This window comes from Tachypleus tridentatus, chromosome 12, assembly GCF_004210375.1.
Source record: "Tachypleus tridentatus isolate NWPU-2018 chromosome 12, ASM421037v1, whole genome shotgun sequence".
Lineage (NCBI taxonomy): Eukaryota > Metazoa > Arthropoda > Merostomata > Xiphosura > Limulidae > Tachypleus > Tachypleus tridentatus.
In genome coordinates this window covers 15,006,013-15,137,375 of record NC_134836.1, presented here as the reverse complement: position 1 = coordinate 15,137,375, position 131,363 = coordinate 15,006,013, and the positions used below count along the sequence as shown (strand labels likewise).

Genomic DNA, 131,363 nt, shown 5'->3' with positions numbered 1-131,363 from the left:
GTGAATTGTAGAAAGATGTGTTTTAGAGATTCTTGAATTATAACAGGTCATCCCATAAGTAATTCCCAAAAATTTAGTACAGAAAGTGCATCATCATTTCTGTTTTTGAAGAAGGCTTTAATGACTAAAGTAAGCAGTAGGACATGTATAAAAATGTTTAGACAAATAAAAGAAACTAACCCAACTCTACTTTTTCAGGTCATTAATCAAATAAATGCTTATGAAGATAGATGTGTCTGAGGAGCACATTAGGCATATAATGATTTATGAGTTTAAAAAAGGCAATAGTGCAGAAGAAACTACACAGAACATTCAAGGTGCTTATGGTGCAGCATCTCTCAATGAAAGAAAATGTCAAAGGTGGTTTCAGAAGTTCAGATTAGGTGACTACAGCTTACATGGTGCATCACATTCAGTGATGTAATATCATCTTTCATTTCTTTTTTTTTCAAGCATAAAGAAGGCTAGAAACTGGCCAACCATTGGTAGATGACACTACCATGGACCTTCATATGCGAGATGCAGCTTTATAACTATACTTACTGTGGGTAAGCCAACTGCTTTCTTAAATGAATAGTAAGGAAAAAATTAGTTAGAGTGAAATGGTAAGAAAATCTATCAAAGTTTTATCCACTCTTTTCTTGTCAATTCAACACACTTGCCATTGTTTTGTCATGTGTTTGTAACTTTGTTTGCTTTTTTTTATACTAAAGACTGTTTTCACTGTGCAAAATCTCTATTTCTACTCATTCTTCACAGTGATCTTAGTCAGAGCTTGGAGAGAAATATAAACACCTTCTAATTTGATATTCTCCAAACTTCTACTTAATGTGCGCTAACTGACCAGTTTGCAGGAAACATGAATATCAACAAATACCACACTCTTTGATGCAAATTCATTACCTATCAAATATTTTAGTGCCAAAATTATAAAAAAAAAAAAAATCAGTATCAGTGAAAAGTATTGGATGCACCATATTTTCCAATGAATCTACAATTTCGCTTCAGATACTGCACTCTTAACATTTATATCAAATCCTTTATTTTATTCTCTTGTTACACAAAATTCATGTTCTCTGTATGATTTATTTACACATTTAATACGCACATGAACGAACCTATGCATAGTCCAGTAATATACGTCAACTTCAAAATTAATCATATATACTAAATGTGTCTGACAGACTTCCTCAGAACTTAAAGATAGTAACTAATACCGTCGGTGGTTACTCATGTTAGCTCTCGCTCGTTGGGTATGTTCCTGATATCACACTCCCATCTACAAATCAATAATTTGTACTTGTCGTATATTTAAGTATAACTAAATTAACCCTAGAGAAACTGGAAATGCTCACTTAATAACGAAAGATCCACCAAGATATTTAATTCAAGGTACTTCTGAGCCCTTTGACTTTGACTGAGTTTGAGAAGAAAAGAAGAGTGGATAAAAATACAAAATTCGATGATATAATATTTGATATTATTACATCAAAGCTAATGAAAAGTGGTACAAATATCGAAATACGAACAATATCTTTGTTACGTTCTTATTTCTCTCAGCTCTCTTTATATCTCTTTATTCTTAATAAATCTTATTTAGCGTTACATATTAAGATTTATTATTATTGTTTATGTATTGTTATTTAGCAAACTGGGGAATTGAACTTGAAAGAGAGAGAGTAAAAAACCAAGAGCTCATAATATCGTTGATATTACACACTAAATTCCAAGAAAGTATATTCTCATAATAAATGCCTCACATAACCTCCAGACATCACATAATCTATTATTTTCGGACATTAAAATCTATATTCTTGCACAACATCTTGTATTAAAATCACATGTATATGAGCAGAACAGGTGTTACCTTTAGAGAATAACAGAGGAAGAAAGACATATAAAATGATCAATTTATTATCATTGTGATAGAAACTAATTACAAATTTTCCTTGATGTGTTATTAACTCTCCTATTTTGTTTTCAAGTGAAAAATCCAACAGCTCACAGATATCTCTACCCGTAGAACTGAATATATGTTGTCACCAACAACAATGAAACTATTGAGTAAACTGTGTCTTCCTTTGATGTGGCACAAGTATGTAAACTTTACTATTTTCTTGACAGCATGTTATTTGAAAACTTGCAACAAAAAGAGTGATGGTCAGTTCAACTCTTTCAGGGATGAGTTGATATTGGCCACAAAATAGTCAAGGCTTATCTGTTGTTGATGTGCTGATGAAGACTGAATAGCCCAGTTTGTAGCACCTAAAGAGATACATTTGTATCAATAAGCTACCTTTAACAACTAGCTGTCCTCAGATTTGTGTAAAGTGCAGAGTATGTGAAGATGTAAACTTCATCTTGTTACTTCCAATCTGGTAGGTCAGTAGGAAGCTCATGCTTGCTAATTTGCTAACTCAAATTGAACTGACTGTGATGAATGTTTACCTTACGTCTTAATGTCATATCATAAAACGGAACAGGGATAAACAGCTTATTAATTGAGCTGTTAAGGTTGTTTTAGAAATCTCGCTTCCTGATGAAACTTTGTAGAATGGACGGAAACTGTCTGTTGTGGAGACACAACTATTGAGGACGATGTTTCGAAGACAGGACTTGAAGACGAAAGGCGGAAGACTTTTGAAACGTCGTCCTCTCCACTTGTGTGTTCACAAAAGACAGTTGCCGTCCATTCTACAAAGTTTCATAATGAATACTCTACTTAAACAATCTATCAAAGAATCTTGCTTCTTATCATTGTGATGAATGATTTTCCATCTAGGGTGGAATGTTTCACAGTGTTCACGTGAAGGTATGAACTGGTTAAGGTTTGCAGTTTAGTAACCTGGAAAAGTCATCTTAAAGCTCAAAAAGTACTATGATAAGATATTTAAGGAATGGATCTACCAAAGTGGAGAGTAGGTGTGCCTTTGGTATGTGCTAGGAGCACGAAAGCCTTATAGCTCTAACTAGACTGTGCCATTTTGTGGTCCAATGCATCAGTCCATTAACATACAAATTACAGCTGTCACTGAGCTCAATCAATCATGTACAACTGCACATGCCAATCAGGCGTGTCTGTATGGGATCAAAGACTCGCTGGTGAATTGTTTTGACCATGAGCCAGAAGAAAAGATACCTAGATAGGATGATGAGAGAAGAGCTGAGAACACTTATTTGACCGACAGAATGAGTCAAATGAGAAAGCATTAGATTTGGAGGCCAGTTTCAGTTCTAACAGTTCAAAGAACCATCAATAATGACACCCAATTAATATGGTTGGGATTAAACTTGAGGATAAGCTAAATGAACATTTAGTTAAAATAATATTGATTAAAATAGTGACACAACTCTTGCTTATAAAGCCATTGAATGGTAAGATTAGACACTGTGTATGCATTACATAGTGCAATCGACTCTTGCACCAGGGCTACAAACAGTTATTAATTCAAACAATTAATAATTCGAAGGAAGTTACCGTCTCTTCTTTCCAAGCTATCGGGCAGCATTGTCTGATAGAATCTACGGACTGAATTTGGTTACTTCTACATGACGATTCAGAGCTTGGACATTAAGTCAAATGCCTGGTGTTTGAAACAGAATGGTAATGTTTGCTTTTCAAGCAGTCAAGTGATGTTCATTATACAGTTTGTTATCTTGTGTAATTTTCACTTGATTACTGTGAAACCGAGAGAGATGGTATCAGTAAATCTCTCTCTCTCTCGGTGTTTGGGTAAGATATGTTCATACCCTGGAGGGCCAGGTTCTCTTTGACCCCTTCCTCCTTCTCGTACGTATGTGGTCTTGCAGTAGTGGAATTTTTAATTATTCTATTTTTAGGTCAGAGTAAACTGAATATTATTCTGATCATTTTCAGGGCAATGTCCATGTATTGTGGTACATATATAGTTGTTATTTTGCTCTATCAGCAGAATGTCAAGTTTGTTTGGTGGCACTTTTTAAAATTAGTTTTTATTATTTTTATTTATTTATTTTTATGTTTAAAATATAAATTGACTGGGGATAAATATTTAGGACAAACTTTATCATGTATGAGGTACCTATCTAGTTCGCATAGTAATTCGTTTTTCAACCAATTTTTATCGAAGTACGTTATTGTACTTTGTAGGAGTCTATCTGGTACGGTTGGTATGTTCGAATATTTGTGTATGAATTGAGATGATATGGTAATCTCTCACTCTCTCGGTGTTGGGGTAAGAAAAGTTCATACCCTGGAGGGTAAGGTTCTCTATGACCTCTTCCTCCTCCCCGTACTCATGTTCTTGCCGGATTGGTATTTGTAATTGTAGAACTGAATATTATTTTGATCCTTTTCAGGGCAATATCCATGTATTGTGGCTCATATATAGTGATTATTTTATTCTATCAGCAGAATGTCAAGTTTGTTGGTGGCACTTTTTTATTTTATTTTTATTATTATTATTTTATTTATTTTTTATGTATTTATTTATTTTTATGTTTAAAATATAAATTAACTGGGGCGAGATATTTAGGACTAGCTTCATCATGTATGAGGTACCTATCTAGTTCGCATAGTAATTCGTTTTTCATCCAATTCTTATCAAAATACATAATTGTACCATGTGGGAGTCTATCTGGTACAGTTGGTATGTTCGAATATTTGTGAATGAATTGAGATGATATAGTTCTTGGAACTCTGTATGCAGTTGTGAGGAGTGTGTTTTGGATTGTTTGTAGTTTGGTTATAATTATTTTATTGCTCACAGTTATCCATGCTGGAGCTGCATAATCTATTACAGGTCTAACATATGTTTTATAGAATTTTAGTATGTTATCTGTAGATGCTCCACTGTTTTTACCAGTTAGACTCCTAGCATAGTTAGTTCTTCGCCAAACTTTATTTTTAATTTCGTTAACATGATTGATCCAAGTTAGTTTTGAATCATAGGTCAGACCTAAAAATTTTGCCAATGGGGCAGTCTGAAGAAGTGTGCCATTCATATATAATTCTGGCTGTTGTCTTTTTGTGTTTTGTCAATTTCGTAAAGATTACGAGTTGTGTGTTTGCTATGTTTATTTTTATTCCATATTTTTGACAGTATTCACTTATTCTATTTAGTTGTGGTTGTAGGTTAGTGACTGCTATTGCGGGTGTTGCGACACTTTTCCAGACTACCACATCATCTGCAAACTGTGGAGAGAATTCATGATTCGGATCCTTCAGTGGCATATTGTTTACATAATAATGAAGAGTATAGGGCTAACCACCCCTCCCTGAGGGACATCAGCTTCTGGAGTAAAGTATTCAGAAAATGTTCCTTCAACATTTACTCTACACTTTCTATTTTCCAAAAAGTTAGATAACCAGCGAATAATTCCACGCGGTAGTTCCATTTCATTCATTCGGAACCTTTGACCATCGTACCATACAGTGTCGAATGCTTTCTCGATATCAAGGAAGCAAGCGATAGAACATTCTTTTTTATTAAAGCTATCTATTATGGTTTCGATTAATCTGATTAGGTGATCTGTCGTTTGTCTAAATTTCCTGAATCCATTTTGTTCTTTTGGTAATTTTGATGTTATCTCCAAGAATATGGAGAGTGTATTGCTGATTATTCTTTCGAGAATTTTGCCTACACAGCTGGTCAGGCTGATTGATCGGTAGCTATTAGGTTTATTTGCTGGCTTTCCTTCCTTATGGAACATTAATATATTAGGATACCGGGCTGTATCCTGAGGGTAGAGATAGGTTAAAAAGTGATTTTAAGTGGTCAAACAATTTCTGAGTGCCCTTTTTTAGAAGGATAGCTTGTATTTTATCTTCACCTGAAGCTTTGTTGTATTTTTTTATTGCTTCGAGTAGTTCTTGAAGGGATATTTCATTTGTTAGTAACGTGCTTGTATAATCTGTGTTGGGTCTTGTGTTTGTCTCAGTTATGTTTTTTGGAAAAATTGGTTCAAATTGTTGTTTATTGTTTAATATGTGGTTAGTGACTCTATTGTAGAAATATGTATTCATATCTGGATCAGAGTGAGTTTTAAATGTATTTTGGAGTTGATCTTTGAAAGCTTCGGCTATTTCTTTATTTGTGTGTGCAATAGTATTATTATGTTCAAGTGGAGGATATTTCTTTGTGTCTGTGTTTTCATTTGTGAGTCTTTTAAGATGTGACCAGAATTTTTTCGGGTCAGTTTTATCATTTAGTTTAATGCAGTAATTGTCCCATTTATTTTATTTTTGTTGTTTTATTTGTGTTCTGATGTGATTTCTAATGTTGTTTATTTGCGTTTTGGTTTCTCTGTCTCTTGTTATCATGTACTGTCTTCTTAATTGTCTTCGTTTTTTGATTAGATTGATTATTTCTGTGGTGGGTTTCCATGTATTGTTTGTTGTTTTATGGTATTGTTTTGGTATTGTTATCTTGGCTGCGTTTTGAAGGCACTCCGTTATTGTTTGACAGTAGTTATCCATTTCAATATGGGTTTTAATTTCTTTTATAACTTTATTACGTAATAGGTTGTCTAATTCCTGTTTGTAATTTTGCCAATTTGCTTTTCTGTAATTTAATTTTTCTTTCCTAAGGGTTATATTTTTATGGGGGGTGAGATCGAAGACGCAATATATTGACAGGTGATCACTATCAACATCTTTTCCCACTTGGAATTTTATTAGTTTTTGGCTCAGATTATATGTGCAAATTCACAGGTCTAGTATGTCACTGGAGTTAGTGGCATACGCTATGTGTGACATCGTTTGATAAGACTATATTGTTATCATCTATGAATTGTAAAAGGCTTCTACCATTGTTGTTTGAGCTCCGGCATTCAAAGTTAACATTTTTACTATTTAAGTCACCCATGACTATAGAGTTATGGTTGTGAGAAAAGATGTTGTTGAGTAATGCTATATCTAGTTGTTCATTTGGTGAGCAGTAAATTTTTGCTACAGTTACTTTTGTTCTGTTTATTTCCAGGATATCGGCAGTAACATGTTCGTTATTATTGCTCAATTTAATTTCTATAACTGAAAGCTCCATTTTGTAGAACAGCAGAATGCCTCTATTTTCATCATTTTTGTTTATTCTGTCTTTCCTTATTGTTGTATAATTTGGTATTTTAAATCTATTGTTATTGTATATTAGAGTTTCGCTTATATTATAATGTGGGGGTTAGTTTCTTGTATTAGGTCTTCGATCTCATGTTTCTTGGAAGCTATTGCACCTTAGATGTTGATATATACTACTGTGAACATTATACTGTGAGCATGTAACCAGTTAGTGTTGATATTATGTAGGGTATGTGGGGTGTGATGTGTTTTTGGAGATATTAATATAGTAAATGTTTCTTATTATTGTTTATTTTGAATTTCGAGCAAAGCTACACGAAAGCTATTTGCGCTAGCCGTCCCTAATTTAGCAGTGTAAGACTAGAGAGAAGGCAACTAGTCATCACCACCCACCGCCAACTCTTGGGCTACTCTTTTACCAACGAATAGTGGGATTGACGGCACATTATGACGCCCCCATGGCTGAAAGGGCGAGAATGTTTGGTGCGACCAGGATTCGAACCCGCTACCCACCTGGCCATGCATGACCTATCAGTAAATGAAATACTTCATTCATCATCAGTCTGTAGAATAAAAAATGATAGCCAGGAGGTTGAAAACTTAGCTGAAAGGATGTTGTGATTTTAATTTTCTGAGCTGTCATGTTTTATTGTAAGGTACAGAGTCTGAAAAACGATGTGTAATTAGCACTTAGCCTTCTATAATTAAATCAAAGTTTCACTACAAGAGATTTCCACAGTTTTTATCGCTGCAATGGAAGGTTATACCCAAATTATGGAGTGATAACCCAAGATTCCAGCAATTCTGAGGGTAATGTCTGGGCCTGGCAAGGCCAGGTCGGTTAAGGCGTTCAGCTCGTAATATGAGGGTCGGGGGTTCGAATCCCCGTCACACCAACCATGCTCGCCCTTTCAGCCACGGGAGCGTTATAATGTGACGGTCAATCCCACTATTCGTTGGTAAAAGAATAGTTCAAGAGTTGGCGGGGGGTGGTGATGACTAGCTGCCTTCCCTCTAGTCTTACACTGCTAAATTAGGGACGCCTAGCGCAGACAGGCCTCGAGTAGCATTGCGCGAAATTCAAAACAAACAAACAATAAGGGCTGAGTAGAAATCATATGAAAACTCCTTCCAGGAGAGATTTCTGACACGCAGACTCTTCATGAGCTCCAACGATTTAGAAATCTAAATTGCCATGTCAACAGAGTTTTCAGTCTCTTCATTGCTGTAACAATGATGTTGGCTTCCTTCAAAAAAAAAAAAAAAAGGTGTCTGCCATGCATATCACTCACAATGAGTATACCTGGAGCACTGTTTTCCTTTTTTATCTATCAATTTTATTTTTGCTGATTGCTAGTCATTTTGTTAAAGAATACTAAATAAAACAAGAAAAGAAACGTTACTCTTATTTTCAAAATATTTTGATGAGTTATGTAGCTATCTAAAAAGCATTACCCTTATTTTTTGTTAAAATAACGGTTATCCTTTTGAGAGTTAGGGTGTGAAGTGTCATATGTAAATGATATACCCCTTCACCATCAATGACTTGAAGTCGCATAAAATAACTTTTTTATCTTGGAATTTTATTTTCTGCGTTAAAGGGTTCCTTACTAGTTCTGTATTTTAAGTATGTAGGTTAATTGTTGCAAAAGGGTCGTATTATTTTCTATGTTATAAAGTTAAGGGTGTTTTATGTATGCTTTTCCTGCATTTATTTGTATAATGGATGTTGTTTATTATATTTTTTATTGTGGAGGGCACTTATTTCGTTGTTAAAGGGCATAAATTTTGTATTTTCCTTTTTAAGAGTATTTTGTGGTATTGCTTTGTTGTATCTTTGTCCAAGGGTTGTGATATCTTTGTGACATCTAATTGTTTTTAGAAGCCAGAAAAGATTAGTGCAGTTCTTGATGAACATGAATTTAAGGTTTATTGTTAGTTAACTTAAAATTTAATAAATATATATACATGTATTAAACAATAAAAATAAATAAAATGCCACCAACAAAGTTGACATTCTGCTGATAGAATAAAATAATCACTATATATGAGCCACAATACATGGACATTGCCCTGAAAAGGATCAAAATAATATTCAGTTCTACAATTATAAATACCAATCCATCAAGAACATAAGTACAGGGAGGAGGAAGAGGTCATAGAGAATTTTACCCTCCAGGGTATGAACTTTTCTTACCCAAACACCGACAGACATTCATTCATAACTTAAAATTAACGAGGTAGGAAAGTTTCATATTTGAATATATCATGTGTTTGTTTCTTCTTCTAGTTTTATAATACAATAAAACTTGTCTAAGCCGGAAACTGCATAGAGCGGAAATCTGTACAAGCCGGAAATATCAAAATTTTTCTCTCTATATGGCGGAACCTACGTAAAATGGAGGAAAACCATCTTTCACCAACCTCATCTATCAACAAGTAGGATTAGAACCTGAGTAAGGCGGAAAAAAATGTTTTTGATTAAATATTAATTTCTTAGTTAATTAATAATTTCTTTAAATATTAATAACTTGTTTAAATATTAATAAATTCTCGGACATTTTGTTACAGTATGTATTGGTTAAATATCTTCTGTTCTTTTTTTCTGCCGTCATTATTCTGGAGGTCGCTATTCGAAAGAACAATTGACTATACTTTTGGTCGCATTTACTGATGGAAAACTAGATAAACCATTGGTAATCGGTAAAAGAGAAAATCCGCGCTTTTTCACCAATTTGAGGAAGAATAAACTTCCTGTGGAATGGAAAGTGAATAACAAAGCATAGGTCATTAGTGCTATATTCGAGGAATTTTTGAACAAATTAAACAAAAGAATGGAACAAGAAAATAGATATATTCGACTTTTCCTATATAATGCAACTTGTCACCCCAAAGTTCAACTTTCAAATATTCGTTTAGTCTTTCTTCCTCCGTGTACAACATTATTTTACATCCACTAGATAATGGAATTATACAATGTATAAAATTGAAATACATAAAATTGATGCTTCAGCATATTATTGCAAACATGGACGACTGTGAGAGAACATTTGCAATGACCATGAAAATTGACGTGTTAGATGCAATTGCATTTTTAAGTCAGTCAATCAAATATGTAACAAAGTGCTTTCGAAACTATGGATTTATTCTTATAATGGCGGGGATTGTGGCGAAGTTATTTGTTATGACGATTCTAGTGAAATCCAAGCTCTGATAAAATTGGTGCAGATGATTCTGTGAACGCGGAAAGTTTTGTGAACGTTGACAAGAATGTTTTAACAGAAACTGATGAAATTAATTTAAAATCTATAATAGAATTGCAAGATGGTAACAGTGAGAGATTCAGAAGATGAACAAAATGGAAGGATAGTGAGGAAATAAAAATTCCTACTTCATCACAAGTGTTAAGTTGTATTAAAGCTATCAAACTGTATGCAAAAATGAAGGGGTAAAATGAACTTTATGAAAAGGCTATAGAATTGGCATTCTCTTTTAACTGCATGAGAAAGCCCACTGCAAAAACGAAACTGTTGAAACTGGACACTTTTCAAATAAATTTGATTAAGATTTTGTCTACTTATGTATATTTTGAACGCCTATTTTTGTTCTTATTCTAATAAATATAGCATAAACAGTATAATAATTTTATTCACAAACGTCTTACTTCCCTTGAGTCAACCAGGTATAACATTCTTTTAAAAAATTATATATAATTAAGGAAATGCATGTTCACTATGTGTAAGCCAGAAAACATTCTGAAGCCGAAAATTTTACTCGGTCCCGTGCGATTCCGACTTAGACAGATTTTACTCTATTTATTCTCAGTTTAATTTTTGTTTTGAATATTTGCAAGTTTCGTATAGCATGTGGTCGAGAAACCTACTCAGCCGATCTTGTGTCAGGTTACCTTTATTCCTCTACTGCTGATCAAACAAAATATTTATCGAAGGCACTATGTTATATTTGAAGGTTTCTATCATTCTTCAGTTGGTCACAAACCCATCACTGATCATGATAATTCTGTAACCGATGGAAACATTAGTAAGTCTTGATTATATCACCCTTGTGACTCCAATTTATGCGTTTTGCATGTGGGTAACATCACACTTGCCATATTTCGTTCCAAAAATTAAAACGAGTGGATGTATTTTTTTTGGAAAATTTAACCATAACTTTTCAAAACGTTTTTAGTTTCTGAAAAATAAAATATCTAACTTTGATTTCACTTACTATTTGTAATAAAAATTTGTTATTTTATGTATTTACTTGCACTCAGACTCTGAATAGCTCTTGTGCAAGGTGATTTTCATCTTAAATATAAAAATACTATCTTTACAGAACAATAAGATATTTAAAGGTAAAAAATGTTTGATTTTGAATTTCGCGCAAAGCTACACGAGGGCTATCTGCGCTATCCGTTACTAATTTAGCAGTGTAAAACTATAGGGCGCTCGACTGGCAATGTTAGGGTCGCAGGTTCGAATCCCCGTCACACCAAATATGCTCGTTCTTTCAGTCGTGGGAGCGTTATAAAGTGATAATCAATCCCACTGTTCGTTGATAAAATAGTAGCCCAAGAGTTGGTGGTGGGTGGCGATAACTAGCTGCCTTCCCTCTAGTCTTACACCCCTAAATTATGGATGGCTATCGCAGATAGACCTCGTGTCGCTGTTCGCGAAATTCAAAAACAAAAAAACAAACCATTGGTCAAGGTCATGAGAATTATTCCGTTGACTTCAAGTTCAAGGCTTTCATATCTACTCTTAAAACAAAGAACAAGAACGCGAACAAAATAGTCAAGAGGCCGAGAGGGTAAGTCAACAACACGTACATCTTCTAAGGTCCACGAAAAAGACTAAGTTTACTAGTGTGTACTTTGGGAGTCAGAAACTTGAGATAGTGTTAATAAATCTGCGAATTGTTTCCTAAACGTTTGTGTAGAATTTTAGTTCAGCCTAAACACGCTAAAAATGGGATCCTAGCTCATTTCAGAATGATATTTTGTATTAAGGTCTGCCATAAAGCACAAATCATGGGTATCTGGCACGTGGAAGCATTGTTAAAAAAATCAAACTTTTCAAATATGAATTTTAAGACATAAATAATACACAACTGACTAAAATATAGAAGTAAAATCTAAATGGTAATTGAACTGTCTTTTAAACTAATAAGTGAAGTGAGAAAAATAGCCAAGCGCTAAGGACACTGTTCTCAACAATTGACTCAGCAAAATTTCTCTTTTTGTTTTCAAACTAATTTATTGCCTACGTTTCCTGCTAAGCTTGAAAAATTAGAGTGAGGAATTTGTTTGTTTTTTGTTTATAAACATGCTTTTCAAGCAAATTACCTTAGTGACGCACTTCGAAAGTGATGTGGCTTATCTTGAACTTGTGAATTTTTACTGTTGTTTATTTTAAGTCCAACTATTGGTTTCGATTCAAGCTACAAGTAGACAACCTGTGTACATGTTCTTTGAGCATCTGCACTAAAATATACACATTACGTACATTTGCTTCTACTTGTTTGTTTGTTTTTTGAATTTCGTACAAAGCTACTCGAGGGCTATCTGGAGCTCATGAAGAGTCTGCGTGTCAGAAATCTCTCCTGGAAGGAGTTTTCATATGATTTCTACTCAGCCCTTATTGTTTGTTTGTTTTGAATTTCGCGCAATGCTACTCGAGGCCTGTCTGCGCTAGGCGTCCCTAATTTAGCAGTGTAAGACTAGAGGGAAGGCAGCTAGTCATCACCACCCCCCGCCAACTCTTGAACTATTCTTTTACCAACGAATAGTGGGATTGATCGTGACATTATAACGTCCCCACGGCTGGGAGGGCGAGCATGTATGGCGCGACTCGGGCGCGAACCCGCGCCCCTCAGATTACGAAGTGCACGTCTTAACGCGCTAGGCCATGCCGGGCCCAATACTTGTTTAAAGAATCAAATTATATAACACTGATTTTTTTATTTACACGATTCTAAAAACTGAGACTGAAAAAATGACAATGGTTTCGGTATGGCCAGATGGTTAAGGTGACTGACTCACAATTTGAGAGTCACGGGTTCATATTTTCGTTCCACCAAATATGCTCGCCATTTCAGCAGAGAGAGCGTTACAATGAGTATTTCAAGAGTTGGCGGTGGATGATGATGACTAGCTGCTTTCACTCTAGTATTTCGCTGTTAAATAGAGAATGTCTAGCGCAGATAGCACTCGTATAGCTTTGCGCGAAATTCGAAACAAACCAAACCAATTCAGATTAAGCAATTATGCTATGCATATATTGTAATAACTGTGATAAATAATACCTCTATAGAAGGATAATTAGTCTTACATTTACTTATAAACAGCATATATATTGTAAACCACAGGAACTTAAAAATGTGAACACTTACAAATGCTGTTAATGACTCATTTCCACTCCTCTTGCTTTCCTCTGTTTCTCAATCACTTTTATGCTTCTAATAATTTATTTTAAATCAACTACCTGTAAGAATAATTGAAGAAAACTTTTCTTAACTAGTAAAATTGAAGGAATTTCAATGTCTATTAAAGTGAGTTAGAAAATAAACATGGAACGAGATGACTCTTTTTCCGTAGCTATGATGGGTTAGGATAATATGAAGAACAACTATTAAGCAAAAGACTGTGTGTGAAAAAATATCAAACAATTTATGAAACCAGTGACATGGTTTAATTGTGTGGCCTCTTTCACAGGACAAGAGAGAATTATATAAAAGAAAAAGATCGTGTGATACATTGGGCTGATACCAGCTTCAACTTGGTTGGCATGAGCATATTTGGAGGATTTAAAAAATGATGTCTTGTTTATTTTTATAGAAGATCCGAGAAATCTAGAGCCATTGAACGAGAATACCATTGAACTATTTGTTTAATAAGCTATGTAAAAAAACGCTTTTAAAGGTGTTGATGGTGAGAACTAAAAGTAGAATAAGACCAGAGATTATGATTTTATGGAAGATTGTGATACAAAAAATGCTATCTTTTTGCTTTTGGAGAGGGTTGTAGAAATTAAGAAGGACATTTTCTTGTATTTCATTAATTATACCAAAGCTTTTGTGAAAGTAAATTAAATTCTGGAAAAAATGAACATTGATGGTAAGGACTTAAGAATATTAAGAAATTTCTATTTGGAGCGAACTACAGCAATAAAGATATAAAATGAATTAACTGATTTCATCTAAATTAAGAGAGACATAAAGCAAGGCTGTGTCTTTTCACCTAACTTGTTTAATTTGTACAGTGAGACAATTCTGACGGAGATTGAGAATTTATCAGGGCTTATTACTGCCAAATAAAATCTGAACAACTTGAATTATGCTGATTACAAAGTTTTAACAGCTGGTTAACAAGGAAGCTGGAATAAGTTTCAGGTAAATATGTTAGTGGAACTGAAAAGAAGAGCTTAAGTATTAACTATAGGAAAACAGAATGCACAGTAATTACAAGAGAGATCATTCCTGTATGTATTGTCAAAGTAGATAAAGCAAGTCATTAAAGTCGACTGCTTTGGAAGCTGAATAATGTAAGATGGTAAATGTGATCATGAAAAAAACGTAGAGAAAGGATGGCAAAAGACGTATATCTGAAAGGAAAAAAAAACAGCTGACAAATAATAACATTTTTATTGGAATGAAGCTAAATGTTTTGTATTGCCATGTTATACTAATTGTCACAAATGCATTAGGATGTTGCACAATATCATCAACTACAGTATCTTTGTTTTGTTTGTTTGGGAATTTCGCACAAAGCTACTCGAGGGCTATCTGTGCTAGCCGTCACTAATTTAGCAGTGTAAGACTAGAGGGAAGGCAGCTAGTCATCACCATCCACCGCCAACTCTTGGGCTACTCTTTACTAACGAATAGTGGGATTGACCGTCACATTATACACCCCCACGGCTGGGAGGGCGAGCATGTTTAGCGCGACGCGGGCGCGAACCCGCGACCCTCGGATTACGAGTCGCATGCCTTACGCGCTTGGCCATGCCAGGCCTATCAACTACAGAAAAATGAACTGAAGCAACTGAGTTGTGATTTTTAAAGCGCATCTTGAAGGTGTGTTACACAACACTTCTCGAAGGAAGATATTTTGAGTAGGTTGTAGAATGAAGCTATTGGTTAGCATTAAAAATTACACTTGGGGTTTCTTAGATACATTATGAGTAAAAAGAAATGCAAAGTCTAATCATAACTAGAAAGATTGAAATTAACAGATGTCAAGAGTTTTTTCTAAATGGATAAATATACTGACACTGGAGAGAGAGGAAAAGGAGAGAGATCTCTTTTAATAGTCATGTCTGAGTTGTTAAAAATATCTTATTTCCAATTACTAAAGAAGCTAATCCTTTATTTTGGCTGGTAGAGCACTCGCCAGTCTCACCTTCTGTGCAAAAAATTCTTGGATTTAAACCCAAACTGATGACATTATATTAACATAATTAAATTTTAAAAGAATTTCACACACTCCTATTGTGCGATAGACACTAGCCACTGGTTTGAAGAGTTACTCTTTAATACAAATGAAAATTCTGTTTCATTTATTCAGTTGTGTCAGTTTCTACATTGCTGTCCATATTTTGTTGAAATTTTGATTCTTATTTGTCGGATATTTCCGCACCCGGCTACAAAATATTTCCGTACACCTGTGCAAACTTAAGATACTTTGCTTGTATCGTGTTTTATCTTCTTTTGAACCTTTTTTATTTGTTTATTTGTATTTAAGCACAAAGGTACACAAGGGGTTATTTGTAATTTGCCATCACGGTATCGAAGCCCGGTTTCTAGAGGTGTGAGTTCGCAGACCTGCCGCTATATCGATGGAGGAAGGGAACTCTTTTGAGAGATTTGATGAATCATAGAAAGTGCAAAGAACAGTGTTTTCAACTCAAAATAACGGCCTAAATTAAGGCTTCGCTAATTTTTGCAATGCATAATAAAAGTATAAAAGTTAGAACTTACCTGTAATTTTGATATAATAAGTAATGATCTCGTTCAAGAGAAAGAAAGAGAAAACTGAAATGCAGTTGGTCTGTTGTTGATTGTCATCATACATGGTTATTTTTTTTATTATTATTCATTGCTTTGTGTATTTTTTACAATATATAAATATAATTCACTGAGTGTTGTAGTATGACGATATGAAAGTAAGGAAAGACTTATGAATTAAGGCTTAAGTAATTTTTTGCGGGTGTTTTCTTGGATTTAAACTCGTATAGAAGTTGTGCTAAAGGCGAAATTGTGTTTAAAATATGGACAGCGTAGAAAAACTTTACAGAAACTATGAGATATTGGCAGATGCAAAGGAAAAAATTTTAGAGGTAATTAACGTTTATATAATTGTATTAATGTTCACTTTTATTGTTTTTAAAGTTTTATTAACTTATTACTGTTAGGTAGTTAGGCTTAATCGCAGGCTTTCGGACTAACTTGTAATTATTGCATTGTCAAGTTCACGAAATATAACATGAAAAGTTGAATTTTAAACTGCATAGTCTATGCTAAGTTTAGAAAGCATTTGTCATGAATAATTCAGCCCAGACAATTATCACTGCCATAACCACCGTTATTTAAAATGTTTATATTCGGTTATTTTACGATATTAAATGTTAATATTATAATATTTATGGTTATGTAACACTTAACTGTAACATTGAGTAGGTTGAGTAACACTAGTAGTGGTAACATTAACAGCCGTGATCATATTTAATAATATAAATATTATTAATTTCATAAACAGTAATAACTGTATGGGAATACCACAATATAAAAAATATATATGAATATAAGTATATATTTCTTAAAAGTACGTACATTCCGGCAGTTTATAGGTCTATAACTAGAACTTGTAAATTGGGTATCACTGTTGCTATTACTATTAGTCGTGTTTTTAACGTTGCATAATATTTAACTGTGAAGCTTTATTAAGTAGTTTCTAATTGAGAATGTTTGGTTTGTATGACTAAATGTATGTTTCATATTAAGATTTATTCAGAAAAGGTAGTTTAAAATTCATTGCTAATGTCATTATCAATAGATATCATTTGCCACATTTACAGTGTAAAGACTATTTAATTAGTGTTATCTTAATGTTCAGACATATGGAAATTTTCTTTTGTTTTATAGAGTTTATCAACTGAAAGTGTCTATGACCAATTAAGTTGCTCATAGTATTGTAAGGTTATGTGCATATAACTTGTTAAAATAAAGCTTGGAGTAAATATGAGATTTTCATCACCATATCTGCTAAATTTGTGCTTAAGTAGAGTAAGGGATGCATTTGGCATCATATCCTTGATAATAGATTGGCATATTTACCAAAACTGTATAGTTTGTTATTGTGATTTTGTGCATAAAAATTAAAATGATAAAGTTTGATGCCTTTCACTGGTTATAAATGTCCAGTTTGATTGTTCTCTGATATTAATATTCTGTCTTAGGTAGTAAACAGTTGTATCTTTAATGTTCATGTGCCACTAGATTTCTTGAGTTGTATTTCTAATATTATATAGTTATTCAAAATTGACACTAAGGAATTTTACAAGCATTTGGCATCGTTTAACATTGACACTAGAGCTCAGAAATTAGTGGAATGTAAGAAGAAGTTAATTATCAGTCTGATTAATTTATTCCTTGAACTAATTGCGAGACTTCAGTTGTTAAAATAACTGAGAATAATACTAACTGAAAATGTTAATTTGGATTGTTTTATCATATTTGTGGTATTTATAAAGTTAATCATAATTTTTATTCATTATTTTATATGAAACTAGTCATGTAATTGATTTTCATAGATGATTGAGCTCTGTTAATGAGAGGTTGATATCATGTTAGTATTAAAAGCTCTGTCTTTGAACTTGTCAAAATAAGTAGATCCATATTCATTTTACTTGACAGATGCATATAAATGAAATAATTCTCACATTTTTTTAATACTTTTTTTAAATTATTAAAGTTCTACTTGTTTTAGCCAGTTACTTCTATTATGATATTTATTGAAGTTGCAACATAAATCGATTGTGTAAAACTTAGACAAAATACAGTTCAGTTCACCATTTGAAATTTTTACATAAAGGATTAGTGATAGTTACCTATATAAATATAATAGTACTGTCTGTGTTATGTCCATACAACTAATTATTTGATATAGAGGTTCATTAATCCATGTTTGAGTACGTACAAATATTCAGTTTTGTGTTTTGTACCTTTTACTGGCATTTTTTGCATCTTTCACCTCTACCCTCACCTCCTGTAAATGGATCTTTACCAAATTTGGTATGAAGGTTCATTGGGTCCATGGGGGAGATGCATACAAATTTTCATTTTGCAGGTTTTATGGGTGTTTTGCATTTTTTACTACTACTTTTTGTGGATGAATTGTCACCAGAATTTGTATGAAGGGTGTTAAGTCCATGTGGGGTTACTTACAAACTTTGTTTTGCATATTTTGGTTTTTATGGGTATTTTTATGTTTTTTACCACTACTTTACCCACATTGATGGTCCTGCACCAAATATGGTATAAAGGTTAAGTGAGTCCATGTGGAGATACTTTCAAACTTGTTGTTTTGCATTTTGTGTTTTGCGGTTTTTTATTGGAATTTTTACGTTTTTTACTGTTACAAGTCTTTCAATTTGGTGGAGGTTTATTATTTTCTACTTTTTTCTCTTAAATCACCCAGTGGCTCAATGATATTTTGGCTTGTTTACAACAAACCACATTGCTATACTTGTAGTAGATGAGGCCCAGATTACCATTGTGTGGTTTTGTCCTTATTTCCACAAATGGACATTCAGTAATTCATGTCATTATTGTTCTGACTTTGGTTAGTTGCATATTTCTTTGTGAATTGTTGTCTATATCATTTTTAATGGATTGTTGGTTAGTTATTAGTTGGTACTTTGTTTACTTGGTATATTTAGATAGTTTCTAAGTTCAATTTTATTAATTTCTCTATTGACAAGGTACATTTTGTTTGTTTTTCAGTTTGATATCAATAAATGTTTTGGTTTTTATCACAATTTTTAGGGGTTTCATGCACCTTGCTCTTCTGGAATTTCTATTTGTACACTTATCTTTCAGGGACTGGTTGTTCTAGTTCACCTTTCCATGGCTTATTTGGTGTGGAGGCTCATCTTGCCATGTCTTTTATCTGGAAATTCAAACTGACTCTGTTTATGCACCTTAAAGTTTTTGGGGCCTGTCATCTTATTTACTTCCTTTTTGTTTTGTATCTTTACATTGTCACCCCATTTCTTCATTTTTCTTATTCCTAAGTTGGATGTCAGTAGTGATATGGGTCTTTACATGGTGGGGTACATCCTGGGTTGACTACAGAGAGACCTTCACTTCTGTTCTCTGGGTTTCTCAATGGCCATCGCCTTGATTATTGTTTGCCATTCTTTTCCTTCCTTCAAAGGATCCTGTTTTGTGCAATTGTTGTTCAGTGTTGGGTGACACCTTCTCTTACTGGGAACTGTAGTGCCAGCTCTTCCAGTTTGGCCAAGATATTTTCCCTCAGCCTATTGTTTTCCCTTTCTTGGTTGTTATATGAAAGCCCATTATTCACCTCTTTTTGTCTTTTTTTCAATCTGTGATCCCTTTTTGTTCCACCAGGGTGTTGTTTCTGTTCCTTCCTTGGGTTTTCACACTTTGTCTGTGTGTATCTTTGTTTTATGTAGTAATTATATCCTTTCCCATTTCCTTTTTGTCTCTTTCCCTTTAGGTGACATTTTTCTGTTTAGGGTTCTTCTAGTTGGTATTCCCTCAGATACTTTGCATGATTTCATGAGTAGTTACAAACTTTTACAGATGTAGTGTTAGTCATTTTGTCTTAGCTTTTTCAAGATGACTGATTCTGGCTTCTTTGTGTTTTTAGTCTGCAACACTTTGCTTCTAGAGGCAGTAGATCATGATGTTTAGTTCTTTGATACAAGAGATTTTTCTCTTTTCCTTGTTTGTGGTTCTCTTTTGGTATTTTCTTGACTTCCTCAACATCAGTTGGACCCATCATTTTCCACATGGTATTTGGAACACTTAATCATTAAAGCTCTTTCCTGTCTTTCTCAAGATATTCTTTTTCTTTTGGGGCTTATTGAGGTGTATTTATGTATGTAGTGAGGGGACCTCCAAAAGAAGATGGTGTACTTTAAGTTTACCAGCTCAGGGATCTGAACGTCTACCAATGTGTTTGCCATGTGTGGCAACCTGTGAAAGGAAGGAGAGGATCCTGGTGGTTGAGGGGTCCAACCCTAACACACCACTTTGGACTTGAATTCCTGTAGACAGGTAGCCTTGGGGTGGCCCCATCCAGAGTCAGTTGGTGGAAAAATCTTCAACACAACACAAACTGTTCCTAAATTTGAAGAGCATTGGAAATACACCCATTGAGGTTGCTCCCCTTGCTACCCTCAATTCCTCGAAAGGAGTAATTGTTGAGAGGGACTTTAAAAACATTCCTGAATTGGAGATCCTCACTGGTTTTACCAACCAAGAGATGTTTCTGTGGTGTGCCAAATCTCCACGTGCAACGACAGAATTATAATGATTAATAGTGTTTTGTTATTGATGTTTACATCACCATTTCAGGTTATCTGAACTGTAAGGTATGGCTATATATTTCCATTTTTCAGATATTTCTGGCAACAGCAGTTTGGTCACTTGAAGACATCATATGATGGTTCTTTAACATGCGCTCATTGTGATGACAAAGACACAATCTCTACGAGTGTGAACTGGAACCACACTGTATTAACTGCAATAATTCACACCCATTTTACTCTAGTTTTTGCCCTAATTAGGTGGAGGAGAAGAGATGCAATGCTTGAAGACTATAAACAATATATCCTACCCAGAGACTCGGAAGTTGTCTCCCATTCCATGTCAGACATATGCTGATGCACTACATTCCACTGCCACAGTGGGAGTGCAGATAGATTTCTCCATGCCTTCAGCAGAGCTGTGTGAAAAACATCTGAAGAGTTTTTTGTCATCCATGGTTAAAAAGTTGACAAGTATACATCTTATTCCATCTCTGTCTCTAGCACTCCTTCCAGTGGCTGCCCAGTTCCACTTTTTTTGGCTTTGGGTTCGGGCATTTCTTTAGATCTGTTTTCTTCTCCAGTTCCGAGATGCAAAATGATAAATCATTTATGCCCTTAGTCATTGGAATCTTTGTCCACAGACAAAGTCCTGTCTACTCAACCCAGGGCAGAATCCATGGAGGTCGATATACCTCAATTCAATAAAGAAAATACGTGGTAACAAAAAACAGAAGGGTTCCTCACCCCATTCTCCTCCACATAAATAAAAATGGCCACTTTGATACAGTGGAACTGTCAGGGATTTTGTTCAAATATAAATAACAATAAGGATTTGATTGATTCTTACCACTCTGTGTATGCCTCCTAACAGGAAACGTTTCTGAAATCTGAAACCTGCTGATGCAGTTACCCTTCAGCAATTTTTTTGGACAGAAATGACAGGTTCAATGATGGATGAGCACATGGAGGGGTGGCACTGTTGGTTGTTCAGCATGTGCCCACTTGATACACCTTTGGAAGCTATAGCCATCTGTGTTTTCTTAGGTAGTAACATCATTATTTGTTCTCTCTACCTGTCTCCTGAAGAGACTTATGATTGGTTAGACCTTGTTGCCCTCATTGAACAATTACTGTCTCCCTTTTTGATCCTGGGAGATTTTGATGGACATAATTCTGTCAGGGTTGGTGTTGATATTGGTGAAAGGGGTCATTCCATAGAGTGTATGCTCTCGGGGTCACAACCTTTCTCTCTTCAGTACTGGTTCTTGTAGTTATTTTTATGCACCTAGTCATTCTTTTCCTGCTGTTGAATTCTCTATCTACTCCCCTTCACTTTTCTCTTACTTTTCTTCGAGGGATGACAGTTACCCATGGGGCAGTGATCATTTTGAGAGAAACTAACAATGGTCGATTCCACCTGATCCATGTGCCTCGATCGAAGTTGGACCAGACTAATTGGCTCTCTTTCACTGCTCTCTCAGAAATTGATCTTGCCATTATCTGAAAGTTGCTGATAGATGACTGCATAGCAGCAGTGACTGATTGTATTGTTCAGGCAGCTGTTCAGTGTATTCCTAAAACCTTGACATGTTTTCCATGGTATCCTTGTCTGTGGTAGCATCCTGCCTGTCACATGGCATGAAAGGCTCAAGGATGGGTCTGGGATACCTACGATAGGTATCCCACACTTTTAAACCACATTGCTTTTCAGTAGACCTGTACACATACTTGTCAGGTAAGACATTAAAGCCAGAAGGATTTTTTTTTTAATATTGTGCAAAGCTACATGAGGGCTATCTGCGCTAGCCATTCCTAATTTAGTAGTGTAAGACTAGAGAGAAGGCAGCTAGTCAGCACCACCCACTGCCAACTCTTGGGCTACTCTTTTACCAATGAATAGGGGGATTGACCATCACATTATAAAGCTCTCACGGCTGAAAGGGCAAGCATGATTGGTGCAATGAGAATTCGAACCCACGACCCTAGGATTATGAGTCAAGTGCCTTAACCACCTGGCCATGCCAGGCCAGCCAGAAGGAATCTTGGATTAAATATACATCTAGCATCTCTTCTACCACCACCCTCAAAGTCACATGGACAAGATGGTCAGTGAACATTATACTTCTGTCCCCTTTTAATCTTGCTCTCTAAAGGCCAGGAAGTTGCTGCTGCCCAGAGCATTGCTGATACTCTCAGCAAAACTCTTTCTCGTGCATCTAGCACTTCTGCTTCATCCCCCACCTTCTTAGTCATCAAGACTTGGGAAGAGCATTTGGCTCTTTCCATTCAAGCTGGTTGTCTCTATGACTATAATCGATCTCTTTACACTGATGGAACTCAAGCTTGCTTTTCATCGGTCTGATAGTATATCAGTTGGGCCTGAAGATATTCAGTATGAGATGCTGTGCCATCTCTCTTGTTACTTTTCTGGTTGGTGTTTACCACAACTGGCAGAAGAATACTACTGTCCAATTGCTCTGATGAGCTGTCTCTGTAAGATCTTGGAGAAAATGGTTAATGTTCATTTTTTTTGGTTCCTTGAATCAAACAGCCTTCCCTCGCCCACCCAGAGTGGGTTTTGACAACAGCGCCCCAATGTGGATTACCTGTTTCAACTTCAAATATCAATTAGGGAACCATATCTCGAGCAACAACATCTTGCTTCTGTTGTTGTTGTTTTTTTACTTTGAGAAAGCTTATAATACTATGTGGAGGTATGGCATTTTGTGAGACCTCCACTTATGGGTTATGTGGCCATTTGCCCACTGTTATCAAAACTTATTCAATGGACTGGCAATTCCAACTTTGTGTGGGTTCAACACTTTCCCATTTTTTCCTTCAGAGCTATGTCTTGAGTGTCACACTTTTCATTATAAAGATTAATTCCATTGCTGAACAACTCCACATTACAGTTGTAAATGTACCCTACGTTGACCACTTCCACTTTTTGTGTCAGTTTTCGAACATGAGGTTTACTGAGCAGCAGCTACAGACTGCCCTCAGTCATCTAATGAAGTGGACCACAGCAAACAGTTTTACCTTTTCTCTCTCTAAAATTGTTTGCATGCACTTTTGTCACAAACAGGGCATTCACAACATTCCCCCCTTGATGTGGATTCCTGTATGTGGTGAGGGGACCTCTCAGGGAAGGTTCTGTTCTTTCAGTTTACCTCCTAAACATCCATCCATGTGTGGTAACCCATGAGGGGGAGGAGAGGATCCTGGTGGTGGAGGGGTTCAACCCTAACATACCACTTTAGGCTTGAATTCCTGTAGATGGTCAGCCTTAGGGTGGCTCTGCTTGGGTCAGTCAGCTGGTCCATTCAGGCTAGGGTCAACCAAGTACCAGTGTTGGATGTTCTTAATAGGTGTTGTGGGCATTGTATCTGATGCTGGTGTTTGGGTACAGTGCTCACAAAACCCTGGTGTTGCTGCAGTGTCTTTGTTTGACATCGTAGTGCATCCCCTCATAGGGATCCATGGTGGATGGGTTCAGTGGGCACCAAATTTTCCCTTTCTTTATTATGGATACTTCAATTACAAATCTTAATAAGATAGTGATAAAACAGTCTATATGTAAACAACCATGTCTTGAAGATTTTGAGCAGCAATCCTCACCATCTGTACCACCTGTTGTACCTCGTTTTCTTATATTGCATTCGCTTTCAGACAAACCTTTAGGACAAATGTCTCCATTTTTCATCAAGAATGGACTAGAGGGACTTGCTGGCTCTCCAAAGGAAGTAAAGAAGCTTTGATCTGGTGATATATTGGTAGAAATGTCCACATCTCAATGCAGTGAACTCCTATTGCATTCAAAGGCAATTGGGGATATACAGTTACGACAGAAAGAGTTCATACCTCTGCGTCCCAGTAGTTTTTTGCTCATAATTTCAAATGTATCATGATTAGGATAATGAAAGTATTATATATTATAAATATGATACCAACACACATCTACATAAATTTTTATGTTAATTGAATGAAATATAAACTGTTTATAAACAAATAACCAAACATAGGAGGGGCAGAAAGTGTTCGTGCATCTACTATAATGGTCAGTTGTGTAGCCTTTCAGGTGAATTACTTGGTGCAATCTCCACATAGCCTTCCATGATTGTTTGACAGTACTCGACTGGTATTTTCTTCCATTCATCTTTACAGAAGGTGTCCAACTCTTGCAAGTTTTTCGAATGATTGTGATGAAATCTGGTCTTCAACTCGTGCCAAACGTTTTCAATTGGGTTGAGATCAGGTGACTGTGATGGCCACTCCAGAATGATTATATGGTTTCCTCTGCAACCAGGATTGCACATATTTCGATGTGTGCTTAGTGTCATTATTGTGCTGGAAGATCCAACGACGCCCAAGTTGCAAGTTCCAAGCATCATTCTTGATATAAGTGCTTAATATATCAACAAACCCTTCATTTTTCATGATTCTGTTGATGCAGTAAAGGCTGCCTATACCAGAAGATCTGAAGGAACTGCATAGCATGATCGAGCCAGCTCAGTGTTTAACTGTAGGGACAACATTCCACTTTCTTATGGAAAATATTGCGAACATCATTGTTGCCGAAAAGTTTGATTTTAATCTCGTCTGACCAAAGAATACTCTTGCGTACCTCAATCGTACTTCTAAATGAACAGGCTTTAAATATGGAGTTCTACGAAGATGGCATGTTTTGAACCCAGAAAAGCATAACATGTTCATAACTGTAGCTCTACTTACTTCAACCCCAGTTTCCCTTACCAGTTTCTGTATGTCATTACATATTAAATGAGGGTTCCTACTAACTTCTCTGAGAACCTTCCTCTTGGTTCTCTCTAGAATTTTGGTGGGGCGTCCAGAATGAGAGGTTAGCAGTTGATCCTGTAAGCTTAAACTTGCAATTATGCTTTGAGCAGTAGATTTCGGCAAATTAAGTTGTGTATCAATACTGAAAAGAGACACATGAGACTTGTATTTTACAATACAGTTTTTTAAATCACTGGACAGTTGTTTTCTGTTTGCCATGATGACTAGGCAGATAATGACGGAGACAGCGCTAAATTGCCAGAAGTACATTTGCTGGCTAAATTCCAATAATTATGAACCCAGTATCTAGTTCTGGAATGGTATAATGTAGTTTATTCACCAAAGTAAACAAAATTTTTATGGGAATATCAGTTTTTTCACACGTTCTGAAATGTACGAACACTTTCTACTCCTATTTTTGGTTATTTGTTTATAAACAGTTTAATTGTCGTTTAATGTATATAAAAAAATTTTGTAGATGTGTGTTAATATAATATTTATAATATAGCATATGTTTATTAGCCTAATCGTGATACTTTTTAAGTTATGAGCAAAAAACTACTCAGACGCAGGGGTACGAACACTTTCTGTCGTGAGCATATCTATCGAGGTTACACCTCATGCTACTTTCAATTCATCATGAGGAGTTATTGTTGAGAGGGATTTGAAGAACATCCCAGAGTGAGAGATTCTCACTGGTTTCTCCACCCAAGGAGTTTCTGCAGTGAGGCGTATATCCACTCGCAAAGATGGAATTATGATGCCGACCAATGTCCTCATTCTTACATTTATGTCACCACGTCCACCTGCCACCATCAAGGCAGTTTATCTTAATTGGAGAGTACGGCCATACATTCCAATTTCTCTCCAATGTTTCCAGTGTCAGCAGTTCGGTTACTGTGGCAAGGACAATGATGTCTACAAGTGTGAAACAGACCCTCATTGCATCAATTGCAATGGCTCTCACCCATCCTACTTTCATTTTTGCCCTAAATAGTTGAAAGTAAAAGAGGTGCAGCATTTGAAAACGATTCATAACATTACTTTTCCTGAGGCTCAATAATTGCTGTCCACCACCTCATCTCGGACGTATGCTGCTGCACTTCATTCCACAACTACAGTGGGAGTGCAGACAGATTTCTCTGCCTCCTAAAAAATCATTCTCCAAACAAATGAAAAGTCTTTAGACTTCCATGGTTAAAAAAGATGATGAATCAACTTCAACACCTATCTCTGTCCCTTACATTTCAACAAACCCCAAGATCCACATCCTTTGGTTCCAGGTACAGGCATTTCCTCAGATACATCTTCTTCACCCACTCCATGATGCAAAACAATCATTCGTTCACATCCTCGGTCACTGGAATTCCCTTCCAACAGCAAAGACCTACCCAATTGACCCAGGGCAGGATCCATGGAAGTTGATAGGCCTCCCTCTAATAAGGACAGTAAGGAAAAAAGACATGGTCATGAACAGAAGGGTTCTCCACCCAATTTGCCAACACATAAATAAAAATGGCCATCCTGATACAATGGAACTGTCGAGGTTTACACTTTAATGTGGATGACATCAAAACTCTGATTACTTCCTACCGTCCTGTGTGTTTTTCCTTACAGGAAATATTTCTGAAATCTGCTGATACAGTCACTTTTCGGCAGTTTTTTGTACAGAAATGACAAGCTGTGTGATGAATGAGTGCATAGAAGGGTGGCACTGTTGGTTGATCAGCATGTGCCCACCCTTTTTTTGTCACTCGACACACCCTTTTGAGGCGTAGCCCTCCGTGTTTCCTTGGGTTATACCATCACTGTTTGTTCTCTCTACCCGTTGCCTGGAGAGACATCTGATTAATCAGACCTTGATACTCTCATTGAATAGTTGCTGTTTCCCTTTTTCATCCTGGGGAACTTTAATGGACATCATCCCTTCTGGGGAAGTGCTGATATTGATAGGAGGAGTCACTCTGTAGAGTGTATGCTCTCTGATCACAACATTTTTCTTTTCAATACTGGCTCTCATACTTATTTCCATGCACCTAGTCAGTCTTTTACTGCTATTGATCTCTCAATTTACTCCCTTTCATTATTCTCCCATTTTTCATGGAAGATTGATAGTAATCCATGAGGCAGTGATCATTTTCCTATGATTTTGAGAGAGGCTGTCCAAAGTCAATGTCACCCGACTTGCATGCCCCGGTGGAAGATGGACCAGACAAATGGGACTTTTTTCACTGCCTTTGCAGAATTTGATCCTGCCATCGACTGTGTGGCAGCAGTAACTGACTGTATTATTCAAGCAGCTGTTCAATATATTCCTAAAACCTTGACACATTTTCCACTATATTCTTGACCATGGTGTAATCCTGCCTGCCACATGGCACAGAAGGCTGAAAAACGGGCCTGGGATACTTTCTGTAGATATCCCACACTCTTGAATTGCATTGCTTTCCAGCAGGCCCATGCTCATGCTCAATGGATAAGATGTCAGAGCCAGAAGGAATATTGGATTAAGTTCACAACCAGCATATCTTCTATCACCAGTTCCAAAGTCATATGCTACAAGATTTGAAAGGTCAGTGGCAATATAATTCTGTCCCCCTCTTGATCTTACTCTCTGATGGCCAGGAAGTAGCTGATACCCAGAGCATTGCTGATACTTTAGGTGAAAGCTCTTGCTTGTATCTAGCACTTCTGCTTCTTCCACATTTTTAGCCATCAAGACTCGGGCAGAGCAATCACCTCATTTCCTTTTAAGCTGATTGTCTTTATAACTATAATCATTCTTTTACACTGGTGGAACTCAAACTGGCCCTTTATCATTCTGGCAGTACATCGGTTGGACCTGATGATGTACACTATGAAATGCTGCACCATCTATTATTTTTCCTGATGCCTGGTGCCAGACTATCGTCCTACCTTTCTCTAAGCCTGAGAAGGATCCCAAGATTCCTTCAAATTACTATCCAATTGCCTTGACAAGCTGTCTTTGTAAGACCTTAGGGAGGATGGTTAGTGCTCATCTTGTATGGTTCCTTGAATCGAACAACCTCCTCTTGCCCACCCAGTGTGGGTTCCGACAACAGCTCTTCACCATGGACCACCTGATTTGTCTTGAAATGTCAATCACAGAAGCCTTTCTCAAACGACAACATCTTGTGTCATATTCTTTGACATTGAGAAGGCATATGATACAACATGGAGGTATGGCATTTTGCAAGACCTCCATATATATGGGTTACGTAGCCATTTGCCAATTTTTTAAACATTTTTTAATGGACAGGAGACTCCAAGTTCATGTGGGTTTGACACTTTCTTGTTCTTTTCTACAGGAACTTGGAGTTCCTCAGGGCTCTGTTCTGAGTGTCACACTTTTCAGTATAAAAAATAATGCCACCACTGAACAACTCCCTCTTACTGTTGCAAACGGGCTCTATGTCGACGACTTTCACATCTTATTTCAGTTGTCAGACATGAGGTATATTGAGCAGCAACTACAGACTGCCCTCTGTTGTTTACTCAAGTGGACCACAGCAAATGACTTTAAATTCTCTCTCTCTAAAACCGTTTGCATGAACTTTTGCTGCCAACGGGGTATTCACTCTGATCCTGAACTCTGTATCAGCAAAGTTGTGCTGCCTGTGGTCCCTGAAACAAAGTTCTTGGGGCTTATCTTTGACCATAAGCTGACCTTTATATCACACATCAAGCAGCTACAGGTCAAATGTACAAGAGCACTGAACATTCTCTGTGTCCTCTCTTCCACCACTTTGGGAGCGAATCAACATTCTATGCTGAAGGTATATCATGCTCTTATTCAATCAAAACTCGACTATGTATCACTGGGCTATGGCTCTGCCAGATCATCAGCCATAAAGATGCTAGACCCTATTCATCATCAAGTACTTCAGCTCTGCACTGGAGCTTTTCGCACTTCCCCAGTTCAGAGCTTATACATAGTCTCATGAACCTTCTTTGCACCTCTGCCATTTGCAACTGTCTTTACTATATGTTTTGAAACTTTGTTCCTTTGTTCCCAAAGTATCCCACGTGGGGTTGTGTTTTCCTTCCTTGATGGGTCATACTTTTCAGAACAAATGGTCTTCCATTACTCCTTTTGGTTTTTGTATCCAGGCACAGTTGGATGAAATAGGTCTGTCCTTGGATAACATTACTATATCCACTGGTCAGACCATCCCACCATGGCTTCTTACAGTTCCCAAATGTGACCTATCTTTAAGTCATCTGAGAAAAGCAGACACTTTCGATTGGAAATACTGTCTGTTATTTGCTGAACATCTTTCAAAACATCCTTCTATTCTAATTTATACAGATGGTTCGAAATCAGGTGACTATGTGGGCTCTGCCATGGTTTGTTGTGGTTTGGTGGTTGCATGCAGAATCCCCTCTACAGCTTCTGTGTGTTCACTGCTGAACTGTATGCCATTTTTCTTGCCCTGGATCACATAGAAGCTAAGCAGTACTCAAACTGCTATATTTAAGTCGACTTGAAGTGAGCAATGTGAAAACAAGCTTTTCCAAATAGAACCCTTTATTGGACTTTGGCCATCTTGCTTCCATAAGGATTGGAAAGAGGAATGTGCTCTAACTAGACTACACGTTAGTTACAGTTTTTTAACTCGTTTTCTTTTATCTGGAACTGATGCATCAGTATGTAGTTTGTGTAACACTCGAATGACAATAAGCCACATTTTACTTTCTTGTCATCGTTACGACTCTCAGCGATGGCATCACTTTAAACATGTTCTGTCTCAACGTTTGTCCATAACGTTAGACCAGTGGTTCTTAACCTTGTTGGAGGTACTGAACACCAGAAATTTCGTACTTGCATTCACTGACCCCTTTGTAATTGGAAAAATAAAATGTGATTTTTTCAAGTTCAAAACATAAGTAGATATTTTATTAGTGCACAAAATGAACCATGCATCAGTTGCACACAATATCACTGTGTTCAAAGAACAAAACCAACAAAACATGAATTTCACACAAAACCAAAAACATAACTCAATGAATATTTACTGCAAATCAATGTGATTTTTGCTGTTGCCTTTCAGAGACAAGTTCAGAAATGCGCAGCTTCACCTTGGCAAGTGCCACTCTCATATCATTTTTGTAACAAAGTCTGTTCCCGTTCTTCGTTTTTATGTCTACCATTTTCGAAAAGGATTGCTTGCAAAGATACGTTGTAACAAACGGTATGAGTATCTCAAGGGCTTTCTTAGCAATAAGAGGGTACGCTACAATTTGGTGACACCAAAACGTTGAGAGTGTTGTTGTTCTGAAAAGTTGCTGTTGAACCTGGCTCTGCTGAAGTTCAATGATTTCACCAAGGTATTCATCATTGACATCTGCTGTCGCAACACTAAACGTGAACAGCTGTCTCACCCATGCTGCATATGACTCTCTGGTGGGGAAGTATCCATCGAGAGACCTTGCAAGCTCATCTAAGTGCATGGCAATTGCTTGCTTCAGTTCCCCGGGTACATAAATGTCTCAGATTTCAGACACATCTTTGATCTTACTTACACAGTCGTTCAGCAGGGGAAAGTTTGCGAAGTTATCATTCTCTGTTCGTTGTTTCCATAACGGTAGCTTTTTTGAAAAGCCTTCAGGTTTTCTTTTGCATTGATGATGTTGACTCCACCGCCCTGCATCTATTGATTGAGAGCATTGAAGATATTAGCCACGTACGCCAAAATGCGAATGAACTCAGATTTTTTGAAGCAATCTGCATGGCAATGTTGGTGTTCTCACAGAAACAGGGCTAAGTCCACACGCATGGCAAAAACACGATTTAGCACCTTTCTCAGGGATAACCACTGAATGTTAGAATGGTACAGAAATACCTCGAATTCAGAGCCCATTTCATTACACAGCTCTTTGAAGATGCGGTGTTTCAGGGCACTGTTTAGCACAAAGTTCACACATTCCACTTCAATTTTTAATATTTCTGCCAGTTTTGAAGGCAAGGTTTTGTTGGCAACACATGCCTGTACCGAACACAGTGCGTACAATGATATGTGGTGCATCAACTTTCACCAGCACACCAAAACCAGAGTTCCATCCCAACAAACTGCAGAAACCATATCCCACGAAAAATAATTGTCTCTGAAGAAGTCATCCACAAGTTTCTTCACGTTGGCTGCCTTAGTTGTTGTTGTAAGAGGCTTACAAAATAAAATATCTTTTATCTTGTTGTTCTTCACGTAGCGCACAAATACAACAAGCTGGCTTAGATTGGAAACGTCGGTGGTTTCGTAGAGTTGAAGGCTGAATTTTGCTGGGTTTGAAATCAGATCTGCAACTACTTGAACCAATATCTCATCGCTCATGTCATCTATTCTGCTGCTGATGGTGTCATTTGAAAGAGGAATTTGGGATAACTTATTTTCAGCAGTTTTTCCCAGCATGATATTCGCCATCTTCAACGCAACTGGTTTTACGAATGCTTCACCAATGGTGTGTGGTTTGCCCTGCTTTGCGATCAAGTACACAACTTTGTACGAATCTGTGAGGATCGGTTTGTCGATGGGTACAAAGCCGAGAACAGGCAAAGTAGCCTTTTCATCAAACCTGGCTCTCTTTACCTTGAATTCAACAAGCGTTTTGTTCTTGTATTTCCCATATCCATGCAGCTTTAGGGAGTGATCTTTTAGTTTTGCTGGTGCTAGATTAGAATTGCTCAACTTGGCATTGCAACTCATGCATTGAGGACGCTGACTCCCATCATGCTCCATTATACACGTGAATCCATATTGTAGGTATTCGTCTAACCACTTTCTATTTTTGCTCGACATAGTTAGTATGAAGGGATGGAAAGGTTAGGGAAAAAATCACAAATGATGCACGATTACTACAGTCACAAGTCAACTGCTAAGTGCACAAAGTTCCCTGCAGCACAGATATTAAGGCCAAGCGATGTGATGTGGTCAGCCACAGCCAATGATGGCCAAGTGGAGCATGATGTCACGAATCATATGAGTGGGGTGAACAGAATGGACACGCACGCAGTGTGCGTGTTTTGACCTCTGCCGAACCCCTGAGACTGACTCACCAAACCCCTGGGGTTCGATTGAACCCTGGTTAAGAACCAATGCATTAGACAGTGTTATTGGTGATGGTGACACTTTCCACATTGGAAATGTTTTAGTTGTTTAAAGGCCATTAATCTTTTTTAATGCGATTTAAGTTTTTTAATTTATACATTACACCTCTTTATTGTGGCTCCCTTGAAATTAGAAACTGGCCATAACATTAAATAATGCAAAACCAGGACTGGAAAGGCCAACTTCAGGTAACTAACGCTGCTGTTTGAACTATCAGTTTGAACTACCCGTTAGTCATTCTGGCAAGTTATTATTATAATTTTGCTACACATCTTTGCTAGATAGCCTAGCTGCTTTGTGCCATAAAACACAAAATCAACCAACCAATTAACCAACCACTCCATTCCTGAGCTTCCTTTGGTCTTTGAAGCAAAGATCTTGGGGCTTATATTTGACTGTAAGCTGTCTTTCATTTCACACATGAAGCAGCTATGTGTCAAGTGTAAAAAGGCACTGAACATCCTTTGTGCCTTCTTTTATGTATAAGATATACCTTTTGGGGGAGCAGATCGATGTTCTGTGCTCAAGATCTGTCTCATTTAATTGAAAGTGGACTGGTTGCCTGATCTATGGCTCTGCTAAAACCTCAAGCTTGAAGATATTTGGACCCCATTTAATATCTGGTGCTTCGGCTCTGCACAGGGGCTTTCTGCACTTCTTAGAGTCTAGAATTTGTATACTGAGCTTCATGAACCTCCTCTACACCTCTGCTGTATGCTTCAAAGCTTCGATCCTTACGATCACATCCCCCTGGGTTTGTGTTTTCATTCCTTAGTGGGCTATGCTTTTTCAGAATAAATGGTTTACCATTGTTCTTTTTGGCCTTCCTATCCAGGTGCATTGGGCTGAATTAGATCTGTCCTTGGATAGCATTGATGTCTCCACAAGTCAGCCCACCACATCATGGCTTCTTACCATCCCCAAGTGTGACCTTTCTTTGAAACATTTGAAGAAGGTGCATACTCCTAATAGGAAATACCATCTTTTACTTACCAAACGTCTTTCAAACTATCCTTCCATTCCCATTTATGTAGATGGTTCAAAATCAGGTAATTCTGTGGACTTTTACATGGATTGTTGTGAATCATTGGTTGTACACAAGATTCCCTCTACAGTTTCTGTGTTCACTGCTGAATTATACACCATTTCTCTTGCCCTACATCATGTAGAAGCTATGCAGTACATGAACTGTACTACTTATACTGGCTCAGGAATTGCTTCATGCTACTTTTTGCCCTATTCTTATTGATATTCAAAACTGACTGCCCCATTTCTGTCCAGTTTTTGTGGATACTGGGATACACTGGTATTCATAAAAATGAGCTTGCTGAAACTGCAGCTAAGTCTGTCTGCTGTGGTGCTATCACTGCCATGCATATTCCATACATGGACTACTGCCCTGTATTCAAGGCTTGGCTTTGTGCCAGTTGGCAGTCAACTTGAGTGAGCAATATGATAACAAGCTTTTCCAAATAAAACTTTATATTGGACTTAGGTCATTTTGTTTCCATAAAGATTGTAAGGAGGAAGTTGTCCTAACTAGGCTATGTATTGGTCACAGTGTTTTAACTCATCATTTTCTTTTATCTGGGACTGATATGCTAATGTGTGGTCTATGTGACCTTCAAGTCACAATAGCCCACAATTTACTGTTGTGCCATTGTTATGACTGTGAGCAACAGCACCATTTTAGACATGTTTTTACCATGGGTTCACCCTTCATGTTGGACAGTGTCATTGGCTATGGTGGTATTGCTCACCTTGCACATCTTAATTTTTTAAGGACCATTGGCTTTTTTAATTCTGTTTAAGTTTTTATTTGATGTTGAGCCACTGTTTTTGTTTTAACTTAATTCCCCTTTATAATACTTTCACTGTTATTTTCTTTTTACTGATTGTTTGGTGCATATAGCCTAGTTGCTTTGTACCATAAAACGACAAATCCAGTTCTATCCATTTTTTTCTGTATACCACTCCATGTCGTCATTTGCAGAAACAAGCTTGCTGATGCTCTGGTGTTATCACTGCTATGCCTGTTCCATATATGGATTTCAGTCCTGTATTGAAGGCTCAATTCCACACCAGTTAGCAGTCAAATTGAAGTGAGCAACATGATAACAAGCTTTTCCAGATCAAACCTGTAGTTAATCTTTAGCCATCTTGTTTCTTTAAGGATCAGTAGAAGAAAGTTGTCCTGGCCATGCCACGCATTGGTTACAGTTTTTAACTCATTATTTTCTTTTATCCTGGACTGATCCACCAATGCATAGCTTTTGTGACACTCATGTCAGAATAGCCAACATTTAACTGTCATGCTGTTGTTATGACATTTAAACTATGGACTCATTTTATACATGTTTATACTGTGGGTTTACCCCTGATGCTGGACAGTGTCACCATGTTTTTAAACTTTTATGGGCCATTGACTTTTTAAATTTTATAAAAGTTTTTTACCTGCTTTTTAAACTTTATTTAGTTTTATCTTGATTTGTTTTTACATTTTATTACAACTTTATTTTACAATTTGTTTGGTGCAGATAGCCCAAATGCTTTGCACTAATAAACTCCAAACAGCAACAACAACAATTCTTTTGGGGATGTGAGCTCCATTGGTTGCTCTTGTACCCATTTTTGACACTTGCAAATTACCTTTGATGGGTATTTCTTGAATGATAACACCTGCTTTGATTACATAGCTCATTTGGTTTTATTACATTCTCTCCATAGGTCTGATGTTGTTTGATGGAAGGGCAGTGACTATCATACAGCAAGTGTTCTTTTTCTGCCTCCTCCTTGGGTCTTTTGTCATTCACCAATATAATGTAGGTTTGAGTACATATCTTGAATACTTGGATATTTTAAAGATTCTTTGGTAGATTGTTTAGGCAGAGTATTCATGATGAAACTTTGTAGAATGGACAGCAACTGCCTGTTGTGGAGACATAAGTGTAGAGGATGTTTTTAAAGTGTTCTGCCTTTCATCTTCAAGTCAGTGTACATGTAGGTGCTGACAGTCTTTTATGGTGTCCTGGTGGATTGTGAAGAGTATGTTGTGATTGGTTGGATTATCACTGTTTTTGATTGGAGGAGAGATTTTTTGTAGGTTCAATCAATGGCAGCCACAGGTTACTCATCTCTAATCTGTTAAATCTCTGTTAAGTGAGGGTTTAATAGTGTTCATATAAAAGGATTTTTTTATTTTTCTTGTCTTCCAGAATTTATCTGTGTCAGTAATTCTAGTTTTCTCCCAGTTTATTCTGTGTCCGGTTGATGTGGCATACTCAGCAATGGCTGAATTTTGTGTTTTCATGAGTCTTGTACAAATAATACCATCGATAACTGGATGACAGCATATTATACTATCTCTATATTCTTTTATTTTTGTTGTGAGTTTTCTTCCTGTTTCTCTAATGTATGTATCATTGCAGGAACCTTTTCTCTCTCAAGACCTATTTTCCTTTTCCACCTAACTTTTTTTTCTTCCAAGGGAGCATGGGAGTTTCTACCACTTCATAGTTTTCAGTTGCTAGAGGGGTGAACTATGAAGGCTTCCTCTTGAGTGAATTTAGAAATTTACCTTACCATACATATCCAGTATTTTCTTCTCAGTGAAGACACTGCAAAGCTGGTTTCATTCCTATTTTCTCTGGGTGTTTCTTTACAGGTGGACAAATATTGGTTGAAGGGGTCCAGCCTATGTGTGATCCTACTCATAAAGCTGGTGATTCTGTTCTTGGTAATTCTAGTTGTAGGAGGTTCTTTCTTTGCTCCTGTAGTGTTTGGGAGACTTCATCTGCCTCGTTATATTGGCAACAGGGTGCATGCACTTTGTTCTTGTGGTTAGGCAAATGTTCCATCTCCTTCATATTATTCTAGATGCTTGATGTCTCTTCCCTGTATTTGGGTGAGTTATCATTTTTCTCATAATACTGATTATATTTATTACTCTGTCCTTATGGTTGAGTTGAGGCAATGCAATAATTGTGTAATGCTGGGCTCAGTTTATCATACTTCTTGCTCCTGTAGTTGTTTTGGGAGTTTGTATGGTTTCAACCAAAAGGTCATTTCCTTTTCATAATTCAATTTTGATGTTGCATGCCATTTTGTTTACTTAAAGTTGGGGCTTATAGGTTATGTGTGTTATACTTCCCACCCTTTCTCTACAGTGCTGATGTTCTTTTTTTGGTGTATGCCATTTCTTGCCATGAAATTGATGGAATGTATAGTGGTGTGCTGATCACAGAAAAATGTTTAGTAATACTTAGAGGGCAGACAAACAATAATATAGCTTTGTGAGAGAGATATTAAGTACCTATCAGAAATACTTTTTCATTCTGAAAAAAAAAAAAAAAAAAGTTTAACATAAGGCAATTAGTGGATTTACCACTACCCAAGTGTATAATATCTGGTTGAGTGGTGGTAATTCAATCCATTATTTACTTAATCATAAGAAAAAACATACATAATAACAGTATTTCAAATAATTGGGTAATTAGTTAATCACAAATCATAGTTATTTGGAAACTAATTTCAAAAAGTTGATTTATTTTTGAAGTTGGGACTATAATTAATTAAGCAACAAACTTCATTCAATCTATATAAATAAATGTCAACAGGGAGGTAATGGAGGTGGACCCCCATCTACTTTCATATTGATAGAATTATTGAAAATAGTACTTTTTTTCTTATCAGTATAGGTACTTTTGTGTATTTTTATTGCACTTTTAATTTTTATTATGTTAAGATAGAAGAAATAGAAGTATAATTTCCTATTATTTATTACAAATGAGTTTTACCCATCCAACAGATGGGTAGTTTGTAAAAACATAAAGAAAATTTAAAATGCCAATATTACAATTACTGGATAATTAGAAATAATTGAAAACAGTAATAACTGGAACATCAGTTTTGTTTAAATTTGCCTGTTTTTCATGCTATTAATTGATTTAATCATAATTTTGATCACAGGATAGTTGTCATAAAATAAGAGAGCAATAACTGGAACTAGAGCTGGGCAGTTAACTAAATACCTAAATGCATTAATTACAGTACTTAATTGAAATTACAATTAAACTGAATAGTTTCATGAAAATAACGAAGCACAAGCTATGGGCTAGCTATTCTCTGCATGTTACAGATATCAAAACCTGATTTATTGCATTAATTTGTTTAGCTACTTAGAATAATTTATTAGTTGAATGTGATCACCTGATGACCACAATGATTAATCAATTAGCAAATTTCAGTAATTCCTCAGTGCTATTTGAAATTATAAGAGGAAGAGAAATATCTTTGTTTTCTCAGAAGAATACACCACAATCAAATGATTGGAATTTCATATCCAAAGAACAAGAAAAATATCAAATTTATATAAATTTTCTTATATCAAAAGAATATACTAGCCAGAAAGTTTATTTAATTTCATCAATAGTTGTCACTGTGAGTAGAAGAAAAAAATGGAAGGTAAGAGTGACACCTTTCCTGTCTGGACAGGTTTAAGCTGTTCCATACATATTATTAGCAGGACAATTGTCTACTTTAGTTGTCTTCATTATATTATGTGATTGTGTTTAAAGAAGAAAGAACTACTGACCTTTTGAAACAAACTACCATACCACCAAAGTCCTTGATATTATTGACTTTTGGATGGATGCTTTTCTCTCAAGCCACTTTCAAGCATTATTTGTAATTAGTGATACTAACAAGCAAAAGTGAAAATTGTGGGTAAGGGAAATTTAAATGAGAATTGTTTGAAATTCTTACTGAAATTATTTTTTTCAGTAATTTCAGTGGTCTTTGCAAGAACAAGCTTATCATTCTTACCAATTGTATTGGATAATTTCTTTAATAATGATATTGATCAGTTGTCAGATCTGTCTTCATTTCCTTTATTTTTGTGTGCTGATAACTAATCATTTTTAAGTAATTTGAAGTATCATCTGGATAAATAATTTTTTATCATAAATGTGTATGTTAATGTTTGAAAATTAGAAATAAGACTGAAATAAAATTGTTGTAGCCCTACATTTTGAATTGTTTTCATTAGTTTGCTTAAATATGTATTTATCTTGTTACAAGTTCTAAATTAAGCACCTCTTAAAAACCAAACATGCAATATCCAGAAAAATACACTGAAAATAGAAACATTTTTTCAGGCTTTCTTGTATTTCTGAGCAGTGGTTAAACTAGTTGATCATGAAAAACGTTATCATGTGATGTACACTAACTGACTGATGAAACTAACATAGAATCAAGAATCACTATTTTCTGTCTAAACGCGATGTTGCATTTGAAGTTTTGGAAATAGAAAAACATTGCATGCAGTAAACATCCTTTTACTTCTTCATGGAAATCACAAAATGGGGATCGATAAATTTTGAGATGAGTCAATTTTATAAATTGTACTGGTATATGATATTAGGATGAAATTTTTTTGCATTCTCAAGATGTTTTTATGCCCAGTAATTTGCATTTTACTATTTTTTTTTTTTATGAGGACTCCACAATTTACAGGCACCATCAAGCTGATTATCAAAAGCACATGTGAAATGAATTTTTATGAGAGCTTGTCAGAGTCCACAGGCAAGTTTGTCATAATGCTTGCTGTGTTAGGCCCATTACTGGTTCTCCTATTCTTACCAAGAAATAAGTACTTGTAAATTCAAATCCTGTTATTATATGTCATGATCTTTGCATGTAATCAGCAGTTGTTTGTGTACAAGTAAATTTTTATTGTCCATTTTTCCAAACAAAAAATTTGAGTTACAAAATCAGCTCAGTAACAGCTCTTGTAGATTGTTTAGTGGGGGATCTTTATATCCCTTATTCATTTTTCTGATGTGAAAGACTGAAGAACACAAGAAATTTGTATTAATTGAAACATGCAGACATTCTCCTAAGTCAAACTGTTAAATTTCTATTAAAATATCTATGTAACTATGAGTAAGTTGTAGAGGTAAGAAAACAGCAATATTATTTATAACCATGCTTGAATGTATTTAGTGTGAATTTTTCATGTGATCTTTAACCTGTTGATTGTGGATGCTCTATACACTTTTAGAAATTTTGCGAGTCATACACCATATATGATACACTCACATTCAACTCTCTCAGGTTAATATATCTTAACTTTTTACTAATAAAAGAAGTCAAAATAGGTTTGTAATTTTTTGATTCTTTCTTAAAATATAAATGTATGCATTCTACAAGAAAATGCTAAATTTAATCTAAAGTATATGATAGGAACATACCATCTTTATAGTTTTTAGTTTCACACAACTAAAGCAAAACATAATGTTGCCAATTTAAAGCAAACAAACAAGGATGCCTTGAGGGTGTGAGATAACATTTGTTTTGGCCACTTTCACCTTTATTCTTAAATAAATAATTAATGTGAGGGGTGTGAGAACATATTAAAATTTTTTAGGTGTGCAGGGCATAAAAAAGGTTGGGAACCACTGCTCTAGACTTTCCACCACATTTTCTCCTTGTTTTTTTCTTCCAGTGGAGTCCTTAACACTTTCTACTTCAAAGGCACTTGTGAGAGTAATATATAATACAAACAATAGTGAAACCATTCAGTTGAGAGTAGCAGTTGTGTTCTGCTTGTGTAAATTATGAGATGCTCTCTGATCTGATACTCTGTCTCTGTACAAATTCATCTGAGAGAATGTTGTAACCATCTAAATTACAGTTCATACCTTCATTTGGGATTCTATCCCAACATGCGTGTCAGTTCCCTGTTGCTGGTTTGGGATTCCGAACTAAACCAATCAGCATAACTCCTCACACATTCACAACAAGTTTCTGTTCCCTCACTCACCCTCACTCACTCAATCCATGTTGTGGATCATGGAGATGGTACATGCTGATTAATATGGTTATTTCTCTTGTGCTATTCCTCTGATTTTAATATACTAAAGATGTTTTTGTGCTGGGGGTGGCTCTTGTCAGATTATTTTTGAGTAGGATTGTTTACTTTACAGGGACTTCTTTCTTATGTATGTGTTTATTGTTCTGGTGTTGGGTTCCTGGATTGGTCAAACAACTTATTGTATTGTTATCATGTGTGCTGTTTGCAGATTGGTAAATGTTGGTTCTTGATGACTGGTTTTTGAATTGTAGTTGACTTGTTAGATGTATGAACTTCATCCTACCTCTGGTTACCAGTCGATGGGTTTTGGATGCAGTTGGAGGGTGATGATTAGCTGCTTTCATTCTTGTCTTACACTGATAAATTAAGGATGGCTAGTGCAGAATCCCTGTTACACCAAACATGCTCACCCTTTCAGTTGTGGGAGTGTTATATAGTGATGGTCATTCCCACTATTTGTTGGTAAGAGAATGGCCCAAAAGTTGGCAGTGGGTGGTGATTATTAGCTGTCTTTCCTCTAGTCATACACTGCTAAATGAGGGATGGCTAGCAAAGATAGCCCTCATGTAGCCATATAGTTTTGTGCAAAATTAAAACAAACAAACAAGCTGTAACCAGTATATTGATAAATTGTCTTCAGCTACCTCTTTTAAGTAATCATTCATGTTTAACATGTGCTAGTCACTAAGTGGTGATAAGAGAATGAAAAATTTTATAGATGAATTAACCTATGATATGAAAATGTATTTGGTATAACGGTTTTACAGTTGCTATTTGGAGCTTTAAAATGTTCATGATATTTTCTAAAACTATGAAAATATTAAGTATGTGTTTTTAATTTACAACTAAAAGGTATACAAAGAAATATTTTAGTTAAAAATTCTAAAGTAACTAACTGTGAACTCATAATATTTTCTTGTGAAGAGAAAAGAAAAACAGAAACTGAAAGAAGTCTATATTGGCTTTTGATTGATTGTACATTATAATTTTATTTTGTATGAAGCTTTTGAATGGAGAATAAGTTTAACCTATCCCTCACCATTATATAGGCCTAAATATTGCTGCCTTTGTTACTAGCATGCGTGCCATTTTTTCGCTGAAACGCAGATTTCTGTGGTTTTCAAACGGCCAACGATCACCCACGAGATTCGTGTAAATTTGAGGAGAAAATATGAGCGATTTGAGAGCCGGGTAGGTGGTTTTTGAGGAGAAATCGTATTTTTTCAATGTTTATTGCAGAAAAAAAAAAATCTGACTGCCATCTTGGAGGCAGTCTCGTTTCTTCTCATTGCAGGTCTCGTGGTCTGGTATCGTGTGCATACCAGACGATAAAATATTCTCTACACTCCAAAGAAACAACAGCGATTGAAACGTTTAAAAGGAAAGATGTTCATTTTGATCCTGTAGACAAGAGAATGTGTAAGGACATTAGATCAGCAGCTTCAAAGTATACCTCAAAGCTGAGGGAGAATCAGAAGAAAAGGGCAGAAAGGCTTGAGGCCTATGGTTCTGTGAAATCTGGCCCAGCCACCTTGGCTAAAGAAAAAGTTCAGAAAGCCACAGAGGCACAGAGAGCTGCCCATTCAGAGAAGGAGAGGAAAAAAGCTCGGAAGAGAGCACTGGAAACCCTTGTCTTGAAAAAGAGGAAAGTAGCCAAGATTGATTAAAGGAAATTAAGTGATTTGAAATTTGACTGTAATTTATGCAGCAGAGCAGAAGTTGATATCAGTGACTGAAAAACATTTTATTATTATCTGCAGCATACAGTGCCAGTGGTTTATTTCAAAGCATATCATTAATTTTATTTTGAAGCAATGTCAAAGCTTTCCTTGATTTGCTGTTTCAGTTTGTATTGTGAAAGAATGAAAAATATACTGATTTTGAGGTACCAGTAATTTACTGACAAGATTGTATAGATGAACAAGTTTTACTGTAGGTAGTCATGTAGAGAAATTTTAAGTAATTTGAAATTTTAATGGAATACATGCAGCAGAGCAGTAGTTGTTGATGTCAGTGACTCTACAAAATTTAATTTCTGAGGCATATCACTAATATCAGTAGTTTAATATTGAACCATATCAGTAGTTGAATTTTTAAGCAATGTCATAGCTTTCCTTTATATGCTGTTTAGTTTGTATTGTCAATTTGTGAAAGAATGGAAAATTCACTGACATTAAGGTACCAGTAGTATAATGACAAGATTGCATAGATGAACAATTTGAACTGTAGTCATGATTAGTCAAAAGAATAATTTTATGTGATTTGAAAATTGTATGGAATATATGCAGCAGAGAAGTAGTTATTGGGAATGACTGTAAAACATTTAATTGGCAGCATACCAGTAGTTGATGATGATGATGTTATTGATGGCAAAAAGGATAATAATGAAATGATTTGTATTTGAAACATTTACAGAGTTATTTTGGCTGTATTAAATCATATTACTAATATATTTTGATTTAGAAAAAAATTAAACTGAATAAATAGCAAATAAACAATCTTAAATTTCATTTATTTACTTTTTATTTTATTTGTTAATTTTAGATATTTTGATATATTTTCTAAAAAATGAATGCAAATTAAAAGAATAAATCAATCTGCTAAAAACTGTAGTATATAGTCAGACTATATATCTTTTCCTCTTTTTTTCATAAATCACATTGGCATGCCTGTACTAGGATTGATTCCACTATTTTATCTTCATCAACTATTGGAATAAACAGAAACACTCATTTTGATTGTTTTTCTTTATTAATTACTGATAATAAATAATTGATCATATTGATTAATTGACTAAGTTGCTGAGTTCTAATTTATGCTCACTTAATTAAATTATATATTCTCTGATTCAGATTCTACACATGAAACTTCTGAATTACATACAGATGTTATTCTTGTATCATGGATAGATAATTTAGTAATGAGTAATGGTGCACATAGAAATTGTACTGAAAATAAGTAATTCTGGCTTCAATCAAGCATTTGATTAATAATTTGATAATTAATTGTTAGTCATTTATAACAAACCTTTATGATCCATTCTGTCCTGAAGTGTTTTATACATCAAAAGTAAACTACACTGGGAGGAAACACTCCCAGTGAAAATTTCTTTCCTCTCTCACTTGTATTATTGTGTTTAAAGTCATAGTCATATATTGCCACTATCCGTATGAGCATTTGCAGTTAGCTAATGAGTTGACATATAAATGCAGAATCAAAATCATGCCATCATGGTTGTGAATGCTGAAACATACAGTGACTAAGAAAACTTTCAATAATTCATAAGAATTGTTAACTGTATAGTATTATTTAATAAATAGTTACATTTTATTCTTTTAGTGCTTACATTTCTACAGATAATCAGTCATTGGTTGGTTCCACCTAATCAGTTATCAAATGTGATTTTTATAACCAGTTTTAACTACTAGTGCTTAGTGAGTTTTTATTCTAAAGTAAGGATTTTTTGTATCTTTGAAATAATTTTTCCTTTCTTCATTTTTAGCATGAAAAAGAATACATTGAAATACTAGAAGCTGTCAAAGGCTCTGGAAATGAGAAGCGCTTAGCTTCACAATTCATAACCCGTTTTTTTAAGAACTTCCCACATCTTGTAGACAAGGCTATTGATGCCCAATTAGACCTTTGTGAAGATGATGATATTGCAGTAAGTTTTTGATAATGTGCTATATTTGTTGTAGTAGTAGTACTCATAGAAATAAATTACACATACTAATATTAAATTTTAAAACAACTTATTTTAAGTCTGTTAGTTTCAGTTCTTCAGCTTTTCAGGACCATTCAATAAATATTGTATCATGAATAACTCATTTGAAAGTTATCTACAGAACTGAAAATGTTTTTTTGTAAACATTGTATAAAATACAGATGATTATTATTATTTATAGTGTTCATTTTTTGTCTGGATAAATCTTTTTGTTTCCACTTCAGTGTTTCTGATAGATTGTTGAAATATTCCCTTTTCTACACTGTATTTTACTGTTTCTCTACCTCACAGAAGAATGCTTCTGTGGTTTGACTATTTATAAACAACTAAGAATCCATCATCTTCCACCCTAGCAGTTCACAATAGGACATCTGTGCTGTGCTCAGTAAGAGTATGAAAACCTAATTTTTAGATTTATATCTTGGTGATATCTGTTTCATGAGACTCTCGTTATCAGTGTGCCCTCTATTCTGGTGCTGTATATACAGTCATGTGAAAAAATTAGGATACCCTATGAAAACCTGTATATATGTGTAACAATTTTGGATAAATGGATATTTAATCTCAATTGTAACAATACTGAGAGATTGAAGTAATATAACTAAACAATTAAAACCAAAGAAAAGACTTTTTAAGATTTTCTGTAAAATGTAATTTGAAAAAAATGCATATTCTAACTGAGGAAAGTTAGGACACCCCCACATTTATACCCACTTAAAATGGCACAACTCACACACAGGTGTATCACACCAGGTGCATGTGATTAGAAGATCGTTACTCGGCATTGTGAATGAGGCTTGCCCTGTTTAAACCTCAGACATTTAGTTTGGTGTGCTCTTGACTGTTGAAGTGAGAGTGAGAGCAAAAAAAGCTGTCTGAGGCCTTCAGAAAGAAAATTGTAGCAGCTTATGATCTGATAAGGGATTTAAAAAGATCCCAAAATATTTTGAAATTAGCCATTCCACTGTCTGGAAAATAGTCAACAAGTGGAGGACTTTCAAAACAACTGCCAACATGCCCAGGTCTGGTCGTTCAAGCAAGTTCACCCCGAGAGCAGACTGCAAGATGTTAAAAGAGGTCTCCAAACACCCTGACATGTCATCACGGGACCTACAGCAGGCTCTGGCTACTGTTGATGTGAAAGTGCATGCCTCTACAATCAGAAAGAGACTGCACAAATTTAACTTGCATGGGAGGTGTACAAGAAGGAAACCTTTACTCTCTAAGAGAAATATCAAGGCCAGACTGAAGTTTGCCAGATAGAATGTAGACAAAGATCAGGACTTCTGGAATAATGTTTTTGGGACAGATGAGTCCAAAATTGAATTATTTGGACACGAGAACAGAAGACATGTTTGGCGTAAACCAAATACAGCATTCCAGGAAAAGAACCTCATGCCAACTGTGAAGCATGGAGGTGGAAGCGTCATGGTTTGGGACTGTTTTGCTGCAGCAGGACCTGGACAGGTCACAATCATTGAATCCACCATGAATTCTACTGTGTATCAGAGAGTGCTTGAGGAACATGTGAGTTTATCTGTAAGAAAATTAAAGCTGAATCGGAACTGGATCCTGCAACATGACAATGACCCAAAACATACCAGTTAATCCACTAAGAACTGGCTGAAAACTAAGAAATGAAGAGTCCTGGAATGGCCGAGTCAAAGCCTAGATCTTAATCCCATTGAGATGCTGTGGGGTGACTTGAAACGGGCTGTACATGCAAGAAACCCCTCAAACATCTCACAGCTGACAGAGTTCTGCATTGAGAAGTGGCACAAACTTTCTTCAGACCGATGTCAGAGACTGGTAGATGGCTACAAGAAGCATCTCACTGCAGTTATTTCAGCCAAAGGGGTAGTACTAACTGTTAGGGGGTAGGGTGTCCTAACTTTTTTCTCAGTTCGAATATGCATTTTTGTCGAATTACATTTTACAGAAGATCTTAAAAGTCTTTTCTTCAGTTTTAATTCTTTAGTTATATTACTTCTTTCAGTATTGTTACAATTAAGATTAAATATCCATTTATCCAAAATTGTTACATATATACACAAGCTTTCATTAGGGTGTCCTAATTTTTTCACATGACTGTAAGCACCTGATTTAGATAATATTATCACATTTTCTTCATACAGTGATCACTGACAGGTTTTACTGTACTACAACTATTGGAAATACTATGAGCATTCTTCATGTTACTCTGCTGTTTTTTTATTTAAAAAAAAAAAAAGTTTGGTAAATTGGTGTACAGACTTTAATCCCCAAAGTATTAATTCCAGAACAGGGGTTAGTTCAGGTCTCTCCTATCTTGCTTTGATATCTAGCATTACTCAGTAGTTGGGGGGAGGGGCAAGTCACTATCAGTTGAGGCTGTCTGTGACATTATTATTAATGAGATGGAGATATATTTTGTTTTGTGGTCAGTGGTGTTTTTTCTGGGGGCTCTGGAGCTACATTTGCAGGTGATCCAGGACATTCTGGAGAGAATTTTGATTCACTTTTTCCAATGTCTTTCTTTATTTTGTTGGCTTCTCAGGAAGCCAAATTGAGAACATTTGCCCCTGGCTTCTTTTCTTCAGTTGGTAAATTGAGTGTGAGATTTTTGGTGTTTTCTTGATTGCTTCTGAGTATGTGTCTTCCTTTATTTCAATAAAGTCTGAGGGCAAATACTTATTTCTCCTTCCATTGTCTAATACTGTGTTTCATGCAGTGAGATTTACTTCTCAGTTATGTTTGTCAAAAGAACATTCCAACATGCTAGCTGGATGCATATCTAGGTTTTCAGAGAATAGACTTGCTTCTGGAACTTTGAGGGTATCAAAACAGTTTCTGGTCAACATTGTAGATCACACTTATCTAAGATTTGTTTAACCCTGACTACAGTTCTAAGATATTTATTGCCCTCCGATTTTTGCTGGAAGTCTCTTGGTGATTGCCACATCAATTTGTTGATGAATTGGAACCATTATTATCATCTGTGCTTGATTGTCAGCTTTTGCACTTTACCTAGTCTCCTGGCCTGTATGCTGTCAGGATTTGTAGGGTAGAGATGTGTTTGCCTTCTAGCTGCCTTCCCTTTCTTTGACCCTTGAATTTTGTGGGTATTTCAGAGTTTATGGAATAAAAAGTTGATGTCACTTGTCTGCATTCATCTCTTTCATTGTTGGCTTTTTGATGCTTCTTGGCTCATACGGGGAATCATAGTCCTTCATCTGTTCTATTGCCCCATACCCCCAGTGCCAGCACATTGTTTATTTGGTACTCAGAATAGATTCTATTCATGTTCATGAGCTTCCTTTTTATGTGGAAAACCTTACCACAGATCTATATTTACTTCAGGTTCTTGCATAAGGACTAGTCATTCAGTTCACATCTTCACCACCATTATCCATCCAACCTGTTTCTACCTCTTACAGATCTTTGCATTTTAAAACTTTGTTTCACAACTATCAGAGATTTGTTGGTCAAGGGGTCAGTAGAGAGAGTTGTCCTAATTCTTACTAAGTTTTATTTTCATCTCTTTGTTGTAGTGAGGAAGACAGGAGATTGTCATATGGTTGTTGATCTTTTTCATCTAAATCAATTCTTTGATCTTCTAAAGTTCACAATGGAATCATTTCTTACTCTACAATGGTATTTTTTACCAGGACTATGGATGACCAAGTTCGATGTTGCAATGCCTATCAGCACAATCCAATAGTAAAATCATTCTACCACAATTTGTGTTTTGTGCATAAGGGTCAGGTGCTACAGTTCAAGACTATGCCCTTCAGGCTAGTATCTACAACATAAATGTTCTACTGCATCGTACAAGCTGTATTTTGTCACCTTCATTCCATATGCCTGTGCATACACTCTTACATGGGCAACTGGTTACTGCTGGCACTTTCTTTTTAGATGGTCAAATGTTACACCCAGATTTTAATCTTAGAAGCAACCAAGACGGACTTTATTGTTAAAACCAAGAAATCTGTTCTCACTCCACAACAGTGTATCATCCATGTGGATGTCTTTTTCAACACATAGTGACATGGTCAACTTTCATCCAGCTTTGTGCTATGGAAGAGGCAATCTAACACTTACTCATCTATCCTTGTCCCAATGTGCAGAGTTTTTCATTTTGAGGATGTGACCATCCTTTGAATTTCTCATTTATTTGGAGCAAGTGCACATGAGATATCTTCATTGGTCTCTATGCAACCAGTGAATTATGAAAAGTGATTTGTTCAATTTCATAGTCACCTTATAAGGATTGACATCTTAATTTCAAATAGTGACTAGATTACAACAATACTATGACAGGTGTTCCTCTGCTGCTATCTCATCTTGAGATTCATTTCTTCCCAGATGCCTTGCTTCAGAAAAAGGGTGCATATCTAAAGGATCAGGAATTCCAGAACCTATGGATGGATGATGAGGCATTCTTACACACTGTTCATAGGGTAATGCCTCAAGGTCTAGACTTGTGAACCCTATCTGAGTGGGCATCATTTACTGCATATGTCATGAAGTGTTAGTGACTTACATTCAAAATTTTATTAAACTAAATTTTTTTATCTTATACCAATTAGTGTAGACATAAACTTGTAGCTAATAATCCATATTTTAACAGTATATAAGCTTTAAGTTCTTAATTTCACTGGGCAATATTTTACAAAATCCTGAATTTTCCCTAGTGTGATAAAGGTGACACATTTTCTGTAGACATTATGTCTTCTCCGTTTTATTCACAACTCCTTCAATAAGTATGGAATGTAATTTAAATTACTCTCTTTAAAATGATTGTTGCTCAGACAAGCCATATTTTGCCATTATTTTCAATTTTATTTGGTTACAGATTCATCAAATAGAAAATCAAACACCTCTTTTCACACCTACCTGTTTTATCCTTTCTTTCAGGATTTGTTAATAGTTATCTTTTACATTTAATTGCATTTTACCTATAATCAATAGAAAGACAAAGTTTTCATCTACCAAATGATGTATTATATAACATTGTGTTCTAAACAGTTAATCATCATTTTAACATGCAGAATGGGCTTCATTCCTTTGGGATGAGTACTGACTAGCTTGGACAAATTTGTAATGGCTTGTCCAGAATAATTGTGGTAGTTAGTTTTTCATGTTGTTATTCTATATTCTTTAATGCATTATACAATTAAATAATAATTTTTTATTGCACTGCTACCGTAGCATAAAGAAAGTAGGATTATTGATGGTAAACAGCAAAAATAATACTTGAGTAAGTACTTTATTTCTTGTTTTTGTGTTATTCTTTCTTTATTATTATAAGATAGATTAACAATAAATAAGAGTCTTGTTAGGTTAGATTAGGTAAAATAAATAATATAATAAAAATATTTAACAAGTCATGACATGAGCAGCTGGGAGTACCTGGTGGATAAGGTAATTCAGTAGATTGATGTGAGCTGCAAATTACTCAAGTGATTTACAACTTAAAGGGTGTGATAATAGTTAGACATGGCATAAAAGGCAATCAAAAAAGTAGTAAGACAATAAAATGTAATTACAAATGGATGTATATTTATAAGTTTAAAGCTGCTTAGGATAAACAAATGTAGTTTCATGTTACATTTGAAGTCATTCTATAAAGAAAAAAGTAGTTTAGTTTGTTTTTTTGTTGTTGTTTCGAGGTCAGTCAAATTGATGAACCCATGTATAGAGTTAAGGTAGAGAAAATGACATAAAATATAGTTTTACTGAAAACAAACATTTGAAATATATTTAGAAGGTCTTGGAGATTACACAAATGAAATTTGAAATGAAGAAAAGCATCTTTAATCTTAACATCAAAATTGTTTTGCACAGGAACTATATACACATAAAACAAATACTGATATATTTAAGTACAAATCATTTTTTTAGTTCATTAAAAATACCTCACTAAAAATATAATATTTTGTATGTAAAAGTCTTGTTTACTGAATGCCATGAAGATATACACGTTATAATAAAAGTTAGTAGTATCAAATCTGAAAAGACTTTAAATGAACACAAAGTGGTCACATGCTTAGTTAAATTGAGAGTTAAGGAGAAAATCATTATGCTTCACTTCAACAATGGTGTTGTCTTACATTTCCCATCAAGGGGGCACTCAGTCCAGTCTTTTTGTTCTTGAACCTTAGATCTTTATTGGACCCACACCCATTATTATATCTTGCTAGCTTGATGTGTTCTAGAGAGTAATGAATTTGGTGATAAATCAATTATTTAAACCCAGCTGGGTTCTCTCTACAGCATGATGCTGTGTCACAAGGTTTTCTTTTGGATCCATTATATAGACACTGATGTCCATTACTGTAATGATCAATGTGTTTGCCACTAATTGGAACATTCAATTACCATTATTTTGGTTTCTGGTATCTTTCTCTCAAACATTGTCAGAAGATGCATTCAAACAGGACTGGATAATATTGCACCTCTATACCTTCCTACAGATTCATATGGTACAAAGAGTTTTTGCTATGATTTGTTCAACCCCTTGTCAGGTTCTTTTGATAATACCAGATTGGTTGGCTGACTGAACACTGGTTTCTAATTTTGCAGTACCTTCAGGTGTGCTAATCTCTTCCACTTCCTTCTCGTCTATTTCTGAAGCATCATAATGGAGTTTTTGCAGTTTTTGACATGGTATTGGGAGTTAACTTCTGTGGTTGCCATGTGTTTGTTTCAGTTTTTGTGCAGTCCCACAATGGACAATTATCACTGTAAGTAGCACAGTTATTGACAAGGGTGTATTAAGAGGTACGTTGGATTTGTATTGTCCAAAAGTACCAACCCTAACTCATTTTTTTACTTGGCTTTTTCAAAGGGGTTTTGTATCTTTCACTATTGCCTTGTATAAGTAAGGTGGCCTTATCAACCACTTTGTTATCCAAGAAGAAAATTAATTTAGTTCAGAGTGCTCTCAGGCCTACTGAAATTATTTTGAGTTCTTCAACCCAAACAACCATTTCAGCTACCTAACTAGGGTATAAAGATGGTATTACATGCTTTTTATCTTATGTACTATGTATCATATTTACCTTAAGGTTTATTCATTTGTTGCTAGTCAGAGTTGTTTGTGCTGCATTTGCACAGGAAGCTTTATCATTCTACCTACATACTTGTATACTTAACAGGTTCTTTGTAATTATGATAAGACACTGGCAGCCATTAAAAGTAATCCTTTTTTTCATTTCATCTGACCACTGTTTCTCACCTTTATGACTGATGGAATCCTGATTGTTTGTCATGTCTAGTGAGGGGCTTGATGTATTATGTTTCTATTGCTAACATCTTTTAAGGTGTTAACTTTTTTATTCATTGGAACCCTTCAATTTCTCAAAATTTATTTGTTACTTTGTCAGGGTGGGTACAAAAAGTGATACATATTGTTTATTCTGGGCTCTCTTTGGAGATGAGGTACTTCTACAAGTTGCATCTTATCAGGTGCCACACTTCTGTGTCTGGTGGCTTGGTTGAATGCTCACTGGTGGATATTGTGTGGGCTGGTATGTGGATGTCCTGTGTTACGTTTAGTCACATTATTTGCATGTTCTAGCAGTATCTTCTTCTGAGAGTTCTTAACTAACCTATGTAGCTACCTTAACCACATCCATTAGATGATAAGGAGATTTGAGTATCTTTATTACTAATATTATTGCCTGTTTATTTTCTGTGGTCCCTTAACTCTTTTTTTTCACAGGATCTCATTCTTTGGCAAGTGCTGCCCAGGCAGGTGTGCTTTTAACAAACCAATTTTACACTAGTGACAATTAACTCAGTATACTTTATCTAGGTTGCAACAGGCTCTGTAGAAAGGAGGTATTTCATAAGATCACCTAGAGGCAGACTGGGTGGTATTACTGTACTGTGCTGGATTGACACTCGTGAACTATTATGAGAAAAGCATAAGAGGATCCTGCCTGCCCCTGCCAATTATTATATTGAATAAATACAATGCTAGTAATGGAAAAAAACAAAACAAAAAAATGCCACTCTATCAATGTGGAATTTTAGTTTTTGTGTAAGGAGCAGTACATTTGTACATTTTGGAAGATAACATTTCTCAAATTAAAAATGTAGTTCCAATAATACTTACCTCCTGTTCCATTTTCCTGCTCTTTTCCCCCATTAAGAGACAGTATTAGAGAGTGAATGAGGTGTTTATATACAATACCAGGATATAGAGCTCATTGAAGTAGGTGAAGAGTGTCATGAGACAGATTGCCAAGAGCATATATGTGGGGAATAAAAACCAGAGTATTCAGACCAAATCTGAGATGAGCAAAAGAAGGAAACTCCAGTAGTTGAGTAATAGCTGTAGTGTGAGTAGAGGTATCATTGAAAATACATTTTTGATTTAAGAAAATGTTAACATTGATAATGAGTTTTACATTTTAAATGTGTGAAACTCATACCAAATTATGGTTCCAAGTTAAAAGAATATCATCTGTAAGTGTAAACCATAATGTTGCTCCTAAACTTAAATAGCTTTTGTGTGATTGTAATAAATCAGACAAACCAGTTGTATTTATTTGTGTATACATGTATATTCTTGAATGAGATTCAACACACTTTTATAATCTTAGAACACACATTGATCTGTATTATAAGACTATTCCAAACTTACCCCTAAGATTTCACCATGGTTATTTTAGTATACAGGTTTAACTGTACTAGTCACCCTACATTGGCATTCTAGGGTTAAAATATTAAAAAGCCCTAAACCCTTATTCATATATCAGCTAGTTAAAGTAAGCTAGTGTAATGGCTTGAAGGTATATTAAAGATAACTTATGATTTAAACATTGGCTCACTTGTTAAATATATTTTCAAGGCATGATAGTTCAGTGACCTAAAGCTTACATTTTATGTTACTGTGCTCAGCTAATGTTTATTTAGAACACCAAAGTTTCAATTGTAGAACCAGTAAAGATGTGAAAAGAAAATTACCAGTATATTTTTTTTTTTTTATGTACTGTTGGTACTTGGTTATTTTTCAAGTTGTTTTTGACAAGTTTATGTGTTGCCATTACAGCTGAAGTGTCTCAGTTTTTATCTAAGCTCAGTGCAGTCAACATCTATTCTTCAATTAGATAAGCATAAAATGTAGGTGCTTATGAAGAAAAAACATGGAATTGAAATTAAAAATGAAATCATCATTGTTATTGTTTCATTTGTATCTTATACATACATAGTGGACCATGGTGTCTGTCCCCATTTACATGGCTGCTTACCATGCTGTGTTTGGAAAGCAGCATATGCAGGCATAGCTCAAAACTTTTTAAATGATGGAAGAACAGATATGAATAAAATTGATACCAAATTTTATTTTGCCAGCAAGATATTGTGCACTAAATTGTTAGAAATTAACCATGCTCTCATTCACATTTCAAAATGTGACTCAGAAAAAAATGTAGATTTACTTTATGTTATTATTGAATGTTTCTTGGCATGACTGAATTGTTCATAACAGTTACTGTTCATGGTGGGCAATGTAAGTAGGTCAGAACTGTAGCTCAAGTGTAACACAATCTTTTTTTTAAAGTCCATCATTAATTTAAACACTTCCCATCACAGAGGATAGGTACTTTTGCTTGTTAGTATCTAATAGATTATTTAAAATATGCATCATAAGAAAAATGAGATACTTGTGGTTTATCCCAGTCTTAATGGATTTTCTTTACTATATATGTTCTTCACACGTTGTATATATGTAGGTGCTGTGTTTGAAGCATTTTCTCCTTTTATCTATTAAATGTATATTTCTTTAGTTGTTTGCTTTTGGCCTGATGCAACCAAGTAAAACTTTGGGAACATGGATGTTGACATATTTGTTTAAAAGTATAAGATATTGACATTTGTTTTCTTCATTGTTTTTGCAGCCAAACATTTTTAAACAATGCAAATTTGAATCTTATTCTTTGTTATAAAATTTAATTTATAACATTGAGTAATGTATTTAACATTTTTCTTGTTCTTTGATATATATTTGTTATCATCAGTCTAACACCTTTTATTCTCCTTAACTTAAAATATAAGCTTTTTGGAGGATATTTATAAGGAAGTTTTTGTTACAGTTTTGTATTGTATACTTTTCAGCAGTAAGATGAAATAATTGGGGATTACATAATGAAGGTTATGAATAAATGTATTTCTTTATTGTTACTTCCAAGTTACATTTGTAAAAGTTATAGCAGTTCCAAGTGAATGTTTTGAAATGTGGATATTATTTATAGCCTTAAAATAGAAAGTAACTATATATTTATTTTATGGTACAAATTCATGAAATATTCTTGTAAATAATAGAGCCATGAAATATTTGTTTTGTAATAGATAAGAAAACAAGCCATAAAGGAGTTACCCAGTTTTTGTAAAGAGAACAAAGAATTTGTTCCGAAAATTGCTGATGTATTAGCCCAGCTTTTGCAGACAGATGAATCAAGTGAACTAATAGTAGTTCATGCAGCATTGATGACTGTTTTCAGAATTAGTGCAAAAGGTAACAATGCAAATGCTTGCCTCAAAAACTTTATTTATGTTAACCAAATTGTAATCCACTCTTTCATTTCTTACATTATCTTGACCTTTTTTTTTAAAAAGTGTGATAATTCATGTTTCTTCACAAGGGCAAATAACATCATGAAGTGTTGTTTTTTTTAAATTGTCTTTTTTCAGATCATATGCCCACAAATAAAACAAATTTTGTTTTGTTATATATTTTATTAATATTTTTTAAAGTAATAAGAGAAATCCAAACTGTTAACCCTAATTTGGGTTTTACCTCCCCTCTCCAATTATGATGTTTATCTGGTCAGTAGAAAAATTTTAACTTTCCATCTGCATAAACGAAACCTGTCAACACATGAAACAAAACTGCAAATTTATATCCTTTGTGTATGTTTGTTCTTTATTTCTACTCAAATAGTTGGAGAACATTGAAATTTTAAAGTTGTGTTGCCAATAACTAAAATTGAACTTGCTGCATTTTATTTTCTTCTTTGTAATCAGTTTGTCATACAGCTTCCTTTCGGGATAGTAAATTTTTAAACCTAAATTACAGTGCCATGCCAGAAGTATTTCCTCATGGAAACCTGCCTTCAGGCAATCTAAATATATCATGGTTTTATATGTTTTTTTTATACTACATACAGTTTATTTATATATATGTCAATTTATTTTTTCCTCTGTGTTTATTTTATAAAAGGATTGTAAGTGTTACTTTTAAAGGTAAGATGTAATGAGAAATGATAACTATCTATATTAATTTTAGTGAGATACAAGACACTTTATTACAAAATTTTGGTAGAGGATTTTTCAGCTATCATTTGTCAAGAGATTGATTGTTATGAGTCAACCTTCTCTTAACAGTATTCAGTTTCCTCCTGATTTATCATAATGAGGAGGATTTTAATAATTCCTTTTGTCTCCACCTAACTGTGCTGTGCCTTCCCAACTCTCTCCTGTTGAATCTGCTAGGCCTAACGCAGTCTTTTTGGATATGATTTCCCAGGTGCATTTCATTTTAATAATTTCAAAGATTTCTTATAATTCTGTTTCTTCCCTATTATATGATACCTCATTTTCGTTTTTTCCTTGTTGCATGATACCCCATTTTCAGAGTACCTTGTTTTCCCTCTTTCTTTTGACATCAGGATACATCCTGAACACTTTTTCATTTGAGAGTTAATGCTAGCATGTCTTGATCTCCATGGGTTTCTGAACATTATGCTTTGACTTATCCTCAGGCAAATCAACCCTTGACTCCCAGCAGTTGGAATTGCTTTTACCATTGTGGTGGGCTAACCCTGAAAATAGTACCCATTGCTCCAATACCTAGTTTTCCTGCCTTCATCTTACCCTTATAGCTCTCCTATGGTACTTGGTCACCATAACCTCCTTTTTGAGGCATTCCACTGATTTCCTGAAGGGGTTTTGGGGTGTGATTGTCCTACTCAACCATGTCCTTTAATGTTTTTTTGTTGTTTTTCTCTGGTAGAATCTTCTTGAAGGGATTCTGTCTTGTCATAGGTTTCTTTATCTAGCACTGGAATTGATGGATAGCTCCTATTCTCCATCAGTCTGTTTTTGGGAACATTTCTGAGTTTTTGAAACCATGTAGAACCTGTGAGATAACACTCTTCCTTTATGTCTTTGGTTGCTTGTTTGTGTCATTCTGTTCACATGCCCTCTCCTATAAACATTTCTGTTTGGGGGTGACTTCTGTGTTCTGTACATGCTCTTCACTCTTACATTGCCTGCATAACCTCCTTTGGTGGTTCTTGTTCCTGCCTTTTCATTCTCTGACAACATTCCTCTGTAGATAACCTTTCTTCTTCTACCTTTACAAATTAGGTTCATCGACTAATTAGATTGATATAATTTTCTCAGAATTGTTCCAGATGTCACCTGTAATGGATTTACTGTAATACATTTATTTTAATATCTATGTTTGTTTCTGTTTAATGCATGTGATGTACATTTCTTGGATGTGTATTGCATAAGTCTTGCTTGTTCTCTAAATTTGGAGGAGATTCTCAAGAGTAAGAATCAATGTTATGTGTATTATAAAAACACTAGTGTATCTTTGAATATTTTTTAACTTTCCAGAATATCACCTTATTAGTATATAAACTGATGCACTGAGAGACAGTTGATTATTGCTTGGTCGTTACAGTCAGTTCACTGAGCCTCGAGAGCTATAATTGTGGTTAACAGTTATTAATCTGAAAACTACATAATATGACCAGGAACATTTATAGATTTTGAATATTACAAATCATCTAACTTCAGTGAATTAACATCAGGTGTTAGTATTTCTAAGAGGATATTAAGTATCTTTGTTGGTAATATCATCTTCTAAATGGTATGAGGCCAGCTAAAGCAAAGTATAACTATATCAACTAGGAATTAATCTGTTTGTTGTGGAACTGAACCGTCTATAAAATATTTAAGTACTAAATTAGAATTAAAATTTCCGGCTATTTAGATTTGAATACCTAATCTCAAAAACTCGTCCTAGATAAATTACAATATGTAACACATCACATATAGTCCAGCACCTTACAAAATGTTTTAATTTTATTACAGTAATAAGTACTTTGTTTGTGCTTTAATTTCATCTTCATGTTCTTTGTTATTAGATACATTAGGTGGACTGTTTTCTCAAATACTCAATGGGGAGGAAATTGTCCGAGAAAGAGCCATTCGTTTCTTAAACAACAAAATCAAGGCTTTACCATCAGATGTTATGACCAAAGAACTAGAAGAGTACATATTTCAAGAGTCTAAAAAGGTAAAATTTTATTCAATGGTAAATGCATAACTATCCAAAGAAGGAGAAAATATTCTCATAAATACATCTACTATTATTTTTTTAGTTTTAGGTTAAGATAAAGTTTGCTTTCAGTAAAAAAGCAATGTTATCATTGATACCTAAAAAGTCACACAGTGGTTTTAAAATATTTTCTTAAGTTTAAAGTAAAGAGTGTGTGGTGTTACATACTTCAGAATGTTAAAAGTATATAGTGTTATATCTCTAATGTAGAAGGCTAGCATAATTTCTGTAAAATTGTAGCTAATGTTAGTATTCATTGACAGTGTAATTGTATATTAAATCATGAGAGAAAATTACACTTATGATTAGCAAATTTCAGATACTTAGAAATATGGTATAGTCAAATGAAGTATGAAATGTATATAAGAAACAGTAGTAGTAGGTATTACAGGAAACTTGTGCACTATTTAAAAAGGGTTTGTTATCGGTTCTGTTTAATTTTGGCATGTATTTGTTTGTACTTGACTATAATTCTTTTGTTAAAGTAAATCCTCTTTTTTTTTTTGTGAAGCATTTTGTAATGCTTGACCATATTTGATTGTCTGTTTTTAGCTTAAATTAACATGTTTAAGTATTATGATCTAAAATTCTAAGCATTATAGCAGTGAGCAATTGTCAAAAAATGTTAAACCAGAACATTTAACTTGCAACTGTTATGGTTTTGCCTAGATACCTTACGCAAGTTTCTGATGGTACGAATAAATGAGGAGTCACGCTAAATTTGAAAATACTGGTCACTAGTAAATAGTGATTGGGTGTTAAAAACTGAATTTTTCTTCAGAAGAAATGCGACTTTTTTTACTGTGGCCTAAAAATTAAATATTTCTTAAATGCACTGGCATTCCCTTACAAACTTCAAACGTTTTTAGAAATACCAAGTACAAGGGCTGTTCAAAAAATACTCGGACTGTTTGAATTGCACGGCTCCAGTTGGTTCCAGGGGAATCCGCTTGGTGTCGCTAGGTTTGCACAGATCAGCTGATTACAACGCCATTTCCCGATTGCAGATATCTTCATTTGTGTATTAGTTACGCGGTTTTAAGTGAAGTGCAATTTTTTCGTTTGGTGGATTTCAGAATGAATGACCTGAAGGAGTAACGACTTGCTGTGAAATTTTGTGTTAAACTTGGAAAATCTGCGACTGAAACTTTTGCTATGCTTAACACGGCTTACGGTGATGTTGCTATGAAGCTTACGGCATGTTTCAAGTGGCATGAAGGTTTTAAGGATGGTCGACAGTCCATTGAAGATGATGAGCGTCCTGGGCGTCCTTCCACGTCAACTGACGACCCACATGTCGACAAAATCAACACCCTGGTGCGGGCAAATCGACGTCTGACTGTCAGGGAGCTTGCCGAAGAGTGTGGGATATCAGTTGGATCTTGTTACGAGAGTTTGACCGAAAAATTGAAGATGCGCCGCGTTGCTGCGAAATTCAGCCCTCAGAACTCGTGCGTTTTTGGCCAAACACTCGATTACTGTTCTTCCCCACCCCTCCTACTCACATGACCTTGCTCCTTGCGATTTTTTCTTGTTCCCCAAATTCAAAAGACATTTGAAAGAAAGTAGATTTGAGACGATTCCTGAGATTAAGGCAAATGCGATGAAGGAGCTGGAGCACATTACAAAAGAAGCGTACCAGGACTGTTTCAACAAGTGGAAACACCGTTGGGATAAATGTGTGTGTTGGGGAGGAGAGTACTTTGAAAGGGTCCCAGACCTGTAACTTCTAAATAAAGTACATTTTGTTTTATGACGTCAGTCCGCGTGTTTTTTTAACAAACCACGTAGCTTTCATTTCATACAACCTACCACTTTATTGATGTGTCAGTTCTAGTTGAAACATCTGATTTGCATAAATATCATGACAAATTTTGTGTTTTTTGTTGTCACTATGGCACATAATATTGATCAATTTTTTCTTTACACTATATATAAAGTTCTTACTAATGAAGTGTTCTGACTATTAAAAGTGATTATTTTTGAAATTGTACAGGTTTTTTAGTACAAAAGTTTTTGCTCACTAAGAAATTTTGAATGAAAAGTAGCATTATTTAAATTTATTGTTGAAATTTTCTGATATATCTCACTTCTCTCAAAATATCTGTTCTTGACTTACTCTGCCTTCTGTATGTACAAATGTTTCCTCACTCCCAGTCTTAATACTTCCACATGTATTAATGTGAGACATATGCATGACAACATGCAAATGATCATGCAGCAACCCTCTACTAATAGGAATGTGACATAACTCTTATCATAACTACAGCCTGTAATAACTTCTTGATTGGCAGTTTTTTTGTTATGAGATGTTTATGTTTGTAGATTTATTTTGCCTATTTTTTCAAGTTTACAGTTTCATTTGTCAGCTGCATACATTTTTCTTTGCTCAGTCATAATTTTTTAAGCTTTTAAGAACTTTTTTTGAGGTAAACTTTAATTTTTTTTTATTACTCTGCTTCACTTGTCATACATGTGCAGTTCCGTATGACTTCTACCTCAGATGCTGTAGCTACTACAACTGGCTTGCTTGCCACTTCAGTAGCATCTGAATTACCTTTATCAGTTCAGAAAGTAATGGCTTTGGTTTGTACTGAGAAGATACTTTTTTGTGGGCTTCTGAGCACCTGATGGTTGTCCTCTTATAACATGAGAGTTCTCCTATACATGAAGATGAGAATTTGAGCTGCTGCTTTCGTTTTTTTGTCTATGCCTCGCAGTCATGTGTCATTTTGGGGAGGGTATCAAAGCCTCATTCCCATTTGTATACCTATTCAGTCAAGTATGTTGTGTTTTATCATTATTTGCAGTTTCCTTTTATTCTACTCCTGCTCCTCTCAGATTTTGTGTTTTCTAACTCCATCTGGGTACTGTGGTCCATAAGAGTTGTTTTGGAGGCCAGTTGAGTTCAGATGTTGATATACCTTGACCCTCATGTACTATGGACAATCATGCTCTAGCATGTTATTCTGACTTTCTATGCTCAAGTTTGCAGAGTTTGAAGTAGCTTGTCCCTTTGTGCAATGACTTTCTTTGGATGAGTGAATGATAAATGTTATCAATAAATTTCTGAGTCAACTAGAATGGCATGTAATATTCCACTTCTGGAGGCACACATCTAGCATTTAATCAATTCTCTTCTAACTTAAAGAGTGCACTGTTGTATGAGGAATGCAATAGTATTTGTTTATTCAAAAACCAAATAGAACTAAATAGATAACCATTAGATGGAGAAATCTTTAATGAAACTGTCTGAAGTCATGGTATTATTGTATTACAAAAATTTGTAGAGGTTATTATGAATACAATAATCATTAGGAGCTGTAGAGAAAACCAGCAGCCCTTTTTTTTTTTTTTTTTAAGTTTTGATGTATATTGGAGGACAGATGTTAGAAGTAGGTTCAGAGCTTGATTACATGCATGAGGTAGCAGAATGCTTGATATGCTATCAGTGTAGCAGATGTGGGTGTGACCATGATGAAATATCAGTTGTAGAGAAGGCAAGCTGTAAAAGAGACCAGAAAAGATTTTCCATTTGCGATAGAGGGTGCAATTGAAGAGGGGAGAACATTGAAAAGTTGTTTTTCTGTTAGATTTCTGAAAGTTATTTAATATTAATATTATAATTTGTAGTAATTTGGGTTGAATAACACAATAATAATTAGATACGATAGTTTTGGTAAATAAAAGCAAAATGGTTAATGTTTTAAATTAAAGTTTAGCAATGTAAATTGTACAACAACCTTAAAATAGGTTCAGTATATGTAATGGTACTTTTGGCTTAGGTATATTTCAACTTACTTTTAAATAGTAAAACAGGATAAATAAATTGTTTTATGTAATAAATAGGTCTAAAATGTGTTTATTGTCTCTTGGTGTTTTAAGAATTAAGTTATTCAGCTCTTTTTCAAAGTTATGTATAATTAAAAATAAACTTTATTACTTTAGTGTTAAGACAAAATAGTGATAAAAATAACATAATTGTTTTTTAAATATTAGGCTTAAAAGTAACACTGTTAACAATAGGCTGCTGGTATTTGGGGTATCTAGACATTTTGCAGCTGCAATTTCACATCTGACTCTTGGCAGTCAACAATTTGACAGCCGAGCTCGTTGGCAGCGGACAATTTCACACCCAGGAAAATTGGCTGTGGATGATTACCCAGCCGAGTATTTACATCAACATTACAGTTTAAGAAAAGAGTCGTATCATACAGCCATGTAGCCACATTTATTCAGAGTCAAAATCATACAGCCATGCTGCCACACCTGTTCACAGTTTAAAGCAGTAGCTAATTTCTCGAAGGAATTAAATAAGATCTCTTTCTTGATATTCATTAACTATACGTTGGACTCTTTGATTTAAAGTCTCGTACTTTGCCTTCTTCCTTGGGTCCATCGGGTGCATGGCTGTGCTCCTTGTGGCAAGTTGTAACTGTATCGTCTCAGACATGAATCTGCGCTGGGCAGTGCAAAGTTCTGTAATTTTCACACATGTAGAAAGTTACCTTATTATCCTTCTTGCTACCCTTATCGAATAAATAAACGTATCCATTGTTGCATGCCTTTGGCTTTCCTTTGTTTAATGTTACATAAGTTACTGTGTTGTTCATTATGTTACTAATCAGCTGTTTGAAACTGTTTTAAAATAAATCAATGAAAGTTTAACGAGAAGACTGTGTTGAAGTTCTAAAAGTAAACGCAGACATTTTATATGTTGTTTTTCAGATTTAATAGTGATGTCAATTTTCAAATGGATGTTAATTTGTTGTTAAGTTAACATTAGTAACTTCATGAACAACACCATAACTTAACTATGTATTGCTTGTCTGGGTAAACATCTGCTGCCAATTTTCCTGGGTGCGAAATTGGGTGCTGCCAACAAGCTTGTCTGTTAAATTGTTGGCTGTCAAGAGTCAGGTGCGAAATGTCGTAGAACCAGTATTTGGTATTAGGAATTTATTTTCAGGCTATAAATATAAGTATAAATTCAATGATTATGACTAGTGTAGGAGTTAAGCATTCATAGTTTGTTAGATGTAATGGGTGCATTAAGTGGATTTTATTTGGAAACTCTTGTACTTTTAAGGAAACTTGTAGTGAAGATGTTCAATTTTTTGTAGAGTTTGTAGGTTGGAGAAGTTGGAAGCTATCATAATTAATAAATACAAGTTTTTGTGGTTCATGCAGGGGCCAATGAGGAAAGGTAGGTCAGAGGAGCTAATTAATAAGTATAAGGGTATGATAAAGGCCTTTAAAGAAAAATGATATAACTTAATTTTATCAGGCATACCCTTAACATTAATTGTGAGGATAGAGTTTTGTTTATTTTACTTGTGGGATCAGTTCAGTGGAAGAAGGTAACTTTTGGGAAGGGATGGTTTACATTTAAACAGGGTAAAGGCTGACTTGCTTACTAAGGTTATTAACTTAGCTCTGGGGGAAGTTTTATACTAGAACCAGACAGTGGTGAGGGCATAAAAAATTAAACGAAAAAAGTTTTGAATAGGATATGCATATAGAAGTAGTTATAAGGATGGGCTTAATTGTTACTATTGTAATGCTAGAAGTATAAGAAATAAAATAGATGACTGCAAAGCACTGATAGTAATAGAGGATCTTAATATAATGCGAATAACTGAAATGTGGTTAAACATTGATGATTTTGATGACAGACAGAAATTTGAAATACAGGGTTACAAATTATTTAATAGGAGAATGAAGTAAAGATGAAGGGGGAGTGGTTTTATATGCAAAATATGAGTTATATCCTGTTGAAATGATATCAAAGAGATTGAATCCATTTGGGTTTCTATTATGAATGTAAAAGAAAATGCTACTTCACTGGTAGACTTCTAGATCATCTATACACCGTACATTGCTTCAAAAAATTATATTGGTTCAGTGGACTCAGAAATTTATCCTTAAACAAAAACTGCTAAACAAGAGTTTTTAATTGCCAATAATTTTAGCTTTTTTTCTTTTTTAAATCTAGCATTGCTTGTTTTTTTAAAGATGAAAATGTATTCTGATTTGTTTAGCATACCTTACAGAACAGCCACTTTACCTGATGCTAATATAAATATACAAGCATTAATTATAATTCATGAGTGCAGCAAGTTCACGTGGTGAAATTAACACAATATGTCGTATCATTATTATCCTCCACTATCAAACTAATTTTATCCATGCATGCCATTTTCCTTTTGTTAACATCAAATGCATTGAAATAAAGTATATTAATCAGTACTCATTTAAAAATCCAGAAAGCTTTTGAGACAGAAATAATGTATGTTAGTCATCTTTTAGATGTGTGTTTGCAATATGAATGTATGTGGTATTGCCATAACATTACCTTCAGCTATACTTATAAACACTAAAAAATGTTTTATGCCTTTCGGTTTTTCCACATTATATAGTTAACACAATGAATACTTTACTCCATTTTTGTAAGATATTTATAACCCTCATTTTTTGTGCTTATTTATTGCATTAAGTGTTTTAGGTAGTTAGTGTCCATATTTATACTTGGTTCTTAAAGTGAATAATTTTATCACCTTTACACTGGATAAAAATTATGTTTCTAAGTGATTTAAATGTATTTCTTGGTGGTTTTTGGCTGCAGTTCTGTCTCATGAGCCTTTGCTGAAATTTAATGATTAACTAGTGATTTATCTTGTGTCTAAGATCCTTAGTTTCATAATGTTATTTTTTACGTCATGAATCTATAAGAAATATAACTATAAAACAATTTTCTACTAATTAAATGGTTAAAATAAAAACAGTATACCTTTTTAAGAAATTTTAATATATTTCAGTGACAAATACAATTACATAAGTCTTTAATAATTCAATCTCTGCAGCAAAGATTGTGATTTTTTGTTTAATTAAATAATGCTTTAAACGACAGAATAATTATGTGCAAAAAACAGAAAATATCTTAACTATCACAATTTTTCTGCCTTTATAACTGTGTGACAAGAGCTGTTAAAACGTCATTGCCAATTCTCTTTACAGAAAATAACATAATATGTAATTTGATAAATGAAAGCTTTGGCTATCTGTTGGTTATAAATAATACATGATTTAACATCAGAGAGAACTATTGGCAATTCCTGAAAGATAGAATGTGACAAGACAGTTCTTCTGAATATCTATTTCAAAACTTTGTAACCAAATAATGTCAATAATAATTAATGAGTAATTTACATATTTTATTTAACTTCTTGGAAGGGTGGTAAATAAGTTAGAGAAGAGGGGGGGATGCCTAGAGAACAAATGTCATAATTCTTGTATTAGGAGAATTTCTACATTTATTAATATTGCCTTATAATAATAATAATAATAACTTAAAATGTTTGTACAATTAGAATATCTGTTTAATGGTATTCCATGAAAAGAAAGTAGGTTGAATAAATTTTGAATGTAACTCAATATAGAAGTTACATATAGAATAAGAATAGAGTGTGAAAGATCATTTTGATACAATAAGCAAATTGACTGTCAGAATACACATGAAAGGTAATTCTGATATATGCAGAATGCTAAAGGCACAGCACATGAAAGACGATAATGCTGTGCATTTAATGCTGTAACTGAGAACAGTAATCAGATGTATTTATTTTAACAGTTTGTTCTAAAACATATGTCAATAGATCCAGAATTTGATTTTGCAACCTATAGCTGAATCATATTGCATATTATTACGATTAGTCTGAATATTCTTAGAAATATTCTTGTCATTTGCTGTAATTGTATGTAAGTGTGGAACTGACAAGTTTTTATAAAATATTTTAAATTGTGTGCATGTTTTATGTTAAAATAATTAAATGAAACTTTGTAAAAAAAAAGAAAGTGAGAGAGACACCTTATGATGTTGGTATATGGATGCTGTGTAATGAAGGCTATCCATAATGGCCTTTTATATTTTAAAGTGGAATTCATGTTAGTCTTAAGAACATTAAACTTTAAAATCATTTTGTTGAAATAATATATGGTTACAAACCTTTTTTGTGTGTGGTTCCTTCAGGTAATGCAAGATGTAACAGGGGAAGAATTTGTTACTTTAATGAACCTTTTATCTGGTCTTAAAATCTCTAAGACTATACCTGGCCAGCAAGCATTGGTAGATATGGCTGTTGATATGTTAGACATTGACAAAGAATTTGAGGTAAGATGCTGTAAGTTAACTGTTTTGCTACATGCTTGGCTAAATTCCATTTAAGAATTGACCCCAAATGACCTTTAAGGTTTTGATACTGTAATTACTAAAATTGTCTGTGTATCTTTACAAAATTCTGCAAGCTTTCAGTAAGAGTTAGGAATCATATGTAAATTTAAGAGTAATTTTTAATGAAATATCTTCACTGAAAAGTTTTCTATGAATATATAGAGTCCAGTTGGAATCCAGCTTTAAGTGTAGAGTTTTTTCATTTTAAGATTAAAAATACATTTCTTTGTCTGCAAAATATCAAATTTTATTTTATGTAATCTCTAAAACTTCATAAATAAACATTTTTTCTCAGTGAAACTTCATATTTTTATCTACCCTAAATATATATCATCAAAAAAATTAAAATTAAAATTACCCCTTTTATTCTCTTTAGAATTACTACAGATCATAACATGAAGCTACATTTATTTATCATAAATAGCTTTATTCTTGTAATAGCCATCTGTTTATTACTCTTTGAACCATGTCTAACTGATATATTCATCAAAAATGTGGAGCTCATATTACCCTATGAACTTACATAATGCACTGGGTGGCTGACTCATGAGTTGTTCACAAGCATACTTTATGAAAATTTATTATTATTATTATTATTATTATCTATTTTACCTAATTTAAATTAAAAGCTTCTATTTTTTTACATTTTAGCTACTTTTATAATAATAAGAATAGCACTCTGTAACAAAAGTTTTTCTTGTTCCTGGGCAGAAAATGCTATTTCCCAATTTCTTATGTCTAAAGTAAATGAAAAAAACATCTGTTTTTCTCTTCAAACTTTGCTTTTGTGATATGAGTAATGAAATTTTCAAATTTACCCATTTTCCAGAACATTCCAGGTAGATTTCAGTGCTGAGTAGGTGATAGAGAATTTTCTCAAACTTGCAGGAATTTTCAAGAACTTTTCTTAGTAATATATATATATATATATAAAAATTGGGACTCACTACTTCAGTTTGGTTCTAGCTGCCTAAGTGAACACATAGACATATCTGATTTTATCAGAGATGGCATCAAGAAGCTGCAAGTATTCTTCAGATGCATTCTGCTATGTATGTGGCCAATTTATCAAGACAAGAGCGAAAAAGTACTCTATGACAGCATCTGCTAAAATGTGTGAAGCATACAAGGCATATTTTGACATGCTTGTCGGAGATCAAGACAAACCCTGGGCACCTTATTTTACCTGCGAGCACTGCAAAACACCTGTAGAAGGTAAGAGGGACAATTTTTGCTTGCTTGAATAGTAAGCTTTTATGTTATACAGATTTTAGACCTTTTAAAATTTAAATATATTTTTTTTAATTTCCATTTATATAGAAAAAGTATCACATATAAAATATTTTGCATGAACCTCTAACACATTAATTGTGGATGAAATAAATTTATTCTTCATAATAACAATTTTATTTTGCTCTTTTGCAGGTTCGTACAGAGGGGAAAAGAGAGCCACGGAGTTAGCTATTCCACTCAAGAATTTGGTGTGAACCCACCGACCACTCAAGCAATTGCTACTTCTGCATGATGGACCCTTCAAAACGTTGGGCTGGCAAGAATGCATCTGCTATCATGTATCCGGACCTTCCATCATCCATTGCCCCAGTGCCACACTGCCCTGAGCTCCCTGTAGCCACTCTGCCAGAGAAAAAACAGCCATTTTCAGAAGAGAGCAGCAAATAAGAAGAGGAGGTATATGTCGAAGATCTAGCTTACAATTTCAGAGGTGCAGCTGATGAGAGAAACCCATACTACCCCAACCAAAGAGACCTCAATAACTTGATCAGAGATTTCGGTCTAACAAAGTTGAATGCTGAGCTTTTGACATCTAGGCTCAAGGAGTGGGATTTATTAGATGAAAGTGTGTAAGTCGCAAGTCAGAGGAAACATCACTGACGTTAGTGATGTCGAGAAACCCACTTGTAGAGAAATTTATATGCAAAAACGGCTCGTTTGGGTTGAGAAAATATTTTACATAGAAGAGCGAACAACGTTTCGACCTTGTTGTTCGCTCTTCTATGTAAAATATTTTCTCAACCCAAACGAGCCGTTTTTGCATATAAATCACTGACATTTTTCAAGCTTCTTCATCCATCAAGATGGGATCTGCTTCTGCCACAATGTGTCTAGTCTGTGCAAGGCAATTGGAATTAACTTTAACCTGAACAAGTGGCACCTCTTCATTGATGGCTCATCCAGAAGCCTCAAAGCTGTGCTGCGCCATAATGGGAATAAGTATCCGTCTTTTTCTCTGGCTCGTTTGGTGCACCTCAAAGAGCAAGGCGAACACTTCCACTAAGGTATACTGGACTTTGAAAGCTGCTACCAAGGAGTGTAGAACGAAAACATGATGGGAGACTATATTTAGGGGTTGATACGTGAAAGTGATTTACATTACAGTCGCAAATCTCGATAAACTACTCACTTCTAACCCTTTTTTTTATTTTTGTATATCTTTAGCACAAATACATGTAAATATTGATTCATATGCTGTTTTATTCAGACCTTATGTAAATGAAAATGTGCAAATTTGCCCATTTTTGAATAGAAAATAGGTTAATTTTTAAATTTCATTATTTAGGTCACAAAAGCAAAGTTTGAAGGGAATAATGGCCAGTTTATGTACGTTTACAACATAAGCAATTAAGAAATAACACATACTATCCAGGAACAAAATTTGTGTTACATAGTGTAATAAACAAAAACAAGTATTATACAGAGTATTTATCTAGGTCTTATTTTATTTTTCCGTCAAGTGTCAATGAAACTTAACCCTACTTTTTTATTCTAGTATTAATGCTCTAAATAATTTTTATTTAGTTAAACAATGCACCAAATAACATACTAAAAACATGGCTTTCTAACTGTGTGATAAGAGACTTTAATAATTCAGTTAAACTCATTAATGTGTTTCCCTTAGGAATAAAATGTGAAATGGAAGTGATATATATATATATATATATATATATAAATAATTCTTTCTGCAGAAAACAATCTAATATAACATGCCATTTGGTAGATTAAATCCTTAGCTGTCTATTTGTTTTAAATAATATAGTATTTAAAGGCAGAAAGAACTATAGCCAATTTCTGATAGATGGGATGTGACAGATGGGCTTGACAAGAGGAATCTTATCTTCTATTTTATTGCTGTAAATCAAAAAAGATTGAAGGCTATAAAAATTATTTCCTGTGTGAGAGATAGCAACATTAAAATGAGTAATTTTCATTAAATTTCATACTTCTTGGAGAGGTAGTAAATAAATTAGAGAAAAGAGATTACCTGGAAAGCAAATGTCACAATTCAAGTACTAGGAAAATTCAGGATTTATTTTAAATATTGTCTTAAAGTGAACTTGTATAATTTTAAAATTTGGATTATTAGACACATTTTCTTGACAAAGTTTTCCAGGACAGGAAAGTAATTTGGTAAAATTTCAAATATACAGTACTGTGCAAAAATGTTAGGACAAAGTCAAAAATTAGATTTCAAGTTACTTTAACAGTGGAAGGTAAATTGTAAATGAAACATTAAAATTTCATTGATGTTCACATTTTATACAGGAGAAAGTCATTAGAAGTGCTTGAGTTCAGCCAACAGTTAATATTTTGCATGTTTTTCCTTTTGTTTTAATAATTGCAGACTGTTTTTTACCCATTGTTGTAACATATCTAGACAAAGTGTCTTTTGGGATTTTACTCTAAATGACTTTAATACACTCTCTTAAAGATTTTTTTGGAAATAACTTAGGAAAAGTTAAGTTTATGCTTTATCAAATTCCAGATCTGCTTCATTGTGTTGAGATAAGGGCTATGTGCGGGTCATTTCATCATTTAGATGACTCCAGCAGCTTCTTTCTTAGCTGAGTAATTTCTGCATAGGTTGGATGAGTGTTTGGGGTCATTATTATCTTCTTGGTAGTAGAATATTTTGTTAATAATATCAAAGTCACTGGATATACTATGATGGATAAATATCTGATGGTTCTTCCACTGATTCATTATTACATCTCTTTGTTGTCTCAGCAGAAAAACACCCCCAAGCCATCACATTCCTTTTCACATCATGTTAGTTACTATGCATTGAGGTAAGTATATTTCACCTTTCTTCTGCCGGTTATACAACCTACACTTTGAACTAGATATTTCAAACTTGGACTCGTTCATCCATAACACCCTTTTCCAGTCATCAACAGTCCAGTTTTTGTACTTCTTAGCAAATTTCAATCTCTTGACAATATTTGGAGATTGAAGTATAGTTTTTTAACTGCTACATGGCCAGATATTCCATTCTGGTTGAGTATTCTTGATACTGCATATCTGGACACTTTTTTGTCATTTAGTGCATGGTTGTTTATTTTATGCTTGAGATCAGTGGTAGTTTTCCATCTGTCCTGAAGGCTGTATAGAGAGGGATACTTAATATCAGTATCATTGAGTTTAGGTGTTCTATTTGTTCCTTTCCTACTTTCAAACTTACCTGTTTCAGTCTCACAATCTAGGGTGTACATGACAGTGTTTGAGGAGCATTTCAAATCTACAGAAATTTGTCAGAGAGTCCAACCAGCATTCTTTAAAATTTTTATGCTAATTTTCTGCTCTACTGACAATTCTCTGCCTTTTGGGTCATAGCAAGACAACAAAACTTAATATATAAACACTTTTTATCAATGCTTATTTGTGAAGTGCAGTTGAACGGATTTCTTCTATCAATACTGGTACCATATGCTTCTTTCTATATAGTTAGAAAACTGCATTTGGTACCATGACAGTTATTTCAGCACCTGCATTTGGTCAGTACGTTCATGAAACAGAATGCTTATGATGTGCCTTTAGGACAAGTGTATGGAAATTCTAAAGAATGATAAGTATTCTCACCCATTCAGTTGTCAAGATGGATCAGTGAAGCATTACCATAGCATAATGTTGAAATTTACATTTTGTAACTACTTGGAAGAATTAAACCCATGAAATGGAAAAAAATGGCAAAATATTCTCTATTGTCTTAAAACTTTTGCATCGTACTGTAACTGAGAAAAACTTTGTGACATGTACAAAAAAAAAACTATCTCTATACTGGAAGTGTTAAAACAGTCAAAATAATTTTAAATTTGGAAAAATAACAAAGGAAATAAGTTAACTGGTAGTTACACAAAAATGTTAATAATTATCTAGAGAAGAAGAGTGATTGCTTGAAGAAGTCCTTTGGTTTAAAATTAATTATCTGTATCAGAGCTATGAAAAACAGATTTCTCTCAGGGGAACAGTTCTGTATCAGTATTTTTTAGAATACTGTTTCTGTTGAAGTATTAAGTTCAAGTACTATCTTATGAGTTTTAAAAAAAATCTGAATTTTGTATTTTATTGATAAAAATTGTTATAAAAAATATTTTAAGGAAAAAGGACCTGTTGTATTTTACTTTGACAGTATACTTGAGAAGTACTAAGTAGTGAGTTAGGAATAATGTCTGCAGTTTCACCAATTTTACTCTTAATTGACCTATACTGTGGGAAAGAATGTTTTTCCCTGTTTTGATGTTTATTGAATGAATATACAAAGGTAATTAAGCAAATTGGCCATCTCTGTCTGTTTCTAATCTATAAATAGTACAGACTGCAAATGAATTTGATATTGTATGAAACATTTGATAAAGTCTAAACTAATTTTGATTTGAAATGTATCTTGAACAGGTGGTATTGGTACTAACACTTTTATTAATAAAGCAGAGAATGTTTTGATCTTCTTAGGTCATCTTCAGTCTTTATAAGATGCATTTTTATCTTCATGTGGGTATCTCATCATCAAAAATAGCATTGATTAGGTTGCAGTTTGTGAGTGTAATTTGTAAAGTTTTAATGAATTTGTATGTGCACGCACATGTTCTGCATTTATTTCACATGTAAATTTTACTCAAATTTAGAATAAATATCTAAAATATTCTCATGCTTGCAGTATATGATGTTTGACTTCTTTTCACCATAAAACTATACAGAATACAGTGATTGTTGTTTTTTTTTTTTCAGCACACAGATTCTGATAGTGTTGTGAGGGTCATGCAATGTATCAGACAAGCTATGCCATTTTTTAATGTAAGTTTACTATTTTGTATTATTCTTGCTTTGCAAAAATGACTCAAGAAATTTTTGCCTATTTCTAAATTCACTTTAAAGTGTTTTGAGATGTAGATTTTGTGTTGTTTTATTTTGTAAATGTGTCAAATGATGAAGAAAGTCACCTAAAATTCATTAAAAACAATTGAAGTAAAAACAAATTTTGAAAGAATTAGAGTATTTGTAGTTTTTAAATACTGACAGAACAAATTGATTAGTTTTTGTGGGTTTTATTAAAAACAATTACAAAAATAATTGAAGATCTAAAACTACTCTTAAATTAATTACAGTTTAATAAATGTATTTTGCATTCCACATTTACTTATTTATGTAATGTAAGGTTTGTTTTCCAAATATCAAATTCTAAATGAATGCTTTTTAAAAGAATAGTAATAAGTAATAAACATATTTATAAAAAAGGCAATGTAGATGTCTGTGAAAGCTTTGTATGCAAGATGTCCTTTTTGTCCATTGAAAACTAACAGTAGAGAACCCTTTTATCACTCATTTGAAAGACATAAAGCTGAAATAAGTGAAAAAAATTTTATTTAAATCACGTCTTTGCATAGAATGATAAGGTAGCTAGTTATATTTCATATAAAACTTAAACAAGAACGTGTTAAACCATAACTCAAACTAAATTTAAGTCTTCTTAAAATATAAGTATGTAATATTTGCAACATTTTTAATAATTTTAAAATTTTCTATTCTATATTCTAATTTAGTGAAATTTATTAATTCTTAGCAAAATGAAAAGGGGTAGGCTATATATATTTAGTATGTAGTAAAGTGAAATAAGTAGTATTTCTACTATAACTATGTTTCCAAAAGAAACATACTTATAACAAAAAACATATATAACAGGCCTTGTCACAGATATTCAAACTCTTAACTTGTTGAGCAGTTGTTGGATTTGCTAAGATGATTTAGTGTTTTATTATATCTAGATATTTTTTATGTTTTTGTTTTTTTTTGTTAGTGTATATATTTTCTTTCCTGATTTTGTGCTTGTTTAAGAGTTAGTAAACATTGATTGGGAACTTTTAAATACAGTCATTTACAGGCTTGTCAGCATGACAGAAGAATTTATAAATGTATTCATACAGTTTTTACTTTTCCTTGAAATCAATTCATTTTAAGACAGCTGATTTTTCTCCCACTGTTTCAGATTTAATGTATCCCTACCTTGGGCAGTAGTAGCCTCCTAAGTATCCTTCACTCTTTCAGGTTTAGTCTATCTCTGGCTTGAGAAAAAGCAGACTTCTAAGAATCCTTTACTCTTTCAATATTTAAGGTATCCCTGCCTGGGGAAACAGTGGCCTACTAGCAATTTTTTATTGTTTCAGGTTTAATGTACCATAACCTGGGGCAAAAGTAGTCCCCTAGGAATCCTTAGTCTTTCAAGTTTAATGTATTCTGCCTGGGGCAACAGTAGAATCACAGAGAATGTAAGCATATGCTTCAGTCAGGATGAAGTGGAAAGTTATTGACTTAGCAATGCTGATCAGTTTCACACTTTGAACTATGTACATCCATCTGCAGAAAAACATGTGCTGCATAGTTATTGTTGGAATGATATAGTCAGTGTAAAATATGCTCATGACGTGTTTGCCAGGAATCTAAAATCTTAAAATTGGTAATTGAATATAGAGTATGGGCATTTTAAAATTTTTTCCTTGTTTCATCTTTAGTATAAAACTTTTGCCCTAAGTTTTTATTGATAATTGTCTAAAATTATTTAATAAGAAGAGAGAGAAATACAAAGCCAAATAGCAACAGTATTATAAAATGTGTCATAAACCAAACCACCATGCATAAAATAGTGAAATATTTGTCTTTTAAAAGAAGCACATTAGTTAAAACTGTTAGTTATACAGTGATGTATCTGAGTCAGGATATTTTAGGGACATTTTGGGTTACGATACTATATGTTTAGGGAATATCTTCTACTTATAAGGAAAAATCAGGGCTATAAATGCAGTATTGTGATAGGTGTTAGTAATATTTTGTTTCTTTATGTTCTGAGTAGTTTTTCTTTCAAATCTAAAATAAATAAATTTATTTAAAAGACTGCTTCATTACTTTACTTTCATTTATCATATTCTTCCATGACTATTACACAATGCAGCACTTTTGACAACAAATAAAATTATTCATAACATTTGTTACTTCAACTAATATTTAAACATGGGAACATGTTATCAGGCAACAAAAATTGCAGCCTGAACAGCATATTGAAGTATATAGATTTTATTGATGCATAAAGAATCCAATTCTTTGAAATTCAGTGTTAGGTGGAGTTGCACTGACAGATTATTTGAAGATAATAGAATGCAATTGTGTTGGAAAAACCATGTGATATGTGACATTTCAATGCGTGTAACAATGTGAGAGAGGTCTCAGTAACAGTATGAAAGTGCATCTTTGCTTGGTTGGAATGGTGATCTAGCATGATGTATGTACAGCAGCCAGTTAAATTCTTATATATGTAAAAATGGCTCGTTTAGGTTGAGAAAATATTTTATGTAGAGGAGCAAACAAAGTTTTGACATTCTTCGGTCATCATCAAGTTCACAAAGTTGAATTCTTGTCTTATTGGCAAGTTGAAACAGAAATGTTAGGGCTTGATCACTCTAGTCACCATTTTGTCAAAAACTAATGATAAGCTAATGTAGTGAAAATAAAATCAGTATTACAGCTTTTCTGACAAAAATGTACAATACAAACTTTGTTATTTTGATTGTGGTTGTTTGTAATGAGCAGTAAATATTTTTTTGACAAGAGTTGAATAACAATGTCATCATGCCATTGGTAACAAGATTTCTGTGATTGATAGGTTATAGAGCACCCAGCTAAATCCAAGCTGTCAAGAATTTCCCTAAGCACAGGGGTTCCCAACCGGTGGGTCGCGATCTCCCTAGGGAGTCGCGAAGCCTTGGCAGGGAAGTCGCATAGCCTTGTTAGAAGTAGCTTGGGATAACATTAATTTTATTTCATCAATTACATTTTCATGTCGTGAGTGCCAAAAGGTTGGGAACCCCTGCCTTAGCAGATGATTGTGCTGGTTCTGTTCCCAGATTATGCATTGAATAAAGATTATAATATAGGTCAACCAGGCAAATTTTAAAATTACCATGTGAAAAAATGACACTTGTAGTTTTTTGTAATTTGCAAAAAGTTTTCCTGTTCTTTTGCCAAAGATCTATAAATACTGCTCTTTGCAGTTTTTGCTCAATTTTAGATGAGCAGTTGCTAATGCGCATTTGCAATTAATGGGTACCAACTATATTTAATAAACATTTTGAATGTACAAAATGATGTGTATTTTAATTTGGTCATTTGAAATTTCATTAGTTAATATATCTTACTACAGGAGTTTCTTTTCAAATGGCAACTAAACCATTAGTTAAAAAAAAAAAAAAGAGAGAGAAACAAGAAAATGTAATACATGTAGGTTGCAGTAACTGCTCATTAAAAACAACAGTGAATCAGAAGGAAACATTGAATTGAAGCAATGTTTATGTTTAGACCTGGTGAGAAAGGGATTTAAAACAAGTAAAATTAAAGTGGGGGGGTCGCGACCCACCGGTTGGGAACCCCTGTGCTAAGGGAAATTCTTGACAGCTTGGATTTAGCTGGGTGCTCTATAACCTATCAATCACAGAAATCTTGTTACCAATGGCATGATGACATTGTTATTCAACTCTTGTCAAAAAAATATTTACTGCTCATTACAAACAACCACAATCAAAATAACAAAGTTTGTATTGTACATTTTTGTCAGAAAAGCTGTAATACTGATTTTATTTTCACTACATTAGCTTATCATTAGTTTTTGACAAAATGGTGACTAGAGTGATCAAGCCCTAACATTTCTGTTTCAACTTGCCAATAAGACTGTTCCTTTTGTTCACATGAGGATATTCAACTGCGTAGACCTTAAGACAACTACTTTGAAATGTGAAGGTTGTGTTTACTGATGCCTAAATGTCAGTAGACTTGCTTATCAACATTACTGTTAACATTATGTATTTTTTGTTCAAAACATCTCTCACTTATTTTGCAACATGTCTCACCAAGATGTATAACCAAAACCTTAATTAGATTCACTTATGGATACAAATAAGAAAACACTGGAACATCAGATCTTTTTTTACCCTTTTATTTCATTAATTTCTTTTATTGGTTTCATAACTTCAAAGGTCACTCTTCAGGAAATACAATGGAGCCCCTTTAAGCCGAGGTATTTTGGGGGTCAACCTGCTTAAGTGGTCCACGGCTTCAACCTTTGTGACTGAAAAGCCGAAGTCACCAACAGCTCCACTGAGGAGCCTCATACGGGCCATTGCGTGATCATTATATCGGATTATCGAATTAAAAATAATACCGCAGATTAACTTTAATGTATGGAGAGGTGTGATTCGGTAACAATGGCGGCCTCCATAAAGCTGACATAGAGAGCAGATAAGGTAGATTAACGGTCGATTTCTATTGTAATATATTTTATTTATTTCCCAAATTAAAGGAAATCCTTTTTAAATATCCCCTTGAAGTTATAAAGCCAGGATTAAATTGTAAGCCGCGTTTTTACATGTTCTTAAATTAGCGGTGAGCTGCGATAATCCTCGCTCACATCACTCACAAGACTTGCTACAGCGGCTTAAGCAATTTTGTGGTTTACTGGTCCACGGCTTAATGGCGCTCCACTGTAGTTTTACTCGGAATCTATGACAAACAAATATACAAATATTGCTTTGCAACTAAACATAAATAATGTAAATTAAATATGTATGCTTTCCAAATGTACAAATAAGTACATTACAAATATTCAAAACTAAATAAAACTAATCAGTATACTTTGTTTTTAAATTTAAAATGTTATTTTAATTATTTTTTTGTTATTATAATAACAAAAAATGTATTCTATATGTTCATACTTTTAGTCAGTCTTTGTAACTGTTTTCACCACAATTTATAGATTTAAAAAGATATATTACATTCTTATAATTGCAATTAAATGAGTTATTAATAAAAAAACAAAACTTCTTTGTTATTATTTTTGTATTGTTTTGGTAGATTTCGTATAACCTAAATTACATAAGCACATTTCTTTCTGTTACAGCTAAAAATACCTACTTTACAAAAAAATTTTTTTAAGGTTTATTCAGTAATCTACAAAAAATTTTAGGATGTTTCTTAATAAAATAATTTTATTATTTTTGAATACATCCTTCAGTTTTCTTTTATCTACTATTTGTTTTAATTGTGTACCAACAAGTGAAATAATCGTGTGTATACTTGGACAATGAGTGCAATAAAAAGTATAATATTCTCTTTGGGTTCACTGATGTCTCTGTTTAAATGTTTTCTATCAAAAGGTTATTCTTAAAGCTTTCAAAACCTTTTAATCATTCTTTTCTGGTAGTTATATGATTGAGGAGTTCTTAGTTTCGAGCAAAGTATATTGTTTGGGAGAAAGATTTGAGGTTTATCATTTATTTAGCTGCAGTTAACTGAAACTTGCAAAAGTTGAATTGTTCTTAGAGGAATGTAAATGACAAGAATTTGTTAATACTATCTGTTCAGTAATTTGTAATTATATAAAATATCTTTAAGTAGTTTATTTTATGACTGTTTTATTGCTTGATCAAGTGTTTATTTGACTGCTGAGATTTTATATTGCTAGAATGTTTAACACAGTTGCTACTACACCTTATGTCAGGATTTTGACCCAGTTGAGAATGTTATTTGTTTTGTTTTATTGCTGATTTCTCTTCATGGTTTGTTTTGGCCTTTTCCAAAACATTACATTTATATCTCATTCAATTTCTCAGTTATTTTAATAGCCCAGTCAGCTTCACCTATACACCATTCTTAAATTTGAGTCTACATTCAGCATGATTATCCATATAGAGAGCATAAGGTGTATGATCAACCATGTTAGCATGTTCCAAAGAAAATTTGTAATCATGGAACATTTAATTGGTAAACAGTGTGAGGAAATGGAAAAAGGTTAAAGAAAACATCTAGAATATCAGTATTTGATGACTTTAGTTAAGGTACTTAAGAATTGTTGATGCTTGTACAAGGATTAGTTTGCTTTGTTGACTTAGGATGTAAATTTAGACCTAACTTAAACCTTGAAGCTTAACCAGTCTTCTGAACTGTTACTGAAATTTTGGCTGAATAATACCATTAGGATACCTGTCTCAGATTCATTGCAATCTAATAATTACAAGCTTTGTTTTATAGCTATTTTGTTTGGTAATTCAGTCATGATTATAATTCTTTGATAGATTGTTTAGGCAGAGTATTCGTGATGAAACTTTGTAGAATGGATGGCAATTGCCTGTTGTGGAGACATGAGTGTAGAGGGCAACTTTTGAAACATCATCCTCTACATTTGTGTCTCCACAACAGGCAGTTGTTGTCCATTCTACAAAGTTTCATCATAATTATAATTCATTGGTTGTTAATCCTTCAAACAGTGAAGCTTAAACAATATTTTGTATTAAATGTTAAGTAGTTTCCTAACTGTTTTCTTTAATATATATTTAAGTTTTCTATTCAAGTCCTGAAATAGATGAAACATTCATTTTCATTTTCAAATGATGAAGTTCAATTTTTGTGGACTTGCATGAAATCTGTTTACATATATTACTACTTGAGTTTACTAATATATAACCTAGTATGATGGTATGTGTACCAAATGCCACACTAACCACCTATATTAAACATGACTCCTGAATTGATACACAGTCCTTCCAAAAACTAATCACCATTGTCTTTTGAGAAGAATTTGAAAACGTGCACACAGTGATTCTATAGATTATTTTTTTTGCTCAAATTTATTTTTACTTCATTATCAAGGATTATGTGGATTATCACTGATTTCTTCAGTTGTAATTTAAAATAGTATGTTAATTTAAGTTGTACACCTTTCTGTGTGTTATTCTATGTTTATGTGCCAGCTTTTGGATAGCCTTTTTTATGTTAAAATAACTTCATGGGTTATCAAGAAATTTTCATTAAATACTTTATATTAAAGTTATTTGCAGAAATGTCATCCTATGGGTGGCTGGCTATTTGTGTTGGTAGTTACTAATTCAGTGCCTTTTTGAAAAAAAAATTACAAAAGATGAAGTGCTGCATGGGAAACATGTTCATATTGTGTTGATATAAACTGTAGAGTTTCATATATAAAAAGTGTCACCCTTTGTTGAAAAATAATTTTTTTAGAAATACATTTTTAGTACCATATTTACAAATTACATCAATAAAGATGTCATCAAACCTATGTACAGTTCTAGTGAAAGTTGTTTTCTTGTTGTAAGGAGAATACTTTTATTTAAACTTGTGTTCTATCATAAAGAAATGGTTGTTGCACATTTCAGTTACTTTTCTAATTGTCTAAATATTGAATACTTGAAGTGGAAAACTTTTTATAGATTTTTGCTTGCGATGCCATTCAGTAGATAATGCCACATTGTATTATTTTCATCACATACATAGTTACATATATACAACCCTTTGTACATTATTATGTTTTTAATATGCTTGCCAAAAGAAGCATTCCATAACTTCAGCACATTAGAGTCATCTGATATACTACTAAAAGCAATTTTCATGGGAATTTTTAAAGCATTGTACTGTGTTTTTTAAGAAGTGCAAAGAGTAAAAGTACAGCAACATTATTGATGAATTGAAGTTCAAATTAATTAATATTCTTCCTATATAAAGACATACATGGCCAAAATGAAACGTGAATTTTAACTTTTTTTGGTGCAAAACATCTTGAGAAATGTTTAATAAGAGAATGTCATAAAATTTAATGCTAGTTAAATAAACATAAAAACATGATTTAAAACTGACGATAATTGGTGTACAGTCATAGATTTAGAATTAATCATTTAATTTATATTTTAGCCATATGTTGGCTCAGGTCGGTTCGTTCAGTATGTCTGTAATCAAGTTGTCCCAGTGCTAGGAAACCTTCCCACCATAGAAGAAGGAGTAGACGTTACTTTGGAGTTATTAAAACTGCTAGCAGACATGTCACCTAGTGCTGTAAATATGGAAGAAAACCAGAAGTGTCTTGAAATTGTATTCAACAAACTCTTGGTAATATTTTTATATACCTTTTTTTTTTTGTCACAGTATTATATTGTGTCATATTAGTTTTTTGATAAATTAACTGTTAAATTGTAGAGCTATCAAATAGAAAATCAGATCCCTCTTGCCACATCCTCTCTTTGAGGATTTATTAAGAGTTCTCTTTAGCTTTCAATTATATGTAATCTACAACTAATAGAAAGTCAAGGTTTTCATCTAACAAATGATATGTTATGTTCTGACAATAAATACCAGTTTAAAATGTAATGCAGGCTCAGTTCCCATAGGAATCACAATAGCTAGCTTGGATGAATTTGTAAGGGCCACTGTTTTGTAGTTAGAAAGTCAGAAAAATTGTGGTTGTTAGAGGAAATTGTCTGCTTTTTGCATTTTATTATTCTATGTTCTTTGGTGCATTTGCACCATTAGGCTTAAGTTTCACTAACAATTGACAGCAAGAAAAAAAAAGTTTGGATAAGTACTTTATTTCTTATTTATTCTTTATTTATTGTTATAAAAGTAACTAAAATGTAAAAATAAGGATTTTGAAAAAAATTAGTTAAGGTTAGATGAGGTAAAATAAGTAATACAAATAATATAATAAAAATATTTATTGAATTACACATGAGAGCAGTTTGTTGTTACTTGTGGGTAATGTAATTTGATAGTTTAATTTTACCTGTACTTGAGTGATTTACAACTTATAATGGTGCAGATAATAATGACAGTTCAGAGGACAATTAAACAACAAAATTTAATTATAAATAGATGTTATACTGTTATGAGCTTAAAGCTTAAATGTAGTTTCATGTTACAATTTGATATTGTTCTAGAAAGAAACAAAGTAATTTGGATTTCTTTTAATTTTTTTAGTGGTTATGAGATTTGTCAAATTGACTGATCTAATTTTGAGTTAGGGTAGAGAAAATAACAGATAAATATTGTAAAGTTTCACTGAAAATAAACATTTTAAATATATTTATAAAGTTTTAGGGATTACACAAAAGAAATTTGAAATATTTGAGATGATGAAAAGTATTTTTAATCTTAAAAGAAAACTACTTTGCACATGGAGGCATTCAAAACAAATACTCAGTATATTCATAGGCAAATTTTTATTTCATTAAAACTATTTTGGTAAAAAAAAATATGATTTTTAGCATGTGAAAGACTGCTAAATTTTGTTAAGATATACAAAATTGAAAGAAATATTAAATCTATGAAGACTAAGTGATTATAAAGAGGTTATGCATTATGTCAGATTGACTGAATCTGTGTTGAGAGAATTAAACATAAATGTGTTAAATTGCATGAACACTTTTTCCTGTTCTACAAAGTTTTGGATTTGAAATTTTTATTTCTTAACTCTAAGGATGAAGATGTTAAGTTCATCTCACCAGTGTATTATATTATTACAGTGACAGTAAATAAATTGGATGGAAGTTGTTTGAATTTTTTTTAATTAGTGTCTAGTTTTTCTGAAAAAAATTAAAAAAACATAAATTTATTTAAATTTTTCAATTGTACAATTTCTAATTTTATTGTAAAATACCATTTTGAAAAAAAGGGAAACATTCAACTTCAGACATTTTAATCTGTGATGATGAGAAAACCCACTTGTAGAGAAAATTATATATTTAAAAATGGTTGGTATGGGTAGAGAAAGCACTAGTAGAGGAGCAAACTACATTTCGACCTTCTTCAGTTATCGTGAATCTGATGTTCTTACAAATTTACAATATTTTGACAAGCATATTGTTATAATTAGGTGCCTAAGCTTGTCAAGATATCATACATTTATTAAAAAGTTTCTATCAGATCTATTCAAACTATCTTCAAACTTTATTGTATAAAAATGGGTTCCTCATCATTAGTTGTAACTAAGGATTTGCCTACAAATTTTTAAAGCCTTTACTGAGTCAAAGTAAATGAAAAGTTACTTTCATGCTAAGAATAAAAAATATATATTTTCACATTTCAATTGCATTATCATTGAACCTTCTAAATAAATAAGAAGTTTTTCAGGACAAAATTATTACTTAAATCTGATCATTTAGTTTAATTGCTTTGCAGCTGCATTTAGACAATCTTAGTTAACACAGTGGAACAACAATATTACCATATATGGTTTAAACAAGTTACAATCATTCCACATTATGTGCTGTTACATTGACTGAGATATTGAATATCATGAGAAATTAGAACAAATATTTTTCCTTTATGTTTTTTATATAAACTTGTACATTTCTAATTTTAGTTACTTTTATAGTGATACAAATATACACATAAACAAATTTAGTATGGACTCTAGTCTGTTGCCTAGGGTTTTCTAAGCCTACTGTTTTTAAGTAAGCTCTGCTTCATCATATGCATTTCTGCTTTTGTTTGTGTTTTTAACATTTGAACAAGTGTGTTTATTCTAAGTAAACAGAAAAATAGTTTAAATATTAGATAAACTCAAAGAAATTTGGATAGTATTTTCTCCAAGCAAAATTCATTTCCCCATAGAATGAAAAGTTTTTAAAGAAGTGCTTCATAAGTAATACTTGACTAGATATTTTATATAATATTAAATACATCAATAACTGCTTTGATCCATGAAGAGTGGGCAAGATATTCTTAACATCTCAAAATAATTTGTTTAAAAATATCAAATACAAGGTCATGTTAGTTTTTCAGTCAAAACTGTGTTTATTTTCAGGAGTACATGCCTCTACCACCCTCTGACGAGAATGTTGAAAATTCCACTCCATCTGATGAACCGTCACTGCAGTTGTCTCATGTTGAATGTTTAATGTACACTTTTCATCAGCTTTGTAAACAAAACCCTGAATTTCTTTCCTCAGAAGAAAGTGCAGAACGTCTTAAGGACTTTAAACTGAGGTAAGCAAAGATATTAATTAGTAATTTTTATTAATACACAGGTGAGTTAAGTTTACATTATAGAATGCAAAATTGAAAGCTCATAGTTATACATTAGGGCAGACTATTTATAAAATTATTTGATTCAAGTAAGGATATTAATACTTAATGTACTTGTATGTTCACTGCTTATATATATGAACCTGATATTTTTGTATGTAAATATTAATATTAGTATGCTGAATATAATTATATCTGTTATTTTTATCTTTTGTGGAATGAAATCTTAGTAATTTAGATTTTTGTGTAGTGATATCCTAATTCCGAGAACAGTTTCATATTTATCTTTCATTGAATGAAATCATAGTGATTAGATTTTTGTATAATGATATCCTAATTCTGAAAACAGTTTTTTTATTTGTGATGATACCCTAAATATTTCTTTGTGTATTGTTACACAGAAAAAATTTGAAGTGTGACAATTACAGTAGTTCGAGTTGCATGACTGGTATTTTAGTTGTCGTTTACTTACCACAGGGAACATATGATTTTAATAATGGGTAATATTGAAGCTACTAATTTATTCCTCTGAATTATTCAGCATATAACTTTTTATTTTTGGCATTTCAGTATGAGCAAGAACTATGTTTTTTCTTGTGATATGGAAGAAAGAAAACCACTTGCTGATACTGAGAATATTACATATCATTGAAATTATATTTCCTTGCTTCATTTAGAATTTAGATTTTATAGTTTTTATGAAATATTTAATAAAATTGTCTGACTTAGTTCAGAATTTTTCTGCCATTGAGTAAAACATATTTTTATTAGTTTACAAAAGTGTTCTTTCTTACTTATTTTTGTGTGTGTTTGTTTGTTTTAGTAAAGTATAAAATATTTCAATAATCATACTTTGGTAAAATAGTACTCATAAATTAGAAGTATAATAAAGTACTAAAGATAACATTATAATAATGCTATTTTCTAACTTTCAGTGATTGCTTAGTATTTACTTTCTAGGATTAAGTTAAAGGTATTGACAAATCTTCTCTGAGTATAAACTTATAATTAGTTAATAGTTACAACTTTCATTGGCATAGAAGTTGATCCATACCAGAGCTGTTTTTTGTTCATTTGCAGGTACTCCAAAGACAGGTTATTAATAAAGATCTTCATTCACCCATCAGATGTTTTTAGAATATTTTTGTGGGGTTTATTTTTACTTCAACTGGAAGTCTTATTTGTACCTGTTGATGATTGAATTAGGTTTATAATTTTTTCTCTATGATTTGATATGTTAATCTGTACCTATTTTGAAGAAGTTATCCAAAATAACTGTGCACATTTTTAAAAAAAAAAGAGTTCTCCTGGCATTGTCATGTGATAAATGATTTAGCTAAATATGAGTTTTTAGCATAAGTAAAAATTTTAGATTCATATTAGTGACACCTTATTTTTAAAATTATGCAATTTACTTGTGTTCAGCAGTATATTTGGTCCTAACTTTACATGCAGAAGGATGAAGAATTGATGTTTATGAGTCATTTATGATGTCCCCAGCTGGTACAATGGTAAGTCTAAGTGATGACAAGAAAACCCACTTGTAGAGAAAATTATATATGTAAAGAAACGGTTGGTATGTGTAGAGAAGGCACTATGTAGAGGAGTGAACAATGTTTCGACCTTCTTTGGTCATCGTTAGGTTCACTCAGTTACACAACTGCCTTCAAACATGTGGTAAGCTATTGGTCAGTTACTTGTTTCTTTTTTTGTGAACCTGATGATGACCGAAGAAGGTTAAAATGTTTGCTCCTCTACATAATGCTTTCTCTATCCATACTAGCCATTTTTTTACATATATGAGATAAGTCTACAGATCTACAGTGCTAAAATCAGAGTTTTTATTCCCCTCAGTGGACTCAGCAGATAGCCCAATGTGGCTTTGCTATAAGAAAAACACACACAAACTTTATGATACACATAATTAGAAGTTTCATTTGAGATATATAATTGGAAGCTACTGTAATCTGTAAATTTGTAACACAATTTAATATTTAAGTATCTTGCTTTATATGAAATGTTGACTTTGTGGGATAACAGAATAAAAAAATTTATTATTTGTTACTGGTTGGAATACAACAACAGAAGATTTTATAATATAAAAAATAAAATAAAAGATGATTATCACCAAGTCTTTTCAAATGAATATTTTTAAGTTATATGAATGCTTGGTATTATTGCTTGCAGAATATTTGTATGACATTTACTTTGAATAGATATCCATTTAAAATTTCATGTTGTTGTTGATGATAATGAGTTATCTTAACTTTTCCTTGAAAGTACAATATTTTAGAGGTCTACTATATGTTTCAGTAAGTCAAGTTGCAAAGATGAACAAAAACGTTTGATAAATGAATTTATTTGTTTTTAACTGATATTGTCATTTATATAAACTGTCATATGACATCTGGAGTGTTAATTCTAAGCTTATGCTGTAAGTCACCAGTATAAATTAAAACTTGAAAAATAACTTTCATCATCATGATCATGGCTTTTGTATGGTATACAGTATTTGATTGAGTTCAGTAAACATATGATAAACGAGTATTTTTGCAACATGATGTTGATTAATAAAACCAAGGTTTTAGCTTTTGTACTTCAGCTGTTGTTAAGCTAAAATGAATACATATTTAAATAATCAATTAGACAAACAAATGGAACAGAATTAACTTAAATTTTGTATGAGTTTCTGATTATATATCTTTTTGCAACTATGAAACACAGTTATGACTGACAATGCCAGTGACTTAAAAGAATAAGAAAATGCATGGTTAATTAAATTAAACTGAATATTTAGAAAACAAAGAACACAATACAATTTGATTTCTCTTAATATTATAACTTCAAGTTGTAAAAACATCTAACATAAATTACATGAATGAATAATTACACATTTTTGATAACAAGAAACCCGCTTGAAATAAAGATGTGTATCAGAATGACTTATTGATAAGCAGAGAACATTTCGACCTTCCTAGGTCATCTTAAGGTTAACAAAGAGAGAGTTTTCAACTGACCATTGCCAGGCACGTCTTAGTGATGAAAGTACAAGCAGGTACGGGATTGTAGGGGGCATTGCAGTGGGATGTTAGGTTATTAATTAGTAAAGGTATAAAGGTGCTTCTTTATATTGGTTTAATTTTGGTTTTGGTTGCTGAATAAGTAGGCTTCTTTGATTTTGCATTTGTTTTTTTCCAACTTAGTAGCTGAGTGTTTGCTATAGTTATGTTGTGTTTTTGAACACTGCAAATCAAAGAAACATGTGATGGTGTTTTTTTGTGTTCTTTGAATCTAGTTTCTATTTTTCTGCTTGTTTCTCCAATATAGAAGTCATGGCAGTTGTTGTATTGTATTTTATTGTGTTTTGGTGTTGTGTTTGTCAGTGTAGTTTTTACATAGTATGGACTTTGGTTTTGTATCTGGTTTTTGAATAAATTTGGTGTTTACTGGAATGTTATGTTTTATTACGAGTTTTTTCCAAATATTGGTTATTTTTTTGCTGATGTCTGAAACATATAGTATGCAGCAGTGTAAGGTTTTGTAGTTTGTTGTATCTTTGGATTTATTGTTGTTGGTCAAGGTGTGTGTGTGTGTGTATAATTTTTTCCATGGTTTTTGGAGGAAATTTGTTGATGTTGATGAAATGTTATTTTATTTTGTTGATTTCATTGTTAATTTTATCAGGTGAGCACACATCCCACTTTCAAGCATGGATGTATTAGAAATGTGTCAATTTTTCCTGCTGTACAATAAGAATAGATGTATAGGTATAATAAAAGTGTTGCAGTAAATACTTTATATTTTGATAGTATAGGTCTACTGTAATTTATTGAGACCTATTGTGTCTGTCAGTTTTGATCACAAGTTGCAGTACAAGATGGTTTTAAAATCACGCCTTATATCGTTATAGATTGCAGTACTTGGCTCGAGGAATACAAGGTTATATAAAAAAACTAAGAGCAGCATTACAAGGAAAGAAAGGGGAAGAGTTAAAGACAGAAGAGGTAAGAGGTTGTGTTACACTTGACTTAATGGTAATATATTGTAGAGTAAATAATACGATTAACAATGTTGTTGAGTGAGAAAATTTTTATTATATAATTTGTTACTGTAGTCAACAAACTATTAGTTACAGTTGGTTGTTAATTAAATCACATGTGTTATGCAACTTAGACAACTCAAGGTTTTTGATAACTCATTCTCTCAATGCCTCAAATAATGCTGCTTTTTATAATACACTTGTATGTACCTATAGTCAAGTATGAGCATTTCATTAGATGAAGAGGGAATTGATTAGACATAGCTTTATTACAGATTCAAATAGTACCCAGACCAAAGCACCAGGAATATTAATATTCTAATTACAGTTACCTTTCTTGGCCAAATTACATTTTTTTTGCAGCCAAAAATGTAAATAGAAGATAAATCCTAAAACATTCTGTCAGATTGAAAATATCAAGTAAAAATAGATTGTTTTAATCAACATTAAAATGACTCAAGAAAACAGTTCATGAACCATGTCACCTATGGTTAATTGCACAAAGATAAAAGTAATGAAAATAAACTGATATTTTTGTAATTAAGAAGAAGTCAAAGTTTTTAGAAATAGTTGTGTAAAAAAAAAGTTCTATAATTATCATAGCAGTTAACATCTGGAGAAAATCAGTAAATTATTATTACATAGCTTTTAAAACATAAATCAAGTACAGTTTAGTAAAAATAGAAATCTAAAATAGTTTAAGAATGCATCAGTTGTAAAAAAAACTAAAGAGGAGGAGAAGGTGGGATTATGCTACTTTTTGTTGCATAGTATGATCACATTTACAATGGCCATTTTTACTTGCTAAGATTTATCATTGTAGATTTTCTTACTTGCATAATACTTTTTGGTGTATATATGTATATATATATATTTTATAGATCAAACTACAATATATACAGAAATGTTAGACATGTAAGTTTGTTTGCTTTGGATTTAAAATGCACAAATCAGGGGTTTGATTCCTCTTGGTGAACACAGCAGATAGTTCAACATGGCTTTGCTATAACAAAACACATAAAAATGAAAGTTCGTTCTTTTATGGCATAAATACTTATTTTATATATTATTTGTTAGATATAATTTTTTGATGAAAATTACAGTTTATGATACTTAGAAATTAACTAAGATAGCCTCAGCTTTAAGGATAGATCTTCATTAGTTGATATCATAAAGGATTATTTAAGTTCCTAATAGCAGACCAAAATATTAGATGCAACCATTAAATTCCTATTAAAATAAAAAAGGAGTCTAGGAAGTCTATTTATTAATGTTCTATAATATTCAATTTTTTATCTCATTAGGTAAGTGGGATTAAACTAGATTTTTTACTGCTGGACTTTTGTGTTTTTCTTATTCTTGAAATTCTAGTATTTTTCATGAAGTACTTATAATTCTTTAGTGAATAGAACTTATTACAAATGTATTGAGAATTTAAACAAATAAATAATTTTTTATATTTTTTTATTCCTGAAATAAATTTTTTAAAATCCTGATTTGTTTTATTTTTATAGATACAAGTTTGTTGTTTTGTATTTATTTATTGGGCTCCTTCTAGCTGTTTTGTAATTTAACATAAGCCAGGGTAAAGCTGTAGAAAAATGTGTTTGGAAATGTACCTTGTACATTAGCCATATTGGTTTTATTTGAAATGGCTTTTCATTCTGAAAATAATGTTTTGTTCCTTGAGTAAAATATAAAGTAAGTTGCACTGTTTTCTAAATTGTTTTGGTGACTGCTTAGTAGATAGGACATGAATAAGATGTTAACCTGATTATGCCTGTCTTCTCTATCTGAGCATAGGTAACATAGCTCTTATATTCTGTTACAAATATAGAACTAGTGGGTGAAATTGTTTTTGAAATTTGACAATAACATTCCTAAAAGTATGTAATTTCAGGTACACACTAGTTTCAAATTATCTGTCAAGGGTGTATAGCATAAACAGCTCTTTCACACTTGTCAACTAACTTTTTAATAAGGTTGGCAAAATGTATTTCTATTTCACTGTGAATGCACTTTTAAGACTTTGCCTCTCATGTGTCAATAGTTCAAATAGACATGAATTCAAATTTAGACACTCATCTACATTACCAGCTTGTGTGGGAAAGAGTGAAGTACTGCTAAAATTAAGACTTTTCATAATGCAGTGGATCACATAACAAGAAGGCTGTAATTTAAGTGTTTTTTGAAAGGTTTCCTTTGAAACAAAGTAATTAAAACATATATATCATAATTCAAATTATAACATGCATTACAACATTAGTTTTATTCATATATATTGATATTAAAGCAGTTCAATTAATTTTCAATGTATTGCAGTAGCACACACAGAAGGGAATTTGAAAGTAGTGCCAGCATAATAGGATTACACCTTAAATGTTTAAAGTTCTTTATTCCCTAGGTGTATTACACTTTATGGGTTTGTCTGGTGTAATCATTATTAGATATTTGTTTTGACATATTTTATCAATAAAGAAATTTATTGTACATAATTTATGAGAGTAGATTAAGAATAATAGCACAGGGTATTTGTTTTTCTTACAGAACAAACTAAAGGTTGTAGCTCTGAAGACAACCTCAAACATCAACACTCTCATTAGAGATCTGTTTCACAACCCTCCATCCTATAAGAGCACAATCACTTTGTCTTGGAAGGTACCAAACATTTCAACAACAGTATGTAGTTATCATTTGTTTTCTGAAGATCTAATGTTGTTAGTTTTTCATCTTAGACACCAATTTCAATTATATTAGATATAAAATTTTCTTACATTTGTGAGTTCAAATTTTATATTATTGCTGTAAAACTATATGTTTCTTATTTTTTGTGTAAATTTTGGTGTTTTGCTGATCAAACAAGGATATCACAATTCCTCATACTTGTATATAATTTCCAATCAGTGTAGTTTTATCATGCATAACAAATTTTCTCTGTTTACTTTGTGGCTCAGTTCTAATTGACAAATATATTTATGTGTCACTGCCATTGTCATTATACATTAAAATAAAATTGAAGGTTTTTTTTTTATGATTGGCTTGCTTTTCAGGAATATTGGTGAACTCTGTAATTATCAAACACACATACACACAATTTTTTTCCTTTCTGAATCTCATCATGTTTTTCAACAAATAATGAACAGATATTTATTAGCCTATTTTTCCATTGACTGAGCAAATGTTCATTATTCTGTATTTCCTGTGTAATACCTGGAATTTTATGTTTTAATTTTGTTTACAAATAAAATGTTCAGCTCTTTAAGGTAAAAAATAATAAAGGAAAAGTTTTGTTGTTAGTGACAGTCATTAAAAAAACAAACAAGTAGAACCTTAATTAAAAAAAAAGACAATAATGGTTGGTCTTCTCTCCTAGGTTCAAGTGTGTTTGTGATTCTTTATCTAGTGTATAATGATATTTTGTCTTATTAAGGCAAATTTATGTATTTCAGAAGACATCTGAATCTTCTCCCACTGGGTAAGTTGTTAAATAAATATTAATTTGTATATGTAAATGTATGGGGATAGAATGAAAACCATGTGGGAGTGTGTTTCTTTCTGGTAAAGTTGATATGATATGCTTGGGAATGAATGTTTTTGCAAAGTATTAAATTACTCTTCAAATTTAGAAATTTCTCTATATAAAAAGTAATTTTTATTTGCTAATTTATCAGCATTATTTATAATGTACAAGGTTTGAGAAAATAATTTAAAAATTCTTGTTTGTTTGTTCAGGATATTTATGCAAAGCTACAATACAAAAGGGCTATCTGCATTGAATGTTCTTAATTATGAAATAACAGATACTTGTGATGTTTTTAATGTCTTTAAATACTTACATGTTCTATAGTAATTCTTGTATGCTGAACCCAAAAATGATAACCATTTGTCTCTATCTAGTCCAAATGTTTCACAAAACATCATATGTACTTTTACATAAGTGAGTTTTTTTTATTGCAATCAAGTCACATTTTATTGTGCTTAAAATGCTGACAGTCTCTGTCTATTGATTTCTTTAGACCAATCGTAATGAGAGAATCTTATCAGTTATTCCAGAAACCAAACATAACAAACGTAATATTAAAAATGGTCTTGTGGTAATTAAAATAATAATTTGATCTAAGTAAGTTTTTTCTTCCTGATTTATAAAACAAAAATAAAAATTTACATGATTGAGGAAGATGAATTAAAATAAAAAAAAAACTTTTGTGAAGCTCAAATTTGCAGGCCTGTTTACAGGGAATGCAGCAAGTTGCAATTCACTCATTACATATTCTTGGGTTACCTTAACTGAAAAGTAGAATATAACTCATTCTTAATGCATCAAGGGCCAAAAAATATGGAGTACATTATTTTTTTCTTATTTTTATGTGTGGATTGTGAAGAGCATATTTTATCATGTTCGGTATCATTTGAATTATGTTGTTTCTGTATGATTGGAATGGAAATGTTTTATATGAAACAAGATGAGGTAGGTTTGGTTAAATAATTTTCCACTTGATTGTATTAAATTTTGTTGTGCAACAAAACATCTATTGTAGGCTTTGTTTTCACCAGGTCATTATGACTTCTGATATAACTACTTGAAAGGCTAAAGAAGATGATCAAAAATATATGTAAAATGGATTTAATACTTATTACTTATATTAAATGGAAGTTTGTAGTTAACAATTTACTTATAATTTTCATATGGTAAAAGTAAAGTATACTGGTGAAATTAAATATTGTGCACATTTGTCTGTTTTTTCCTTAAACAAAAGGGTTTATAGTTTTATAAAATATTACTTTGTAAGAAAGTTTCAAAAGAATGTAGGTAAATTTTAAAAATATGAATTCATACAAATATCATTTATAAAACAACATATTGAATTTGCAGAAGCTACATAACCTACAGAAAGTAATTCTCAAGTATTAATTTATTTTATCCAGTAGTTTTCTTTTTGCAGCATATTAAAACAAATCCTACAACATATGTGTAAAATCAACACACACCCAGGTCTTATTTAATTAAGAGATGGTAATATTGAGTATGTGCTTCTCTACATTTCTTTTTCACAAATTATTATTTTATCCATACATAAAACTTGACAATATGATTGACTTAACATGTTTGAGATAACTGCTCGACAGTAAGTCAGAGCTTGTAAGGCTAAAAATTTGATTTTGGTACTTTTCATGGGTACTACACACATAGCCCATTGTGTAGCTTTATGAAATTATATGAAATGCCAAAATATTTGTGTAGTATGATATTGTGTTGAAAGTAAAAATTACTGCATACTGAGAAATAAGAAATGTTCTTTCATTAAAGGTATTTTCAATTTTTTATCCATCATTTATGTAGATTCTCTGTTACAGATATTGGGAAAAAAAAATTTGTGAGATATCTTTCTCTCATATAGTAACTTTTATCATTCAGATCTGGCATCTATGTGTGCATTGAAATTTCCACCTGACCCTGTGTTTCTGCATGATTCAGTTGTGACAAATACCCACAAATAGGAATGTGACACTCTCCTATCACAGCTGGCTCAGTAGTGTTATAACAATTTCTACTGATGCTTTTGCTTCTGATAGATACTTTCCTTCATTCACCAGATTAGCTGGTCTAATTTGTTGCTACTTTCTATATGAGAACTTTGTGCATGCTGGAAGCTTTCTGCTCCCTCACTATTGGAATAAAGTTATTTCAATATCTCTCTCATATACATCATTGTGTATTAGTATAGTATGCTCATGACACATACAACTCCCTCTATAAGCCTCTACCAAACTATCATTTGTCTGACAGCACTTGTGTTCAGACATGTTTCTTTTTGTTTTTACTTGATTTAAACAGTTTCATATACAGTTCCTTTCTCAAGTAGTTATTCTTTATAAACTACTTAGTTTTCTTTCAAATTAACTTAAACCATCTCATTATAGTCACCTTTTTGTTGACTCTTGAAGCATGAATTCTGAGGTTAGTGTCAAATTTAACAGGTGCTTTATTTCAGGTTGTCTCAGGTATAGGTGACCTATCAACGATTTATTACATGCATCAACCTCTATTTCATGACATTGTCCCACTTCCTGAACATGTGTCACACTCTTGTTGGTGGAGGGTTTTCACATGCTTATTTTCATGCTAGGGTGGAGCTGAACCACATTGAAACATAGGGTACGTGGGAGTTTTAAGGCTAATGGTGAGCAACATTGAATGAGAGAAGCTATCATGTGAGAGAAGGTAAGTATCTATCAAAAATTTATTTTCAGCATAATGAAATATTAACTTCTGTAGGATTTTATTTTGCAATAGCCCAAAAAGATCAGAAAGAACACCCATTACTTTTGATGAAGGCCCCAAACAAGCCAAAAAGGCAGTACCAAGTAACAAAGGAGAGAGGGAGATTTACATTCCTCCTAGTGGGAAGTACAGTACTAAAGTGAAGAACTTTCAAGGTAAGTTTACAGATTTATAAAAATGCAAACATGTTTAATTAATGTTCACACTCTCCCATTGTTTTACCTCTTCACATACTAACTACAGTAGTGAATGCATATTTAATATCCTTTATTGGTAGTAACACGTACTAATTACAGTAGTGAATGCATATTTAATATCCTTTATTGGTAGTAACACATACTAACTACAGTAGTGAATGCATATTTAATATCCTTTATTGGTAGTAACACATACTAACTACAGTAGTGAATGCATATTTAATATCCTTTATTGTTAGTAACACATACTAACTACAGTAGTGAATGCATATTTAATATCCTTTATTGGTAGTAACTTTTCTAACAATCAATAAATATAAAGCTGCTTTATCCCTTTCACTATGCATCTTCCTATCATCTGGGATCTTGGGGTACATCATCACATTTGTAGACTTATATTAAATATTTATTAAGCTACTGTTCTATGAATGTCTATCAGTAAGTTTGGTATGAAATTGTAGATTATAATTTAAATTTTGGTGTTATAAGTTAGTTAATTTATTAATTTAAAAGTGAATATTAAAAAAAATTTCCTGAGTATTGATTTTTTATGCGCCCCGTGTTATGTTGAATGCAGCTTTGGTTTACTATAGTCACTTAACTGATATTATTATGGGTAACTATCATGCCTTCAATTAGCCATGGATAGTGGTTGTGTAATTGGACCCTAAAAATTGTGAATTAAAGCATCTGAGATTGACCTTGTTTGTTTATCTGCTGCTAGCTTATCAGTTTTATTTTGAGTTTTTGTGGATAATGTAAGAGTGCTTAATAGGTGTGTGGAATCACAGTTTTTTGCTTTTAAACTTGATGGCTTTTTAGTATTTTGTTTCTAGTCAAAGAATAAGTTATTATTTTATTATTTCCTTCATGTTTTGTGGTGATAATTAATACAGTGTCCACATGTTTTCTGTTAGTTCCATTTTTCTTTATTATAAAATTATTAAAACTTGGTAGTCTTTTGGGTTTTGAACACCTTTGAGGGGGAAACCCCAAAGGCAAACTCGGGTGCTCGGAAACTGTTGTTTCTCTTCAGTCCATTTTATTGGTGTTAATATTTTGGGTTGCGATTTCTTCCTTGATTTCGTCCATAGTAACATCGAACAGGACACTTCGGATTGCAGCTTCTTTGCCTGGTAGTTGGTTTCCTGCAACGCGAGCTGAGATGTTAGCGCCATTAAAAGCAGTGTTTGGCTAGGGATTAAGTATTGTCACGTATCTATGTGGGTCAGCACATTTGATAACTACTCCTCCTCCTCTGGGGAGACGCCTGAGGGGGTTGAATGTTACACGTGGGAATAATTTCCTGAGTTCGCTAGCGATCTCGGGGATTCTAGTAATGACTGGAATGCCTTCGATAATGACTGTTGGTGGCATCTTGGGTTGGGGCTGTTGGTTAGTGGAAGGTGCTGGATCAGTAGAAGTCTTGGTAGGGGACAAGGTTTGAACCTGACGATGACCGAAGGTCGAAACGTTGTTCACATCTCTTCGTAAAATATTTTCTCAACCCAAACAAGCCGTTTTTGCATATATATAAGGTGCATGGGCCTGGGTAATTATTAAGAGTTCCCGAGGGCGAACACGTACACCCTATGAATGAAGGGCAAGGTGGGATTAAGGCGGATTACGCTAAACCGTTTTTCTCACTATCGCACAAGTATGAAACACGTCTGCACAGCACGGTGGTACGTAAACTGTAAACGGTAACATTTTCTTACAACAACTATTCCCTTTTTATTATGTGTGTATGACACTAAAAATAATTTTAATTCCTTATGAGTTTCATGTGTGTAGACACTCTTCAGAATAAAACTGTAAAGTGAAATAAAATTTTGTACAAAAATTAAAATAAGTAATAAAACATTTTCTTTATGAAAAAATTAGTACTACAAAAATAAAATTCATGAAAGAGATACACTAGTCCACCAAATCTATTATTTGTACATTTATGTAAATACTGACTCACTTATAAAGAATTAATCAGAAAATTTCTGTTTTGGATGTATAAATGGCTTTGAAAATGGAACATTTATAATGATCTATTATATCATTTTTTAGAATTATGTGTGTTTAAACAATTTTGTTAAAATTATATTTTTGTTATTAAAATGTGTGTGAATCCTAAATATACCCCATATCGTTTGGCTTTTTATTGTAAGTTATGTTGAAACTAGCATAACATGTTTGACAAGATTTATATGTTTATTAGTAGGCAGTTGTTATCGTTACTCCTAATGGTATTGAAAACAAATTTTGAAGTTTTGTTGATTTATGTAGTTTTTCTCTGGTTTATTTTTCAGCACCTTCTGGTGTTCGAGGAGGAAGAGGTCGGGGCTTTTCTCGAGGCAGAGGAAGAAGCTATCGAGACAGATTTTATTAATGTCTCTTTATATTTTGAGAATTGTATTCAAATATTTCACACATTTTCTGTTGTGTTTTTAGCAGTGTCAGTTCATCTAAGTCAGTACAGGGTTTCATTCTGTACATTTTTTTCGATGGATCATTTATGTAAAAAAATTAAACAGATACATAACTTCTGTTACAGTTATTGTATTTTCTGACAGTTTTCTTTCTCTCTCTCTCCTATTTTTTTTTAATCATAAAGACTACCTGTGTGAATGTTTTACTGGTAGAGGTGGTTTTGTTTTTACATTATTGTCTGTAATTGTATCAGTGCAAATCTCGCACTGTCTTATTTTGAAATAAGCACATGTAAATTATAAAAGTAAATTGACAAACAAAATAATATACTCTTTTAACTTTGCAGAAAATATGAGCTATGTAATCATATTATAGATTTTGAACATTACATAAACTTAAAATCTTGTAATTAAGTTTAAATTTTTTTTTGCAGGCAAATTTAACAAATAAAGTTCAACACATTTTAAGTAAAGTTGTTTTTCTTACAAAAGCACTTTATAAGAATATCTTAAAATGATAGTTAGTAATGGCAGTGTTTAAAAAAAAGTAAAGTAAATGTTGTGCAGCACATTTATCATAACTATTGAATATTTTTATACCTCTGATGCAATTTGTTTTGCGTTATCAGCTTTATAGGAATGGGATTCTTTTACAGTAGGTGTCTGTAGCTTGTTGGTGATAAATTTGTACAATCAACGGGCAGCGCACGATCCATTTGTTTCAAAGTAACATATTTTAAAACAAGTAAAATGTATGTACAAAAATTGTTCAAATTATAGCTATCACAATTGTTTCTAATACTCTAAATAATTCTTTTTTTTTTTTTTTTGTCAAAAGTTCACAGGCTGGTTTGGTTATTTTAGAATCCAATTGACAAGACGAATTATTCTTCAGTATTTCTCTTTCTCAGTATATAAACTGCGATATATTCACGTACGTTATCTCGTGGGTTGCCATAGCTGTATCGCTAACCTTAAGTAATTCTTTCCTTTTCGTCAAAGTCCATACAGACGGGCTTAATTACTTTAGAATACTCTTTGACCAGACAAATTATTCTTCTCTATTAAACTATGAAACTCACTTTATAATATCGCCTGTTATGGCTAAACTAACAATCATACAGTGTGACATTAATTTCAGTAACTTAACTTTTTCTGACTTGTTCTTACTTTGGCCTCGTACTTTCTGCAAAGTACAACATTTCAACAACACAGTCAGGGTTTTCCAGTTTCTTTTCGTTTCTTTGAGATATAATTTGTGTGCTCTATAAGCGTAATGTAGATGTTAAATACGTATACGCATTGTGATTATTTGCATGAACAAAGATCATGTGAATACATATTTGTAGATGCAAATAAAGAATGATATTTAATTTGAAGATCAATTATAAATTTCGCGAGGTGTGAAGGATCATATGACCAAATGAAAGTTTAAATGATTTATCCTATTGAGAACATTGCAAAACATTTTTTTGGAAAAGTTTTGCACAAATATAGTTTTGGTTTTGCTTCATCACGTAGGAACTCTGAGAAATAGTTAACTATTTACCGGCAATAAGATATTTAATTGCGTTTATGCTTCTAATCCGCTATTAAGTTTAACATAATTAAGTGTTTTGCTTGTGATTTTCGTTTGTATTCAATGTCTGGTGCATCACGTTGCAGTGTCCAATAGTACTCAGCAAGCATTGGTAGATTCCAGTTGCCCTGATATCGTTTTTTCATTGTAGCAGAACTGAAGTTTTCGATGAAATGGTACGTGATGGGCAAATTTGGATGTGATTTTCGTGATCAACAGCCAAATATCTATAAGGAACACCCAACAGGGTTCAAGAAGCAAAAACTTTGTTGTGCAGTGGAATTAGAATTATATCATTTACTGTAAATGGACGTAAAAATACTATTTCAGAGTGGGGTAATTATGGTGTTTAAATTTGAATCATTGTAAAAGTTTTATTTCAAGAAACTTCAATTATTCGATTTCTTTCGTACAATGGATTTGATACAATATATTAGTTTTATTCTTGAACTATAATCACAGGAAAAAAAATATAATTTACAACAATAGTTCTGTCTTTTCAATAAAATCAAAAAATGAAACCATGACAATCACTTGTATACGATAATTAAATGGTTTAAAAGTATTAAAATTTTATAATTTTTGTTAAAAAAAAAATTAAAGCAGAGATTGCTACCTTTTTATGCTCGTGGACTAGTTTCTTATTTAGATTGTACTCTTGGGACCAGAAACTATATTATCCGATCAAGTCTGTCCAGAAAATTTTCTCGATTTTTTTTTTTTTTTACTGCAGACCGTAATTTAATTATACAACTTGAAAGTTTTTATAATTGTCACAGTACTGGTTTATTTGGTTGCAGTTTTAATACTAGAAATAAACAAACTCATAACACTAAAATATTGTTTTTGTTTAATTATACACTCAACGTTCAACGGAAGCGTTCACTAAAACACAAACTGACAGTATAAAGCTTGATTTTACACAACTTCGTGCCCCTTTATCATGGGAAGCTTAAAAGGACACGATATGCAGGAATGGTGGATGTATTGATGGTTGGGGTCAATTTATTGAAGCGTTTGCTCTCAGACCACAAACTTTCTCACTTCAATACTAGAAGTATATATATATACAAACACACACACACACACCTATTTCAATATCCTAAATCAGATTCTTAGTGTCCGTGGTTTGGGGATTTTTCCACCTCTCTACTGCTGAGAGGGGTAAGTTGTCTAAAAGGCAGTAATAATTTTTTACGCCCTTCTGAGGAAGACTAGCTGCAATCAATACCACTTAACTCTCATTCCATGGTCGAAACTGGAGAAAGCCAACTGGCCTCGTTTCAATATTATCTTGGAGCTCAATTCTGGGCCAAGTGGGTTAAGGCGTGCGAATCGTAATCTGAGGGTCGCGGGTTCGCATTCCTGTTGCACCAAACATGCTCGCCTTTTTAGCCGTGGGGGCGTTATAATGTACGATCAATCCCACTATTCATTGGTAAAAGAATAGCCCAACAGTTGGCGGTGGGTGGTGATGACTATCTTCCCTATAAATTTACACTATTAAATTAGAGATGGCTAGCGCAGATATCCTTTGTGTAGTTTTGTTAAAAAACAAACACACAAACTCTTACACAATGTGTCAGCTAGCGTTTAAGACAGATGTAAAATATGAGAGTATTTTAATTATATAAAGACTGTTTTCAATTTCTTTTTAATAAAAGAAAACTTCCAGGAGTCATATGAACCTTTATAGTACCTTAAAGTGACTAAAACTCCAATATAAATAAGTATTATAACAATATTGCGCTATTTACGAGTTCTGTCTCTCAGCAAGTGTTTTTTACATACAATTTGGTTAGCTTTAAAATCCAAGATTATTTGTTATTGTTGTTGGGTGAGGATGAAATAATACAATAGTCTGAAACTGACCACTAAAGAAAAAGAGGGTGATGACATATAAAAACGTCTCTAGAGTTCTGACAGAAGCTGTGTTTGAATTAAAAGTTTTAGCTTAACATTGTTTAAACTTGTATCAAACTACTGGAAGCTTTATATGTGGTAAGTGAACAACCTGTTAAGTATGATATTTTATATAAATTAAGGAAAAATACTACGTAACATTTTAATTCATTTTTATTTTTTATATGTTTGTATGTGGGAGTGATTGGAGGGAGGTGTTATCAAGGTATAGGTATGATATTAACCTATTCACATATAGTTCTTCAGTAAACGGAGACTTCGACGATGACCAATAAATGGCTTAGTGGTAAGTCTGAAGGCTTATAGTTCCAAAAGCCAGATTTCGATATCCATGATAGGCACAGCACAGATAGTATGGCTTCGTGTTTAATTACAAACAAAGAAACACAGCTACTTTTCTAACTCTCTTGAAGATTCCACTGGCCAATCACATTTAAATCTTACCCAAGAATATGGACTCTGCAAACTGGTAGCCATGCCTCACAGATACTAACTGTAACATTATACGTAAAGAAAATGACGGAGTAAGTCCCGTATAATTAAACAAATCATGCTGGGATTTTAGTTGTTCCAAAACTTCTGTTTACCTATGGATATTTCTTTACACTTTGTTTCTTTTCTTCGTAGTTTTGCTATGTGTATTGTACTTAGTGTTTTTGTACTAATTTCTTTTTTCTAATGTGATGTATCTAAAAAAATTAAAATAACAACATAAAAATGCATCTAAATATAATATTAATATTTAATTCACAATCTTTACTAACTTTTAATTCTGGAGCTAGGTGGAGTTTTTTAAACAATTTGAAAGTTTTCAGTACAGCAAATTTTTACCCAGTAATAATAAAAATATTCCCCAACTCCAGTGACACAGCTGTATGTACTGCGGACTCATACTGCTAGAAACCGGGTATGGATACCCATGGTGGGCATAGCACAAACAGCCCATTGTGTAACTTTGTGCTTAATTTCAAACAAACAATAAAAATGGAGAAGTATTTTTATGGCACAAAGGGAAAAGCAGCCGTGGGGGGCGTTATAATGTGACGGTCAATCCCACTATTCGTTGGTAAAAGAGTGGCCCAAGAGTTTGCGGTGGATGGTGATGACTAGCTGCCTTCCCTCTAGTCTTACACTGCAAAATTAGGGATGGCTGGCTCAGATAGCCTTTGAATAGCTTTGCGCGAAATTCAAAACAAACAATAAAGGGAAAGGTTCAAAGTGTACACTTTTGCAAAGTTTGATTGTCAAAAAATTTATAATCTGCTGTGAATTGGTTTTCAAAATAACTTGTATTTTTCTATATTTCACTGCTTAGGTAGAAAAAAAATTCAAATTAAAAAAAAACTAATAAGTGCAGCAGTGAACGCTGTAATGAGCATTTCAAGTACGAGCACACTGACGATCATTAATTTATCTCTCGTAAATTTTAGAATTCATACTAGTTGTTAAATGGATGTATATTCTAGAAAGTATGCTACATCAACAGTAAATGAGAATGAACGATAAATAATGAAAATAAATATCTCTAATTCATCTGTTCACTCTCGTTTATTTTGTATAGCTTAGCTCAGTATGAGAGTGTCACCTGGTGTCACTGATGTGAATACACATTCCAATCTCATGCATTTTACTTCATAACGTTTCAATATATATTAGCAATGTAATGTGAGTAATGCTATTTTTGTTTTATTGTGACTTTGCTTCTTCTTTGTAGGTATTTGGGTATGTTGAATTTTTAAATACCTCTTCCTCCATCCCCAGCTTTCGTGTCGGCTACTATTATGTTGTTGCTGTAGTGCTTTTGGGCCAGAGTATTCCACAGTACTCCGGCCCTTTTCAGGGCAATGTCCATGTATTGTCTTGATTTGCCCTTTTTATTTTTCACTCTTTCCATATATATTTATCGGAAAAAATAAAATGGTAATAATAATAAAAACGAATATTATACTAGTTTTGAGCGTCTAATGCAGTGACCAGCTTGATTTGTATTTCTTACATATATATTCATAATTGAGAGGTACTTAGGACTATGCTCATCTTGTACGTAGTGTCTGTCGAGATCACACAATAAATCATTTATACGCCAATTTTTATTAAAATAATTTAGTGCATTATGCAATAGTCTTACAGATATTGTTTCTATGTTTGCATATTTGTGGATGAAGTACTACGTGGTACCTTATAGGCTGAAGTTAAGATTAAATTTTGTATTTTTTGTAGTCTCTGTAATTGTTTTTGTGTTATGTTTATCCAGACAGGAGATGCGTATTCTATTATAGGTCTAAGGTATGTTTTGTAGATTTTTATTATATTATCAGATGATGTACCTTGATTTTTACCTGAAAGATTTCTTGCATAATTTGCTTTTTTCCAGATTCTTGTCAGGATATTGTTAGTGTGCTGTATCCACGTTAATTTGATATCGTAAGTTAATCCTAAAAATGTAGCCGAAATAGCAGTCTGTAAAAGTGACTCGTTCATGTATAACTTTGGTAGATCTTTTTTCTGTTTATTTAATCTGCTGAATAGTATTACTTGGGTTTTCGGAATATTTATTTTTATTCTATATTTCTGGCAGTATTCTTCTAAATTAAGCTCCCCAGTGGCACAGTGGTATGTCTGCGGACTTACACACTAAAAACCGGGTTTCGATATCTCAGCAGAGCACAGATAGGCCATTGTGTAGCTTTGTGCTTAATTCAAAACAAACAAACAAACAAAATATTCTAAATTATTCAGGACTGGTTGGAGGTTTGTTGCTGCTATTGAAGGAGTGGGAGCACTTCTCCAGACCACTACATCGTCAGCAAACTGTGATGCAAACCCTGAATTTAGGTCCGACAGTGGCATATTACTCACATACATGATAAATAAGAAAATGACCCTGAGTGGACCCCATTCACATCTACTTTACACGTTCTGTTTTCCAGGAAGTTTAATAGCCAGCGAATAATTCCCTGGGGTAAATCCATTTCCGTTAACCGGTGGCGTAATCCGTTATGCCACACCATGTCAAATGCTCTCTCAATGTTGAGGAAGCAAGCTACAGTGCATTCGTTTTTGTTGAAGCTGTCTGTAATTGTTTTTATTAATCTAATTAGGTGGTCTGTAGTTTGTCTATATTTTCTAAATCCGTTTTGAATTTCGGGTAATTTTGAATTTACTTTTAAGTATGTAGATAGTCGGTTACTAATTATTCTTTCTAAAATTTTGCCGATACAACTAACTGGTTAGGCTAATTGGCCGGTAGTTGTTTAGTTTATTCGCTGCCTTTCCTTCTTTCTGGAACATTAATATTACTGCTTCCTTCCAAGAAAGAGGGATATATCCAGCTGATAATGATATGTTAAATAAGACTGTTAGGTGTTCATATAATTTCTGAGTATCATGTTTTAGGAGGATAACTTGTATACCATCTTCTCCAGGAGCTTTTTTTGTGTTTTTGATAGCTGTCAGTACTTCCGTTACTGTTATATCTTTTATTAGTTGATGAGTGCTTCAGTCTATTGTTTTCTTTGGTTTTATTAATGTGTTTACTGGGAATTTTGGCATGTATATGGTTTTGTTCTGTTCAATAAAATTATTGACTTTATTATAGAAATATATGTTCATGTCTGGTTCATGGTGTGTTTTGTTGATGGTATATAAATATCTCTGCTTTTTCTATGTTAGTGTAAGCTGTTTTGTCATGTGATTCTAATGGTGGGTACTCTTTGTTTGTTTTCCTGTGTTAGTATATCTTTTCAAGTGTGTCCAAAATTGTTTCGGATCTGTTTTGTGATTTAATAGTGAGCAGAAGGTGTACCAACCGTCTTGTTTTTGTTATCGGATTTGATATCTTATTTTATTTCTTATAGTGCTTATTTGTGTTTTTAGTGGTGGATTTCGATTTTGTATGTATTGTCTGCGTAGTTTTCTTCTTTCTTTTATTAGGTGTACTATTTCTTGATGTGGTTGTCATATGTGTGTTGTTGTAGGGTGTTTTTGTTTTGGTATTGAGCTGTTGGCTGCATGTTTCAGACACTCAGGTATTATATGACTATATGCATCTGTATCTGATGCGTCTGCGGCGAAGTTTAGTACTTCAGTTGGTAAAATTTGGTCTATGACTGATTGAAATTTTGGCCAATTAGCTTTTTTATAATTTAATTTATCTTTTACTTTAATTTTGTTTTAAGTGGGGGTAATATTGAAGATACACCAAACTGGAAGGTGGCCACTATCTATATCGTGACCAACAGAGTTTGTTTGGGAATTTCGCACAAAGCTACTCGAGGGCTATCTGTGCTAGCCGTCCCTAATTTAGCAGTGTAAGACTAGAGGGAAGGCAGCTAGTCATCACCACCCACCGCCAACTCTTGGGCTACTCTTTTACCAACGAATAGTGGGACTGACCGTCATCGTCAGGTTCACAAAGATGACCGAGGAAGGTCGAAACGTTGTTCGCTCTTCTATGTAAAATATTTTCTCAACCCAAACGAGCCGTTTTGCCATATATATAAGTCAGTAAAACCTCTTGATATTCGCAGTAAATGATGACCTGGCATATAATAATAATTTGCTCTGTTGCCTTTGTTGTGGCAAATAATTTTACTTTTATATAGTTTAGAAGGTAAAATAAATTCAATGAATTGGCAAACTTTCACTGCATAACTAAACAATTTACTTGTATTTTCATATTTCAGACCCCGTTAATGATGTACAAAAAAGTCAAGCTCTTACAACATTGTGATCATGTATTCTGTACTTTATTTTAATTAAAGTACTAATACCCATACCAGCCGTCTTGAGAATACATTTTGCTTCAAGTGGGTTTCTCGTCATCACAAACATTGTGATAAAATGTGCAATCATCCTTTCTAGATTTTTAAAGTTCATTATCAATTTCAAAGACTGTTCAGTTTAAGACATATTATTTAGTTTATTTGGTGATTTAACGTTTAATGATTATTTAATTTTCATAACGCAAGTGTTAAAATATAATTATTTTAAAAGCAATAGTTATAACAAGTTTCATTACATAATTCTGCACGATTCTTAAGTTGTGTACAACTCAGATACAGAGAGAAAAAGTAAGTTAAGTAAAACCGAACGTAAAAGTGAAGCTAGGCGATAGCTAAAGTGAGTTTTGACAAAAAAGATAATTATTTAAAGTTATGGATGCAACCGTAATGACTAACAAGGTACTGTAAGTGAATTTATCACTGATTGGTTTATGATAACAGAGGAAAGAAGAAATAATTCGTGTTGTCATTCGGATTTTAAGGTAATTGAACCAGCCTGTGCAAGCTTTTAACAACAAAAGGAAATTATTTAAATCTCTAGATTAAACTGTGGTAAACAATAGTGTTATTAATCTTTTTTACATAAGTATGAGTTGTTTTTAATTATATTATTTTAAAACAAGTAAATTTTGTGCTGTCAATTTATCACATACAATTCAAAACAGCAAATAATCCCAGTGCCTATATGAAAGGTGACATTTTGCGCAAAGTTACACCATGGCTATTTACGCTAAGTACAGAAGACGAAAAGAAAGACCAAAAGAAGGAAAGGAAATAGAGAGAGAGAGAAGAAACAAAAGGACAAATTGAGGTTGCAAAGCTCACCCAGCAGAAAGCTGTCATGGAGACTTTCCCAGAGATATGAAAGATGTGGCGAAAGTCAGAACTGCAAAAGGCTTACAAGTATGTGTAGGCATGACAACCAAAGATGCCACGGGCTATTAAAAATTAAAAGTGGTAATACCGAAATGCTATGAACTTAATGAAGAATGTTTTCGTTGAAAATTCAGTGAAGTCAAACCTGACACAGGAGAAACTATATTTTAGTTTGTGGCACATCTACAGAGATACCTTAAAGAATAGACTGACATGACCAAGTGTGAAAATAGTTTTGAATGACTGATAGATCTCCTAACACATGAACAGTTTATGATCACGTACTCCACTAACGAGTCACTGTTCCTAAAAGAGAGAGTACCAAAAAACGTGGACGAGTTTGTTACCTCTTATAATTTATCTCAGACGAGTATCTGAATTATTATGTTACGTACGTCACGTATTACGATTTCAAATAGCCGAAAATTTTAATTTAGAAGTTAATTGTAGTCGATATGTATCAAACTTATGATATTTGTAAACAAGATTAATACATTCAACTTTGTTTCTTAACACAAATATATTTTAATATCTAAACAACAATACAATTTATAATAACGGTTATTACAGATTTACAAACAATATTAAGTCCTATATCTGATTTCGAATTGAATCTTTTATCAATGGTTCAGATTATTATCAAACAAATTCCAGGAGCAAGTTACGTTTAATATTTACAAATGCAGCCTAAAGTATAAAATTTCAATTAATAACTTGAGCAAGTTATATTGTATTTATTCGATAATGTCAGTTTCATTAACAATATTGAGTGAAATTCAAAAGTAAATAATATTTTTATATGGATTATTTTGGAGTGTTAGCTTATTATGTGGATTTAAAGTTCACCTAAATATTTTAAGTTGGCAGCATCTCGTGAAATATTTTTGGAATTACGGCCAATGATATCAACAACAGCTAAGGTGCCCAACTGACGAAGTAAATTCTAATTATTATAAGTAAGAAGATGATTAGCTATGTTCATTACTTGAATTTTTTTTCGTTTTGAGATGTATGGGTAGTATTTTACAATCAGAACCTAATACCAATCAGTTGCTAATATTGATGGACATACAAGACTATTTAGTATAAGAATTATTACTTAGTCCATTCAGTGATCCAATATTTAATGATTATTTAGTTTCAATAACAAGAGTATTAAAAGTTAGTTATTTTAAAAGCGATAGTTATGACAATTTTCATTACTTAACTTGTAAGGAGAATACGTTGTGTATATAGTTCAATTTTTGTAATTTGACGTCATATTACTACAACTTTCTGTATTTTGCTCGTTGACTTAAGTGGATATTGTTACGTCATAGCGTCTCGTAGTTTGTAGAAAGATCTAGATCTCAGTTGAGAATGTATATATATATAGGTGACCATGTGAGCTCAAGTTAAGTCAGAACAAAAGTTAAGATATTGAAAGTAACTTGTTTAGTCGTAATGTTTAGTATCTAAAGTCGGTTTCACAGCTTAACAGAAATAAAGGAGAATAATTATCAAAGAGTGTTCTAAAATAATTGAACCAGCCTATATGGACTTTGATGAAGGGACAATTATTTAGAGTTCGAGAAACAACTGTGGTAACTCACAGTGTAAAGAACGTAAATATATCACAGATTGTATGAATTTATCGCTGAATGATAAAAAAACGAGATAGTGAAAAATAATTCGTCTTGTAAATTTGGTTCTAAAGTAATTGAATCAGCTTGTGTGGATTTTTGACAAGAAAATGTAATTATTTCGAGTTTTAGATACAACTGTGATATTCTATATTGTATAAAAGAATATATTCAAAATGAATGAATTGTGTGCTATCGCCAACAGGTCACAGAATCCGCCCCCAAAAAAACTAACAAATATTAACATATTTGGCTCCTTGTAAACTGTCAATAAAACACCGTGATTTATAAAAAGGACAATGTGCATTTTTCACTACATTCTTTATTTTTTTAGCTTAAAGCTTTACATGTATATTTATATTTTCAACTAACTTTACTCACACTCCTAAAGTTAGTGGTATCAAGCTTAACAGGTGGATTCAAGGTGACCTGGAGGTATTGCTATCTCTATGGCAATGTTCCACCAAGAAGGGGTGGGAAGGACTAAAAACACTCTCCAAAGTTCACTCAGATATAATGGAGTCTAAGAGTAGATTATCAGGGTTTCTGAGCAAAAAGTTGATATCGGATTTTATATTTGTGATCCAATTGGGATTCTGGAAGCACTGAGTTTGAAACTATGTTTATACCTACACTAAAAGCTAGTAAGTCCAAACTTGGTACATGTGTTTAGGTGCCACAGGCGGGTGTGTTAATGGGCTTTACTTCGGTATGAAATATTTTAACGTAGCCATAGAACAGGAGTGGCTAAGCCGCGGCTCTTTGACATATAACGTGCAGCTCGCGTTAATATGTTGGTTAAGCTCCTTTTTGCATCACAATTAATATAAAAGGTAAATAAAGAAATTTAATTTTTATAATTATTTAACGGGTATAAACTGAGACTCCACTGGATTAAAACGTAATTTTAGTGTTCATGGTGAGTAAATATATTTAGGAATTTAAATCCTAGATTTGAGTCAGGGATTAAAGAAATTTCGGATCAACAAGGATTAGAGAGGAATTGTGCTGGAAAATCAGTAATCATACAAGCCGGAGCTGACAATGTCAGTTCTAGTGAGCATTGCTGGCGATCGCGTGATTGTGGCGTGTGTGTCTGTGTTGCAGGCAGTGAACTTATCGGAGTGTTAGTATGATACTGGGCGCTGTAGTGTTTGGTTGCATTGCACGTGTTGGAGTATATTGTTTCTTTTCACTTTAAATTTTTAGAAGCGTCTGTGAAAATTCTGGTGAAGGAAGATGAGATATCAAATTCTAAGAAGCGAAAGTATGAAAATGAAAACAGAAATTTTAAGTCAGAGTGAGAGGAATATTTTGCATTCACCTTTAAAGAGGTAAACCTTTATGTCTTATCTGTAATGCGTTACTCAGTCATTACAAAGCCAGTAACTTGAAACGCCACTACGAAACAAATCACAAAAACTTTTCGTCTGATAATTTACCTAAATCAAAAATACGGATCATCATTAAATAAATAGCCAGCAGACATTGTTGACAACATTCAGTAAGGAAGTTGATACAACGACTGAAGCTATCAGGTCATCTCATAAGTAATGTCCGAAAATTTAATACAGAAAATGCATCATAATTTCTCTTTTTGTAGAAGGCTTTAATGACTAAAATGTGTAATAGGGCGTGTACAAAAATTTTCAGACAAATAAAAGAAACTAACTCAAATCAACTTTTTGAGATCATTAATCAATTAAACCCTCATGAAGATGGATGTGTCTGAGGAGCACATTTGGCATATAATGCTTTATGAGTTTAAGAAAGGCAATAGTGCAACAGAAACTACACGACACATTCAAGGTGTTTATGGTGCAGAGTCTCTCAGTGAAAGAAAATGTCGAAGGTGGTTTTAGAAATTCAGTTCAGGTGACTGCAGCTTAAGTGATGCGCCACGTTCAGGTCGTCCTGTTGAGCTTAGTGATGACTTGCTGCTGGCTGCACTTGATGAAAATTGCGCTGTAACAGTTCAAACAATAGTACAGAAGCTTAATTCAACCCATTCAACAGTTCACCATCATCTGCAACTGCTTGGAAAGGTGTCAAAACTTCGAAAATGGGCCCTCAATGATTTGACAGAAGCCAACCTTAGAGCACGAGTGGACAGTTGCACTTTTCTGCACTCTCGTGAACGTAATTCACCTTTTTTGGACAGGTTAGTGACTGTATATTAAAAATGGATGTTTTATAAAAATGTTAAGCATTTCAGACAATGGCTCAATGCAAGTAAACTGGCTAAAGCACAGCCCAAAATGGACCTCCACCCTAGGAAAGCCTTGTAAGCGTTTGGTAGGGATATTGTTGGTGTGATCCACTTTGAGTTGCTGCCACTTAGTATAACGATTACATCAGACTTCTATTGTCAACAGTTAGAGCGCTTGAATGTTGCACTGAAAGAAAAGATGCCTGCTTTGATCAATCGTAAAGGTGTTGTGTTACACCAGGGTAATGCACGGCCTCATACAGCAAGAATCACATCTGCAAAGGTTGAAGAGCTAGACTGGGAAAAGCTTCCACATCCTCCTTGTTCTCCAGACCTTGCCCCATCTGATTATCATCTATTCTAAAGTTTGAAGAACTATCTTGATGGAAAAGAGCTTGGAACGCATAAAGATGTAAAAACTACCTTCTCTACATTCTTTTCCTCCAAACTCGAAGAATTTTATAGAAGTGGCATTTAAAAGCTTGTGAATCGTTAGTAGGAAGTAATTAATAATAATGGAACATATATTATTGATTAAATAACATTAAAAGCGTTTGAAATTATTACTCTTTTTCTGAACCTAAAATAGGACATTACTTAAGGAATGACCTGATAGTTTTGTTATATCATGGAATATTGCTCGTGCTAAACGCCAATATTCTGATGGTGAATTTGTTAAGAAGAATATAATTGAAATTGTTGCAGTGTTAGATCCAAATAACACAAACACCAGCTTCACGCCACACTACAGAGAAACGTATCTCCCAGATCAGTGCTGATGTTGGAGGCAAAATGCAAAATGATTTAAAGAATTCCCTTGTATTCAGCTTAGTCCTTAATGAATCTACAGACATGCAAGACAACCCACAACTGGCGGTATTTGTTCGTTATGTTTCCTCTGATGTAACTGTAAAAGAAGAAGTGGTGGAGGTTTGTGGTGGAGGTTTAAATAGGTTTGTGGACCTGTTAAAGTCTACAATTACTTTTCTTGAAAAAAGATTCTATTCTCAACTGGGAAATGATGAGTGGATGCAAGATCTAATGTTCCTTACTGATATAATGAATCATCTACAAACTCTCAACTTGGCACTCCAGGGGAAGTATAAGATTGTTTCTGATCTTACTTGGACAATTTGCAGCTTTCTTAATAAAATAAAGACTTTTTCAAAGACACATTGTCAAGAAACTTCAGTTACTTTTCAAATCTCAAAAGGAGAATAAGTACATTCCCTGATATTGAAATAAAAGACCACAAACTGGAAGAATACAAAGATAAATTACAAGGACTGCTTGAAAATTTCTTAGATAGGTTTGAGAACTTGCAAAGCTGAAGCCCTGCTTCGTCTTTCTTGTAAATCCATTCATGATTGATGTGATTAAAAATGGTTGTCCAATTCTCGAACCTCTGGTTACAGAATCATCTGCTGTGGAAGTAGAACTAATAAAACTACAGGAGAACATGGGTCTAAAATGATCCATAAATCCCATTCTACGATTAATTTCTGGAAACAAGCTCTAGAAATAAAATATCCTGAAGAAAACTAGTGTGCGATTCATCTAAAGTTTTAGCACAACATACTGCTGTGAATCACTGTACACTTTAATGAAGTTTGTGAAGTCGAAGCATCGTGCAATCCTTACAAATCAACACCTGACGGGGCCCGGCATGGCCAAGCGCGTAAGGCGTGCGATTCGTAATTCGAGAGTCGCGGGTTCGCGCCCGCGTCGCGCTAAACATGCTCGCCCTCCCAGCCGTGGGGGTGTATAATGTGACGGTCAATCCCACTATTCGTTGGTAAAAGAGTAGCCCAAGAGTTGGCGGTGGGCGGTGATGACTAGCTGCCTTCCCTCTAGTCTTACACTGCTAAATTAGGGACGGCTAGCACAGATAGCCCTCGAGTAGCTTTGTGCGAAATTCCAAAACAAACAAATCAAAACAAACAACACCTGACGGAGCTAATTCGTACAGCCTTGACAACATATCAGCCGAAATTTCAACGAACCACAACCAAGATGGAACTCACAAGACCTCTACTAGCAGTAAATAGCTTGATAATTGTATGAATATCTATTTATGTCAGAAAAATATTATGATAAAACTAAAATTTTGAAAGGTGGTATCTGATTAAAATATCTCTAATTTTATTGTTTTACATATTTTTCTCAATGTTTTGACCAGGTATTTACTTAGACAAATAAATATAATTAAAAATATATTTTTTACCCCTTTTCTGGCACTCTCATTTCATGTTAATGAAATGTAAATTTGCATATTTTTCTTAGATGTTTCCGTAGAACATTATCGTATTAAATACGCTTTAGATATCCAGGATTTTGAAAACATTTGGTATATATATGTGTACTTTATCATTATTGAAACTAGTACAAATTAACAGTTTTAAAAACTACATACATGAATAACTATTGTTACATATATGTATTTATCAATATTTATATAAAATTTATGTAACAAAATGTACATGTAACAATAAAAACGTGTAATATTTGTTCGTGTCTTGTGGCTCTCAAACATTTGACGTTTATCGTATGTGGCTCTTACATTAAGCAAGTTTGGCCACCCCTGCCATAGTAGTTATCTGGGATAATGAGTGAGCTATATCAGTGCATTGGGATCTCTGTGATTTATTAAAGACTCTTCAAACCCTGATATTTTATGCTAGATGATTGTAATACGTTTATAGTAGTCCTTAAGACATTTTTTCACTTTTTCAGTTACAGAAGTTAAACCTTATTTGATTACCATGAAAGACTATTAGGTAATTTAAACTGCTAAGTATTTTTAAGATTCTAGATTGAATTTCCAATAACTTTTCTCATTTCAGTAATATTTTTATAAATGCATTTAAAGCAAAGTTATCCAAGCTTCTTGTAATTAGTTTGTTTGTTTTTTAATTTTGCGCAAAGCTACACGAGCGCTATCTGCGCTAACCGTCCCTAATTTTGCAGTGTAAGACTAAAGGGAAGGCAACTAGTCATCACCACCCCTGCTTGAGCTACTCTTTTACCAACAAGTGACTGTCACATTATAACGCTCCAACGGATGAAAGGGCAAGCATGTTTGGTGCGACGGGGATTCGAACCTGCGCCCCTCGGATTATGAGTCGAACGCCTTAACCCACCTGAGTCTTTGTAATTAGTACTTTAGGAATTATAAGCAATTATTAGGTGCAATATGCTGATTATAAATTTTAGTTTGCTGATATCCCAGTAATGACAGAAGTACCACATTTAGAAAAACAGTTACGGTACATGAAAAAGAAGTTAATTGTACCACAGATAAAAACTGGATGTATATTTAAGTCCATTGTGAGAATATAATATATATATTTTAATAATATTACACTTTGTTGTTGTTAATCACAGGATGTTAGGGCGCTCGACTCGTAACATGCTATTCGTTGGTTAAAGAGTAGCTCAAGATTTGGCGTTGAGTGATGATGACGAGCTGTCTTCCCTCTTGTCCTACACTGCTAAATTAGGGCCTGCTAGCGCAGATAGCCCTCGTGAAGCTTTGAGCGAAATTCAACGCAAATAAACAAACACAAAACTACACGACGAACTATTTACGCTTTGTCTGCCACGAGTATCGAAAGCTAGTTTTTAGTGTTATAAGCCTTCGTACTTAATACTGAACTACTGGGGAGCAATATTATACTCACAATAAAAAAAATTACCTTATTGTCTCTCAACTGCTTATTAGTAAACTTCATTAGTCAGCTATATTTGTTGCTCTTTCTGCTACTGAGTTTCTTTATCACTGGAACTACCTTCATTTTTGCCACCCAGTGGCTCAGCGGTATGTCTGTGGACTTACAACACTAAAATCCGGGTTTCGATACCCGTGGTTGGCAGAGCACATTGTGCAGCTTTGTGCTTAATTCAAAAACAACAAACAACAACAACCCTCATTGTCACCACAACTTAGTGTTATGCATTAAAACATTATTCAGACGTGGTTGAATTTTTAACATTTCGATAATCCTTTCCCCAAAAAATGTTGCTTAGTAATAATATATTCTTACAATACTGTTACCAATACACAGTAATCCATACCAGATGTTTCAAGCTCATTAACCCACGCAGTAATAAATGTTACACTCTTGTGGTAAAATCTTATTCATCTGTTGAACACTATCGTAAGTGCTAGCAGTTCTCATTTTCTCCACAACAGTTTTCGTCAGGAGTTCTTCTTGCCTTGAAAGTTCTGTTACTTACTTTGTATTGTTTTACACCTGTGATAACACTCTTTCAATTATCATAAATTATCATTTATATCTATATCCATTATTAAAAGCTTGTTTTTATAATTGGGAAAAGTAATTAACTATCCTTAGTTTAATTAATTATACGTTAATTAAAACTATCACTGTTGTAACTATCTCTGAGAAGTAATTCACAAAGAATTAGTAGTTAAGCAGTAGGTAAGGTAAAACTCATTCATTAGCTTACAGTTTCGAGATCAGTTTGATCAGTCATAGCACTACCTCTACTGACGAAATTACAAATTATTTTTAGTTTTGTGCACACTAATGCACAATATCTGAATCTTCATGTCACATTTAACTATTTTCTGAAATGCTAATTTCAGATTTATAGAAGCAATTTAAAATCTTTAGACAAAGGAAATATTTCATCAAGATATGCAGTTACATTATTCTTGTCGAATACTATGTAACGCTTGAAAAGTCATTTGGCTGGTACATTACAGTCTGAATGGGTAATACTCTGGATTCGCACAATCCTTCCCCAGAAATAACAGTTATTCTTATATGTCTAATTTGCTAGTACAAAATGCCAGATAGTTTTTTAAACTTACGACAGATCCAATGATGTCTGTATCAGGAAACATTAATTTAATTATTATATTCCACCTATAAACTGCCATGCAAAAGCTTCGTATTCTCTCTTGAGGTTTTTCACAATAATTATTAGCAATGATCTTGTGCTTTCTGATGATTCTAATACGTTGTCCTTCAACATTAGTAAGGCCTGGCATGGCCAAGCGCGTAAGGCGTGCGACTCGTAATCCGAGGGTCGCGGGTTCGCGCCCGCGTCGCGCTAAACATGCTCGCCCTCCCAGCCGTGGGGGTGTATAATGTTACGGTCAATCCCACTATTCGTTGGTAAAAGAGTAGCCCAAGAGTTGGCGGTGGGTGGTGATGACTAGCTGTCTTACACTGCTAAATTAGGGACGGCTAGCACAGATAACCCTCGAGTGGCTTTGTGCGAAATTCAAAAAAAAAAAAATTCAACATTGGTTTATCTGAGTACTAACTTTTACTTCAAGGAAGCTTATTTAAAGACTTTTTTTCAATGGATAGCTTGCTACCAATGTCTAAACGGTAATTACTTAAAATATTTTTTCTAACCAGATATCCACCTGATACTGAAAATAAGTATTAAATTCTCTGTACTAACTGAGCTGGTGCTGTTTCACATTGTCAATATAGTAATTCAAAAATAGCTTCAAGTAATCTGGGATGTATGTTTTAATTGTAAAATATGGGACACACTAAGAAAACCTAGCTACATTACTAGTTTCAGTTCATTCTTCACCTACAATGCCTACTATTAGACCATGTAGAAAATTAAACTTTGCTCACATTTCTTCTGAGCAGCTTGATGACTGGAAAGTAAAGAGAGTACTTTGGGTTTCTAAAACTATGTTTACAGGGTTCACACGCGAAATTGTTTTTTTTTAACTTTCCTTCAAACAGTATTTATGTATTAAGAATAACTTTAGCAATTCAGTGTTCTTGAGTTGCACTTGGTAATTTGACCAGAGAGTCATAATTTAGCTACAGATTTCTCTTGCATGTAATTCAAATAACAGATCCATCTCTGAGATAATTATATTTCACATCTGATACAACTAAAACATTTCTTCAGGTAACCTTATTATAGTGTTTCTGAATTCTTTAAGCGCCATTTTATCTCCATATATCAGTTTGTTTGTTTGTTTTTTAATTTTGCACAAAGCTACACAAGAGCTATCTGCGCTAGCTGTCCATAATTTAGCAGTGTAAGACTAGAGAGAAGGTAGTAGTCATCACCACCTCTTGAACTACTGATTTACTAACAAAACCAAACTGCACGGCCAATACTCACTGTGTCAGATGCGCCGGACCCCACGAGGTCGAAAATCGCCCCAAACCCCGTGATAACTTAGGTGCGCTAACTGCCAAGGACCGCTTGCCAGTTACAAGGCATGCCCCAAGTACCAAAGCATCAGAAACCGTTTGTACAACATACCTTCTAGCAAACAAACCAATACCTCTCTTACACTACTAAACACTACACGATTTCCACAAACGCTTATCACAGCACCAACCTTCCCTCCACTCACAAACACTTTTTCTAAACTTACCACAGAACAATCTATACCCACCCAACATGTACACCCAAAACCCTTCATTTTCACTGCAACACCAACATTCACCACAAACACAAATAATAACACAACTGCGTATGCATTTAAACTGTCTGAAGATAAAAACAACCTCAACACACTCTTAGTAATTTAAGTGATTCGAAAGATTGCACTCTTAACTTATTAGCATTCATTACTGAACTTTGCTTATTGACCCCCCAATCACAATGACACCAGGAAATTTAGATGGCTAATATCATACATACGCGAAACAGCCAAACACTACTTCAAGATACCCAACCCTACTTCCACATCCTATCACACTGCGCATAAAAACCAGAAAGTTGATTGTTTGTTTGTTTTGGAATTTCGCACAAAGCTACTCGAGGGCTATCTGTGCTAGCCGTCCCTAATTTAGCAGTGTAAGACTAGAGGGAAGGCAGCTAGTCATCACCACCCACCGCCAACTCTTGGGCTACTCTTTTACCAACGAATAGTGGGATTGACCGTCACATTATACACCCCCACGGCTGGGAGGGCGAGCATGTTTAGCGCGCGAACCTGCAACCCTCGGATTACGAGTCGCACGCCTTACGCGCTTGGCCATGCCAGGCCCCAGAAAGTTGAACAATAAACAAAAAAATTCACATTGTACACATAAATTGTCAAGGAGGCCTGCACTCCAAAAAATACGAAATTATTAACTTAAACAACAAGTCAACCCAGATATAATCAATATATCTGAAACATTAGCAAAAGAAAAAGTAACATCAATCTACTAGGGTTTAACTCATTCTCGAGACCGAGAACCAATGAAACCAGAGGTATTTTTATATGTAAAAATGTATATTTTAAATGTAAAAATATTTTACATTTTCTCAACCCAAACGAGCCGTTTTTGCATATAAATTTCTCAACAAGTGGGTTTCTCGACATCACTGATTATTATTAAACCAGAGTTATTGTTATTCATTTTAAACACAACATCAAACCGGACACAGAAATTGAAACACACTTTTTCAACTATAAATTAAAGTATTTTTTGTAACTTCAAGATCAACAAGAACAGAATAATTTCCATACTAGCCATGTATTGTTCTCCAAGCAAACAACGTGACTTACATTTCTTACAAACTGTCTAAACTCTCCCCTATACTAGCAGATTTTAATGCCCTTCCCCCACAGAATTCCACAGCCACAGAACAAACGCCAGGGCACTAGCCTTCACACCTACTCGAGAACAATAACATGCACATCATAAACGACAGCCCCCCGCTTGTACAGTGGTGAGTCTACGGATTTAAAACGCTAAAATCAGGGGTTCGATTCTCCTTGGTGGGCTCAGCAGATAGCCCGATGTGGCTTTGCTATAAGAAAATGCACATAAACGATAGCACTCCACCATCATGCAGCTACAGACACGTACGACGTACTTGACCTGGCAATCGTCCCTGACCAACTTCTACCTCATTCACGGAATTTCAAGGTTCACCTAAACATAACAAACGACCACTTTCCGGCCTCACTTAAAATTTTACATAACAAACAGAATGTACGAACTGACCTTCCACGGGTCTACAATTACACAACAACTGACTGGGTAACCTTCAATCACACTCTAGCCACTCTTCTACTAGACGAAGTTAAAAGTGTTACGAACAAACAGGATTTTGGCAAATACGTTACTGACGTCACTACCGCTATTTCATTAGATACAAAAATCATAATTACATCATCATAAAAACTACTTTTATTTTGTGAAAACAATAACCTCATTCTCGAAATTCAAAACTCCTCAGTAAAGGAAGACAGACTAGTGATCACTTAACCAGACTTACCAAACTTTATACAAGTCTTTTAAAAATAACCAAACAACTATCGCTGTTTCCCTCGATGTTAAGAAAGCCTTTGATTTTTTGTGGCACAATGCCATTAGATACCGCCTATACTGCCTAACCACTAACCAGAAAATTATCAGATGGATTTCAAACTTCCAAACTAACCGCACTGCAGTGATTAAGATGAACAATACTCTATGACTTTCAATATCACCGCGTGTGTACCCCAAGGCTATCCTATCTCCTTTATTGTACATAATTTTTGTGAATAACATACCTTTCCCGGACTTGATTTGTACAGGGTGGCCCGTAAGTCCCTACCCATCCATATATTGTGTCTAAACAACGTTATAATACTAATGATGAGTTGAAGGCAGCTGTTACCGTGGCATTTGGAACAATAACCCCTGCTATGTTGAGGAAAATGTCTCACAGAACATGGCGTCGCATAACATTATGCAGCGAGAATGAGGGACAGCACACAGATACATTGGATACATAAGATATATGGATGGGTAGGGACTTAGGGCCACCCTGTACAACACGCTGATGACACAGCCGTTTGGAGTGCGTCGCGAAATCCAACATGGGAAGCTCGTAACTAGCGCATTTCTACATTCGCACGGTGGCAGCACAACTGTCAGGGTCCTTTGTTTGTTGTTGCCTTGTCAGGACGCGGACTATTACCGGGTAAATGCGCAACGTTTGGTCCTTATATGCCGTATGTAACTTATTAGGAACATGAAATAACTAATACATAAACACAATGCGTGTATTGTATATGTGTATTATGACAATTTTTCTTTTTCTCAAGTGAATCATGAACTTTTAAATGGGCGACAATATAGGCCTTGTTATTGATTTCAATGTCATCTAGGCTTAAAAATTAAGTATAGAGTAGGTGCATGACGAAACAAAACAATATCAGTTTTATGGTGATAGTGAGCTTGTGACATTCCTTGATTTTTATGCTTGCTAACGTTAGGGTTTTGTCATAAATGAGTATTTTAATTACGAAAATGATTGATTCATTGTAGCATGCCGGGGACAGATTATGGACAATGGACATTGCCCCAGTTGAAAGAAGAGCTTGGAAAGAAAGGAACTTTTTAGGAAAGAAGGCAGTTCTTGTGAAGAAGTAAATTTATTGATGATATTGTTTTTTATCAAATATTAAATATCAACCTTTTCTTCCTGTAGAAAATGTACATGATAAAGTAGTTATTGATAAAAAATCAGAAGTTACACAGTTGATATGTTGATTAGATATCTGAAATTGATTATGTTTTACCTATTTGTGGCTGTTATGTTATATTTTATGACGTCAGTTTTTCATGCAGAGTAATATTTCATAATTGTTTGTTTTGTTTTTGAATTTCGCACAAAGCTACTCGAGGGCTATCTGTGCTAGCCGTCCCAAATTTAGCAGTGTAAGACTAGAGGAAAGGCAGCTAGTCATCATCACCTACCGCCAACTCTTGGGCTACTCTTTTGCCAACGAATAGTGGGATTGACGGTCACATTATAACGCCCCCGCGGCTGGGAGAGCGAGCATGTTTGGCGCGACGGGGATGCGAACCCGCGACCCTAAGATTACGAGTCGCACGCCTTAATACGCTTGGCCATGCCGGGCCATATTACATAATAATATATAGTAGCCTAAGGTGAATGTAATTTACTTTTGCATTACTGATAGATTGGAGTTATATGATCAGAACAGCAACTTTGACAGGAGTACAAGATGACGAGAACCCATACACCATCCAGACTCCACCTCGCACTGAATACAAGGATCTTAATGCTTCTGTCAAGGTAAGCTTTACCACTTTATTTTTCCTGTTATTGTTTTTTTTCTTTATTTTATTTATTGTTCATCAGACTAAATGTTAAAGAATCCATGGACATATTTTGTAGTTCGACATTTATGATATTAAACCAAGCTTATTGATTTAAAGATAATATGTATTACATATCAGTAGCAAGTTTTACAGGACTAAAATAGCTTTAAATGTTGCGAAAGTGTCATATTTTCAAAATGTATGAAAGAAACGTATAAATCACTATTTTCAGAATTTACCTCGGTGATGCTAAAATAAGTATAATACAGTGTACAAAATTGTCAATTCATGAGTTTTTAGTCACAAAATATTTTTATTTTTAATAAATAGAACTTACAAAATGTCCATGAAAAATTTTTGCTGCTGTTCATTAGTTAAAAGGTAAGTTTTATTTTATGTTCAATTCATTTCCAGTAGAGGTCAAACATGATACCTTAAAGGAGGGTATTGCTTTCCTAATCAGATGTGCCAATGATGTAAAAGCACAGCCAGAGAGTATTTCTTCTGTTGTCTTGTGCAGTTATTTTGTGTGAGATATTTGCTTTTGACCTAACATTCATGATTAGTTATAAACATGTAACAAGAAATATGATATACTTACAGATAGTATGTGTTATCATTGCTGTACTAAAAATGGATACAAAGTCACTGTTCAACCTGTTAAAAAATGATATTCATGTCTATGATTGTAAATAAATAACATTTCATCAGAAATGTACCTTTCTCAGATACATAAATCTAAATTAACCATTCTGTTTTCTTCCTCTTCAGCTACCAGTCGTGACGATGGATGCAGTGGACACTTACATGGCCCCACTTTGCGTTAAACTCGAAGATAAGGCGAAAAACCTCTACAAAGAGCGATTTCTCATCTACGTACGGTCAGCTGCCAAGAACAATAAATACCATCTGCTCGCACCCTGTGCTACTAATATGAAGAAGAGTGTATCTTATTGTGTGGATGTAATTGTTGATAATGAAGGTGTGATAGATGAATGTCAGTGTGAGTGTGCAGTAGGCACTGGGCCAAATGCACACTGTTAGCATGTTCAGTGCTTGTTGCATGGGTTAGTTTTGTTTTTGAAATCAAAGGAATTCTTAACAAGTCAGACATGTACTCAGAAGCTACAAACTTTTAATAAATGTCAGACTTACAGAGGATCTCCTATGAAAGCAGAGAGTCTTGATATTCGTCCCGAGGGACAAGGTCGCAAGTTGAAGCCGATGCTGGATTTTGATCCACGTCCTCAAAAGTATGTGAAAATGGAATGATATCAATCCTATTTTAACAATATGTGTGTGAATTACCAGTCAACCTCAAAGTTTAAAACAATGCCTATATTACAATATCAGCCACCTGCAAAAGTGTAATGATAATGACTATTTGAAAGATAGTCCAGAAGATTTATTTTTGGAGCGTTATTGTGTGAGAAAGATCTCTCAAGAAAAGATAGACTTTATTGAAAATAGAACACGTGGTCAGAGTAAGAGTAAAGAATGATCTGTAGAGCGAACAAATAGACTGACAGCTTCAAATTTTGGTCGCATTTGTAAATGCACCAATAGAACTGATAAAACTGCCCTATGTGAAAGCTTTATGACTGTCAGAAAAGTGTCATCAAAACCAATATGGCATGGTCGCACATTTGAAACATTTGCTATTAAAACTTGAAGAAAAGTATCCTTTATCAGCTAAACCTTGTGGTAACTTTGTGTAATCTACACATCCATTTTTATTTGCTACACCTGATGCTGTACTTGATAGTAAAACAATTGTTGAAGTGAAGTGTTCGTATGTCAGTCAGGACCAAGAAATCACTCCTCAGACTGTACCTTATTTACAATGTGAAAATGAAAATTTGGTGCTCGATGAAAATAACGACTACTTCTACCAGGTACAGGGTCAACATTTTTGTACAAACAGTGATGTGTGCAAATTTGTTGTGCATACTTTTAGAGATTTTAAAGTCATTCCAATACAAAGAAATGAGACATTTATTAGCAAAATGGTTTCACAATTGACAATGTTTTATGAACAACATTTCCGCAAAGTTCCTTTGGAAAAACACTTTTGCAAGGACACAAAAAAATACGGTTTTAATGATTACTAATACATGTATTGGTTAAGCTGTTTAGTGTTATTGAAACTGTATCTACCACCCACATATTATGCAGTTATTTGGTGTGCCTGGTTTAACTTTAGTATCCCTTGTTGATATCATCCTGTATTCCTGTGTTCCTCTCCTTTAGCTTGAGCTTGGTCCATGTTTAGATACATAGGAAACTGTTCGGGGTGATTAAGGTTACATCTAGTTGTATGTTTTTGTTTGTTTTTTTTACTCGAGGTTTGAAAGTTCAATTTTATCTGTGTATGTGAATAAGGGTTGACATTTGTTATGTTTTGTATCTTGTTTGGGTTCATAAGAAGCAAAAAAAAAAACTGATTAGTGATGATGGCAGGTAGTGTGTGTGTGTCACTGTGTGTATAGGTATGTGTTATTGTGTGTGAGTGTGTGGATGTATGTATGTGTGTGTTACTCGGCCCCTGTGATAGGGGTAGTGGGGGGGGGAGTAAGGGGTGTCTTTTTTTTAAATACTGGAATGATAATTATCAAAAGATGTTTCACTGTAGTAATCTATCGGTACGAAATGATCATGGCACACAACACAGCTTGATCCAGGCTCCCACACACGAAACTTGGCCTTCGGATCGGCTCTTCTTATGGCCAGAATCCAGCGTTTTCAAACATTCTCCTTCCTCACTCGTATTAGATGGAAATCTGTGCCCAAAACGATTTTTGCCCAAAGAAACACAACATTCTGTTTGCGGCATACTGTTGTTTTCTGTTAAACTAAAACTGTCAAACGCCGAAAATAATCAGACGAATGCACGGACAAATATGGCGCTTGTACCCTCTCGATTGTGCTACCGCCCCGCGACTACGTCAGAACTACAATATTACGAGTCGACCATTGCAAGCAGCAGAGTTAATGTTATACTTAACTGGTGCAACAACTGGAAAATCTTGTTAAATCCATACAAAACCACTGTCATGGCATTTAGACACAGCCTTAACAAGCATCATAAAAACCTGAAAAAATAAATCTTAAATTAGGAAACAGTACAATTAAATTAAGCTCATACGCCAAATGTCTAGGAATAACTTTCGACACAACATTTCAAAACTACCAAGAAATCTGTTAGTAATAGAATGTATCATTTAAAACTTATTACAGGAAATGACAAAGGATGCACACCTAACACTACCATTAAAAGTTACAAAGCCTACATTCGCCCCCTAATTGAATACGGCACTCAAATCACATACAACATGCAAAACACGTTAGCCAGAACACTTCAACTCCAACAGAACAGAGTCCTAAGAACGGCCCTTAGGTTGCCCAAATACACTCCAATTAACTACATGCACTAAGTTTGCAACATACCTCTCCTCAAGGATCGCCTTACAACACTAGCTTATAAGTATTATGAGAACGCAGAGACACGTAATTCCTTAACGCCCCACACAAAATAATATCCCTATACAACTCCAAAACATCTTAAATTAACATTGAACACAATACGTATGTTTACTAATCATTATTTGACGTTTTCTACATTTGCTCGGGGCACAGGAAAGGTAGAATATTTGGTTTTCTCTGGGTACTCCCGTTTTCCTCCCACAACAAATTCTGAGGCATTTGGATTTATAGATCCCAGCCACTCCGTGTCCCTGATCATGGAACGTTTGAGTGATATTTCGTGGACTTGCTTCTTTCCGTATCTCAGTTACCGGCCTTGATTGCTTTCTCTCCGACCCGGCATGGCCAGATGGGTTAAGGCGTTCGACTCGTAATCAGAGGATCATGGGTTCGAATCCCGGTCGCACCAAACATGCTCGCCCTTTAGCTGTGTGGGCGTTATAATGTTACGGCCAATCCCACTATTTGTTGGTAAAAGAGTAGCCCAAGAGTTGGCGATGGGTGGTGATGACCACTAAATTAGGGATGGCTAGCACAGATAGCCCTCGAGTAGCTTTGCGCAAAATTCAAAAACAAGCTTTCTTTCCGCCGCCTTGAACTGACCGGACTCCTACTTTCGCTTTTCTATGAAACTACCTTCACTACTTCAATCTTCAGTATCATTCGAAATGAGACAAAAACAAGGAAAATTCAACCCAATTTCTCAATGTATACATCAAAATTCTAACGCGAAGGGGGATATCAATATCCCTGAACATACCAGTTGGGGAATTCATCTCTTTAAAACCAAACATCTGCCACGGGAGTTTTGGTTTGTTTTTTGACAGAAAATTTACAATGCGGGATTTATGTTACCGTATTATTTCACTTCCCACTAACAAATTATTGTTTGCAACGTATAAATGATATTTATAATTTTGTTTGTGTTAGTGCAAAGCAACATTGGGCTATTTGCGTTGTTCTCCGCTGAGAATCGAGCCCCAGATTTTAGTGTTGTAAATCCATAAATTTACCGTTGATCCACCACGGGACTTCTTTATACCCAGTTATAAGATAAATGAACTTTCTATCGAAACATTTTCGTTATAAAAAAGTAGAGACTATTTCTGATAAATCAGAGAATAATAATATTAAAGCGTAGTTTAGTTTTTTACGATAAAAGGTGCGAAACCAACCAGGTAGTGAACAAAAATAATCCTTATACTTTACACTAGTTAATTATGTCAAATAAAGGCTTAACAGCAGATGTCATACCTTAACGAAACTGTAAATTCTACCTCTTATCTCACGTCAACAGGACAACCAAGACCAGTATTTTCTATAGTAAAGATAGTAATACCTAATATTAGTAGTGCCGACATCAGACTATGATGAAATATCGCTCTACGGACCACCACAAGTTACTGCTAAATTCAGATAAGGTTCTACAAATTTAACCATTATGTTTGCTGGACTGTATGCGACATTTGAAAAGTATGGGAATAACAAAATGAAATAGAACAACCTGCCAAACATTGTTGTCAGAATAGTCAGTACTAATAACTTTATGATTAAAACAGGAATGTGGTCTGTCATTTTAATTCAACATAACAATTAGATATTCAGTCCCTATAACAGGCACAGTGTTTAGGACAAAGAAACTAACTCGCTACCAACTTTTCTCTAATAAGTTAGCAGTAAGTTGAAGGGCTTTCAACGATAAGTTAACGGCTTGATTCATTGTGGTAGACAGAGGTCAAATAGACAGAGGTCAAATAAATGAAGAAACATTCTAAACTTTATGTAATTTCATCAAAACAAAGCTAAATAATTGATCAAACCCCCTAAATTTAGGGGTTTATTTAACTTTTTGGCCCCTCTAGTATGAACAAAAATAGGCACATCCGTAAATTCAATCAAATTTCTCAATGTATACATCAAAATTCTATCGCGAGCGGAGCGAAGGGGGATATCAATATCCCCGAACACACCAGTTGGGGAATTCATCTTCCTGTAAAACCAAACACCTGCCACGTAATTTTTGGTTTGTTTTGGTTTTTTGACAGAAAATTTACAATGCGGGATTTATGTTACCGTATTATTTCAATCCCCACTAACAAATGAATACGTATAAGTATATAGCTTGCATAAAGTGTCTTTGTACCAAATTCCATACAAATTGGCCGGGATACGATGAAGTAATTGCCAATAAAACCCTAAGATTATGCATTTTTGTGGCACCGTGACCCCTTGTAACTACTAATAATGGTAAGGTAACAATTGTAATCTGTCAATCTATTGGACCTGTAGAAAAATATTTTTGCATCAAATCCCATGTAAATTAGTCAAAATATGGTCGAGTTATAGACCAAACCCTTCCAAAAATTATGCTTTTTTTGTGAGTTCTGGGTAAACCACAAAAAATCCAACTCCTTTCATGTCAATGTGTTGGGAGCTGGTAGATTTATATTCGTGCCAACTTTTTCTTAAACACTGTAAATATAACCACAAAGGAGTCCAAAATATATGTTTATAGGTTATTTGAGTTTATGTTGAGAAATAAAGGAATGGCGATCAACTTAAAAGAGTTAGAAAGAAGTAACATAAGAAAAACAGAACTAATAACAGAAACGACAGTAAAACGGTATGTATTTCTAGAGAGACATAATAAAAGCAGAACTAATAACAGAAACGACAGTAAAACGGTATGTATTTCTGGAGAGACATAATAAAAACAGAACTAATAACAGAGACGACAGTAAAACGGTATGTATTTCTAGAGAGACATAATAAAAGCAGAACTACTAACAGAAACGACAGTAAAACGATATGTATTTCTAGAGAGACATAATAAAAATAGAACTAATAACAGAGACGACAGTAAAACGGTATGTATTTCTAGAGACTAATAAAAGAGAACTAATAACGACGAGTAAAACGGTATGTATTTCTAGAGAGACATAATAATAACAGAGACGACAGAACTAATAACAGAAAACGACAGTAAAACAGAACTAATAACAGAGACGACAGTAAAACGGTATGTATTTCTAGAGAGACATAATAAAAGCAGAACTACTAACAGAAACGACAGTATGTATTTCTAGAGAGAGACAATAATAAAAATGTATTTCAGAACTAATAACAGAGACGACAGTAAAACGGTATGTATTTCTAGAGAGACATAATAAAAACAGAACTAATAACAGAAACGACAGTAAAACGGTATGTATTTCTAGAGAGACATAATAAAAACAGAACTAATAACAGAGACGACAGTAAAACGGTATGTATTTCTGGAGAGACATAATAAAAACAGAACTAATAACAGAAACGACAGTAAAACGGTATGTATTTCTAGAGAGACATAATAAAAACAGAACTAATAACAGAAATGACAGTAAAACGGTATGTATTTCTAGAGAGACATAATAAAAACAGAACTAATAACAGAAACGACAGTAAAACGGTATGTATTTCTAGAGAGACATAATAAAAACAGAACTAATAACAGAGACGACAGTAAAACGGTATGTATTTCTGGAGAGACATAATAAAAACAGAACTAATAACAGAAACGACAGTAAAACGGTATGTATTTCTAGAGAGACATAATAAAAACAGAACTAATAACAGAGACGACAGTAAAACGGTATGTATTTCTGGAGAGACATAATAAAAACAGAACTAATAACAGAAACGACAGTAAAACGGTATGTATTTCTAGAGAGACATAATAAAAACAGAACTAATAACAGAAATGACAGTAAAACGGTATGTATTTCTAGAGAGACATAATAAAAACAGAACTAATAACAGAAACGACAGTAAAACGGTATGTATTTCTAGAGAGACATAACAAAACCTCTGTAATAATGGTTCGCCTCATGAAATCCCCTGCTGGGACAGGGGTAAATCTTCGGATTGACAACGCTAAAATCAGGAGTTCGATTCCCTTCGGTGAATATTAAGAAGCAACCTTGTAACAAAAAAATTGTAATGTTGAGTATTTAAAATTAAGTTATTATTTCGTAAAAATTAAACTATATTTGTGCTAGGTAAGACCAAAAATCATTCTCTTGTGGTAGTTTATGTTTTTAATTATCTTATTAGCAGTTATTTAAGGGTTATTCACTGAGAAAGAAAAGTAGGGTTCGTTGGAGAGGTGAACCTGTGACGTATCAAAGGTGGTTATCGGAAAAAACTGGCTGGTGGTCATTTCACGACCTGACTTAACGTCCTTTAAGCTAAAAGTATGAAATTCCACGTTGATCATTATAAGAGGTTAAATAAAACTTTAACTCAGATTTTTTTTATACATACATGCAGCTATCTAATTTTTGGATTTTACTATGCCTCCTAAGTTTCAAATGATAGACTAGATGGAAGACAACTGTTCAACACAGGATTCCGACAACTCTTTAGCTACTGCTGTCAAAACCGAATAATGGGATTTAACCTTTACGATAACAACGTCCCTCGTCCCCGAAGTGCTGAACATGAATCTCTCTTTTTTTTTTTTTTTTTTTGACTGAACCGAAACGCGAACCGCGAAATCTGTGATCTGCAGTCCTTCCTGCACGTTGACAACTAGGTCGCGATCGGCTCCCTGGATATGTGAAAGGAATAGTGCATTGATTTGTTGCAAATGTATTAACAAAGGTACGGTGATGACGTTTGAAACAAAATAAAAACTTTATTTTCTAAATAAAAACAAAGGGTAGCGTTTTGAGGGAGAAATAGAAAGTTATAGTGAATCGTGTATAAAAATTAAGTACAGTTAACTTACCCTAACAGCAGAAGACACAAACACACGGGCAAAACGTGACCAGCAGGTCCTGATTCGCCCAAGAAACAAAGATCAAGGTCAATCTCTCTAAACCGTCAAAACTTCAGTTACTCACAGTCTCTCTGTAGTTGACAAATTAGAAATGGGGCACTGGAATGTAAATGCATTGAAGTACAAGAGTGCTGTTCATTTGTTGGTTTTATGTAAATATTTTAATATGATAACAACCACCAAAAGCACAGCTTCCGTCATATACAGGGTTTACGATTTGGTTATTTTCAGCAGCATCAGTGCAAAAAGTGCTTCAGTGAAATTTCTTGAAGGTCTGTCTACATTTCCTGTCACAGCCTTAAGGTACAAGATCACACAGAACACAAAGCAACCTTCTCATGAAATGGTGTCACCAGTGAAACATCGGAATGTTTGCGGACGTATACTGATAGAAATCGGGTTCCGATATCAATGGTGGAAACAGCACAGAAAGCCCTTTGTATACCTTTGAGCTTAACAATAGCCTTGAAATAGTAAACAAGTTCCTTGACACGTCAAGCTGCAAAAACTAAAACCTGAGGGAATTATAATTTATCTATAGAGGTCACCACTATACACATTTCTCGGCCAGCTGTTGATATATAGTTAAACATTTACTTCACATTACGACTTTTTTTTTTCAATTTAATTTAATTTATCATTTTATGTTTTTGTATAATAATATTTTGGAAGCTTCCGTTTGTAAAACATGCATGAAACATCGGACGGGATAAATTTAAATCGTGTTGCAACAAACCTGTAAAATATTTATCTACTATTTAAAAGTTGAATGAAACCGTCTTGGTAATAATAACAACCTCAAATATAAAAATAAAAGAAAACTCGAAAAAAGAATGAAATATTGCCAGTAATGTGTTTTTTTATTATTACTGACGGATCGAGATACTTTCCTTCTTTAGATTTAACAGAACCTAAAAAAATTATAAACACGAGACTTCGGATGCAAAATTTCATCATCAATTTCTTCTTTATTATTTCTGCTAATCTAGATTTCCAGCCCCCCTACCCCAGTAGCACAGTGGTATGTCTGCGGACTTACAACGCTAGAACTTGGGTTTAAATACCGGTGGTGAAAATAATAGATAGCTCTTTATGTAGCATTGTGTTTAGCTACAAACGAACTCTATTTCCAGATACACTGAGGTATTACCTGGAACACTAATATGAATCAACTACACAATAAATGAAGCTTTCTTGTCTTCAGTGTTTCGTCTACACAACTGATTGTTGTTAAACTTATGTTAATAGTTGATATTGAGCAAGCATCAGAGGACGTGGTTCGGCACTTTCAGTAGCTATGGATTTCAGAACTGGTGAAACAAGTTCTAATCCTTGTAATACCACAAAATATTTCCTACATTTTAAATAGTGGGCGTGTTATAAGAATGACAATCAATCCATTAGCGTGGATTGAAGGTTTTCTGACTCTCTGCATTCTTCCTAGTCAGTAGTTCAAAATTAAAGATGGTAGTAGATAGCCTTAGTAACTTTTTTAATAAATATAAAATAGTAATAGAAATGATCGAGAGTTGTAAATAATAAATCATTTGTTTATTTAATATGCGAAACTAGTGAAGGGATATCAGCGATAGCTGTTTCTAATTTAGAAGTGATAAATTAGAAGAAAGACAGATAGTCGACACCGCTAGCTCTTATGCTATTCTAATCGAATAGTAGAATTGATCGTCACATTATAACGTTGTGTATTTGGTAATGAGATTCAAAATTTTCGCAAATTTCGAGTTAAACCAAATAAGTATTACTATACATTGATAAAGGCATTCTTTATAATTTCCGCACAAGTAAAAAAAATATAAATAAACCAAATATTACAGCATGAACTAACCTTTTACTAGGGCTGCGACGATTACGACCTTTTGTAACCGGTTAATCGTGTAATCGTCACAGCCCTAGGAATCTGCGCGTGACGGCCGCACCGAACGTTAACAAAAACTCTAAACTCTAAAGGCTTTCAACAACAACAACAACAACAACAACGAAAATTCAACCAAACAAAAAGGCAAGCAATTCGTAAAATCGCGATAGGCAAACATACCAATGTCAAGGTCAAATAATGGAATATTTACACGCAAATGTCGATAATCGTTTTGTTTTCCCTCGTTTATTTTCTCGGAAATCCGTAACCGGTTAAGAGCAGTAACCAAACCGTAACCGGTTAATCGTGCAATCGTCACAGCCCTACCTTTTACATTTGTTGTGTTCCAAAAACAATAACAGACTAACACCTGTATCAACTTACTTAACCCACCTTTGCACTAAGCTGAGAAGTACAATACAGAAATAGAGTATCGACAAATTAGTGTAGATAGCTTTGTATGCTTTGACTTTCAGAACTATTAATCTCAAGAAAGTGTTATATATGAGAGTTCCTCTAGTGTGGGACATCTTGATATCATGGATCTGTAGTTAGCTATGAGTACGGTAAATATATGTGAGAGATACTACAGAATATTAGCTTCAGTTATATACGTTTAAAAAGTTGACTTAACTGAAAATCGCTCAATTGCTTATTGTTTATATTTTCATGTAAGACTGATGCGTGAATTTGTTAATGAATACCAGTGTTTAAATAATCCTTTATCCTAAGAATGCACACCAAGTTATCTTACAATTTATAAAGAAAAATAGTAATATATAAATTTTTATGTATGTACGTGAGTGTACATCAATGTTCAACTAATACTGTTATACACTATAGTAAAATAAAAATAAAGTACAAAATATAGTGGAACAGTATAATGTAGGAAGAATGTGCGGGTCTGATTAAGTTTACCTTTTGTTTATAAAAATGTATTGTTTTAAAAAGTAGTGTACTATTACAATATATAAAACAAAACTTAATAAGAAATAAAACGTAAAAAGAAGGTAAGTAAAGTCCACGGAACAAAGTAAAGCAGAACATATAGTCAAAATTAATTTATAAAAAAATATAAAATGCCGACTACTATTCAGTAGTAAACAAAAGCAAATAAAATTTTACAAAACACAGAATTTAACAAAATAAAACTGAATATGTTACAAATACAAACTTAATAAAATCCAGAATTAGACATGATAAAAAATTGACTATTGTATACTGTACAAAATTTTAAGATAAAATAATATCTAAAATTTGAAATAAAAAGTGAATGCAACAAAAATACTGCGAAACTATATAAAACTGTTCGTGAAACAAAACTTAACCTTCAAATAAAAACGAAACAAAATCACATTTTAGATCATAATATGAACTCAATAAAACAGAACAAAGTTCAACATTGCAAAAAATAAATAGGTAACAAATCAAGACGTACAAACAATGAACAAAATTTAACAACATAAAAAGAGCAACATACTTCTAGATGGATAAGAAAAGTCTATGAAAGTACTTCATCCGTGGTGATCTAAACGGACGACGCTGTAAGTTCGTTATATTTTTGTTTTAATCCTGAAGCTAGCGAATTCTGTTAGCGTAGCTCTGTTCTAAATGCTTAGAACTAGTGGATCTTTTGGAGAACATGTTCCTTACTGTTGGCTTAGTCCTAGAATTTAGTTTAAGAAAGACAAAAAACACACAACAATATCGTAATAAAATCTCGGATAAATTTAATTTGACACAATGTTTCGGGCCCAAACCCTTCTTCAGATGAAATAAACCACTTAAAGAAGGTTTAGATCCGACCCGTTGTGGCAAATTAAAGTTATCCGGAATTTTATTACTGTCGCATCTAATATTTCTTTCTTTATTGAACTTTATCTCATATCTTCTGTTCGGAAATTAATTTATGTCTATATACATAGTTCAGAACTTGTCTGCTTTGTAATGGATTTTCTGTTATACATCTGTTTTCATATCTATGTTTGTTTCAGTTTACTATATATTTAGAAATGCATGTAACTTACACTGTTAATATGTATTGCGAAAAAAGCCCCACCTGTTCATTAAATTTGTGAAAGATTCTGTAGCTTATTAATTAACAATGTATGATGTGTGTATGTGAAGTAATGGAAACTGTCAGTATTATTGTCAACTGAATTTTGGAGAATCTCGCTTAATTAATATAAAAGATACTAATTGCAACACTGGGATAGACAGTTTTATATTGTTGATTTGCTACAGCCAGTATATTATAAACCTGGGAAGCTATAATTGTGATAAATACTTATTAATCGAAAAAACTACATACATTTTTTAACAGGAACGTTTATAGATTTAAAAC

General features: G+C 33.7%; 2 protein-coding genes and 1 long non-coding RNA gene across 7 annotated transcripts; all 3 read left to right on the top strand.

The window, feature by feature from the left end:
- The first annotated feature begins 15,669 nt into the window (after nucleotides 1-15,669).
- Nucleotides 15,670-95,926, top strand: LOC143234937 (apoptosis inhibitor 5-like). 5 transcript variants are annotated; one of them, XM_076472630.1, is made up of 13 exons: nucleotides 15,670-16,389; nucleotides 43,907-44,068; nucleotides 54,470-54,635; nucleotides 57,277-57,428; nucleotides 65,500-65,640; nucleotides 71,722-71,787; nucleotides 79,735-79,929; nucleotides 82,622-82,803; nucleotides 86,753-86,846; nucleotides 89,429-89,539; nucleotides 90,331-90,356; nucleotides 93,177-93,319; nucleotides 95,662-95,926. In XM_076472630.1, exons 1-13 carry the CDS (start codon nucleotides 16,321-16,323, stop codon nucleotides 95,739-95,741), a joined length of 1,587 nt encoding a protein of 528 aa, XP_076328745.1. In that variant the 5' UTR covers nucleotides 15,670-16,320; the 3' UTR covers nucleotides 95,742-95,926. The 5 variants fall into 5 exon arrangements, with proteins under 5 accessions (XP_076328745.1, XP_076328744.1, XP_076328747.1 ...); XM_076472629.1 differs by having other exon boundaries at nucleotides 89,429-89,560; XM_076472632.1 differs by having other exon boundaries at nucleotides 15,857-16,125; nucleotides 89,429-89,560.
- On the top strand, nucleotides 66,674-68,670 carry LOC143234938 (uncharacterized). Its single transcript, XR_013018860.1, has 2 exons — nucleotides 66,674-66,915; nucleotides 67,126-68,670. It is a non-coding gene; the product is annotated as an uncharacterized LOC143234938 (long non-coding RNA).
- Nucleotides 95,927-117,046: 21,120 nt separating the features above from the next.
- LOC143234933 (uncharacterized) lies at nucleotides 117,047-120,667 on the top strand. The gene is made up of 4 exons (XM_076472627.1): nucleotides 117,047-117,693; nucleotides 118,041-118,141; nucleotides 118,700-118,815; nucleotides 119,613-120,667. Exons 3-4 carry the CDS (start codon nucleotides 118,711-118,713, stop codon nucleotides 119,883-119,885), a joined length of 378 nt encoding a protein of 125 aa, XP_076328742.1. The 5' UTR covers nucleotides 117,047-117,693; nucleotides 118,041-118,141; nucleotides 118,700-118,710; the 3' UTR covers nucleotides 119,886-120,667.
- The last annotated feature ends 10,696 nt before the right edge of the window (nucleotides 120,668-131,363 follow it).

Excerpts from the sequence above, each read along its gene's own strand:
- LOC143234937 (XM_076472629.1), top strand. The coding sequence starts at position 16,321 with ATGGACAGCGTAGAAAAACTTTACAGAAACTATGAGATATTGGCAGAT. Across the intron at positions 16,390-43,906 it reads CAAAGGAAAAAATTTTAGAG|CATGAAAAAGAATACATTGA; the intron begins GTAATTAACGTT and ends CTTCATTTTTAG. Across the intron at positions 90,357-93,176 it reads TCTGAATCTTCTCCCACTGG|CCCAAAAAGATCAGAAAGAA; the intron begins GTAAGTTGTTAA and ends ATTTTGCAATAG.
- LOC143234933 (XM_076472627.1), top strand. The coding sequence starts at position 118,711 with ATGATCAGAACAGCAACTTTGACAGGAGTACAAGATGACGAGAACCCA. Across the intron at positions 118,816-119,612 it reads ATCTTAATGCTTCTGTCAAG|CTACCAGTCGTGACGATGGA; the intron begins GTAAGCTTTACC and ends CTTCCTCTTCAG.